The 144,179-nt window shown below is 51.9% G+C and overlaps 2 protein-coding genes across 3 annotated transcripts; one reads left to right on the forward strand and one right to left on the reverse strand.

The window, feature by feature from the left end:
• Positions 1-528: 528 nt before the first annotated feature.
• LOC146005661 (cilia- and flagella-associated protein 20-like) lies at positions 529-27,912 on the reverse strand. Its single transcript, XM_083145066.1, has 6 exons — positions 27,574-27,912; positions 19,716-19,795; positions 8,803-8,914; positions 3,698-3,886; positions 3,463-3,573; positions 529-660 (listed from the first exon to the last, which is right to left on the reverse strand). Exons 1-6 carry the CDS (start codon positions 27,895-27,897, stop codon positions 655-657), a joined length of 822 nt encoding a protein of 273 aa, XP_083001192.1. The 5' UTR covers positions 27,898-27,912; the 3' UTR covers positions 529-654.
• A 37,509-nt stretch (positions 27,913-65,421) lies between these two features.
• On the forward strand, positions 65,422-110,909 carry LOC146079796 (uncharacterized). 2 transcript variants are annotated; one of them, XM_083186439.1, is made up of 9 exons: positions 65,422-65,480; positions 73,250-73,305; positions 80,573-80,626; positions 88,817-88,849; positions 90,346-90,384; positions 90,453-90,584; positions 92,096-92,140; positions 92,223-92,261; positions 110,613-110,909. In XM_083186439.1, the coding sequence occupies exons 1-9, from the start codon at positions 65,464-65,466 to the stop codon at positions 110,627-110,629; spliced, it is 432 nt and encodes a 143-aa protein (XP_083042565.1). In that variant the 5' UTR covers positions 65,422-65,463; the 3' UTR covers positions 110,630-110,909. The 2 variants fall into 2 exon arrangements, with proteins under 2 accessions (XP_083042565.1, XP_083042566.1); XM_083186440.1 differs by having other exon boundaries at positions 90,456-90,584.
• The last annotated feature ends 33,270 nt before the right edge of the window (positions 110,910-144,179 follow it).

Consider the following 144,179-nt stretch of genomic DNA (forward strand, 5'->3'; position numbering starts at 1 on the left):
AATTACCACTAGGGGACCCGCAATGATGGGGGACAATTACCACTAGAGACCCCGCAATGATGGGGGACTACTACCGCCAGGGACCCTGCAATGATGGGGACTATTACCACCAAAAACATTGGGACCCCGCAGTGACGATGGACTAATACCACCAGGGACACTGCAATGATGGGAGTGATTGTTCCCCCACCCCTCTCCTTGTTGGGCACAGATTATAATGTACAGGTCATGCCCACGGATATACCATGTCATGTAGTCCCAGTCTCCCCCATCACACGACAAATCACGTGTCAATTCTCCATGGTCATCACTTCTGTATAAGGAATAGGACCAGAGGACATGGGAATAGAAAGTGTTGTGTAGCGCCCAATCTTGGAATCCCTGTAACATGACACCCCACATACAGGTCCAGGTACGACAGCCATCACCCCAGATTACGTCCAGCACAGTAATGACAGGTGACGTGACCTCAGCAGCATCATACCTTACTGCACTATTAGAGCAGGGGGACCAGAGACAGTGACAAACAAGAGTCAGGACCAAATTTATTACAAAAACAAAAAGCAGCGGAGGAATTCCAGACAGAAACGCTTCATAACTTAGACGCATCATGTATAATACACTATGCCGGGAGCAGAGATGGCTGATGGGAGATCATTGCTGGAAGACACAAGACTACAGTCAGTAACCAGCGCAGGGTGCCAGTCATTAATCAACACAGGATGAGAGCAGGCACAGGACCCAGAGCTGGGGGAAGGAGGAATCATACAGGGGAGAGGATTGGGAAGACACGGAAAAGAGTGGGAAGGGTGCCAGTCAGTAACAAGGGCAGGGTGAGAGGGCACAGGACCCAGAGCTGGGGGCAGGAGGAATCAGACAGGGGAGAGGATTGGGGAAGGCACGGAGAGAGTGGGAAAGATGCCAGTCAGTAACCAGGGCAGGGTGAGAGAGGGCACAGGACCCAGAGCAGGGGGAAGGAGGAATCACACAGGGGAGAGGATTGGGAAAGGCATGGCGAGAGTGGGAAGGGTGCCAGTCAGTAACCAGGCAGGATGAGAGCGGGCACAGGGACCCAGAGCTTCAGGGCAGGAGGAATCAGACAGGGGAGAGGATTGGGGAAGGCACGGCGAGAGTGGGAAGGATGCCAGTCAGTAACCAGGGCAAGGTTAGAGTGGGCACAGGACCCAGAGCTGGGGGCAGGAGGAATCACACAGGGGAGAGGATTGGGGAAGGCATGGCGAGAGTGGGAAGGGTGCCAGTCAGTAACCAGGGCAGGGTGAGAGCGGGCACAGGAGGAATCACACAGGGGAGAGGGTTGGGGAAGGCATGGAGAGAGGGGGAAGGCATGGAGAGAGTGGGAAGGGTGCCAGTCAGTAACCAGGGCAGGGTGAGAGCGGGCACAGGAGGAATCACACAGGGGAGAGGATTGGGGAAGACACGGAAAGAGTGGGAAGTGTGCCAGTCAGTAACAAGGGCAGGGTGAGAGGGCACAGGACCCAGAGCTGGGGGCAGGAGGAATCAGACAGGGGAGAGGATTGGGGAAGGCACGGAGAGAGTGGGAAAGATGCCAGTCAGTAACCAGGGCAGGGTGAGAGAGGGCACAGGACCCAGAGCAGGGGGAAGGAGGAAGGAGGAATCACACAGGGGAGAGGATTGGGAAAGGCATGGCGAGAGTGGGAAGGGTGCCAGTCAGTAACCAGGGCAGGGTGAGAGCGGGCACAAGACCCAGAGCTTCAGGCAGGAGGAATCAGACAGGGGAGAGGATTGGGGAAGGCACGGCGAGAGTGGGAAGGATGCCAGTCAGTAACCAGGGCAAGGTTAGAGTGGGCACAGGACCCAGAGCTGGGGGCAGGAGGAATCACGCAGGGGAGAGGATTGGGGAAGGCATGGCGAGAGTGGGAAGGGTGCCAGTCAGTAACCAGGGCAGGGTGAGAGCGGGCACAGGAGGAATCACACAGGGGAGAGGGTTGGGGAAGGCATGGAGAGAGTGGGAAGGGTGCCAGTCAGTAACCAGGGCAGGGTGAGAGCGGGCACAGGACCCAGAGCTGGGGGCAGGAGGAATCACACAGGGGAGAGGATTGGGGAAGACACTGAGAGAGTGGGAAGGATGCCAGTCATTAACCAGTGCAGGTTGAGAGCGGGCACAGGACCCAGAGCTGGGGGCAGGAGGAATCACACAGGGGAGAGGATTGGGGAAGACACGGAGAGAGTGGGAAGGGTGCCAGTCAGTAACCAGGGCAGGGTGAGAGCGGGCACAGGACCCAGAGCTGGGGGGGAAGGAGGAATCAGACAGGGGAGAGGATTGGGGAAGACACAGAGAGAGTGGGAAGGATGCCAGTCAGTAACCAGCGCAGGGTGAGAGCGGGCACAGGACCGAGAGCTGGGGGCAGGAGGAATCACACAGGGGAGAGGATTGGGGAAGGCATGGCGAGAGTGGGAAGGGTGCCAGTCAGTAACCAGGGCAGGGTGAGAGCGGGCACAGGACCCAGAGCTGGGGGCAGGAGGAATCAGACAGGGGAGAGGATTGGGGAAGGCACAGAGAGAGTAGGAAGGATGCCAGTCATTAACCAGTGCAGGGTGAGAGCGGGCACAGGACCCAGAGCTGGGGGCAGGAGGAATCACACAGGGGAGAGGATTGGGGAAGACACGGAGAGAGTGGGAAGGATGCCAGTCAGTAACCAGCGCAGGGTGAGAGCGGGCACAGGACCGAGAGCTGGGGGCAGGAGGAATCACACAGGGGAGAGTATTGGGGAAGGCATGGCGAGAGTGGGAAGGGTGCCAGTCAGTAACCAGGGCAGGGTGAGAGCGGGCACAGGACCGAGAGCTGGGAGCAGGAGGAATCACACAGGGGAGAGTATTGGGGAAGGCATGGCGAGAGTGGGAAGGGTGCCAGTCAGTAACCAGGGCAGGGTGAGAGCGGGCACAGGACCCAGAGCTGGGGGCAGGAGGAATCAGACAGGGGAGAGGATTGGGGAAGGCACAGAGAGAGTAGGAAGGGTGCCAGCCAGTAACCAGGGCAGGGTGAGAGCGGGCACAGGACCCAGAGCAGGGGGGCAGGAGGAATCACACAGGGGAGAGGATTGGGGAAGACACAGAGAGAGTGGGAAGGGTGCCAGTCAGTAACCAGGGCAGGGTGAGAGGGCACAGGACCCAGAGCTGGGGGCAGGAGGAATCAGACCGGGGAGGACACGGAGGGAGTGGGAAGGATGCCGGACAGTAGCGGGGCAGTGTGAGAGCGGGCACAGGACCCAGAGCTGGGGCAGGAGGAATCAGACCGGGGAGGACACGGAGGGAGTGGGAAGGATGCCGGACAGTAGCGGGCAGTGTGAGAGCGGGCACAGGACCCAGAGCTGGGGCAGGAGGAATCAGACCGGGGAGGACACGGAGGGAGTAGGAAGGATGCCGGACAGTAGCGGGCAGTGCGGACCAGTGGGAGTGGTGAGGAATGGGGTGGGGACTCACTTTTGCCTTGTTCTGTACGGGGAGGTACAGCTTGAACTCTGCAGGGAGCTCGTCTTCTGAATACAGACGGTCTGAGAAATAAACTCTTCGGATCCGGCAATTTGCGTGAATCTAGAAGACAGAAAAGCCGTTACAGGACGTAGCGCTGGGACGGGTGCCCGGGTCTGATGTACATTAATGTGGAAGCTGGGCGAGGGGCGGAAACCAAAACACAACACAAAGTCATCTGTCCCACCTGTACGCGGAGGGTTTCTATGTAATTCGTTCCGTACGCCCGGCGGGTGAAGTCTGACAGGTTAAACTGAATCTGATTCCATCCATCGTCTAATCTCATCGGCATCGTGCAGATAAACGGCTTCACCCGCGTCGTGCTCTGGTAGTTACTGGCGCGGAACCGCCGGCGGACGTTCTTATCATCCAACACCTGCAGGAATCATACATAGAATGCATCACCCTCAATGGGAGGGGCTAGCTTCATACCTCCACCCAGTCAGTCATACTGCAATGGGAGGAGCTAGCGTCATACATCCCACCCAGTCTGTCATACTGCAATGGGAGGAGCTAGCGTCATACATCCACCCAGTCTGTCACTCTGCAAGGGGAGGGGCTAGCTTCATACCTCCACCCAGTCTGTCACTCTGCAAGGGGAGGGGCTAGCTTCATACCTCCACCCACTCTGTCACTCTGCAAGGGGAGGGGCTAGCTTCATACCTCCACCCAGTCTGTCACTCTGCAAGGGGAGGGGCTAGCTTCATACATCCACCCAGTCTGTCACCCTACAATGGGAGGGGCTAGCGTCAGCTCTCATATCTCCTCAGTGGGTTACCCTACAATGGGAGGGGCTAGCGCCAGATCTCATATCTCCTCAGTGGGTTACCCTACAATGGGAGTGGCTAGCGCCAGATCTCATATCTTCTCAGTGTTACCCTGCAATGGGAGGAGCTAGCTTCATACCTCCACCCAGTCCGTCATCCTGCAATGGGAGGAGCTAGCTTCATACCTCCACCCAGTCCGTCACCCTACAATGGGAGGAGCTAGCTTCATACCTCCACCCAGTCTGTCACCCTACAATGGGAGGGGCTAGCTTCCTACCGCCTCTCCTTCTGCCACCCTACAATGGGGAGGGGCTAGCTGCCTACCTCCTCTCCTTCTGCCACCCTACAATGGAGGGGCTAGCTGCCTACCTCCTCTCCTGCCACCCTACAATGGGAGGGGCTAGCGTCAGCTTCTCATATCTCCTCAGTGTGTCACCCTACACAATGGCAGGGGCAAACGCAGGATTTTCAGAAGGGGGTTTCCAGAGGGGCGGAGCAAAGCACGGAGATGGACACTTAGGTGACGCAGTATATGCCGGTCAGTTAAAGTATTATAGATAGACACACACACAGCAGTGTAGACCCCTGGGCGTAGCAATGTATTGGGGCCCCTACCGATCCTCCAGCGGTAGGGGTGGGGGAAACTTTGATGTCCTGCGGGTGGTAGGGGGTATTATATCAACAGCTCAGCATGTAGGGCCTGGATCAGTAATTTCCACTAATTAGCCCTTTACTGCACAGATGGTGGGAGAAGGGGGCATTGGGCTGAATGAAGGGGCCCTGATACATAACTTCCAGGGTGGTAGAGGATGTTTAATACGCAGAGGAGGGGTGTATAGTGGAGTGGGCTTATTATTCATAATTTTCTGGTGGGAGGACAGCTTGCTTGACTGCAGATATCTCCAGTTCCCAGAAATAGATTTCTTAGATTTTAGTGGAATTAAAAACTAGAGAATCCCACCTACCAAATGGTATTGGGGACTAGAGGATGAGAGTTCAGGAGGCAGAGCAATCTATATAAAACTACATACCAGGTGTGTGGAGCTGGAGCAGTAACCAGCTGCTGGAAGGCTGATATCTCTGGTTCTGGGAACAGTAGAGACAAGCTACTAGTGTCCCTCAAAGGGGGAGAGTCTCAGCTTTTGGAATATATCCTCAGAAAAACTCTATGTCAGAAAGAACCTGAAATATCTGACTGGGAAAAAGCAATTAACAGGCTTGGATGGGGACCACTGCTTTGAAGTCAGATATCTCCGGTTCCCAAGGGCCGATTTTTAAAATTCTTGTACCCCTGGAAAGAGGGGACCCTCAGCTTTCAGTTTAGGGTCCTTAGACTCCCGGGGGTTTCTGGGTACTCAGAAACGCCCCCTGTGTGCGCTACTGAATGGGAGGGGCTAGCTTCCTTCCACCTCTCCTTCTGCCACCCTACAATGGGAGGGGCTAACTTCCTACCGCCTCTCCTTCTGCCACCCTACAATGGGAGGGGCTAGCTGCCTACCTCCTCTCCTTCTGCCACCCTACAATGGGAGGGGCTAGCTGCCTACCTCCTCTACTTCTGCCACCCTACAATGGGAGGGGCTAGCTGCCTACCTCCTCTCCTTCTGCCACCCTACAATGGGAGGGGCTAGCTGCCTACCTCCTCTCCTTTTGCCACCCTACAATGGAGGGGCTAGCTGCCTACCTCCTCTCCTTCTGTCACCCTACAATGGGAGGGGCTAACTTGGATCTCCCCCTCATTCTATAATCCTACAATGGGAATTGCAGGGAAGGTAGCAGAGAACCTGTCCCTGGAGCCCCATGGGGCTCTCCGTCATGGGCAGGAGACCCAGGCAGGTATCAGGGCTACCCACCTAGTCTAGGCTAGAGATGGGCAGCTGGGCCCCTGGAAGTGCGTTTTAGGTGGAAAACTAACCCCCAGCCAGACAGCCCGGCCCCCAGTGGGCTGAGACTCGGGAGCAACCACTCCCCTCTGTCCATAGTGTACAATGAAGAGCGTGCATGTGGCCAACTTCAGCACATCTCAGCACTTGGCTGGAAACAACAGTGTGGGCGCGCCCCTGTGGCATGGCGTATTGGAGCGGGCGTGCCCCCTGTGGTATGGTGTATTGGAGCGGGCGTGCCCCCTGTGGTATGGTGTATTGGAGCGGGCGTACCCCCTGTGGCATGGTGTATTGGAGCGGGCGTACCCCCTGTGGTATTGTGTATTGGAGCGGGCGTACCCCCTGTGGTATGGTGTATTGGAGCGGGCGTGCCCCCTGTGGCATGGCGTATTGGAGCGGGCGTGCCCCCTGTGGTATGGTGTATTGGAGCGGGCGTGCCCCCTGTGGTATGGTGTATTGGAGCGGGCGTACCCCCTGTGGTATGGTGTATTGGAGCGGGCGTGCCCCCTGTGGCATGGCGTATTGGAGCGGGCGTGCCCCCTGTGGTATGGTGTATTGGAGCGGGCGTGCCCCCTGTGGTATGGTGTATTGGAGCGGGCGTACCCCCTGTGGCATGGTGTATTGGAGCGGGCGTACCCCCTGTGGTATTGTGTATTGGAGCGGGCGCGCCCCCTGTGGCATGGTGTATTGGAGCGGGCGTGCCCCCTGTGGTATGGTGTATTGGAGCGGGCGTGCCCCCTGTGGTATGGCGTATTGGAGCGGGCGCGCCCCCTGTGGCATGGTGTATTGGAGCGGGCGTACCCACTGTGGTATGGTGTATTGGAGCGGGCGTACCCACTGTGGTATGGTGTATTGGAGCGGGCGTACCCACTGTGGTATGGTGTATTGGAGCGGGCGTACCCCCTGTGGTATTGTGTATTGGAGCGGGCGTACCCCCTGTGGTATTGTGTATTGGAGCGGGCGTACCCCCTGTGGTATTGTGTATTGGAGCGGGCGTACCCCCTGTGGTATGGTGTATTGGAGCGGGCGTACCCCCTGTGGTATTGTGTATTGGAGCGGGCGTACCCCCTGTGGTATTGTGTATTGGAGCGGGCGTACCCCCTGTGGTATGGTGTATTGGAGCGGGCGTACCCCCTGTGGTATGGTGTATTGGAGCGGGCGTACCCCCTGTGGTATGGTGTGTTGGAGCGGGCGTACCCACTGTGGTATGGTGTATTGGAGCGGGCGTACCCCCTGTGGTATGGTGTATTGGAGCGGGCGTGCCCCCTGTGGTATGGTGTATTGGAGCGGGCGTGCCCCCTGTGGTATGGTGTATTGGAGCGGGCGTACCCCCTGTGGTATGGTGTATTGGAGCGGGCGTACCCCCTGTGGTATGGTGTATTGGAGCGGGCGTGCCCCCTGTGGCATGGTGTATTGGAGCGGGCGTACCCCCTGTGGTATGGTGTATTGGAGCGGGCGTACCCCCTGTGGTATTGTGTATTGGAGCGGGCGTGCCCCCTGTGGCTACTGCATAGTGGGTGGAGTCAGTAACAGGCAGTTACTGATGGTAACAGGGAACCCCCTATTGGCCAGGTTTTGGGAGACCAGAATCTGCTATCTGTGGACCCAGAGCGCAGGGCAGATGTCCGGTCACGGAGGGACGAGCTTCAGGTATCCACTCATTCTGACACCCTATATAGGGAGGGGCTAACTTTAACTCTGTAGTGCAATTCTGGGGTCATACAGCTCTCTTATATCTGTGTCCCCCTGAAGTGGGAGGGGCAGGTTCCATGTCTTCTGTTTGTGTCACCCTGCAGTGGGAGGGTCACTGTGGTCACATCTCCCATGTGTCACCCTGCAGTGGGAGGGTCACTTTGGTCACATTACTCTCTTCTGTGTTAGCCTGCAGTGGGAGGGTCACTTTGGTCACATTACTCTCTTCTGTGTTAGCCTGCAGTGGGAGGGTCACTGTGGTCACACCTCCCTTCTGTGTCACCCTGCAGTGGGAGGGTCACTGTGGTCACACCTCCCTTCTGTGTCACCCTGCAGTGGGAGGGCAGTGGGAGGGTCACTTTGGTCACATTACTCTCTTCTGTGTTAGCCTGCAGTGGGAGGGTCACTGTGGTCACACCTCCCTTCTGTGTCACCCTGCAGTGGGAGGGTCACTGTGGTCACACCTCCCTTCTGTGTCACCCTGCAGTGGGAGGGTCGTGTGGTCACATCTCCCTTCTGTGTCACCCTGCAGTGGGAGGGTCACTGTGGTCACATCTCCCTTCTGTGTCACCCTGCAGTGGGAGGGTCGTGTGGTCACATCTCCCTTCTGTGTCACCCTGCAGTGGGAGGGTCACTGGTCACATCTCCCTTCTCTGTCACCCTGCAGTGGGAGGGTCACTGTGGACACATCTACCTTCTGTGTCACCCTGCAGTGGGAGGGTCGTGTGGTCACATCTCCCTTCTGTGTCACCCTGCAGTGGGAGGGTCACTGTGGTCACACCTCCCTTCTGTGTCACCCTGCAGTGGGAGGGTCACTGGTCACATCTCCCTTCTCTGTCACCCTGCAGTGGGAGGGTCGTGTGGTCACATCTCCCTTCTCTGTCACCCTGCAGTGGGAGGGTCACTGTGGTCACATCTCCCTTCTGTGTCACCCTATAGTGGGAGGAACTTACCTGAACCTCAAAGGTGAAATATTTCTTTAGATTCTTGATGATCATTACCAGGAACGGCAGCTTGATACCCAGGGTCTTCTTGGGGTCTGCCGGACAGGTTATATATGTGGTGCTAAAACAAGACACAGACCCCTAAATTACACAGTGATGGCAGCGTTCCCCCTGCCCAATGCCTAGGATAGAATATACATTACTGCAGATCAGACACAAAGATGCACCCGCTACCTGGTGAGTACCTGATAACCTAATGCTCCCCAGGAGCCCCGGGGGCCGGAGGTGACCTACGGATGACGTACATCTCAGGGGATACATCCCAATACAGCTCACCAGGAGCCCCGGGGGCCGGAGGTGACCTACGGATAACGTACATCTCAGGGGATACATCCCAGTACAGCTCACCAGGAGCCCCGGGGGCTGGAGGTGACCTACGGATAACGTACATCTCAGGGGATACATCCCAATACAGCTCACCAGGAGCCCCGGGGGCCGGAGGTGACCTACGGATAACGTACATCTCAGGGGATACATCCCAGTACAGCTCACCAGGAGCCCCGGGGGCCGGAGGTGACCTACGGATAACGTACATCTCAGGGGATACATCCCAGTACAGCTCCCCAGGAGCCCCGGGGGCCGGAGGTGACCTACGGATAACGTACATCTCCGGGGATACATCCCAGTACAGCTCACCAGGAGCCCCGGGGGCCGGAGGTGACCTACGGATAACGTACATCTCAGGGGATACATCCCAGTACAGCTCCCCAGGAGCCCCGGGGGCAGGAGGTGACCTACGGATAACGTACACCTCAGGGTATACATCCCAGTACAGCTCACCAGGAGCCCCGGGGCCGGAGGTGACCTACGGATAACTTACATCTCAGGGGATACATCCCAGTACAGCTCACCAGGAGCCCCGGGGGCCGGAGGTGACCTACGGATGACGTACATCTCAGGGGATACATCCCAGTACAGCTCCCCAGGAGCCCCGGGGGAAGGAGGTGACCTACGGATAACGTACACCTCAGGGGATACATCCCAGTACAGCTCACCAGGAGCCCCGGGGCCGGAGGTGACCTACGGATAACTTACATCTCAGGGGATACATCCCAGTACAGCTCACCAGGAGCCCCGGGGGCAGGAGGTGACCTACGGATAACGTACACCTCGGGATACATCCCAGTACAGCTCACCGGGGGCCGGAGGTGACCTACATCTCAGGGGATACATCCCAGTACAGCTCACCAGGAGCCCTGGGGGCCGGAGGTGACCTACATCTCAGGGGATACATCCCAGTACAGCTCACCAGGAGCCCTGGGGGCCGGAGGTGACCTACGGATGACGTACATCTCAGGGGATACATCCCAGTACAGCTCCCCAGGAGCCCCGGGTGCCGGAGGTGACCTACGGATAACGTACACCTCAGGGGATACATCCCAGTACAGCTCCCCAGGAGCCGGAGGTGACCTACGGATAACGTACACCTCGGGATACATCCCAGTACAGCTCACCAGGAGCCCCGGGGGCCGGAGGTGACCTACATCTCAGGGGATACATCCCAGTACAGCTCACCAGGAGCCCCGGGGGCCAGAGGTGACCTACGGATAACGTACACCTCAGGGGATAAATCCCAGTACAGCTCACCAGGAGCCCCGGGGTCAGGAGGTGACCTACGGATAACGTACATCTCAGGGGATACATCCCAGTACAGCTCACCAGGAGCCCCGGGGGCCGGAGGTGACCTACGGATAACGTACACCTCAGGGGTTACATCCAGTACAGCTCACCAGGAGCCCCGGGGGCAGGAGGTGACCTACGGATAACGTACATCTCAGGGGAAACATCCCAGTACAGCTCACCAGGAGCCCCGGGGGCCGGAGGTGACCTACGGATGACGTACACCTCAGGGTATACATCCCAGTACAGCTCACCAGGAGCCCCGGGACCGGAGGTGACCTACGGATAACGTACACCTCAGGGGATACATCCCAGTACAGCTCCCCAGGAGCCCCGAGGGCCGGAGGTGACCTACGGATGACGTACATCTCAGGGGATACATCCCAGTACAGCTCCCCAGGAGCCCCGGGGGCCGGAGGTGACCTACGGATAACGTACATCTCAGGGGATACATCCCAGTACAGCTCACCAGGAGCCCCGGGGGCCGGAGGTGACCTACGGATGACGTACACCTCAGGGTATACATCCCAGTACAGCTCACCAGGAGCCCCGGGGCCGGAGGTGACCTACGGATAACGTACACCTCAGGGGATACATCCCAGTACAGCTCCCCAGGAGCCCCGAGGGCCGGAGGTGACCTACGGATGACGTACATCTCAGGGGATACATCCCAGTACAGCTCCCCAGGAGCCCCGGGGGCCGGAGGTGACCTACGGATAACGTACACCTCAGGGGATACATCCCAGTACAGCTCACCGGGGGCCGGAGGTGACCTACATCTCAGGGGATACATCCCAGTACAGCACCCCAGGAGCCCCGGGGGCCAGAGGTGACCTACGGATGACGTACATCTCAGGGGATACATCCCAGTACAGCTCCCCAGGAGCCCCGAGGTGACCTACGGATAACGTACACCTCGGGATACATCCCAGTACAGCTCACCAGGAGCCCCGGGGGCCGGAGGTGACCTACATCTCAGGGGATACATCCCAGTACAGCTCACCAGGAGCCCCGGGGGCCGGAGGTGACCTACGGATAACGTACACCTCAGGGGATACATCCCAGTACAGCTCACCAGGAGCCCCGGGGGCCGGAGGTGACCTACATCTCAGGGGATACATCCCAGTACAGCTCACCAGGAGCCCCGGGGTCAGGAGGTGACCTATGGATAACGTACATCTCAGGGGATACATCCCAGTACAGCTCACCAGGAGCCCCGGGGGCCGGAGGTGACCTACGGATAACGTACACCTCAGGGGATACATCCCCGTACAGCTCACCAGGAGCCCCGGGGGCAGGAGGTGACCTACGGATAACGTACACCTCAGGGGATACATCCCAGTACAGCTCACCAGGAGCCCCGGGGGCCGGAGGTGACCTACGGATAACGTACACCTCAGGGGATACATCCCAGTACAGCTCACCAGGAGCCCCGGGGGCAGGAGGTGACCTACGGATAACGTACACCTCAGGGGATACATCCCAGTACAGCTCACCAGGACCCCCGGGGGCCGGAGGTGACCTACGGATGACGTACACCTCAGGGTATACATCCCAGTACAGCTCACCAGGAGCCCCGGGGCCAGAGTTGACCTACGGATAACTTACATCTCAGGGGATACATCCCAGTACAGCTCACCAGGAGCCCCGGGGGCAGGAGGTGACCTACGGATAACGTACACCTCGGGATACATCCCAGTACAGCTCACCAGGAGCCCCGGGGGCCGGAGGTGACCTACATCTCAGGGGATACATCCCAGTACAGCTCACCAGGAGCCCCGGGGGCCAGAGTTGACCTACGGATAACGTACACCTCAGGGGATACATCCCAGTACAGCTCACCAGGAGCCCCGGGGTCAGGAGGTGACCTACGGATAACGTACATCTCAGGGGATACATCCCAGTACAGCTCACCAGGAGCCCCGGGGTCAGGAGGTGACCTACATTTCAGGGGATACATCCCAGTACAGCTCACCAGGAGCCCCGGGGGCCGGAGGTGACCTACGGATGACGTACATCTCAGGGGATACATCCCAGTACAGCTCCCCAGGAGCCCCGGGGGCCGGAGGTGACCTACGGATAACGTACACCTCGGGATACATCCCAGTACAGCTCACCAGGAGCCCCGGGGGCCGGAGGTGACCTACATCTCAGGGGATACATCCCAGTACAGCTCACCAGGAGCCCCGGGGGCCAGAGTTGACCTACGGATAACGTACACCTCAGGGGATACATCCCAGTACAGCTCACCAGGAGCCCCGGGGTCAGGAGGTGACCTACGGATAACGTACATCTCAGGGGATACATCCCAGTACAGCTCACCAGGAGCCCCGGGGGCCGGAGGTGACCTACGGATAACGTACACCTCAGGGGATACATCCCAGTACAGCTCACCAGGAGCCCCGGGGGCAGGAGGTGACCTACGGATAACGTACACCTCAGGGGATACATCCCAGTACAGCTCACCAGGAGCCCCGGGGGCCGGAGGTGACCTACGGATGACGTACATCTCAGGGGATACATCCCAGTACAGCTCACCAGGAGCCCCGGGGGCCGGAGGTGACCTACGGATGAAGTACACCTCAGGGTATACATCCCAGTACAGCTCACCAGGAGCCCTGGGGGCAGGAGGTGACCTACATCTCAGGGGATACATCCCAGTACAGCTCCCCAGGAGCCGGAGGTGACCTACGGATGACGTACACCTCAGGGGAAAAATCCCAGTACAGCTCACCAGGAGCCCCGGGGGCCGGAGGTGACCTACATCTCAGGGGATACATCCCAGTACAGCTCCCCAGGAGCCCCGGGGGCCGAAGGTGAGTTACGGATAACGTACACCTCAGGGGATACATCCCAGTACAGCTCACCGGGGGCCGGAGGTGACCTACATCTCAGGGGATACATCCCAGTACAGCTCACCAGGAGCCCTGGGGGCCGGAGGTGACCTACATCTCAGGGGATACATCCCAGTACAGCTCACCAGGAGCCCTGGGGGCCGGAGGTGACCTACGGATGACGTACATCTCAGGGGATACATCCCAGTACAGCTCCCCAGGAGCCCCGGGTGCCGGAGGTGACCTACGGATAACGTACACCTCAGGGGATACATCCCAGTACAGCTCCCCAGGAGCCGGAGGTGACCTACGGATAACGTACACCTCGGGATACATCCCAGTACAGCTCACCAGGAGCCCCGGGGGCCGGAGGTGACCTACATCTCAGGGGATACATCCCAGTACAGCTCACCAGGAGCCCCGGGGGCCAGAGGTGACCTACGGATAACGTACACCTCAGGGGATAAATCCCAGTACAGCTCACCAGGAGCCCCGGGGTCAGGAGGTGACCTACGGATAACGTACATCTCAGGGGATACATCCCAGTACAGCTCACCAGGAGCCCCGGGGGCCGGAGGTGACCTACGGATAACGTACACCTCAGGGGTTACATCCAGTACAGCTCACCAGGAGCCCCGGGGGCAGGAGGTGACCTACGGATAACGTACACCTCAGGGGATACATCCCAGTACAGCTCACCAGGAGCCCCGGGGGCAGGAGGTGACCTACGGATAACGTACATCTCAGGGGAAACATCCCAGTACAGCTCACCAGGAGCCCCGGGGGCCGGAGGTGACCTACGGATGACGTACACCTCAGGGTATACATCCCAGTACAGCTCACCAGGAGCCCCGGGGCCGGAGGTGACCTACGGATAACGTACACCTCAGGGGATACATCCCAGTACAGCTCCCCAGGAGCCCCGAGGGCCGGAGGTGACCTACGGATGACGTACATCTCAGGGGATACATCCCAGTACAGCTCCCCAGGAGCCCCGGGGGCCGGAGGTGACCTACGGATAACGTACATCTCAGGGGATACATCCCAGTACAGCTCACCAGGAGCCCCGGGGGCCGGAGGTGACCTACGGATGACGTACACCTCAGGGTATACATCCCAGTACAGCTCACCAGGAGCCCCGGGGCCGGAGGTGACCTACGGATAACGTACACCTCAGGGGATACATCCCAGTACAGCTCCCCAGGAGCCCCGAGGGCCGGAGGTGACCTACGGATGACGTACATCTCAGGGGAAACATCCCAGTACAGCTCCCCAGGAGCCCCGGGGGCCGGAGGTGACCTACGGATAACGTACACCTCAGGGGATACATCCCAGTACAGCTCACCGGGGGCCGGAGGTGACCTACATCTCAGGGGATACATCCCAGTACAGCACCCCAGGAGCCCCGGGGGCCAGAGGTGAACTACGGATGACGTACATCTCAGGGGATACATCCCAGTACAGCTCCCCAGGAGCCCCGGGGGCCGGAGGTGACCTACGGATAACGTACACCTCAGGGGATACATCCCAGTACAGCTCACCAGGAGCCCCGGGGGCCGGAGGTGACCTACATCTCAGGGGATACATCCCAGTACAGCTCACCAGGAGCCCCGGGGGCCGGAGGTGACCTACGGATAACGTACACCTCAGGGGATACATCCCAGTACAGCTCACCAGGAGCCCCGGGGGCCGGAGGTGACCTACATCTCAGGGGATACATCCCAGTACAGCTCACCGGGGGCCGGAGGTGACCTACATCTCAGGGGATACATCCCAGTACAGCACCCCAGGAGCCCCGGGGGCCAGAGGTGACCTACGGATGACGTACATCTCAGGGGATACATCCCAGTACAGCTCCCCAGGAGCCCTGGGGGCCGGAGGTGACCTACGGATAACGTACACCTCAGGGGATACATCCCAGTACAGCTCACCAGGAGCCCCGGGGGCCGGAGGTGACCTACATCTCAGGGGATACATCCCAGTACAGCTCACCAGGAGCCCCGGGGTCAGGAGGTGACCTACGGATAACGTACATCTCAGGGGATACATCCCAGTACAGCTCCCCAGGAGCCCCGGGGGCCGGAGGTGACCTACGGATAACGTACACCTCAGGGGATACATCCCAGTACAGCTCACCGGGGGCCGGAGGTGACCTACATCTCAGGGGATACATCCCAGTACAGCACCCCAGGAGCCCCGGGGGCCAGAGGTGACCTACGGATGACGTACATCTCAGGGGATACATCCCAGTACAGCTCCCCAGGAGCCCCGGGGGCCGGAGGTGACCTACGGATAACGTACACCTCGGGATACATCCCAGTACAGCTCACCAGGAGCCCCGGGGGCCGGAGGTGACCTACATCTCAGGGGATACATCCCAGTACAGCTCACCAGGAGCCCCGGGGGCCGGAGGTGACCTACGGATAACGTACACCTCAGGGGATACATCCCAGTACAGCTCACCAGGAGCCCCGGGGGCCGGAGGTGACCTACATCTCAGGGGATACATCCCAGTACAGCTCACCAGGAGCCCCGGGGTCAGGAGGTGACCTACGGATAACGTACATCTCAGGGGATACATCCCGGTACAGCTCACCAGGAGCCCCGGGGGCCGGAGGTGACCTACGGATAACGTACACCTCAGGGGATACATCCCCGTACAGCTCACCAGGAGCCCCGGGGGCAGGAGGTGACCTACGGATAACGTACACCTCAGGGGATACATCCCAGTACAGCTCACCAGGACCCCCGGGGGCCGGAGGTGACCTACGGATGACGTACACCTCAGGGTATACATCCCAGTACAGCTCACCAGGAGCCCCGGGGCCAGAGTTGACCTACGGATAACTTACATCTCAGGGGATACATCCCAGTACAGCTCACCAGGAGCCCCGGGGGCAGGAGGTGACCTACGGATAACGTACACCTCGGGATACATCCCAGTACAGCTCACCAGGAGCCCCGGGGGCCGGAGGTGACCTACATCTCAGGGGATACATCCCAGTACAGCTCACCAGGAGCCCCGGGGGCCAGAGTTGACCTACGGATAACGTACACCTCAGGGGATACATCCCAGTACAGCTCACCAGGAGCCCCGGGGTCAGGAGGTGACCTACGGATAACGTACATCTCAGGGGATACATCCCAGTACAGCTCACCAGGAGCCCCGGGGTCAGGAGGTGACCTACATCTCAGGGGATACATCCCAGTACAGCTCACCAGGAGCCCCGGGGGCCGGAGGTGACCTACGGATGACGTACATCTCAGGGGATACATCCCAGTACAGCTCCCCAGGAGCCCCGGGGGCCGGAGGTGACCTACGGATAACGTACACCTCGGGATACATCCCAGTACAGCTCACCAGGAGCCCCGGGGGCCGGAGGTGACCTACATCTCAGGGGATACATCCCAGTACAGCTCACCAGGAGCCCCGGGGGCCAGAGTTGACCTACGGATAACGTACACCTCAGGGGATACATCCCAGTACAGCTCACCAGGAGCCCCGGGGTCAGGAGGTGACCTACGGATAACGTACATCTCAGGGGATACATCCCAGTACAGCTCACCAGGAGCCCCGGGGGCCGGAGGTGACCTACGGATAACGTACACCTCAGGGGATACATCCCAGTACAGCTCACCAGGAGCCCCGGGGGCAGGAGGTGACCTACGGATAACGTACACCTCAGGGGATACATCCCAGTACAGCTCACCAGGAGCCCCGGGGGTCGGAGGTGACCTACGGATGACGTACATCTCAGGGGATACATCCCAGTACAGCTCACCAGGAGCCCCGGGGGCCGGAGGTGACCTACGGATGAAGTACACCTCAGGGTATACATCCCAGTACAGCTCACCAGGAGCCCTGGGGGCAGGAGGTGACCTACATCTCAGGGGATACATCCCAGTACAGCTCCCCAGGAGCCGGAGGTGACCTACGGATGACGTACACCTCAGGGGATACATCCCAGTACAGCTCACCAGGAGCCCCGGGGGCCGGAGGTGACCTACATCTCAGGGGATACATCCCAGTACAGCTCCCCAGGAGCCCTGGGGGCCGAAGGTGAGTTACGGATAACGTACACCTCAGGGGATACATCCCAGTACAGCTCACCAGGAGCCCCGGTGGCCGGAGGTGACCTACATCTCAGGGGATACATCCCAGTACAGCTCACCAGGAGCCCCGGGGGCCGGAGGTGACCTACGGATGGCGTACACCTCAGCGGATACATCTCAGTACAGCTCACCAGGAGCCCCGGGGGCCGGAGGTGACCTACGGATGACGTACATCTCAGGGGATACATCCCAGTACAGCTCACCAGGAGCCCCGGGGGCCGGAGGTGACCTACGGATGACGTACACCTCAGGGGATACATCCCAGTACAGCTCCCCAGGAGCCCCGGGGGCCGGAGGTGACCTACGGATGACGTACACCTCAGGGGATACATCCCAGTACAGCTCCCCAGGAGCCCCGGGGGCCGGAGGTGACCTACGGATAACGTACACCTCAGGGGATACATCCCAGTACAGCTCACCAGGAGCCCCGGGGGCCGGAGGTGACCTACGGATGACGTACATCTCAGGGGATACATCCCAGTACAGCTCCCCAGGAGCCCCGGGGGCCGGAGGTGACCTACGGATGACGTACATCTCAGGGGATACATCCCAGTACAGCTCACCAGGAGCCCCGGGGGCAGGAGGTGACCTACGGATGACGTACACCTCAGGGGATACATCCCAGTACAGCTCACCAGGAGCCCCGGGGGCAGGAGGTGACCTACGGATAACGTACATCTCAGGGGATACATCCCAGTACAGCTCCCCAGGAGCCCCGGGGGCCGGAGGTGACCTACGGATGACCTACATCTCAGGGGATACATCCCAGTACAGCTCACCAGGAGCCCCGGGGGCAGGAGGTGACCTACGGATGACGTACACCTCAGGGGATACATCCCAGTACAGCTCACCAGGAGCCCCGGGGGCCGGAGGTGACCTACATCTCAGGGGATACATCCCAGTACAGCTCACCAGGAGCCCCGGGGGCCGGAGGTGACCTACGGATAATGTACATCTCAGGGGATACATCTCAGTACAGCTCACCAGGAGCCCCGGGGGCCGGAGGTGACCTACGGATGACGTACACCTCAGGAGATACATCTCCGTACAGCTCACCAGGAGCCCCGGGGGCCGGAGGTGACCTACGGATGACATACATCTCAGGGGATACATCCCAGTACAGCTCACCAGGAGCCCCGGGGGCCGGAGGTGACCTACGGATCACGTACATCTCAGGGCATACATCCCAGTACAGCTCACCAGGAGACCCGGGGGCCGGAGGTGACCTACGGATGACGTACACCTCAGGGGATACATCCCAGTACAGCTCACCAGGAGCCCCGGGGGCCGGAGGTGACCTACAGATGACGTACATCTCAGGGGATACATCCCAGTACAGCTCCCCAGGAGCCCCGGGGGCCGGAGGTGACCTACATCTCAGGGGATACATCCCAGTACAGCTCCCCAGGAGCAGGAGGTGACCTACACCTCAGGGGATACATCCCAGTACAGCTCACCAGGAGCCCAGGGGGCCGGAGGTGACCTACATCTCAGGGGATACATCCCAGTACAGCTCACCAGGGGCCCCGGGGGCCGGAGGTGACCTACGGATAACGTACATCTCAGGGGATACATCCCAGTACAGCTCACCAGGAGCCCCGGGGGCCGGAGGTGACCTACATCTCAGGGGATACATCCCAGTACAGCTCCCCAGGAGCCCCGGGGGCCGGAGGTAACCTACGGATGACGTACACCTCAGCGGATACATCTCAGTACAGCTCCCCAGGAGCCCCGGGGGCAGGAGGTGACCTACATCTCAGGGGATACATCCCAGTACAGCTCCCCAGGAGCCCCGGGGGCCGGAGGTAACCTACGGATGACGTACACCTCAGCGGATACATCCCAGTACAGCTCCCCAGGAGCCCCGGGGGCAGGAGGTGACCTACGGATGACGGACACCTCAGGGGAAACATCCCAGTACAGCTCACCAGGAGCCCCGGGGGCCGGAGGTGACCTACGGATGACGTACACCTCAGGGGATACATCCCAGTACAGCTCACCAGGAGCCCCGGGGGCCGGAGGTGACCTACACCTCAGGGGAAACATCCCAGTACAGCTCCCCAGGAGCCCCAGGGCTGGAGGTGACCTACGGATGACGTACATCTCAGGGGATACATCCCAGTACAGCTCCCCAGGAGCCCCAGGGGCCGGAGGTAACCTACATCTCAGGGGATACATCCCAGTACAGCTCCCCAGGAGCCCCGGGGGCCGGAGGTGACCTACATCTCAGGGGATACATCCCAGTACAGCTCACCTGGATGTAATTTATGGATGTTCGGGACAATGAGCACTTACCTGACATTTGTTCCCTCCACCTCGAGTACCAGGGACTGGATATCATTGTCTGTTATCCTCTTGATGTGCCCATTCCTCACCTGCCGGGGACAGGATGGGAAGGAGTTACAAAATTGTTGGTCAGGACTTGATATAAAGGATCCCACACACGGATCTATACACTGTATATGTTGATGTACGAACCTTCTGTGCCGAGCAATAATATCAATAAGTAAGGCGCTGCATCCACCCGCACAGAATATAGAGGACGCCCTGCTTGTAATACCTTGTACTGTACAGGGGGGAGACAGTGAGTGAGGAGCATAGAACGGTGGATTAGGAGGAGAGCTTACACTCTACAGGGGAGGGACAGACAGACAGGGGTGACACAGAGGAGACAGTGAGCGAGGAGCATAGAGCGGTGGGTTAGGATGAGAGCTTACACTCTACAGGGGAGGGACAGACAGGGGTGACACAGAGGGGACAGTGAGTGAGGAGCATAGAGCAGCGGGTTAGGATGAGAGCTTACACTCTATAGGGGAGGGACAGACAGGGGTGACACAGAGGAGACAGTGAGCGAGGAGCATAGAGCGGTGGGTTAGGATGAGAGCTTACACTCTACAGGGGAGGGACAGACAGACAGGGGTGACACAGAGGAGACAGTGAGTGAGGAGCATAGAGCGGTGGGTTAGGATGAGAGCTTACACTCTATAGGGGAGGGACAGACAGACAGGGGTGATACAGAGGAGACAGTGAGTGAGGAGCATAGAGCGGTGGGTTAGGATGAGAGCTTACACTCTATTGGGGACGGACAGACAGACAGGGGTGACACAGAGGAGACAGTGAGCGAGGAGCATAGAGCGGTGGGTTAGGATGAGAGCTTACACTCTATAGGGGAGGGACAGACAGACAGGGGTGACACAGAGGAGACAGTGAGCGAGGAGCATAGAGCGGCGGGTTAGGGTGACAGCTTACACTCTATAGGGGACAGACAGGGGTGACACAGAGGAGACAGTGAGCGAGGAGCATAGAGCGGTGGGTTAGGATGAGAGCTTACACTCTATAGGGGAGGGACAGACAGACAGGGGTGACACAGAGGAGAGACAGTGAGCGAGGAGCAGAAGTGAAGGGCAGAAATAATCTCTTAGACTGTACTGTTAGGCTAAAAGCACATTACCGCTACACCCCGCTTCAGCCTACGTATCAGATAGGCAGCCAGTTCCCAGCCAGAGACCTTTGCCGCTACACCCCGCTTCAGCCTACTTACCCGATAGGCAGCCAGTTCCCAGCCGGAGCCCTTTCCTGCTACAGCCAGCTTCAGCCTACGTATCCGATAGGCAGCCAGTTCCCAGCCGGAGCCCTTTCCCGCTACAGCCAGCTTCAGCCTACGTATCCGATAGGCAGCCAGTTCCCAGCTCCCAGCCGGAGCCCTTTCCCGCTACACCCCGCTTCAACCTACGTATCCGATAGGCAGCCAGTTCCCAGCTCCCAGCCGGAGCCCTTTCCCGCTACACCCAGCTTCAGCCTACGTATCCGATAGGCAGCCAGTTCCCAGCCGGAGCCCTTTCCCGCTACACCCAGCTTCAGCCTACGTATCCGATAGGCAGCCAGTTCCCAGCCGGAGCCCTTTCCCGCTACAGCCAGCTTCAGCCTACGTATCAGATAGGCAGCAAGTTCCCAGCCGGAGCCCTTTCCCGCTACACCCCGCTTCAGCCTACGTATCCGAAAGGCAGCCAGTTCCCAGCCGGAGCCCTTTCCCGCTACAGCCAGCTTCAGCCTACGTATCAGATAGGCAGCAAGTTCCCAGCCGGAGCCCTTTCCCGCTACACTGCAGATATACACATGAGGTTTATTTATATTGTATATAACGTATACACATGAGGACAAGGGTATATATGTGGGATATACAGTAACACATGGGGGTATATATGTGGTATATACAGTAACACATGGGGGTATATATATGTGGTATATACAGTAACATGGGGGTATATTTGTGGTATATACAGTATCTATATTAGGCAGGGTATATACAGTAACACCAACGGTATTGTGACCGGACGCCTGCCCTAGGCTCTGTCTACACCCTCCGGACCCACAGATAGCGGTTTCTGGTCTCACGGGATCTGGCCAATAGGGGATTCCCTGTAACCATCAGTAACCGCACGTTACTGACTCCACCCACTACACAGTGGGCAGGGATATCGCTGCCACCACCAGATGCCTACTACGTGGTGTCTGGAACCACAGATACTTCCTGAGGCCCAAACGCGGGCACCTGAGTACTACCTGCTGGGGTGCATGCTTCGACACGCTGCTGACACTCCCCGGACTGGCGTCTGTTGGTTCCCCACTGGTCACGGACCAGGCTTTGGTAGCTGGCAGAGCGGAGCTTGGAGATGCTGGATGCTTTACCCAGTACAGCCGGGGAAAGGGATTAGGTTTGGCGTATTCCTATTGGTCGCAAGATGCGAACGGTCATCTTGACGCAAAGGATGTTTATTTGCTCAAAGATCTGAAAAGAGCCCTCTCCTATCCCTAGGAGGCACAGCAAACAGCAGATGTCACAGCATACAGATGGTTACAGCAGTCCTAAGGACAAGTCAGCCCCGATTTACGCTGAGCTTCCCGGGGGAGCTTGATAAAACTTGGCACTTGATGTGCCATATTTTACATGTGATAAATCGGTTGCGATTTATCACATGAAAAATCCGGGGAGCGGCAGGATGGGAGTGGGGACCGGCCGGGGGAGTGACAGGAGCAGGCTGGGGGCGGGGTCCGGTCCTGGGTACCTGTAGGTGCAGGCTGTAATCTGTATTGTGCACTGGGAGAGCCTCAGCCTCTTCAGATGTAGCAGCGCTGCGGCAGGCAGGGTCAGGAGCGGGGACCGCAGATGCAGAGAGACCGGGTGCGCGGCCCGAGAATAGAAAGAAATCCCATTCAAAGGACTGGGCGGCCGCTGATTGGCTGAGAACTCAGCCAATCAGCGGCCGCCCAGTCTTTTGAATAGGATGGTTTCTATTCTCCCGCTGCTCTGCGGTCCCCACGGCGAGCGGGAGAATAGAAACCATCCTATTCAAAAGACTGGGCGGCCGCTGATTGGCTGAGAACTCAGCCAATTAGCGGCCGCCCAGTCTTTTGAATAGGATGGTTTCTATTCTCCCGCTGCTCTGCGGTCCCCACGGCGAGCGGGAGAATAGAAACCATCCTATTCAAAAGACTGGGCGGCCGCTGATTGGCGCCGCAAATGAGAGGGAGAGCCGCGTCAATGAGGACGTGTACCCTGCAGAGGAGCTCCCACGTGTTAGAGTCAGCGCCGGAGATCTCCGTCTGTTAGGAGTCAGATCTGAGCGCTGCGGACGTCACGCAAGTAGCGCCTCTGACTGAGCGGTCCAGTGAGAACTGGCATACCGCTCCGACTAAACGACCAGGTCATGACGAAGCTCCAATGCGAAGCGTACGCTGACATAGACACTCAGTGTGCTCTCCTTCTCTCCCCTATCCCTATTACATGTATTTTGATCTGTATTAGCTTAAAATCGTTTAGTCGGAGCGGTATGCCAGTTCTCACTGGACCGCTCAGTCAGAGGCGCTACTTGCGTGACGTCCGCAGCGCTCAGATCTGACTCCTAACAGACGGAGATCTCCGGCGCTGACTCTAACACGCCGGAGCTCCTCTGCAGGGTACACGTCCTCATTGACGCGGCTCTCCCTCTCATTTGCGGCGCGCAGTGCTGGTGTAGAGGTGGCAGATCTCACCAGACACGCACTGCTTGAGGGGTGACCCGCGGGGCACCATATTGCCTACCCTATTTGTGAAGTAATCTGATCAGTAACATCACAGGGGAACATAAACCCAGATTATCTTGTTACCAGCAGATCAGTAATAGGCGACTTAAACGCACAAAATTCCACTGTGGAAAACTGTACAATAAACCATTATTACTAATACATAGAATCTAACCAACATCTAGGAGGATATTGAGTTGGATCACACTGAGTAAGGATTTCTATCCTTTTTAAACCTACACTGTGTGTGTCTTTATGTGTCACTGTCTGTCTATATTTTGCTACATTCTTTTAAACATATCCAAATAAAAGTTACATTTTACTTTCTTAATAACCTGTGCACCACACAGAGACATACTTTCTCTTCTTTCCAAAAATTGTCAAACCTGTGTCCAGTGGTAGCACACTCTCCCTACTCACGGTTAACCAACCGATGTACAAATACACTGGGGGTAAATGAGAACAATACTGCTTTGATAAAACCTGTGCGACTGATTGCCCCACGTTCCCCTTTCCCCAAAACTCATTGATGTATATATGGCGCACTGTGTCTGTTGTGTCTGAATCCTGCCTGTAGTTTATATTGATCATTTTGTCTACTGTGAAGTCGTTGTCCTTGGAAACCTCATCCAATTCGTTATCACTGACTAATCAGATTCGCGGTTTTATAGTGACCCCTGATGGTGACCCCTGACAGACGAAACGCGCTGGGTTGTTATTCCGGCGAAAACCTTACCGAGGACATATTTACATATGGGAAAGACTTTATAATAAAATCTTCAGGATGAATACATTTGTGCTTCACTAAATATGGAGTTTATTATATCATAGTACTGGTGCCAAGCCATTATCGCTGTATAATATGTATGTATTTTAGTATACACAGGAGGAGGGGGTATATATGGTACATACAGTATACACAGGAGGAGGGGGTATATATATATATATATATATATATATATATATATATATATATATATATATATATATTACATACAGTATACACACGAGGAGGGGGGTGTACATATGGTTCATACAATATACACAGGAGGAGGGTGTATATATGGTACATACAGTATACACAGGAGGAAAGGGTGTATAGATGGTACATACAGTATACACAGGAGGAGGGTGTATATATGGTACATACAGTATACACAGGAGGAAAGGGTGTATAGATGGTACATACAGTATACACAGGAGGAGGTATATATGGTACATACAGTATACACACGAGGAGGGGGTGTATATATGGTACATACAGTATACACAGGAGGAGGGGGGTGTATATATGGTACATACAGTATACACAGGAGGAGGTATATATGGTACATACAGTATACACAGGAGGAGGGGGTATATATATTACATACAGTATACACAGGAGGAGGTGTATATATGGTACATACAGTATACACAGGAGGAGGGGGTGTATATGGTACATACAGTATATACACACGAGGAGCGGGGTGTATATATGGTACATACAGTGTATATATGGTACATACAGTATACACAGGAGGGGGTGTATATATGGTACATACAGTATACACAGGAGGAAAGGGTGTATAGATGGTACATACAGTATACACAGGAGGAGGGTGTATATATGGTACATACAGTATACACAGGAGGAAAGGGTGTATAGATGGTACATACAGTATACACAGGAGGAGGTATATATGGTACATACAGTATACACAGGAGGAGGGGGGTGTATATATGGTACATACAGTATACACAGGAGGAGGGGGGTGTATATATGGTACATACAGTATACACAGGAGGAGGTATATATGGTACATACAGTATACACAGGAGGAGGGGGTATATATATTACATACAGTATACACAGGAGGAGGTGTATATATGGTACATACAGTATACACAGGAGGAGGGGGTGTATATGGTACATACAGTATATACACACGAGGAGCGGGGTGTATATATGGTACATACAGTGTATATATGGTACATACAGTATACACAGGAGGGGGTGTATATATGGTACATACAGTATACACAGGAGGAGGGGGTGTATATGGTACATACAGTATATACACACAAGGAGCGGGGTGTATATATGGTACATACAGTGTATATATGGTACATACAGTATACACAGGAGGGGGTGTATATATGGTACATACAGTATACACAGGAGGAGGGGGGTGTATATATGGTACATACAGTATACACAGGAGGGGGTGTATATATGGTACATACAGTATACACAGGAGGAGGGGGTGTATATGGTACATACAGTATACACACGAGGAGGGGGTGTATATATGGTACATACAGTATATACACACGAGGAGGGGGTGTATATATGGTACACACAGTATACACAGGAGGGGGGAGTATATATGGTACACACAGGAGGAGGGGGTGTATATATGGTACATACAGTATACACAGGAGGAGGGGGTGTATATATGGTACACACAGTATACACAGGAGGGAGGAGTATATATGGTACATACAGTATACACAGGAGGGGGGAGTATATATGGTACATACAGTATACACAGGAGGAGGGGGTGTATATATGGTACATACAGTATACACAGGAGGAGGGGTGTGTATATATGGTACATACAGTATACACAGGAGGAGGGGGTGTATATATGGTACATACAGTATACACAGGAGGAGGGGGTGTATATATGGTACATACAGTATACACACGAGGAGGGGGTGTATATATGGTACATACAGTATACACAGGAGGAGGGGGTGTATATATGGTACATACAGTATACACAGGAGGAGGGGGTGTATATATAGTACATACAGTATACACAGGAGGGGGGTGTATATATGGTACATACAGTATACACAGGAGGAGGGTGTATATATGGTACATACAGTATACACAGGAGGGGGGTATATATGGTACATACAGTATACACAGGAGGAGAGGGTGTATAGATGGTACATACAGTATACACAGGAGGGGGGTGTATATATGGTACATACAGTATACACAGGAGGAGGGGGGTGTATATATGGTACATACAGTATACACAAGAGGAGGGGGTGTATATATGGTACATACAGTATACACAGGAGGAGGGGGGTGTATATATGGTACATACAGTATACACAGGAGGAGGGGGTGTATATATGGTACATACAGTATACACAAGAGGAGGGGGGTGTATATATGGTACATACAGTATACACAGGAGGAGGGGGGTGTATATATGGTACATACAGTATACACAGGAGGAGGGTGTATATATGGTACATACAGTATACACAGGAGGGGGGGTGTATATATGGTACATACAGTATACACACGAGGAGGGGGTGTATATATGGTACATACAGTATACACAGGAGGAGGGGGGTGTATATATGGTACATACAGTATACACAGGAGGAGGGTGTATATATGGTACATACAGTATACACAGGAGGGGGGGTGTATATATGGTACATACAGTATACACAGGAGGAGGGTGTATATATGGTACATACAGTATACACAGGAGGGGGGGTGTATATATGGTACATACAGTATACACACGAGGAGGGGGGTATATATGGTACATACAGTATACACACGAGGAGGGGGGTATATATGGTACATACAGTATACACAGGAGGAGGGGGTGTATATATGGTACATACAGTATACACAGGAGGAGGGGGGGTGTATATATGGTACATACAGTATACACAGGAGGGATACACATATACACACACACAAGGAGGGGGGGATATATATATATATATATAGTACATACAGTATACACACACACGAGGAGGGGGTGTATGTATATATATATATATATATATATATATATATGTATATATACACACGAGGAGGGGGTGTATATATGGTACATACAGTATACACAGGAGGAGGGGGTGTATATATGGTACATACAGTATACACAGGAGGAGGGGGGTGTATATATGGTACATACAGTATACACAGGAGGGATACACATATACACACACACACAAGGAGGGGGGATATATATATATATATATAGTACATACAGTATACACACACACGAGGAGGGGGTGTATGTATATGTATGTATGTATATATACACACGAGGAGGGGGTCCCCCACCTTCTTGTCCCAGATCTGGAGCGGCTTGCTGCCGATGCTGTACAGGATGGACAGGAAGCCGGACTGGAAGGTGTTCTTGAACATGGTGACCACTCTCCGCTCCTCTCTCCTCCGTTCTCCGCCGCCGCCGCTGCTGCCCCGGTTGCTATAACACGTCACGAGGCCGCGGTTGCCGGGGGGACGCCTCCTCCCGCCCCCGTCGCTATGACAGCAGGCTCCGCCCACCACCGCGCTTGTGTTTACAGGTACACAGTTCCGTATCTTGGAGACCCGCCTGGGGCTCTGCGCGGGAGAGGGCGGAGCAGGGGAGGCCACGGCGGCCATATTCCATCCGGGCAATTCAGCGGTATCTCAGGCCAGACGGCCATCTTGGCTTCTGGAAAGCTCAAACACATTAGGAGTTTACATAGAGCCAGCGACAGTAGACACCTGACAGTAGTCCCAGACAAAATGTACCCCTAGGGCCCTCACTGCCCACCCATATTCATCACTGCCCACCCTTACACATCATTGCTCACCCATATCCATTACTACCCACCCATATCCATCACTACCCACCCATGTACCTCACCGCCCACTCATACCTCTTACTGACAACTCACAGCAATTACTGCCCACCCATATCTCCCAACATGACCTTCTCCAGAAGGGACACAATGCTCTTTTTCTGGGTTTCCCTCTTAATGTATAATCACCATCACCTGTTTTAAACTGGTTAATTGATAAGAAAGGTGTTTCAACACAGGTGATGATAATCATAAATTAAGAGGGAAGTCCAGAAACAGAGCATTGTGTCCCTCCTGGAGAGGGTCATGTTGGGAGGTATGCCCACCATACCCATCATTGCCCACCCATATCATTCACTACCCACTCATACCCCTCACTGCCCACTCACAGCAATTAATGCCCACCCATACCCATCACTGCCGACCCATATCCATCACTGCCCACTCACAGCAATTACTGCCCACCCTTACCCATCACCACCCATCCATATTCATCACTACCCACCGATATCCATCACTACCCACTCATATCCATCACTACCCACCCATATCCATCACTCCCCACCCATATCCATCACCGCCCACCCATATCCATCACCGCCCACTCACATCCATCACCGTCCACTCACATCCATCCCCGCCCCATCATACCCCTCACTTCCCACTCACAGCAATTACTGCCCACACATACCCATCACTACCCACCCATATCCATCACTGCCCACTCACATCCATCACAGCCCACTCAAACCAATCACTGCCCACTCACAGAAATCACTGCCCACCCATACTCATCACTGCCCACTCACATCCATCACCACCCACTCATACCCATCATTACCCTTCAGATCCATCGCTGCCCACTCAGGTCCACAATTGCCCACACAAAGCTCTTGCTGCTCACCTAAAGTCATGAAGGTCCACTGAGAGCCCCCAATGCCCAGCCTATGCCCTCACTACCTACTCAGAGGAATCAACCCCCACCTTCAGGCATCACTTCCTGCCCAGAGTCCTCCCTGCCCACCCAGAGTTATCACAGAGCAATCCTCACTGCCTATCCAGTGTCATCATTGTACACCCAGAGCTCTCAATACCCACCCATGTCCATCACTACCCACCATGTCCATCACTACCCACCCATATCCATCACTTCCCAACCATACCCCATCACTGCCACCCATGTCCATCACTGCCCACCCATATCCATCACTACCACCCATGTCCATCACTGCCCACCCATATCCATCACTGATCACCCATGTCCATCACTGTCCACCCATGTCCATCACTACCCACCCATATCCATCACTATCACCCATGTCCATCACTGCCCACCCATATCCATCACTGCCCACCCATGTCCATCACTGCCCACCCATGTCCATCACTTCCCAACCATGTCCATCACTGCCCACCCATATCCATCACTGCCCCCCATATCCATCTCTGCCCAACCATGTCCATCACTGCCCACCCATGTCCATCACTGCCCGCCCATATCCATCACTGCCCACCCATATCCATCACTGCCCGCCCATGTCCATCACTGCCACCCATGTCCATCACTGCCCACCCATATCCATCACTGCCCACCCATATCCATTACTACCCACCCATATCCATCACTACCCACCCATATCCATCATTGCCCATTGATGTGCATCACTGCCCACCCATGTCCATCACTGCCCACCCATATCCATCACTACCCACCCATATCCATCACTAACCACCCATATCCATCACTGCCCACCCATATCCATCACTGCCCACTGATGTGCATCACTACCCACCCATATCCATCACTTCCCAACCATACCCCATCACTGCCACCCATGTCCATCACTGCCCATCCATATCCATCACTGCCCATCCATATCCATCACTACCCACCCATATCCATCTATGCCCACCCATATCCATCACTGCCCACCCATATCCATCACTGCCCACCCATATCCATCACAGCCCACCCATATCCATCACTACCCACCCATATCCATCACTGTCCACCCATATCCATCACTACCCACCCATATCCATCACTGCCCACCCATATCCATCACTACCCACCCATATCCATCACTACCCACCCATATCCATCACTGCCCACTAATGTGCATCACTGCCCACCCATGTCCATCACTGCCCACCCATATCCATCACTACCCACCCATATCCATCACTGCCCACTGATGTGCATCACTGCCCACCCATATCCATCACTCCCCGCCCATATCCATCACTGCCCACCCATATCCATCACCGCCCACCCATATCCATCACCGCCCACTCACATCCATCACCGTCCACTCACATCCATCACCGCCCACTTATACCCCTCACTTCCCACTCACAGCAATTACTGCCCACACATACCCATCTCTACCCACCCATATCCATCACAGCCCACTCACATTCATCACTGCCCACTCATACCCCTCACTTCCCACTCACAGCAATTACTGCCCACACATACCCATCACTACCCACCCATATCCATCACTGCCCACTCACATCCATCACAGCCCACTCAAACCAATCACTGCCCACTCACAGAAATCACTGCCCACCCATACTCATCACTGCCCACTCACATCCATCACCACCCACTCATACCCATCATTACCCTTCAGATCCATCGCTGCCCACTCAGGTCCACAATTGCCCACACAAAGCTCTTGCTGCTCACCTAAAGTCATGAAGGTCCACTGAGAGCCCCCAATGCCCAGCCTATGCCCTCACTACCTACTCAGAGGAATCAACCCCCACCTTCAGGCATCACTTCCTGCCCAGAGTCCTCCCTGCCCACCCAGAGTTATCACAGAGCAATCCTCACTGCCTATCCAGTGTCATCATTGTACACCCAGAGCTCTCAATACCCACCCATGTCCATCACTACCCACCATGTCCATCACTACCCACCCATATCCATCACTTCCCAACCATACCCCATCACTGCCACCCATGTCCATCACTGCCCACCCATATCCATCACTACCACCCATGTCCATCACTGCCCACCCATATCCATCACTGATCACCCATGTCCATCACTGTCCACCCATGTCCATCACTACCCACCCATATCCATCACTATCACCCATTGTCACGGTCTGAGGATTGGTGTGACTATCAGGAACAACTGCTGAGCCAGAGGGGGTAGGTTGAAAACGTGCGGGTTTAATAAGAGACCTCTGCATTTACAAAGAAAATAAACTTGTCCCAAATAATGTCTTTGAGAGTCTGTACAGGAATTTGGGACGGCTGCCATTGGCTGCAGAGAGTCAGGGGAAGGAAATGGGCATTTCAGGCAAGTTTGGGCATTTGCACTTAACCAAGATGGCGGCGCCGGCCTCCCGTCTAGCCCAAACCAGCTCACTGCTCCCGCTGGCCGCCTCTCACTGCGCCGGGACCCGATTGCCGCCTCCAGCCTCCTGACCGCCGCACCAGCCCCACGGAGAGCCGCCGCCGGGCACGGACAGGTGAGTAGCGGCCCTGCCGTGACCCGCGGCAGGCTGCCGTGACAGTACCCCCCCCTTTTTGGACACCCTCTGAGCTTCCTGGTCTCTTGTCGGGATTCCGATGGAAGAACTGTCGCACCAGTTTGGGAGCATGCAAATCAGATGCCTCGACCCACGAATTCTCTTCTGGGCCGTAGCCTGTCCATTCCACCAAGAATTGCACGCGGGAATTTCGTTGGCGACAATTTAGAATCCGTTTGACCTCAAATTCGGCTTGTTTTTCAGTTTGGATAGCGGGAACTCTTGGAGGCTTAGGCTGGAAGGGACTTAATTTTAACGGTTTCAGAAGGGAGATATGGAAAGAATTGGAAATTTTCATGGAAGCAGGAAGTTTCAATCTGTAGGCGGCAGGATTGATGACCTGAATAATGGGGAATGGTCCGATGTAACGAGGGGCAAACTTCATGGAAGGCAAACGAAGCCGGATATTTCGAGTGGACAACCAGACCCGATCCCCAATCTTCATTGGCAGAACCGCTCTCCTTCTCTTATCTGCTGCTTTTTTATAGCGAATTGAGGCTTTTTGGAGTGCGTAGTGAACATTTGACCAGATCTTAGAAAATCGGCGTAATGAGGAATCCACCGCTGGTAAATCGAAAACTGGTATACTGGGGAATTCTGGTGCACGAGGATGTTGACCGTACACAGTGAAGAATGGGGTCGTACCGGAGGAAGAATGGTAGGAGTTGTTGTGGGCGAATTCTGCCCAAGGCAGTAGGTCCACCCAATCATCTTGGGAGGAAGACAAATACAGGCGGAGGAAACTCTCAAGGTCTTGATTCACTCGTTCTGTTTGGCCGTTGGTTTGAGGGTGGTATGCAGTAGAAAACTTGAGTTTGATCTGCAGGGAGGAGCATAAGGATCGCCAGAACTTGGCCAAAAATTGTACTCCACGATCCGAGATAATTTCTGTAGGTAGACCATGCAGCTTGAAGATGGTGGATATGAATAACTTTGCCAGGACTGGAGCAGAAGGTAAAGACTTGAGTGGGACGAAATGAGCCATCTTAGAGAAACGATCTACAATTACCCAGATTACTGAATGGCCTTCGGAAGGTGGAAGATCTGTAATGAAGTCCATGGATATGTGGGACCAAGGTTGATTTGGTATTGGCAGGGGTTTTAAAACACCGGCTGGAGCTTGATGGGACATTTTGTGTTGAGCACATTCGACACATGAAGAAATGAAATTGATGATGTCTTTGCGCATGGTTGGCCACCAATAGGAGCGCTGGAGAAAACTTAAAGTCTTTTGGATCCCAGGGTGACCTGCAAATCGGGAGACATGAGCCCAACTTAGAATCTTGCTGCGCATTTCTTCAGGTACATAGGTTCTCCCCGGTGGAGGCATGGGAATTGGATTTGTGTGAGCAAAGACTAATGGGTGGAGAATGGGTTGAGATTTGGGATGTTCCTCCATAGAAGAGTCGAATGATCGGGACAGCGCATCTGCCTTGCAATTTTGAGCACCAGGCCGAAAGAGAATCTGGAAGTCGAAGCGCTCAAAGAAGGTAGACCAGCGAGCTTGCCTGGAGGACAAACATTGTACATTCCTAAGGAAAGAAAGATTTTTATGGTGCGAGTAGACAGTGATTTTATGACGTGCCCCCTCTAGCAGATAGCGCCACTCCTCTAGGGCTAATTTTATGGCCAATAGTTCTTGTTCCCCAATGGGGTAATTCTTTTCAGCAGGCAAGAATTTTTTGGAGAAATATGCACAAGGGTGAAACATTTGATCGTCCCCTTTCTGAGATAAAATAGCTCCGACCCCCTCCGAAGATGCATCAATCTCCAGGAAAAAAGGCTTGTCCATGTCTGGTTGAAGCAGGATAGGAGCAGTGAGGAACGCTTGCTTGAGTTGAATGAAGGCGGACGTAGCTTCTGAAGGCCACTGAGCGGGATTTGCGCCCTTGCGAGTTAGAGCAGTCAAGGGAGCTGCCAATGTTGAGAAGTTATGAATAAAACGTCTATAGTAGTTGGTAAAACCGAGGAACCTTTGGATGCCTTTCAAAGTTGTGGGAGCGGTCCAGTCTTGGATGGCTTTTAATTTAGCTGGATCCATCTCTAAACCGGTGCCGGAAAGAATGTGTCCAAGGAAGGGAATGGATGTTACCTCGAAGACGCACTTCTCGACCTTACAGAATAGGTGGTTCTGACGTAATCTAGAGAGTACTTCCTTCAGGATGGATCGATGGGTTTGTAGGTCGGAAGAGAAGATCAAGATGTCGTCCAGATAGACCACCACGGATTTGTAAAGAAGGTCTCTGAAGATATCGTTGACAAATTGCTGGAAGACAGCGGGTGCGTTGCAAAGACCGAAAGGCATCACGAAATATTCGTAATGTCCATCACGAGTGTTGAAGGCTGTCTTCCACTCATCCCCGGAACGGATGCGGATCAGGTTGTAAGCACCCCGCAGATCGAGTTTCGAGAAGATGGAGGCGCCTTTGACCTTGTCAAACAGTTCAGTTATTAATGGAAGGGGGTATCTGTTCTTAATTGTTATGTCGTTGAGACCCCGATAGTCTATGCATGGACGAAGAGAGCCGTCTTTTTTTTTTACAAAGAAAAAACCCGCTCCAGCTGGTGAAGAAGAGGGTCGGATGAACCCTTTCTGAAGATTCTCCTGAATATATTCCGACATGGCCTCAGTCTCAGGAATGGACAATGGGTATGTGCGGCCCCGAGGAGGAATCTTCCCGGGGATCAGTTCAATGGGGCAGTCCCATTCACGATGAGGGGGAAGTGAATCGGCTCCACCTTTACTGAAGACATCGGCAAATATTGAATATTGAGCTGGAAGAGAAGACGGACCCTCAGGAGTTGTTTGTCGAAGAGGTGTCACTTGAGGAAGACAAGAGGAGAAACACGAAGGGCCCCAGGCTTCAACCTCCATGGACGACCAGTTGATGTGTGGATTGTGTTGGGTCAACCATGGCAAACCGAGAACCAGCTGATGAGAGGATTTGGGAATAACGAGAAACTGGATCTTCTCCTTATGTAGAGCTCCGATTTGTAATCCCAGAGGGCAGGTTTGATGAATTATGTGACCACTCGGAATCCGGCTGCCGTCAACTGCGGTTAGGTACATGGGTTGCTCCAGAGCTTGAATTGGGATAGTGAGCTGAAGAATGAGCTCATTACTGATAAAGTTACCAGCGGCTCCAGAGTCCCAGTAACGCTTTGATCTTGGCTGAACTTGAAGGCAGGTTTAAGGTAACCGGTAGAGTGGATTCAAGAGGAGTAGGAGAAGTTAATAAGATTCCCAATCTGGCCTCTCCTTCGCCGATTAGGAAGAGGCGTTTCCCGGACGCCGGGGACAGGATGAGATCAGATGAGTGGATGCTCCACAGTACATGCACAAGTTCTGGAACCGATTAATTTGCATGGGTTCCTCAAGTGGCATGGAGACTGGAGTGGACGGAGCTGGACTAACAAATGGACGAGGTCTGGGTCGGTCGTTCTTGCTATGCTCGATCTGACGTTCTTGATATCGGATGTCGACTTTGTTACACAGCGAGATGAGATCGTCTAAAGTGGTAGGCATATCTCGTGTGGCCAAATCGTCTTTCATACGACCAGAAAGCCCGTTCCAGAAGGCCGACAGGAGTGCCTCGTCATTCCATCTCAACTCAGAGGCCAATGTTTGAAATTGTATGACATACTGGCTCACTGGTCTTCCTCCTTGCCGGATCCGGAGAATCTCAGTAGCTGCAGACGAGACCCTTCCTGGTTCGTCAAAGATCCGACGAAAAGTTGAAATGAAGGACGAGTAGTCGGACAATAATGGATCGGAGCGTTCCCATAAGGGAGAGACCCAATCAAGGGCTGGTCCTGTGAGCAGAGACACGATGTATGCCACCCGGGCTTTCGCTGTGGGGAAGTTCGAAGGCTGGAGAGTGAAGTGAACCTCACAATGGTTGAGGAACCCCCGGCAGGCTTTGGGTGATCCATCAAATTTATTTGGAATGGGTAGATGGAGATGACTAGGAACAGTTGAAGCAGGACTGGCTGGGGTTGTACTTGTGCCCTCTGTGGAGACTGTTACAGGGGAGGCAGAAGAGGTGGCAGGAGGGGCCTGTTGGCGCTGAACCATTTCTTGCAAACACTGAGCCATTTGCCGCTGTGAGGATTCCACTTGTTCCAGACGATTGAGAAGTCCTTGCATGAATTCAGCGGTTAATCCCGAAGCACCACCCGAGTCCATTGGGTCAGTTCAAACTGTCACGGTCTGAGGATTGGATGAACTCGTGTGACTATCAGGAACAACTGCTGAGCCAGAGGGGGTAGGTTGAAAACGTGCGGGTTTAATAAGAGACCTCTGCATTTACAAAGAAAATAAACTTGTCCCAAATAATGTCTTTGAGAGTCTGTACAGGAATTTGGCTATCACAATACTTCTTGTGAAAGTCTTTAGCAGGGGACTGCGAAATAATGAAATAAATGAAGAACTGAAGAATAAAAGCCACAGGAAGGATGCCGAGGGAATAGGGCCACTGATCACGGGGCCCCTGGTTGGCGATGGTATGGCAGATGTGGGAGACTAGGGCAGTAGACCAATCAGGAACCTTCCGGCTGGAATTAGCAGTAGGCAGACCACAGCACTACAGGAGCAGGATAGCTGGAACTGAAGAGCAGGATCAAAAAGGTAACAGGAATAGAGCCAGGATGTGCACAGCTTAACTGACACTTTGCACTGACTCAGAGCTGCCTTGACAGATCCCTCTTATGAGGAGAGGACGGCTGCCATTGGCTGCAGAGAGTCAGGGGAAGGAAATGGGCGTTTCAGGCAAGTTTGGGCATTTGCCCTTAACCAAGATGGCGGCGCCGGGCTCCCGTCTAGCCCAAACCAGCTCACTGCTCCCGCTGGCCGCCTCTCACTGCGCCGGGACCCGATTGCCGCCTCCAGCCTCCTGACCGCCGCACCAGCCCCACGGAGAGCCGCCGCCGGGCACGGACAGGTGAGTAGCGGCCCTGCCGTGACCCGCGGCGGGCTGCCGTGACACCCATGTCCATCACTGCCCACCCATATCCATCACTGCCCACCCATGTCCATCACTGCCCACCCATGTCCATCACTGAACACCCATGTCCATCACTTCCCAACCATGTCCATCACTGCCCACCCATATCCATCACTGCCCCCCCATATTCATCTCTGCCCAACCATGTCCATCACTGCCCACCCATGTCCATCACTGCCCGCCCATATCCATCACTGCCCGCCCATATCCATCACTGCCCGCCCATGTCCATCACTACCACCCATGTCCATCACTGCCCACCCATATCCATCACTGCCCACCCATATCCATTACTACCCACCCATATCCATCACTACCCACCCATATTCATCATTGCCCATTGATGTGCATCACTGCCCACCCATGTCCATCACTGCCCACCATGTCCATCACTGCCCACCCATATCCATCACTACCCACCCATATCCATCACTAACCACCCATATCCATCACTGCCCACCCATATCCATCACTGCCCACTGATGTGCATCACTACCCACCCATATCCATCACTTCCCAACCATACCCCATCACTGCCACCCATGTCCATCACTGCCCATCCATATCCATCACTGCCCACCCATATCCATTACTACCCACCCATATCCATCTATGCCCACCCATATCCATCACTACCCAGCCATATCCATCACTGCCCAACCATACCCCATCACTGCCACCCATGTCCATCACTGCCCATCCATATCCATCACTGCCCACCCATATCCATCACTACCCACCCATATCCATCACTACCCAGCCATATCCATCACTGCCCACCCATATCCATCACTGCCCACCCATATCCATCACTGCCCACCCATATCCATCACTGCCCACCTATATCCATAACTGCCCACTGATGTGCATCACTGCCCACCCAGATCCATCACTACCCACCCATATCCATCACTGCCCACCCATATCCATCACTACCCACCCATATTCATCACTGCCCACCCATATCCATCACTACCCACCCATATCCATCACTACCCACCCATATCCATCACTGCCCACTAATGTGCATCACTGCCCACCCATATCCATCACTACCCACCCATATCCATCACTACCCACCCATATCCATCACTGCCCACCCATGTCCATTACTACCCGCCCATATCTATCACTGCCCACTCATATCCATCACTATCCGCCCATATCCATCACTGCCCACCCATATCCTTCACTGCCCACCCATGTCCATCACTACCCGCCCATATCCATCACTACCCACCCATATCCATCACTGCCCACCCATGTCCATTACTACCCGCCCATATCTATCACTGCCCACCCATATCCATCACTACCCACCCATATCCAGCACTGCCCACCCATTTCCATCACTGCCCACTGATGTGCATCACTACCCACCCATATCCATCACTACCCACCCATATCCATCACTGCCCAATGATGTGCATCACTGCCCACCCATATCCATCACTGCCCACTAATGTGCATCACTGCCCACCCATATCCATCACTACCCAGCCATATCCATCACAGCCCACCCATATCCATCACTACCCACACATGTCCATCACTGCCCACCCATGTCCATCACTGCCCACCCATGTCCATCACTGCCCAAACATATCCATCACTACCACCCATGTCCATCACTACCCACCCATATCCATCACTTCCCAACCATATCCATCACTGCCCACCCATATTCATCACTGCCTCCCCATATCCATCTCTGCCCAACCATGTCCATCACTGCCCACCCATGTCCATCATTGCCCATCCATATCCTTCACTACCCACCCATATCCATTACTGCCCACCCATATCCATCACTGCCACCCATATCCATCACTGCCCCCCCATATCCATCACTACCAATCCATATCCATCATTACCTACCCATATCCATCACTGCCCACTAATGTGCATCACTGCCCACCCATATCCATCACTACCCACCCATATCTATCACTACCCACCCATATCCATCACTGCCCACCCATATCCATCACTACCCACCCATATCCATCACTAACCACCCATATCCATCACTGCCCACTAATGTGCATCACTGCCCACCCAAATCCATCACTACCCACCCATATCCATCACTGCCCACCCATATCCATCACTACCCACCCATATCCATCACTGCCCACCCATATCCATCACTGCCCGCCCAAATCCATCACTACCCACCCAAATCCATCACTGCCCACCCATATCCATCACTACCCACCCATATCCATCACTGCCCACCCATATCCATCACTACCCACCCATATCCATCACTACCCACCCATATCCATCACTGCCCACTAATGTGCATCACTGCCCACCCATATCCATCACTACCCATCCATATCCATCTCAGCCCACCCATATCCATCACTGCCCACCCATATCCATCACTGACCACCCATATCAATCACTGCCCACCCATGTCTATCACTGCCCACCCATATCCATCACTGCCCACCCATATCCATCACTGCCCACTAATGTGCATCACTGCCCACCCATATCCATCACTACCCACCCATATCCATCACTGCCCACCCATATCCATCACTACCCACCCATATCCATCACTGCCCACCCATATCCATCACTACCCACCCATATCCATCACTGCCCACCCATATCCATCACTACCCACCCATATCCATCACTACCCACCCATATCCATCACTGCCCACTAATGTGCATCACTGCCCACCCATATCCATCACTACCCACCCATATCCATCACTACCCACCCATATCCATCACAGCCCACCCATATCCATCACTGCCCACCCATATCCATCACTGCCCACCCATTTCCATCACTGCCCGCCCATGTCTATCACTACCCGCCCATATCCATCACTACCCATCCATATCCATCACTGCCCACCCATATCCATCACTACCAACCCATATCCATCACTGCCCACCCATATCCATCACTGCCCACTAATGTGCATCACTGCCCACCCATATCCATCACTGCCCACCCATATCCATCACTGCCCACTGATGTTCATCACTGCCCACCCATATCCATCACTGCCCACTAATGTGCATTACTGCTCACCCATATCCATCACTACCCACCCATATCATCACTACCCACCCATATCCATCACAGCCCACCCATATCCATCACTACCCACCCATATCCATCACTGCCCACTGATGTGCATTACTGCCCACCCATATCCATCACTGCCCACTAATGTGCATTACTGCTCACCCATATCCATCACTACCCACCCATATCCATCACTACGCACCCATATCCATCACAGCCATCACATATCCATCACTGCCCACCCATATCCATCACTGCCCACCCATATCCATCACTACCCACCCATATCCATCACTACCCACCCATATCCATCACTACCCACCCATATCTATCACTACCCACCCATATCCATCACTGCCCACCCATATCCGTCACTGCCCACCCATATCCATCACTGCCCACCCATATCCATCACTACCTACCCATATCCATCACTACCCACCCATATCCATCACTGCCCACCCATATCCATCACTGCCCACCCATATCCATCACTACCCACCCATATCCATCACTACCCACCCATATCCATCACAGCCCACCCATATCCATCACTGCCCACCCATATCCATCACTGCCCACCCATATCCATCACTGCCCACCCATATCCATCACTACACACCTATATCCATCACTGCCCACCCATATCCATCACTGCCCACCCATATCCATCACTACCCACCCATATCCATCACTACCCACCCATATCCATCACTGCCCACCCATATCCATCACTACCCACCCATATCTATCACTACCCACCCATATCCATCACTGCCCACCCATATCCATCACTACCCACCCATATCCTTCACTACCCACCCATATCCATCACTGCCCACCCATATCCATCACTACCCACCCATATCCATCACTGCCCCCCATATCCATCACTACCCATCCATATCCATCACTACCTACCCATATCCATCACTGCCCACTAATGTGCATCACTGCCCACCCATATCCATCACTACCCACCCATATCCATCACTAACCACCCATATCCATCACTGCCCACTAATGTGCATCACTGCCCACCCAAATCCATCACTACCCACCCATATCCATCACTGCCCACCCATATCCATCACTACCCACCCATATCCATCACTGTCCACCCATATCCATCACTGCCCACCCATATCCATCACTACCCACCCATATCCATCACTGCCCACCCATATCCATCACTGCCCACCCATATCCATCACTACCCACCCATATCCATCACTACCCACCCATATCCATCACTACCCACCCATATCCATCACTGCCCACCCATATCCGTCACTGCCCACCCATATCCATCACTACCCACCCATATCCATCTCTGCCCACCCATATCCATCACTACCCACCCATATCCATCACTACCCACCCATATCCATCACTGCCCACCCATATCCATCACTGTCCACCCATATCCATCACTACCCACCCATATCCATCACTGCCCACCCATATCCATCACTACCCACCCATATCCATCACTGCCCACCCATATCCATCACTGCCCACCCATATCCATCACTGCCCACCCATATCCATCACTACCCACCCATATCCATCACTACCCACCCATATCCTTCACTGCCCATCCATATCCTTCACTACCCACCCATATCCATCACTGCCCACCCATATCCATCACTACCCACCCATATCCATCACTGCCCCCCATATCCATCACTACCCATCCATATCCATCACTACCTACCCATATCCATCACTGCCCACTAATGTGCATCACTGCCCACCCATATCCATCACTACCCACCCATATCTATCACTACCCACCCATATCCATCACTGCCCACCCATATCCATCACTACCCACCCATATCCATTACTAACCACCCATATCCATCACTGCCCACTAATGTGCATCACTGCCCACCCAAATCCATCACTACCCACCCATATCCATCACTGCCCACCCATATCCATCACTACCCACCCATATCCATCACTGCCCACCCATATCCATCACTACCCACCCATATCCATCACTGTCCACTAATGTGCATCACTGCCCACCCATATCCATCACTACCCACCCATATCCATCACTACCCACCCATATCCATCACTACCCACCCATATCCATCACTGCCCACCCATATCCGTCACTGCCCACCCATATCCGTCACTACACACCCATATCCATCTCTGCCCACCCATATCCATCACTACCCACCCATATCCATCACTACCCACCCATATCCATCACTGCCCACCCATATCCATCACTACCCACCCATATCCATCACTACCCACCCATATCCATCACTGCCCACCCATATACATCACTGCCCTATTCACAACCCTCATTGTCAACCCAGAGCCCTTGGAGCGCAGACAGGGCATTCACTGCGCACCCATATTATCATTGCCCGTTAGATTCATCGCTGCCCACTCACAGCTCTTGCTGCCCACCTAGCGTTATCAATGCCCACTGAGCCTTCAATGCCCACCCTATGCCCTCACTACCTAGTCAGAGGAATAGTCCTTCCTGCCCACCCAGAGTTATCACAGAGCAATCCTCACTGCCTATCTCACTACCCACCCATATCCATCACTGCCCACCTGTGACCGGACGCCTGCCCTTACGCTGTGGCTACGCCCTTCGGGTCCACAGATAGCGGTTGCTGGTCTCACGGGACCTGTCCAATAGGGGATTCCCTGTTACCATCAGTAACCGCCTGTTACTGACTCCACCCACTATGCAGTGGGCGGGGATATCGCTGCCACCGCCAGACTCCTACCAGAGGCGTAACTAGAACTTCATGGGCCCCATAGCAAAATACTGAAAGCCCCCCCCCCCCCTTCCTGGCTAACCCCCCCCCCCCCCCCCAGAGGCGTAACTACTTTTTTTGCGCCCCCCCCGCCAGACATTTCAGGCGCCCCCCCCCCCCCCCCGAAATATTAACCCCCTCCTTACCCGTCCCCATTGCCGCCGGCGCTTCTGCCTCTAACCCGTCACGCAGATCTGTGTCAGGTGACGGGCGGTCCCCGGCTCCGGCTGCAGTGCTAATATAATAACAGACACTCGGAAAATGGCTGCCCTCATACAGCATTATGGGGGCAGCCATTTTCCGAGTGTCTCTTATTATATTAGCACTGCAGCCGGAGCCGGGGACCGCCCGTCACCTGACACAGATCTGCGTGTCGGGTTAGAGGCAGCGGCTCCGGCGGCAATGGGTTAAGGAAGGGGAGGGCAGGAGCCGGGACCAGATGGTAACTATAGTCCTGCAGACCCCCCAGGCGCCCACACCTGCCTAGCGCCTCCCCGCCACCGCGGGGGCTGCGGGACTATAGTTACGCCACTGCCCCCCCCAGCGAGTGACAGCGGGGGGAATAGAGACATAAAAAACATAGATGGAATACTGTAATAATTATAAAATGATTTAAAAAATGCTACAAGCACTTATTGTCTCAATAAACCCCTTCTGCCACTGTGGGGATAAGATATCAGGTGTGAAGGCAGGGAGGTGGGGGTGAAACAGGATTTGGCATTTTGCCATAATACCAGGACAACAGCAGCACAGACGGGACTCCAGTGCTCAGTGGGACCTGTCCACTGACTGCAGGTGACTGATGGGGCCTCTAACACTGTGCGCTGGAGTCCCATCCATGCTGCTGCGGCCATGGTATTTCTGATCCCTGACACCCTACTCCGATCTCTCCTGCCCCAGCCTTCCTCTCCTCCCCCGCTCCACTAACCCGTCCAGCTCCTCTTGGTGGCCCGGGTCCTCCTTCCCTGCCGGCTGCCGTTTCATACTTGCAGCGTGATCGTTCCTCCACGCTCCTCCGCTCCACGCTCCTGCATGTAATTGCCGCGCTGTGTGACAGGGTGCAGGGGGAGCAGCATTCCGGTGCCTCCCTGGCTGCACAGACTGCCGACGCGGATCTTCATATTATGCAGCAGGATGTCAGCGTCAGCAATCTCTCTGGATCAAAGCAGGGCACAATGGACTCATGGGATTTGTAGTTTATCGTTAACTGCACAAAGTGTGACCAGTTGAAGATAAACTACAATCCCCATGATGCCACCGTGCCTGCTTTTCTGTCTATAGTCTAGATACCTCTGAGGTAACTGAAGCTTAATCCCGGCGGCAGCTGCCTTCACATTGTGCCGTCATCGTGGCACTCTCTCTAAGCGCCAGCTGCGTAATAGTCGGGCCGGGCTGCCTGGTGGTGTGACAGGGCGCAGGGGGAGCAGCGGGCCCCAATACAGCTCGGGCCCCAAAGCAGCTTCACCCCCTGCACCCTCGGTAGTTACGCCACTGACTCCTACTACGTGGCACCAGGGACCACGGATACCTCCTCAGGCCCAAACGCTGGCACCGGAGTACTACCTGCTGGAGTGTGTGCGTCGACCCACTGCTGACACACCCCTGAATGGCGTTGGTTGGTTCCCCACTGGTCACGGACCAGACCTCTGCTTCAGTAGCTGGCAGCGCGAAACTTCGGAGGACGCTGGGCAGTATACCCAGAACAGCCGGAGAACAGAATTAATGCGGTAATTCTGTTGGTCGCAAGATGAGAACGCTAGGAGGCACAGCATACAGATGTTACTGAATTGAAGTCAGGTCAGGGCCGGCGCTACCCACTCAGCAGCTCCTGCGGTGCAGGGAGGCGCCGGACTGAAGAGGCGCTCAAGTCTCTCCCTGCACTACCACTCTGCTTCTGCCGGGACACGGTGCCTCCTGTACTGCGCCTGTCATACAGACAGCGGTGCTGGAAGCACAGCAACAACGCAGAGCTGACTACCGCATCGGCTATCGCTTAATCGGGTCTTCCCCACCGCCAGTGTCCCAGTTATCAGTATTTTCAGCAATAGCCTGGACACCGCTGGGGCAGCTGCAATGTTGCTGTGCTTTGCGCTGCCTGTGTGGCATGCGCGGGACATGCCTGGAGCTGCAGCTACAGCATGTGTGGCATCCCAGCTAGACATGCCACTATTTATCACCCAGCAATGTGTCTGGGTGGCCACTAGATAGAACCCGGAAGTGAGGGGTTAAATGTGAGCGCGCCAAAAAAACTGTGTCCAGGCTGACTGACAGCCTGAGGGGACCAATAGAGACCAGCCGGATGTGGGGGAGGAGAGTGAGGACGACACAGAGGACTCACGTGAGGAAGGAGGAGGAAGTTGAGCGTGGCGAGGAGCGAGGAAGAAAGGAAGACGGCGTGCAGCAAGGGGAGAAGATCCAGAGAGGGAGAAGTGACAGCGGTGACCCGACAGCGACCGGCGGCGTGAGAGGGGAAGCAGCAGCAGCAGCAGCTGAAGAAGCCCAGGTGACAGAGCCGGCGCAGAGCGGGAGAGTGACAGCGGTGATCCGGAGATCAGCAGCACCAAGTAGCGGGGCCGGAGAGAGCGCCTGAGTGCGGCAACGCTGCAGCAGCAGCGCCCACACTAGTGTGCCCTCCGCCGCTGAAGAGGACAAGACAGACGCCGGGAGCAGCATCGGGACGGGCAGGAGCCTGCAACTGACTCCAGTCCACCAGGTACTGTTCACTGTGCCCTGCCAGCCAGCCCAACCACGCTGTACCTCACCAGCAAGTCCCCACTGTGCCTCCCCAGTCAGCAAGTCCCCACTGTGCCTCCCCAGTCAGCAAGTCCCCACTGTGCCTCCAGCATACCTCCCAACTTTCGAAGTTGGGAGGTCGGGACGTCCGCGCGGCGAAGCCGCGCGCGCTCCCGAAAAGAGGGCGTGGCCTCGCGATAAGGGGGCGTGGCCTCGCGGGGTGACGCGAAATTCGGCCACGCCCCCGTTTTCGCCGCTCGTCGGCGCTGAATAGACGCTGTGCGCATGCGCACAGCGTCTATTCTCGGGAAGCTGGGGGGGCTCCCAACTGTCCCCCCCCACCGCGGGACAATGGCGGCCCCGGGCGGGACGCGGGAACGTCCCCGAATATCGGGACGTTCCCGCGGGAATCGGGACAGTTGGGAGGTATGCCTCCAGACAGCTGCTCCCCCGTGCCTAAGACCCTGGATAGCCCCTGACTCCGTTCAGGTCAGTGCCCCCACTAGTTTCCGACCAGCCTGGGACCCTCTTTCCCTTAAGTGGACTCTTAAAGGATCCTCGCCCCTATCCCTAGTGCGTTGTGGAATTGTTCCCCTGTGTGGGGTCCCTGCACGTGGAGTTACAGACAGCCTTTACTGCAGGACAGGCTCACTTTCCCCTGTGGAGAAACAGCACCATCTTGTGGCCAAAATAGAGAAGGTCCGGATTTTGATTCCAGTTATGATTAGAAGTGTGTAAAGTATTCTGTTATTGTATTGAATATATTGTGTTAGGTGACTAGAGTTGCGGCGTTGCCAAGTGAGAGGGTTACTTCCTCCAGGGTGCCACGTGACGGCCTGTAGGATCAGTTCTCTCACTTCCCAGCGACGTGGTATAGGGTCGTGAAAGGTTAAGTTATACATTGTTAAGCTGTATAGTTGTGCAGTCAGCCACGTGGTTAGGCAGTGATTTCTAGGTACTCTGTTATGTCGGTAACCACTGTGTCATAGTGTATGTAATGTCTCCATTGTATACTTACTGCTTAATTGCACTGTTCCGTTAATAAAACACAAGCAGTTGAAACTCTCGAGCGTCTTGCTCTGTTTCCTACGGAGGTGTGATCTTTCCCAGCCGGGCGGTGAAGAACCTGCGTGCGGAGGAGTTTTTCGGCAATGAGAAAGGTAATCTCCAAGCAAACCCCCCAACCCGCGGCACATCGCACATGGACCAGCCTTGCTTTCTCTTCACTGCCTGGGGTAGGTGTACTGGGCGGGTGTGGTATAATACCCCGACAGTCGGGATTCCGACAGTCAGTACTCCGACGTCGGAATCCCGACTGAACAGCGGGGGGAGCGCAATGAAGCCCCTTGCGGGCTCGCTGCGCTCGCCACCTATTTTATTCTCCCTCTATGGGGGTCGTGGTCGAGGGAGCAGTCGGGATTCCGACGTCGGAGTACTGACTGTAGGAATCCCGACTGTCGGGGAGCCGTCCGGCACCCGTACTGGGCAGGCTGCCACCAACGCCAAAACTGCTTGGAAAGGGGGGAGGGGTAGGTTGTCTGGTAATAAACACTTGCTGAGTGCTTTCACCGTAGACCACCAGGGAAAGCAGAGTTATAATAGATAAACTGCTTATTTTAAAAGCAATTAAATATAGTTATCTAAAACCACACACATTAAATGTAAGACATCATTTTATCTCTTATATATTTAGCCAGATCTGTCACTCATCCCCTGTGTATCTAACGTTCCCGCCCAGCAGGATACACAAACCCGCCCCCCTAGGGAAAAGTGTTCTATGTGTATAACGTTCTACACACCCCACCCCCTTGACATCACCCCCCCCCATGCCCAGCCAGGGCTACAGTACACGCCCACCATCCACCATTACTCCACAGCCACCATCCACCATTACTCCCGCACCCCCACTCCGGACCACCGCGACCCTCCTCCCGCAATTCGCGGGACCCCCGCGACCCCCCTCCCGCGATTCACAGGAAACCCGCGACCCCCCCCTCCCGTGATTCGCGGGACCCCCATGACCCACACACACACACCCCCGCGCGATTTGCGGGGACCCCTGCCCCCTCCCGCGATTCGCAGACCCCCCTCCCGCGATTCATGCCCCCCCCTCACGCCCCACCCTCCCTTAATTAACGGCACCCCCCCGTGCCCCTCCCGCAATTCACAGACCTCCACAACCCCCCCTCCCGCAATTCACTGACCCCGACAACCCCCCTCCCACAATTTGCAGACCCCCCTTTCCACGATTCAAGCCCCCCCGCACCCCCTCCCACGATTTGCGGACCCCCGCCCCCCTCCCGCTAATCGCAGATCCCCGCACACACCCCCTCCCGCAATTTGCAGACCCCCCTGACCCCCTTCCGTCAATTCCCCCCCCCCCCAGCAAACCCCAGCGACCCCACTCCCGCATTTCACGTACCCCGTGACAATGGGGGATCCTGTACCGCCACAAAAAGGTGCCGCCCCTAGGTGGGAAATCCAGCCCTGGCTGCCGCGCTGCATGTTCCCCCACTGCCAGAAGTGTCCCCACGGTCCTCTGCACCAGCGCCACAACTTTTATCAATGTCTTGCCCACATACCACTATTATACAGCCTCCTGCTCTCATGCACCCTCACTCCCTCCCAGTGGGAGGAGACGCTCACCCACTGCCGGGAGCTGCATACTGTCCCCCTCCCTCCTCCAGTTCTAGGGATGCCCATCGACCATCAATGATTTCAAATAATTGATGGTTTTTGGCCGATGTTGAATACTTTTGCCATCGATGTGGGAGGACCAGATGGTTTCCCTACATCGATGGCAAAGGAGAACCAATCAAGATTCAAATTTTTTTAAGGTGCCAGGACACAGAGCATAGCTCCGCCCCCCACACCCGGAAGTCCCACCACCAAGTTCTGATTGACCCACGGCCTATTGAGTCAGATATAATGGATGACCATCGATAGCTACAACAATCGATGGTTATCCAAGTAATATGTTACTACTATCGATGGCAGGGTGCAAAATCGCCATCAATGCCAACCATCGATGGCGACTGCACCAATGCCTATCCCTACTCTGCAACAGCCAAAAACCTTTACTACCCCTCATGCCCACACACCTCTATCACTGCCCTGCCTCCTGTTCTTCTGCCCCGTAACTTCCGCCAGTGGGGACCCGCTCACCCTGTGTTGCCCACATTCCCCTATCATGCTTTACCACCCAGCCTCCTGCTCTCATGCACCCTCACCCACTGGCAGAAGCTGCACAGTGTCCCCCACCCTCCTCTTTAGTCCCCCGTATGCCCACACACCCCTATCACTACCCAGCTTCCTGCTCTCCTGAACCGTAACTTCCACCACTGGGGAGTCGCTGACGCTGTGTTGCCCACATACCCCTATCATGCCTCATAGCCCAGCCTCCTGCTCTCATGCACCCTAACTCCCACCCAGTAGGAGGAGACACTGACTCAGGGCCACTGTCCTGTACACCTGTGCTGCCATGCTGGACCCTCACCCACTGGCAGAAGCTGCACAGTGTCCCCCACCCTCCTCTTTAGTCCCCCTTATGCCCACACACCCCTATCACTACCCAGCCTCATGTTTTCCTGTGTTGTGACCACAATACAAAGTTCACAAATTAAGGGGGCGCAGCCCCTTACGCCGGTGTGAAGAGCGCCCGTAGGGTGCGATGAATCACCTAGTATATATATATATATATATATATATATATTGACTGACCCTAACCCCCTCCTTGCCCCAGTACTGCCAAAACTGCTATCTACCTTTACCATATAAGCATTTAATGGTAACTCTGTGGCAACGAGCATGAAACCTCTAATAAGGAGCATGTAACCCCTGTATTTGAGCAAGAAACCCCTGGCAACGAGCATGTAACTCCTGGCAAAGAGCATGTAGGTAAGCGCCACTTATGTGGCATAATATATAACCAGCATTACAGTGTGTGGTATAATATGTAATAGGCATTACGGTTGTGGCATAATGTGTAATAGGCATCACAGTGGGTTATAACATGTAATAGGAATTATGGTGTGTGGCAATCATGTGTAATAGGATTTATGGTGTAAATTTGGCGCGCGACTACGGGGCGCACTATCACTGGTTTTCGTGTGTGGGTGTGGGGGAGGGGGGGTACCAATTTGTTTTCTAACACAGGGCACCAAAATCTACATATTTCCATATGGTATTGCTGCTACTAAACCCATTATGTGTTTTTTCATTGTGCGCCTTCAGCAGGCATTGAGGGCGCACGTTTTTAGTTTGCAGGGGGGCGCCGTATACTATAGTGCCATTTATACTATATTGAGTCTTTGGATTTCTGAGACCCAAGTGCATGATTTTGCATTTTTTGGCATTAAACTGTAGTTGCCATTCTCTTGACCATTTCTCTAATCTGCCTAGATCATCAATCATTTGTTTTACCCCTCCTGGTGTGTCTACCCTGTTGCATACCTTTGTGTCATCTGCAAAAAGGCACATTTTACCCTCAATTCCATTTGCAATATCACCAATAAAGATAATAAAAAGCACCGGTCCAAGTACAGATCCCTGGGGTCCTCCACTTGTAACCTTTCCCTCCTTTGACTGTACTCCGTTTACTACAACTCTCTGTTTTCTGTCCTGCAACCAAGATCTTATCCATTCAACTATCTTAGAATCCAATCCCAAGCTTTGACATATGACGCTGTATGTATGACGCACGGCATGCCTGCTGAGTGCCGCTTCCTCCTTGTAGATCCAGCCAGAGGTCTCAAGACGTCTGCATTATATATATATACATACAGGCGTATTGGGCAGCAGGTATATACAGGTATAGCAGGTGTATATAGGTATGTGGCTGGCAGGTATATACAGGTATTGCAGGTGTATATAGGTATGTGGCTGGCAGGTATATACAGGTATTGCAGGTGTATATAGGTATGTGGCTGGCAGGTATATACTGTACAGGTATAGCAGGTGTATATAGGTTTGTGGCTGGCAGGTATATACAGGTATAGCAGGTGTATATAGGTATGTGGATAGCAGCTGCGTGTGTCAATAGTGCACTGGCGCTACTAATAGATTCCCCTCTGATTGGGTGTATATATAACCTTAAATAGAACAGAATTTCCCCCACAGGCCACTGTAATGAGCAATAGTCTTGTGCAAACGTGTTATTATTAAAAGTTCTACAAAGGTAAATTACAATCGATCTTTGTACAGTTGGAAGATGCTTCAATGGCTTCCATACTTATTACTCATTACAGTGGACTTTGGGGGAAATTCTGTTACATTCAATATGGGCAGCGGGTATATACAGGTATAGCGGGCAGCGGGTATATACAGGTATATATAGGTATAGCAGGCAGTGGGTGTATATAGTATGTGGCTAGCAGGTATATACAGGTACAGTGGGCAGCAGGTGTACATAGGTATGTGGCTAGCGGGGATATACAGGTATAGCGGGAAGCAGGTGTATATAGGTACAGTATGTGGCTAGCAGGTATATACAGGTATAGCGGGAAGCAGGTGTATATAGGTACAGTATGTGGCTAGCAGGTATATAGAGGTATAGCAGGCAGTGGGTGTATATAGTATGTGGCTAGCAGGTATATACAGGTATAGCGGGCAGCGGGTATATACAGGTATATATAGGTATAGCAGGCAGTGGGTGTATATAGTATGTGGCTAGCAGGTATATACAGGTACAGTGGGCAGCAGGTGTATATAGGTATGTGGCTAGCGGGGATATACAGGTATAGCGGGAAGCAGGTGTATATAGGTACAGTATGTGGCTAGCAGGTATATACAGGTATAGCGGGAAGCAGGTGTATATAGGTACAGTATGTGGCTAGCAGGTATATAGAGGTATAGCAGGCAGTGGGTGTATATAGTATGTGGCTAGCAGGTATATACAGGTATAGCGGGCAGCGGGTATATACAGGTATATATAGGTATAGCAGGCAGTGGGTGTACATAGTATGTGGCTAGCAGGTATATACAGGTATAGCGGGCAGCGGGTGTATATAGTATGTGGCTGGCAGGTATATACAGGTATATACAGGTAAAGCGGGCAGCGGGTGTATATAGTATGTGGCTGGCAGGTATATACAGGTATAGCGGGCAGCGGGTGTATATAGTATGTGGCTAGTAGGTATATACAGGTATATATAGGTATAGCGGGCAGTGGGTGTATATAGTATGTGGCTAGCAGGTATATACAGGTACAGTGGGCAGTGGGTGTATATAGTATGTGGCTGGCAGGTATATACAGGTATAGCAGGCAGCAGGTGTATATAGTATGTGGCTAGCAGGTATATACAGGTACAGTGGGCAGTGGGTGTATATAGTATGTGGCTGGCAGGTATATACAGGTATATACAGGTATAGCGGGCAGCGGGTGTATATAGTATGTGGCTAGCAGGTATATACAGGTACAGTGGGCAGTGGGTGTATATAGTATGTGGCTGGCAGGTATATACAGGTATATACAGGTATAGCGGGCAGCGGGTGTATATAGTATGTGGCTAGCAGGTATATACAGGTACAGTGGGCAGTGGGTGTATATAGTATGTGGCTGGCAGGTATATACAGGTATAGCGGGCAGCGGGTATATACAGGTATAGCGGGCAGCGGGTGTATATAGTATGTGGCTAGTAGGTATATACAGGTATATACAGGTATAGCAGGCAGCAGGTGTATATAGTATGTGGCTAGCAGGTATATACAGGTACAGTGGGCAGTGGGTGTATATAGTATGTGGCTGGCAGGTATATACAGGTATATACAGGTATAGCGGGCAGCGGGTGTATATAGTATGTGGCTAGCAGGTATATACAGGTACAGTGGGCAGTGGGTGTATATAGTATGTGGCTGGCAGGTATATACAGGTATATACAGGTATAGCGGGCAGCGGGTGTATATAGTATGTGGCTAGCAGGTATATACAGGTACAGTGGGCAGTGGGTGTATATAGTATGTGGCTGGCAGGTATATACAGGTATAGCGGGCAGCGGGTATATACAGGTATAGCGGGCAGCGGGTGTATATAGTATGTGGCTAGCAGGTATATACAGGTACAGTGGGCAGCGGGTGTATATAGTTATGTGGCGGGCAGGTATATACAGGTATAGCGGGCAGCGGGTGTATATAGGTATGTGGCTGGCAGGTATATACAGGTATAGCGGGAAGCAGGTGTATATAGGTACAGTATGTGGCTAGCAGGTATATAGAGGTATAGCAGGCAGTGGGTGTATATAGTATGTGGCTAGCAGGTATATACAGGTATAGCGGGCAGCGGGTATATACAGGTATATATAGGTATAGCAGGCAGTGGGTGTACATAGTATGTGGCTAGCAGGTATATACAGGTATAGCGGGCAGCGGGTGTATATAGTATGTGGCTGGCAGGTATATACAGGTATATACAGGTAAAGCGGGCAGCGGGTGTATATAGTATGTGGCTGGCAGGTATATACAGGTATAGCGGGCAGCGGGTGTATATAGTATGTGGCTAGTAGGTATATACAGGTATATATAGGTATAGCGGGCAGTGGGTGTATATAGTATGTGGCTAGCAGGTATATACAGGTACAGTGGGCAGTGGGTGTATATCATAGTTGCCTACCCTCCTGCATTCTGCAGGAGACTCCCTGAAATAGCAGCAATCTCCCTCTCTCCCTCATTAGTCTTACAATCTCCCTCATTTCACCTAGCCCACATTACACTGTTACATTTTGGGGGAAAAAAGGAATGAGAGACAGATACATTTACATTGAATCATCAGCAGCATTTCCCAGCACTTTGAGACTCATCTACATTTGGATATAAGTCTTTTTAAAAGATTCCTCTCAGATGTAGCAGTACACACCCACGCTTCTAGGGGCCTCGTTCACAATCTCTTTTCACAATCTCTCCATTTATGGAACAAGACACGCCCTTTGGGTGGAAGATGACACACCCCCTCAATGGGGCGCTGTGGAAAATTTTACTACCAACTATAATCTCCCTGAAACTAGTTTTCAAAAGTAGGCAAGTATGGTGTATATAGTATGTGGCTGGCAGGTATATACAGGTATAGCAGGCAGCAGGTGTATATAGTATGTGGCTAGCAGGTATATACAGGTACAGTGGGCAGTGGGTGTATATAGTATGTGGCTGGCAGGTATATACAGGTATATACAGGTATAGCGGGCAGTGGGTGTATATAGTATGTGGCTAGCAGGTATATACAGGTACAGTGGGCAGTGGGTGTATATAGTATGTGGCTGGCAGGTATATACAGGTATATACAGGTATAGCGGGCAGCGGGTGTATATAGTATGTGGCTAGCAGGTATATACAGGTACAGTGGGCAGTGGGTGTATATAGTATGTGGCTGGCAGGTATATACAGGTATATACAGGTATAGCGGGCAGCGGGTGTATATAGTATGTGGCTAGCAGGTATATACAGGTACAGTGGGCAGTGGGTGTATATAGTATGTGGCTGGCAGGTATATACAGGTATAGCGGGCAGCGGGTATATACAGGTATAGCGGGCAGCGGGTGTATATAGTATGTGGCTAGCAGGTATATACAGGTACAGTGGGCAGCGGGTGTATATAGTTATGTGGCGGGCAGGTATATACAGGTATAGCGGGCAGCGGGTGTATATAGGTATGTGGCTGGCAGGTATATACAGGTATAGCGGGAAGCAGGTGTATATAGGTACAGTATGTGGCTAGCAGGTATATAGAGGTATAGCAGGCAGTGGGTGTATATAGTATGTGGCTAGCAGGTATATACAGGTATAGCGGGCAGCGGGTATATACAGGTATATATAGGTATAGCAGGCAGTGGGTGTACATAGTATGTGGCTAGCAGGTATATACAGGTATAGCGGGCAGCGGGTGTATATAGGTATGTGGCTGGCAGGTATATACAGGTATATACAGGTATAGCGGGCAGCAGGTGTATATAGTATGTGGCTAGCAGGTATATACAGGTATAGCGGGCAGCGGGTGTATATAGGTATGTGGCTGGCAGGTATATACAGGTATATAGAGGTACAGCAGGTATATACAGGTATAGCGGGCAGCGGGTGTATATAGGTATGTGACTGGCAGGTATATACAGGTATATAGAGGTATAGTGGTCAGCAGGTGTATATAGGTATGTGGCTAGCAGGTATATACAGCTATATACAGGTATATAGAGGTAATCTGCTGCAAAATTGTATCTCTCTCCACTTTTTGCTCCCCATCACTACTAAATTCTGTTAGGTATGGGCTATTCCACAAAGCTTTGTTTTATTATTCCCTTTGGAATATATAGTAAACAAGAAATGTCTGTGTATTAGCAGGGGCAGTGGTCTGACTTTGATCACACCTTGATAAATCAATTAGGTGTGGGTGGAGTTAGGGGGTGGGGATCTCTAGGACCTGTACTGCTATTTATTCACTATATGCTAGGCTGTTAGGCCTTTGGCTGTGTAGTCTTCTAGCTGTGAAGTATTCTAGTGTAAAGTATGCAGACTATAGTAATATAACATAGGAGATATACAGGAGATAAACAGGAGGACAAAGAACACTTCGTCCTCCATCTGCAACCCCAGCAATCAACATACTGCAGTGAGTTATCTGCCTCATCATCACCTACAGTCTGCACAACCTGGACACTGATCTCCATGCTGAACTAAATGCTGTCACACACTGCTTCTGTCTCCCTTATACATTAACTATACTTCCTGTAGGCTCTCCACGCTTCCAGTATATTACCCTCTCACTACTCATTCTAGGCCACTCCAACCTCATTCTATATCACTACTCTGACCAACTTTACACAGAAACATGGCTCCTAGATCCAGTCCCATACCAGTCCTTGCTATCAGGTCTCACCCCCTCTCAACCTCTACACCTTTCACACGCACCCACAACCCTCACAACCTAATTACTATCTCACCTGTCCCCTCCCTTCCTTTCTCCTGTGCTCTCTGGAATGCTAGATCAGTCTGCAACAAGCTCCCAACTATCCACGACCTCTTTATCTCCCACTTTTTTAACCTTCTTGCCATCACTGAAACCTGGCTCTCCTCCTCTGACACTACCTCCCCTGCTGCCCTCTCTTATGGAGGCCTCTCCTTCACACACTAGGTCAGACCTGATGGCCGTCAGGGTGGAGTAGTGGGCATCCTCCTCTCCCCCAACTGCACCTTCCGCGTCATCCCACCTGAGCCCTCCCTCACATTCTCCACCTTTGAGGTACACACTATCCGCCTCTTCTACCCCATTCACCTCCTTGTGGCTGTAATCTACCGCCCCCCTGGCCCCTGCTCCCCTTTCCTTGATAACTTTGCTGCGTGGCTTCCACACTTTCTCGCCTCTGACCTCCCCTCTATCATCCTTGGTGACTTTAACATTCCTATTGACATCAATAATGCTGCCTCCTCTAACCTTCTTGACCTTACCACCTCCTTTGGACTTTCTCAATGGACCTCCACCCCCACTCATAATCTCGGACACTCCCTTGACCTAGTCTTCACCCACCATTGTAATCTCTCTGATTTCTCTAATTCTTCCTTCCCACTCTCTGACCACAATCTGCTCTCTTTCACCCTCTCATCCTCCCCTCTCCCCTCATTGCCCAGACCCACAGTCACCAGACGTAACCTCGGGTCTCTTGACCCCACTGTCCTGTCTTCCCTGGAGACTTTCCTCTCTCCTCTCTCAACCATGACTTGCCCCAACCAGGCTGCCTCTTTCTATTACTCTTCTCTCACCTCTGCTCTCGACTCTGTAGCCCCCCTCCACACTGTTCCCCTTCGACGCTCTAAACCACAACCCTGGCACAACAAAATAACTCGTTTCTTGCAAAAATGTGCACGCTCTGCTGAACGCCTCTGGAGGAAATCTCACTCTCTGGAAGACTTCCTCCATTTCAAGTTTATTCTCTCCTCCTACAGCGCTGCTCTCTCCTATACCAAACAATCTTTCTTCAAATCTCTCATCTCTTCCCATTCCTCCAATCCCCGACGTCTCTTTGAAACTTTCAACACTCTACTTCGCCCTGCACCACCCCTCCTCCCTTCATCCCTCACTGCCACTGACTTTGCCTCCTTCTTCCTCTCTAAAATTGAGGTAATCCGACATGATATCTCCTTCCATACCCCCTCTGCTGCCCACCCACCCCAATCATCCTCCCCTACCAACTACCCCACTCTGTCATCCTTCTGCCCTACTACAGCTGAGGAAGTCCGCTCCCTCATCTCATCCTCTCCCCCCTCTACCTGTCCCTTGGACCCTCTCCCCTCCCGTCTCCTCAGTTCCCTCTCCCCCACTGGCTGCTCCCACCTTGCTCACCTCTTTAACCTATCTCTTTCTACTGGCATCTTTCCCTCACCCTTCAAACACGCTCTGGTCTCGCCTATTCTTAAAAAACCTAACCTGGACCCTTTATCTCCCACAAGCTACCGCCCTATCTCTCTTCTCCCATTTGCCTCTAAAATACTAGAACGGCTGGTTTACAGGCGTCTCACCAGCTACCTGTCTGACCACTCCATCCTAGATCCCCTTCAATCTGGCTTTCGCCCACTTCATTCCACTGAGACTGCCCTAGTGAAAGTCACCAATGACCTGCTGTCAGCCAAATCCAAGGGTCACTTCTCCCTGCTTATCCTTTTGGACCTATCTGCTGCCTTTGACACTGTGGATCACCCTCTCCTCCTCCACACACTCCAAAACATTGGCCTCTCTGGCACAGTCTTCAACTGGTTTTCCTCTTACCTCTTCAACCGTTCCTTCTCAGTCTCTGCATCTGGCTCTACCTCACCACCTTCTATCCTTCCTGTCGGGGTCCCTCAGGGTTCCGTCCTTGGCCCCATTCTGTTCTCTCTGTACACCTCCTCTCTGGGTGCACTCATTAACTCCTTTGGCTTCCAATATCACCTCTATGCAGATGACACCCAAATCTACCTCTCCTCTCCTGATCTGTCCCCCACTGTTTTCTCTCAAGTTTCCAACTGCCTCGCTGCCATCTCTACCTGGATGTCTGAGCGATTTCTGAAGCTGAATATGGACAAAACCGAACTTATTATCTTTCCCCCACCCAGAGCTATGCCCCCTACTAATATCTCTATCACTGTTAACAACACCATCATCTCCCCTGTTCCCCAACTCCGCTGCCTGGGTGTCACTCTTGACTCCTCCCTCTCCTTTGCACCCCACATCCAAACGCTGGCCCATTCTTGCCGGTTCCAGTTACGCAACATTGCTCGCATCAGGCCCTTTCTCTCACAGAGTGCAACTAAGCTGATCATACACTCATTGGTCATCTCACGGCTTGACTACTGTAATGCTCTTCTCACCGGCCTTGCTCAATCCCAACTAGCTCCTCTCCAATCTGTCCTCAATGCTGCAGCCAGGCTTATCTTCCTCTCCCGCCGCTCTAATTCTGCTACTCCCCTTCAACAAAATCTGCACTGGCTTCCATTCCCCTACAGAATCCTCTTCAAACACCTCACACTCACATACAGGGCCATCTCTAATTCCATTGCTCCATATATCTCTAACCTCATCTCCATTCATACACCCTCCCGCCCTCTACGGTCAGCTGACGACTGTCGTCTCTCCTCCACCCTGATCACTGCTTCCCATGCTAGAGTACAGGACTTTGCCCGTGCTGCCCCCCTTCAGTGGAACGCACTCCCTCGCTCCATTAGACTCTCCCCGACCTTGCAAAGCTTCAAACGGGCACTGAAAACTCACCTATTCATCAAAGCGTACCCTTCCACTGCATAAACCAACTGGTTCTCCGACCCCTTGCCTGTTTCCTGTTTACATCCTGCTATCTAACCACCACCCCCTCGCTTGCACCTCTTGTAATCTGTCTGTCTCCCCTTCCTACTAGATTGTAAGCTCCTCCGAGTAGGGCCCTCTTCCCTCCTGTTGTCAAAGCCCACTTCTCTTCACATCTCACTCACAGCTCTCCTTTACTCCAACACTCAGTGACCATCTTCGTCTGCATACTCCTCTCCATCATTGGCCTCAAGCCTCTAGTTGTATGTTGATTGAGTCCTCACTACTTGTACCCAAGCTGTAATGTGTATTGATCTGTGGCGCTCTTTATTTGTACTGTATTTTTGTTATTTATTCAATGTTATGCCAAGTTTTGTTTCCCTGTATTGTTCCTTTGTACGGCGCTGCGAAACACTTGTGGCGCCTTATAAATAAAATTATAATAATAATAATAATAATAGCGGGCAGCAGGTGTATATAGTTATGTGGCGGGCAGGTATATACAGGTATAGCGGGCAGCGGGTGTATATAGGTATGTGGCTGGCAGGTATATACAGGTATATAGAGGTACAGCAGGTATATACAGGTATAGCGGGCAGCGGGTGTATATAGTTATGTGGCGGGCAGGTATATACAGGTATAGCGGGCAGCGGGTGTATATAGGTATGTGGCTGGCAGGTATATACAGGTATATACAGGTATAGCGGGCAGCAGGTGTATATAGTATGTGGCTAGCAGGTATATACAGCTATATACAGGTATAGCGGGCAGCAGGTGTATATAGTATGTGGCTGGCAGGTATATACAGGTATATAGAGGTATAGCGGTCAGCAGGTGTATATAGGTATGTGGCGGGCAGGTATATAGAGGTATAGCGGTCAGCAGGTGTATATAGGTATGTGGCTAGCAGGTATATACAGCTATATACAGGTATATAGAGGTATAGCGGGCAGCAGGTGTATATAGTTATGTGGCGGGCAGGTATATACAGGTATAGCGGGCAGCGGGTGTATATAGGTATGTGGCTGGCAGGTATATACAGGTATATAGAGGTACAGCAGGTATATACAGGTATAGCGGGCAGCGGGTGTATATAGTTATGTGGCGGGCAGGTATATACAGGTATAGCGGGCAGCGGGTGTATATAGGTATGTGGCTGGCAGGTATATACAGGTATATACAGGTATAGCGGGCAGCAGGTGTATATAGTATGTGGCTAGCAGGTATATACAGCTATATACAGGTATAGCGGGCAGCAGGTGTATATAGGTATGTGGCTGGCAGGTATATACAGGTATATAGAGCTATAGCAGTCAGCAGGTGTATATAGGTATGTGGCGGGCAGGTATATAGAGGTATAGCGGTCAGCAGGTGTATATAGTTATGTGGCGGGCAGGTATATACAGGTATAGCGGGCAGCGGGTGTATATAGGTATGTGGCTGGCAGGTATATACAGGTATATAGAGGTACAGCAGGTATATACAGGTATAGCGGGCAGCGGGTGTATATAGTATGTGGCTGGCAGGTATATACAGGTATAGCGGGCAGCGGGTGTATATAGGTATGTGGCGGCCAGGTATATACAGGTACATTATATAGAGGTACAGCAGGTGTATATAGGTATAGTGGCTGGCAGGTATATACAGGTACAGTATATAGAGGTATAGCAGGTGTATATAGTATGTGGCTGGCAGGTATATACAGGTATAGCGGCCAGCAGGTGTATATAGGTATGTGGCGGCCAGGTATATACAGGTACATTATATAGAGGTACAGCAGGTGTATATAGGTATGTGGCTGGCAGGTATATACAGGTATATAGATGTACAGCGGGCAGCGGGTGTATATATTATGTGGCTGGCAGGTATATACAGGTATAGCGGGTACTGGGTGTATGTATTATGTGGCTGGCAGGTATATACAGGTATATAGAGGTATAGCGGGCAGCAATTATAAACAGGTATAGACAGGTATAGTGGGCAGCGAGTGTATATAGGTATATAGAGGTACAGCAGGTGTATATAGGTATGTGGCGGGCAGGTATATACAGGCACAGTATATAGAGGTATAGCAGGTGTATATAGGTATGTGGCGGGCAGGTATATACAGGTATATAGAGGTAAAGCAGGTGTTTCGGCAGACAAAGCCCCTTTCAGTGTCAGACACAGAGGCAGTGTTCTCCCCGGAATGTCTGGTATGTATAATTGGGGACCCTCTCTCCCGTCATTACGGCGAGCAGGGATGTAATTACTGAGCGCTTTGTGATCTGCTTCTGTGCCGCTTTGTTCTGTGTTTCCATGAGCAGGTGACCTGCAGGTATGAGCCCCCTCCGCTACGGAGTGCTGCCAGTGTGTGTACAGGAGACGCCTGGCGCTGCCTACTGTACATGCAGGACGGGTGTCACCGGCTAATCACCCACATGTAATTCTGGCAATGACCCTACCACCTTCATACCACTCTGACTACCCCGTGTGACTCTACATACCCCCCACGTACCACTCTGACTACCCCATGTGACTCTACATACCCCCCACGTACCACTCTGACTACCCCATGTGACTCTACATACCCCCCACATACCACTCTGATTACCCCATGTGACTCTACATACCCCCCACGTACCACTCTGACTACCCCATGTACCACCACATACCCCCCACATACCACTCTGACTACCCCATGTGACTCTACATACCCCCCACGTACCACTCTGACTCCTCATGTACCACCACATACCCCCCACATACCACTCTTTCTACCCCATGTGACTCTACATACCCCCCACATACCACTCTGACTACCCCATGTACCTCCACATACCCCCCACATACCACTCTGACTACCCCATGTACCTCCACATACCCCCCACGTACCACTCTGACTCTTCATGTACCTCCACATACCTCCCACATACCACTCTGACTACCCCATGTACCTCCACATACCCCCCACGTACCACTCTGACTATCCCATGTACCTCCACATCCCTCCACATACCACTCTGACTCCTCCTGTACCCCTGACATACCCCCCACGTACCACTCTGACTATCCCATGTACCTCGACATATCTCCAACATACCACTCTGACTCCTCATGTACCTCCACATACCCCCCACATACCACTCTGACTCCTCATGTACCCCTGACATACCCCCCACCGTACCACTCTGACTACCCCATGTACCTCCACATACCTCCCACATACCACTCTGACTCCTCCTGTACCCCCACATCCCTCCCACATACCACTCTGACTCCTCCTGTACCCCCACATACCACTGTTGTTTATATCCTTTATGATTATATTATAATGTTGAAATTAAACATGTGAACATGATATACAGTATGTCTACATTCATTATTCTGTACAGATTATCTATTGTCAACTGTAATGCCGACCCTGGCGGTAACTCTGACGCTCACCCTGATGGTAACTCTGACGCTCATCCCGATGGTAACTCTGACGCTCATCCCGATGGTAACTCTGACGCTCACCCTGACTGTAACTCTAGCTCCGACCCTGATGGTAACTCTGACGCTCACCCTGATGGTAACTCTAGCTCCGACCCTGATGGTAACTCTGATGCTCACCCTGACGGTAACTCTGACGCTCACCCTGATGGTAACTCTGACGCTCACCCTGATGGTAACTCTGACGCTCACCCTGTCTGTAACTCTAGCTCCGACCCTGATGGTAACTCTGACGCTCACCCTGATGGTAACTCTGACGCTCATCCCGATGGTAACTCTGACGCTCACCCTGACTGTAACTCTAGCTCCGACCCTGATGGTAACTCTGACGCTCACCCTGTCTGTAACTCTAGCTCCGACCCTGATGGTAACTCTGACGCTCACCCTGATGGTAACTCTGACGCTCATCCCGATGGTAACTCTGACGCTCACCCTGACTGTAACTCTAGCTCCGACCCTGATGGTAACTCTGACGCCGACCCTAGCGGTAACTCTGACGCTCACTTTGATGGTAACTCTGACACTGAACCTGGCGGTAACTCTGACACTCACCCTGGCGGTAACTCTGACGCTCACCCTGATGGTAACTCTGACGCTCACCCTGATGGTAACTCTGACTCTCACCCTGATGGTAACTCTGATGCTCATCCCGATGGTAACTCTGACGCTCACCCTGACTGTAACTCTAGCTCCGACCCTGACGGTAACTCTGACGCTCACCCTGATGGTGACTCTGACGCTCGCCCTGATGGTAACTCTGACGCTCACCCTGATGGTGACTCTGACACTGAACCTGGCGGTAACTCTGACGCCGACCCTGGCGGTAACTCTGACACTCACTTTGATGGTAACTCTGACACTGAACCTGGTGGTAACTCTAACACTCACCCTGATGGTAACTCTGACGCTCACCCTGATGGTAACTCTGACGCTCACCCTGATGGTAACTCTAACACTCACCCTGATGGTAACTCTGATGCCGACCCTGATGGTAACTCTGACGCTCACCCTGGTGGTAACTCTGACGCTCACCCCGATGGTAACTCTGACGCTCACCCTGACTGTAACTCTGACGCTCACCCTGATGGTAACTCTGACGCTCACCCTGATGGTAACTCTGACACTCACCCTGATGGTAACTCTGACACTCACCCTGATGGTAACTCTGACACTCACCCTGATGGTAACTCTGATGCCGACCCTGATGGTAACTCTGATGCCGACCCTGATGGTAACTCTGACGCTCACCCTGGTGGTAACTCTGACGCTCACCCCGATGGTAACTCTGACGCTCACCCTGACTGTAACTCTGACGCTCACCCTGATGGTAACTCTGACGCTCACCCTGATGGTAACTCTGACGCTCACCCTGATGGTAACTCTGATGCTGACCCTGATGGTAACTCTGACACTCACCCTGACTGTAACTCTGACGCTCACCCTGATGGTAACTCTGACGCTCACCCTGATGGTAACTCTGACGCTCACCCTGATGGTAACTCTGACGCTCACCCTGATGGTAACTCTGACGCTCACCCTGACGGTAACTCTGACGCTCACCCTGACGGTAACTCTGACGCTCACCCTGATGGTAACTCTGACGCTCACCCTGATGGTAACTCTGACGCTCACCCTGATGGTAACTCTAACACTCACCCTGATGGTAACTCTGACACTCACCCTGATGGTAACTCTGACACTCACCCTGATGGTAACTCTGATGCCGACCCTGATGGTAACTCTGACGCTCACCCAGGTGGTAACTCTGACGCTCACCCCGATGGTAACTCTGACGCTCACCCTGACTGTAACTCTGACGCTCACCCTGATGGTAACTCTGACGCTCACCCTGATGGTAACTCTGACGCTCACCCTGATGGTAACTCTGACGCTCACCCTGATGGTAACTCTGACGCTCACCCTGATGGTAACTCTAACACTCACCCTGATGGTAACTCTGACACTCACCCTGATGGTAACTCTGATGCCGACCCTGGTGGTAACTCTGACGCTCACCCTGGTGGTAACTCTGACGCTCACCCCGATGGTAACTCTGACGCTCACCCTGACTGTAACTCTGACGCTCACCCTGATGGTAACTCTGACGCTCACCCTGATGGTAACTCTGAGACTGAACCTGGCGGTAACTCTGACGCTCACCCTGATGGTAACTCTGACACTCACCCTGAAGGTAACTCTAACACTCACCCTGAAGGTAACTCTAACACTCACCCTGATGGTAACTCTAACACTCACCCTGATGGTAACTCTGATGCTGACCCTGATGGTAACTCTGATGCCGACCCTGATGGTAACTCTGACACTCACCCTGATGGTAACTCTGACACTCACCCTGATGGTAACTCTGATGCCGACCCTGATGGTAACTCTGACGCTCACCCTGGTGGTAACTCTGACGCTCACCCCGATGGTAACTCTGACGCTCACCCTGACTGTAACTCTGACGCTCACCCTGATGGTAACTCTGATGCCGACCCTGATGGTAACTCTGATGCCGACCCTGATGGTAACTCTGATGCCGACCCTGATGGTAACTCTGACGCTCACCCTGGTGGTAACTCTGATGCTGACCCTGATGGTAACTCTGACGCTCACCCTGACTGTAACTCTGACGCTCACCCTGATGGTAACTCTGACGCTCACCCTGATGGTAACTCTGACGCTCACCCTGATGGTAACTCTGACGCTCACCCTGACGGTAACTCTGACGCTCACCCTGACTGTAACTCTGACGCTCACCCTGACTGTAACTCTGACGCTCACCCTGATGGTAACTCTGACGCTCACCCTGATGGTAACTCTGACGCTCACCCTGACTGTAACTCTGACGCTCACCCTGATGGTAACTCTGACGCTCACCCTGACGGTAACTCTGACGCTCACCCTGACTGTAACTCTGACGCTCACCCTGACTGTAACTCTGACGCTCACCCTGATGGTAACTCTGACGCTCACCCTGATGGTAACTCTGACGCTCACCCTGATGGTAACTCTGACGCTCACCCTGACTGTAACTCTGACGCTCACCCTGATGGTAACTCTGACGCTCACCCTGACTGTAACTCTGACGCTCACCCTGACGGTAACTCTGACGCTCACCCTGACGGTAACTCTGACGCTGACCCTGATGGTAACTCTGATGCTGACCCTGATGGTAACTCTGACGCTCACCCTGACGGTCACTCTGACGCTCACCCTGACGGTCACTCTGACGCTCACCCTGACGGTCACTCTGACGCTCACCCTGACGGTCACTCTGACGCTCACCCTGACGGTCACTCTGACGCTCACCCTGACGGTCACTCTGACGCTCACCCTGACGGTCACTCTGACGCTCACCCTGACGGTCACTCAAATTTGGATATCTTTTTAAAAAAGCAATAAATTCTAGTTATATCGCTCATCGTTCGCCATATCGTTCATTGTGTATGCACAACATCGTTTGTCCAGGACAGTGGGAAGTCATCACTCAAACAGGTGACATCACACAATATAGGTGACATCACACAATATAGGTACATTACACAATATAGGTGACATCACACAATATAGGTGACATCACACAATATAGGTGACATCACACAATTATAGATGACATCACACAATATAGGTGACATCACACAATATAGGTACATTACACAATATAGGTGACATCACACAATATAGGTGACATTACACAATATAGGTGACATCACACAATTAAGTAGGTGACATCACACAATATAGGTGACATCACACAACATAGGTGACATCACACAATTAAGTAGGTGACATCACAAGACTTCTTCGCTTCTACATGCCAGTGGCTAAATTGTACCTGGTGGGATGGTAGACTCTCTGGGTGTTGAAGTGTTAAATGTTGGGGAGGGTGGGGGCTGTAGGAGAGTGGGGGCTGCCCTGTCAGGTGGGTGGTTACTGGATGGATAGATGGGGCTGTCCGCTCTATATCCACTGATCCCAAATCTGGAATCTCAGAAGACCCTGCTCCTCCAGCACCTGCAGCAATGAGAACATTCACAAGGTACGTACCTGTCTGAGCACACCTGGAGCGCCGGCTGCACAGTGTCTGCCTGGGAATCCTCCGTAGGAGACCCTTCTGCTAGGACCTGGGCACATTGTGGGGTCTTACCCTGTGAGTGCCAGCGTTGTTGTGAGATCCTCAAAATATCTGCCAGCGTCGCTCATAGTGACTAGTATATAGTAGCTGAGCTCCCTCTGCCTATGGTGTGCCCGGTATACAGCTGTCCCTCTGCCCATGGTATGCCTGGTATACAGCTGTCTCTATGCCCATGGTGTGCCCGGTATACAGCTGTCCCTCTGCCCATGGTGTGCCCGGTATACAGCTGTCCCTCTGCCCATGGTGTGCCCAGTATACAGCTGTCCCTCTGCCCATGGTGTGCCCAGTATACAGCTGTCTCTCTGCCCATGGTGTGCCCGGTATACAGCTGTCCCTCTGCCCATGGTGTGCCCATATACAGCTGTCTCTCTGCCCATGGTGTGCCCGGTATACAGCTGTCCCTCTGCCCATGGTGTGCCCATATACAGCTGTCCCTCTGCCCATGGTGTGCCCTAAATACAGCTGTCCCTCTGCCCATGGTGTGCCCAGTATACAGCTGTCTCTCTGCCCATGGTGTGCCCGGTATACAGCTGTCCCTCTGCCCATGGTGTGCCCATATACAGCTGTCTCTCTGCCCATGGTATGCCCGGTATACAGCTGTCCCTCTGCCCATGGTGTGCCCATATACAGCTGTCCCTCTGCCCATGGTATGCCCGGTATACAGCTGTCTCTATGCCCATGGTGTGCCCGGTATACAGCTGTCCCTCTGCCCATGGTGTGCCCGGTATACAGCTGTCCCTCTGCCCATGGTGTGCCCATATACACCTGTCCCTCTGCCCATGGTGTGCCCAGTATACAGCTGTCTCTCTGCCCATGGTGTGCCCGGTATACAGCTGTCCCTCTGCCCATGGTGTGCCCATATACAGCTGTCCCTCTGCCCATGGTGTGCCCTAAATACAGCTGTCCCTCTGCCCATGGTGTGCCCAGTATACAGCTGTCTCTCTGCCCATGGTGTGCCCGGTATACAGCTGTCCCTCTGCCCATGGTGTGCCCATATACAGCTGTCTCTCTGCCCATGGTATGCCCGGTATACAGCTGTCCCTCTGCCCATGGTGTGCCCATATACAGCTGTCCCTCTGCCCATGGTATGCCCGGTATACAGCTGTCTCTATGCCCATGGTGTGCCCGGTATACAGCTGTCCCTCTGCCCATGGTGTGCCCAGTATACACCTGTCCCTCTGCCCATGGTATGCCCAGTATACAGCTGTCTCTATGCCCATGGTGTGCCCGGTATACAGCTGTCCCTCTGCACATGATGTGCCCGGTATACACCTGTCTTTATGCCCATGGTATGCCCGGTATACAGCCATCTCCATGCCCATGGTGTGCCCGGTATACAGCTGTCCCTCTGCGCATGGTGTGCTCGATATACAGCCATCTCCATGCCCATGGTATGCCCGGTATACAGCTGTCTCCATGCCCATGGTGTGCCCAGTATACAGCTGTCTCCATGCCCATGGTGTGCCCAGTATACACCTGTCCCTCTGCCCATGGTGTGCCAGGTATACAGCTGTCTCCATGCCCATGGTATGCCCAGTATACAGCTGTCTCTATGCCCATGGTGTGCCCGGTATACACCTGTCTGTAGGGGGCTCCCTCTGTGTTATGCAACCCTGCCATACCTTGCTTCCCTGGGTGTCGGACGGGGTCACGACAGTCGGGATCCGACAGGCATTTACCCGAGGTCAGGATCCCGACTTTCAAAACACAGACAGCCGGGTTCCCGACGGCCATCTGCTATTTTCCCTGGTGGGGGTCCACGATCCCCATAGAGGGAGAATAGAATAGGTGGCGAGCGTAGCCACCGTGCCCGCAGCGTGGCGAGCACAGCAAGTACCACACCTGCTTCCCTAACCCACTTTATGTAGTGACCGGACCCCTTTTTGGGCCCCTGGGACCCCCACAGTATTTGTAATTGATATGTGTCCCAAGTAGGTAATTCAGACCTAATCGCTGAGGTCCGGATTCGCTCCCCCGGCCGATGTCTGGGGTTTGCGCATGTGCGATTATGTGCGTACCCCCACAGCGTACACTTACTGGGGCGTTCACCAATAGTTAGCGGGAAGGGGGCAGGTCATTTTGCAAATAAAAGCATGGCAAAAAATGGAGTATATTGGTCCTTATTCTGGGTGGCTCGCAAGGCTACAAATTTCCTTTGAACCACCACAGGCAGCGGATGGAGGATTCTCAGTGTTGGGTGCGGGGGAGAAATGGACGTTGACCATCAAATGACTTCCTCAGCGCTCACAGATCTGGGACACCTCTATGAGAAGCCGATGGGCAGCTGCCCGCCCCCGCACCATCGGGGAACTACATTGGGATTGCCCATAGGCAAATTCCCCGCCACCCCCACGTCCCTCCACGTCCCCCGCCCGGACTCGCACACAGCGGCTGCACATGCGCAGTGGCGAACAATAGGGATAACAGCAGCGATTGGGGATGATTCAGGTTAATTCGCTCCGATGTGAATTCGCATTCTTGTGAGTGAACCAGATCCCACCTTGCGAATGGTGGTACGCCGACCCACCACTCACAAGGTACATACGTTCGCACTGGCTGGATGAGTGGCTAGTGTCATTTATATAAGGCTAGTGTCATGTATATATGGCTAGTATTATAGATGTGTGGCTAGTGTCATGTATATATGGCTAGTGTTATAGATGTGTGGCTAGTGTCATTTATATATGGCTGGTGTAATTTATATAAGGCTAGTGTCATGTTTATATGGCTAGTGTTATAGATGTGTGGCTAGTGTCATGTATATAAGGCTAGTGTCATGTATATATCCGGTGGGGGCCAAGGATGGTCGCACGATCACGGAGCTCCCTTTTCCCACCCAAGGAGTTCCCCCATTCTCGGCCCCCGGAGAAGAGTGGTGGAGGCGGACTAGGCGTCGGGAGACGGACGGGAGGGCGGATGGAGGAAACGATCGGAGGCAGCCGGAGGATGCGAGGAAGCTGGAGGGGCAGAGCACGCTAGCTCCCTCCTCCAGACTGATGGGGCAGCCGGAGGCTGCTGGGGTCGGTCCCAGGCTCCCGCTCCATTCCTCGGAGCTCCCACCCCTGGCGCCCCCCCCCCTCCCCTTACCGAACGAGACGGGCGAGCTACGAACAGGCAGCGGACCGGGATCCCCTCGGGCAGCAGCGGACCGGGATCCCCCCGGGCAGCGGCAGTCCGGGCCTAGCAGAGGCCCCACATGACCTCATCCACCAAGCAGCCCCGGCCAGTGGACCACGGGCGCAGCGGCAGAAGAGAACCCCTCGTCCAACCCACGACCTACTGTGAGGTGAGGAGGATCTGGCTTGGACACCAGCAGCGCCAACTCATGGCCCCAGGCTCCCTGGCTCACCCCCTCGCAGGCCAGTAGGAGATGAGACCCCTGCCCCTGGATGTCTCACCAGCAGCTAACAGCAGGTTCGAAAAGACTATCGGGGCAGCAGCACAGGGAGGGCCCAACTCCAGCCCCAGGCCTCACTGACTCTCCCCAGGCCTCACTGACTCTCCTCTCCCCCCCCCCCCGCCCCCACCACCCCCCCACCGCAAATGGCTCCGCAAATGGCTGCCTCGGATCTTTGCACTCAGCCACATGTAACCTCTTATCCCCTGTCCCCCGTGTGATAATTGTACTGTCTCTGCTATAACTGCGATGTCTCTGCTCATACTGTTACCTTCCAGGCTGCTGCAGCGACCAGTGGCGCCGCTGATGGCTGCCTAGGCACTGTGCAGCCTGGCGGGTACATGTTCTCTATGTGCCAGTATACTGTCCCTGCTTATATTGTAACCTACCTGGCTGCTGCAATGACCAGTGGCGCCGCTGATGGCTGCCTAGGCGCTGTGCTGCTTGGCGGGTATGTGTTCCCCGCATGTAACGTCTCAATATAATGTATGTAATCCCCCCCCCCTTCATCCCTGCTTGATGCTGCACTGTATATCCACAAACAATTCCTAGTGTGCGCAAGCACACATGGCCAATAAAGTTGATTCTGATTCTGATATGGCTAGTATTATAGAAGCGTGGCTAGTGTCATGTATATATGGCTAGTATTATAGATGTGTGGCTAGTGTCATGTATATATGGCTAGTGTCATGTATATATGGCTAGTGTCATTTATATAAGGCTAGTGTCATGTATATATGGCTAGTATTAAAGATGTGTGGCTAGTGTCATTTATATAAGGCTAGTGTCATGTATATATGGCTAGTATTATAGATGAGTGGCTAGTGTCATGTAAATATGGCTAGTGTCATGTATATATGGCTAGTATTATAGATGTGTGGCTAGTGTCATGTAAATATGGCTAGTGTCATGTATATATGGCTAGTGTTATAGATGTGTGGCCAGTGTCATGTATATGGCTAGTGTAATAGATATGTGGCTAGTGTCATGTATATATGGCTAGTGTCATGTATATATGGCTAGTATTATAGATGTGTGGCTAGTGTCATGTATATATGGCTAGTATTATAGATGTGTGGCTAGTGTCATGTATATATGGCTAGTGTCATGTATATATAGCTAGTGTAATAGATGTGTGGCTAGTGTCATGTATATATGGCTAGTATTATAGATGTGTGGCTAGTGTCATGTGTATATGGCTAGTGTCATGTATATATGGCTAGTATTATAGATGCGTGGCTAGTGTCATGTATATTTATCTAGTGGCATGTATATATGGCTAGTGTCATTTATATAAGGCTAGTGTCATGTATATATGGCTAGTGTCATGTATATATGGCTAGTGTCATGTATATATGGATAGTATTATAGATGTGTGGCTAGTGTTATTTATATAAGGCTAGTGTCATGTATATATGGCTAGTGTAGTTTATATAAGGCTTGTGTCATGTATATATGGCTAGTGTCATGTATATAAGGCTAGTGTCCTGTATATATGGCTAGTATTATAGATGTGTGGCTAGTGTCATGTATATATGGCTAGTGTCATGTATATATAGCTAGTGTAATAGATGTGTGGCTAGTGTCATGTAAATATGGCTAGTGTTATAGATGTGTGGCCAGTGTCATGTATATGGCTAGTGTAATAGATATGTGGCTAGTGTCATGTATATATGGCTAGTGTCATGTATATATGGCTAGTATTATAGATGTGTGGCTAGTGTCATGTATATATGGCTAGTGTCATGTATATATAGCTAGTGTAATAGATGTGTGGCTAGTGTCATGTATATATGGCTAGTATTATAGATGTGTGGCTAGTGTCATGTGTATATGGCTAGTGTCATGTATATATGGCTAGTATTATAGATGCGTGGCTAGTGTCATGTATATTTATCTAGTGGCATGTATATATGGCTAGTGTTATAGATGTGTGGCTAGTGTCATTTATATAAGGCTAGTGTCATGTATATATGGCTAGTGTCATTTATCTAAGGCTAGTGTCATGTATATAAGGCTAGTGTCATGTATATATGGCTAGTATTAAAGATGTGTGGCTAGTGTCATGTATATGAGGCTAGTGTCATGTATATATGGCTAGTGTCATTTATATAAGGCTAGTGTCATGTGTATATGGATAGTATTATAGATGTGTGGCTAGTGTCATGTATATATGGCTAGTGTTATAGATGTGTGGCTAGTGTCATGTATATAAGGCTAGTGTCATGTATATATGGCTAGTATTATAGATGCGTGGCTAGTGTCATGTATATATGGCTAGTGTCATGTATATATGGCTAGTGTTATAGATGTGTGGCTAGTGTCATGTATTTATGACTAGTGTTATAGATGTGTGGCTAGTGTCATGTAAATATGGCTAGTGTTATAGATGTGTGGCTAGTGTCATGTATATGGCTAGTGTAATAGATATGTGGCTAGTGTCATGTATATATGACTGGTGTAATAGATGTGTGGCTAGTGGCATGTATATATGGCTAGTATTATAGATGTGTGGCTAGTGTTATGTGTATATGGCTAGTGTCATGTATATATGGCTAGTATTATAGATGCGTGGCTAGTGTCATGTATATTTATCTAGTGTAACTTATAAATGGCTAGTGTAATATATATAAGGCTAGTGGAATGTATATATGGCTAGTGTTATAGATGCATGGCTAGTGTCATGTATCTATGGCTAGTGTCATGTATATATGGCTAGTGTTATAAAAGTGTGGCTAGTGGCATGTATATATGGCTGGTGTCATGTATACATGGCTAGTGTCATGTATAAATAGCTAGTGTAATAGATGTGTGGCTAGTGTCATGTAAATATGGCTAGTGTTATAGATGTGTGGCTAGTGTCATGTATATATAGCTAGTGTTATAGATGTGTGGCTAGTGTCATGTATATATGGATAGTGTCATGTATAAATAGCTAGTGTAATAGATGTGTGGCTAGTGTCATGTATATATGGCTAGTGTTATAGATGTGTGGCTAGTGTCATGTATATATGGCTAGTGTAGTAGATTTGTGGCTAGTGTAACGTCCATATGGCTAGTGTAATAGATGTGTGGCTAGTGTCATGTATATATGGCTAGTGTAATAGATGTGTGGCTAGTGTCATGTATATATGGCTAGTGTAATAGATGTGTGGCTAGTGTCATGAATATTTAGCTAGCTGTAGATGTGTGGCTAGTGTAATGCATATATGGCTAGTGTTATAGATGTGTGGCTAGTGTAATAGATGTGTGGCTAGTGTCATGTATATATGGCTAGTGTAATAGATGTGTGGCTAGTGTAATAGATGTGTGGCTAGTGTCATGTATATATGGCTAGTGTTATAGATGTGTGGCTAGTGTAATGTATATATAGCTAGTGTGATAGATGTGTGGCTAGTGTCATGTATATATGGCTAGTGTGATAGATGTGTGGCTAGTGTGATAGCTGTGTGGCTAGTGTAATGTATATATGGCTAGTGTGATAGATGTGTGGCTAGTGTATTAGATGTGTGGCTAGTGTCATGTATATATGGCTAGTGTGATAGATGTGTGGCTAGTGTCATGTATATATGTCTAGTGTGATAGATGTGTGGCTAGTGTCATGTATATATGGCTAGTGTGATAGATGTGTGGCTAGTGTCATGTATATATGGCTAGTGTGATAGATGTGTGGCTAGTGTCATGTAAGTATGGCTAGTGTAATAGATGTGTGGCTAGTGTAATAGATGTGTGGCTAGTGTCATGTATATATGGCTAGTGTAATATATGTGTGGCTAGTGTCATGTATATATGGCTAGTGTGATAGATGTGTGGCAAGTGTCATGTATATATGGCTAGTGTTATAGATGTGTGGCTAGTGTAATGTATATATGGCTAGTGTAATAAATGTGTGGCAAGTGTCATGTATATATGGCTGGTGTAATAGATGTGTGGCTAGTGTCATGTATATATGGCTAGTGTTATAGATGTGTGGCTAGTGTAATGTATATATAGCTAGTGTGATAGATGTGTGGCTAATGTCATGTATATATGGCTAGTGTGATAGATGTGTGGCTAGTGTCATGTATATATGGCTAGTGTGATAGATGTGTGGCTAGTGTCATGTAAGTATGTATGTATGTGTGGCTAGTATAACGTGTATCCATCCAGATGACAATGTTCATGGCAGCACTGAGTATTTCAGGGAATGTGTCCTGATGTTGATGGTGTTGGGGGGGGGGTGGAGTGCCATATGGGTGAGAGCTGTGTATGTCATGTTATCCATCTCTGTTTATAGGATTCTGCTCCTCTTCCTCGCTGTGGCTCTGCTCACCTCTATTGTGGCGGCTCAGGGTAAGTGTGCAAGGATTGGGCCTCTCTCCCGGGAATCTCACTTTTCTCAATGGTCTCTCTGATGTGGATCTCACTGTACCAGGGGATCTGTCTGATGGGGATCTCACTGTACCAGGGGATCTGTCTGATGGGGATCTCACTGTACCAGGGGATCTGTCTGATGGGGATCTCACTGTTCCAGGGGATCTGTCTGATGGGGATCTCACTGTACCAGGAGACCTGTCTGATGTGGATCTCACTGTACCAGGGGATCTGTCTGATGGGGGATCTCACTGTACCAGGGGATCTGTCTGATGGGGATCTCACTGTTCCAGGGGATCTGTCTGATGAGGATCTCACTGTTCCAGGGGATCTGTCTGATGGGGATCTCACTGTACCAGGGGATCTGTCTGATGGGAATCTCACTGTACCAGGGGATCTGTCTGATGGGGATCTCACTGTACCACGGCACCTGTCTGTTGGGGATCTCACTCTACCAGGGGGATCTGTCTGATGGGGGATCTCACTGTACCAGGGGATCTGTCTGATGGGGATCTCACTCTACCAGGGGATCTGTCTGTTGGTGATCTCACTGTTCCAGGGGATCTGTCTGATGGGGATCTCACTGTACCAGGAGACCTGTCTGATGGGGATCTCACTGTACCAGGGGATCTGTCTGATGGGGATCTCACTGTTCCAGGGGATCTGTCTGATGGGGATCTCACTGTACCAGGGGATCTGTCTGATGGGGATCTCACTGTACCAGGGCATCTGTCTGATGGGGATCTCACTGTACCAGGGGATCTGTCTGATGGGGATCTCACTGTACAAGGGGATCTGTCTGATGGGGATCTCACTCTACCAGTGGATCTGTCTGAGGGGGGATCTCACTGTACCAGGGCATCTGTCTGATGGAGATCTCACTCTACCAGGGGATCTGTCTGATGGGGATTTCACTGTACCAGGAGACCTGTCTGATGGGGATCTCATTGTACCAGGGGATCTGTCTGATGGGGATCTCACTGTTCCAGGGGATCTGTCTGATGGGGATCTCACTGTACCAGGGGATCTGTCTGATGGGGATCTCACTCTACCAGGGGATCTGTCTGTTGGGGATCTCACTGTTCCAGGGGATCTGTCTGATGGGGATCTCATTGTACCAGGAGACCTGTCTGTTGGGGATCTCACTGTACCAGGGCATCTGTCTGATGGGGATCTCACTGTACCAGGGGATCTGTCTGATGGGGATCTCACTCTACCAGGGGATCTGTCTGATGGGGATCTCAATGTACCAGGAGACCTGTCTGATGGGGATCTCACTCTACCAGGGGATCTGTCTGATGGGGATATTCCTGTACAAGGGCATCTGTCTGATGGGGATCTAACTGTACAAGGGCATCGGTCTGATGAGGGATCTCACTGTAGTAGGGCATCTGTCTAACGAAGGATGTCACTGTACCAGGGGATCTGTCTGATGGGGATCTCACTCTACCAGGGGATCTGTCTGATGGGGATCTCACTCTACCAGTGGATCTGTCTGAGGGGGATCTCACTGTACCAGGGCATCTGTCTGATGGAGATCTCACTCTACCAGGGGATCTGTCTGATGGGGATCTCACTGTACCAGGAGACCTGTCTGATGGGGATCTCATTGTACCAGGGGATCTGTCTGATGGGGATCTCACTGTTCCAGGGGATCTGTCTTTTGGGTATCTCACTGTACCAGGGGATCTGTCTGATGGGGATCTCACTCTACCAGGGGATCTGTCTGTTGAGGATCTCACTGTTCCAGGGGATCTGTCTGATGGGGATCTCACTGTACCAGGAGACCTGTCTATTGGGGATCTCACTGTACCAGGGCATCTGTCTGATGGGGATCTCACTGTACCAGGGGATCTGTCTGATGGGGATCTCACTCTACCAGGGGATCTGTCTGATGGGGATCTCAATGTACCAGGAGACCTGTCTGATGGGGATCTCACTCTACCAGGGGATCTGTCTGATGGGGATATTCCTGTAAAAGGGCATCTGTCTGATGGGGATCTAACTGTACCAGGGCATCGGTCTGATGAGGGATCTCACTGTAGTAGGGCATCTGTCTAACGAAGGATGTCACTGTACCAGGGGACCTGTCTGATGGGGATCTCACTCTACCAGGGGATCTGTCTGATGGGGATCTCACTCTACCAGGGGATCTGTCTGATGAAGGATCTCACTGTACCACGGCACCTGTCTGATGGGGAATCTCATTCTACCAGGACATCTGTCTGATGGGGATCTTACTGTACCAGGGCTTCTGTCTGATGGGGATTTCACTCTACTAGGGGATATGTCTGATGGAAATCTCACTGTACCACGGCACCTGTCTGATGGGGAATCTCATTCTACCAGGACATCAGTCTGATGGGGGATCTCACTCTACCAGGGATCTGTCTAATGGGGAATCTCATTGTACCAGGGGATCTGTCTGTTGGGGATCTCACTTTTCCAAGGGATCTGTCTGATGGGGATCTCACTGTACCAGGGGATCTGTCTGATGGGGATCTCACTCTACCAGGGGATCTGTCTGTTGGGGATCTCACTGTTCCAAGTGATCTGTCTGATGGGGATCTCACTGTTCCAGGAGACCTGTCTGTTGGGGATCTCACTGTACCAGGGCATCTGTCTGATGGGGATCTCACTGTACCAGGGGATCTGTCTGATGGGGATCTCACTGTACCAGGGGATCTGTCTGATGGGATATCTCACTGTACCAGGGCATCTGTCTGATGGGGATCTCATTGTACCAGGGATCTGTCTGATCGGAGATCTCACTGTACCAGGGGATCTGTCTGATGGGGATTTCACTCTACCAGGGGATCTGTCTGATGGGGATCTCACTGTACCAGGGGATCTGTCTGATGGGGATCTCACTGTACCAGGGGATCTGTCTGATCAGAAATCTAACCGAACCAGGGGATCTGTCTGATGGGGATTTCACTGTACCAGGGGATCTGTCTGATGGGGATGTCACTGTACCAGGGGATCTGTCTGATGGGGATCTCAATGTACCAGGAGACCTGTCTGATGGGGATCTCACTCTACCAGGAGATCTGTCTGATGGGAATCTCACTCTACCAGGGGATCTGTCTGATGGGGATCTAACTGTACCAGGGGATCTGTCTGATGGGGATCTCACTGTACAGGGGCATCTGTCTGATGAAGGATCTCACTGTACCACGGCACCTGTCTGATGGGGAATCTCATTCTACCAGGGCATCTGTCTGATGGGGATCTCACTGTACCAGGGCTTCTGTCTGATGGGGATTTCACTCTACTAGGGGATATGTCTGATGGAAATCTCACTGTACCAGGGCATCTATCTGATGGGGATCTCATTGTACCAGGGCATCTGTCTGATGGGGATCTCACTGTACCAGGGCTTCTGTCTGATGGGGATTTCACTCTACTAGGGGATATGTCTGATGGAAATCTCACTGTACCACGGCACCTGTCTTATGGGGAATCTCATTCTACCAGGACATCTGTCTGATGGGGATCTTACTGTACCAGGGCTTCTGTCTGATGGGGATTTCACTCTATTAGGGGATATGTCTGATGGAAATCTCACTGTACCAGGGCATCTATCTGATGGGGATCTCATTGTACCAGGGCATCTGTCTGATGGGGATCTCACTGTACCAGGGCTTCTGTCTGATGGGGATTTCACTCTTCTAGGGGATATGTCTGATGGAAATCTCACTGTACCAGGGCATCTATCTGATGGGGATCTCATTGTACCAGTGGATATGTCTGATGGGGATCTCACTGTACGAGGGGATCTGTCTGATGGGGGATCTCACTGTACCAGGGGATCTATCTGATGGGGATCTCACTGTACCAGGGGATCTGTCTGATGGGGATGTCACTGTACCAGGGGATCTGTCTGATGGGGATCTCAATGTACCAGGAGATCTGTCTGATGGGAATCTCACTCTACCAGGGGATCTGTCTGATGGGGATCTAACTGTACCAGGGGATCTGTCTGATGGGGATCTCACTGTACAGGGGCATCTGTCTGATGAAGGATCTCACTGTACCACGGCACCTGTCTGATGGGGAATCTCATTCTACCAGGACATCTGTCTGATGGGGATCTTACTGTACCAGGGCTTCTGTCTGATGGGGATTTCACTCTACTAGGGGATATGTCTGATGGAAATATCACTGTACCAGGGCATCTATCTGATGGGGATCTCATTGTACCAGGGCATCTATCTGATGGGGATCTCATTGTACCAGTGGATATGTCTGATGGGGATCTCATTGTACGAGGGGATCTGTCTGATGGGGATCTCACTGTACCAGGGGATCTATCTGATGGGGATCTCACTGTACCAGGGGATCTGTCTGATGGGGATCTCACTGTACCAGGGGATCTGTCTGATGGGGATCTCACTGTACCAGGGCTTCTGTCTGATGGGGATTTCACTGTACCAGGGGATCTGTCTGATGGGGATCTCACTGTACCAGGGCTTCTGTCTGATGGGGATCTCACTGTACAGGGGCATCTGTCTGATGGGGATCTCACTCTACTAGGGGATATGTCTGATGGAAATCTCACTCTACCAGGGCATCTGTCTGATGGGGGATCTCTTTGTACCAGGAGATCTGTCTAATGGGGGATCTCATTGTACCAGGGGATCTGTCTCATGGGGATCTCACTGTACCAGGGGATCTGTCTGATGGGGATCTCACTGTACAAGGGGATCTGTCTGAAGGGTATCTCACTATACCAGGGCGTCTGTCTGATGGGGATCTCACTGTACCAGGGGATCTGTCTGATGGGGATCTCACTGTACCAGGGGATCTGTCTGATGGTGATCTCACTGTACCAGGGGATCTGTCTGATGTGGATCTCACTATACCAGGGCGTCTGTCTGATGGGGATCTCACTATACCAGGGCGTCTGTCTGATGGGGATCTCACTGTACCAGGGGATCTGTCTGATGGGGATCTCACTGTACCAGGGCTTTTGTCTGATGGGGATCTCACTGTACCAGGGCTTTTGTCTGATGGGGATCTCACTGTACCAGGGGATCTGTCTGATGGGGGATCTTACTCTACCAGGGGATCTGTCTGATGGGGGATCTCACTCTACTAGGGGATCTGTCTGATGGGGATCTCACTATACCAGGGCGTCTGTCTGATGGGGATCTCACTGTACCAGGGGATCTGTCTGATGGGGATCTCACTGTACCAGGGGATCTGTCTGATGGGGGATCTTACTCTACTAGGGGATCTGTCTGATGGGGGATCTCACTCTACCAGGAGATCTGTCTGATGGGGATCTCACTATACCAGGGCGTCTGTCTTATGGGGATCTCACTGTACCAGGGGATCTGTCTGATGGGGATCTCACTGTACCAGGGCTTTTGTCTGATGGGGGATCTCACTGTACCAGGGGATCTGTCTGATGGGGATCTCACTGTACCAGGGGATCTGTCTGATGGGGGATCTCACTCTACTAGGGGATCTGTCTGATGGGGGATCTCACTCTACCAGGGGATCTGTCTGATGAGGGGGGGGGGGTTCATTGTACCAGAGGATCTGTCTGATGGGGGATCTCACTGTACCAGGGCTTCTGTCTGATGGGGGATCTCACTGTACCAGGGGATCTGTCTGATGGGGGATCTCACTGTACCAGGACATCTGTCTGATGGGGATCTCACTGTTCCAGGGCTTCTGTCTGATGGGGATCTCACTGTACCAGGGGATCTGTCTGATGGGGATCTTACTGTACCAGGGGATCTGTCTGATGGGGATCTCACTGTACCAGGGGATCTGTCTGATGGGGGATCTCATTGTACCAGGACATCTGTGTGATGGGGATCTCACTCTACCAGGTCTATTCTCAGGTCACCTGCCAGGTCCACAGGTGTACTCATTAATCACTGACATATCCCCAGGCCATCCCCTATGTGCACAGGTGTACTCATTACTCACAGACATTTCCCAGGATATAGGAGTCAGGGAACCTCAGGCCTTTTCTAGGCTTCGGCAAAATGACTATGAGAGCCTCTGACATGAATTGTGGAAGGAGCGTCCCCTCATACAGCTGCGTACAGATATCGAGAAGATGGGGTACATAAGAGCGGGATCCCGGAGCCATGGGACTAGGAACAGAGCATAGAGCCTCATCCACCTCAGAGTCCAGAAACTCCCTATCCTCCAGAGGCGGGGTAGGTAGAGACTACTCTAGAGGTATACAGATATATCACCAGTCTGTACCTGGGCCAACACCACTGCATCAAAAACCTCCATCACAATAGAAGAGCGATCACCCGGCAAAGTATCTCCTCGATCTATCACCAAGATCGTGTCCTGGTGTTCTACAAATAACAGTTTGTATTGAGTATTAGCCAAGCGGTGGTCATTTCTGAGCGGCTAGCCGCTAAGTCAGCTCGTTCCAATTGCTTATAAGATGACTCCAACTCCGCTTCCTGGTGTTTGTAGACGGATCTCAGTTCTGTATAGAAGGTATATATGTGGTAATAAGGTGCGCTGCCAACTGTAGCTGGTTTAAGGAATTATCAGTCCCTGAAAATAGAATAAACAAACAAAAGAATATACCAGCGCAGGCTTTGTTTCTCAAATAATAGAGATGTGACGGTTTCTTATACTTTAAAAATGATTTTTAATATAGTATATATATCGTACACATATCAAATGATAATATAAAGACACGACACAGAATTGGGGAATATAAACCCTTATTGACACTTGTTTTACTCCTATATCTAGGATAATTGAGTGCTGGATGGGTACAGTCTCTAATAGAGCAGCGATATATTACCAGGTGGCCGTGTCCAGATAGATGTTGCTGTATAAGCAGTTGCTTTCTGGTAATTGTCCGGTAAACCTGGGTGAGAGTAACTGATTGCTGCAGGTCCAATCCTTTAAGCAATCGGGTATTGAAGAAGTTCTACGCTTCTTCAATACCCAATATACCCTTGACACCAGTATACTCCTGAGGACACTTATTCATCATTTGTTTCACTGGATTTGGGACTTTGCCCTCCACCTGGTCATCCGAGTTTACATCTTAAAGGATTGGACCTGCAGCAATCAGTTACTCTAGATCTTTCTACACAACAAGATCCCTCATTCTTAGGATCTCACTAGGAGGTTTTCCTGGCCGGATGTTTCTGTGTTATGACTAACACTGTAGTTCCGTCTCCTCCTACATCCGTCCTTACTGCTGCATTACCTGCATTAACCATGTTATCAATATTCTGCTTCACCTTAGAGGAACCGGTAACAGCTGCTGATCTGACACCATCCGTAGAGAGTTCAATAGCAGGTAACTTCCTGTGTGTGTGACTTCCTATATATATGTGTTATGTCACTTCCTATATATATCTTGTCGCTTCCTGTGTGTGACTTCCTATATATATATGTGTTATGTCACTTCCTATATATATCTTGTCACTTCCTGTGTGTGGCATGTGACTTCCTATATATGAGTTATGTCACTTCCTATATATATCTTGTCGCTTCCTGTGTGTGACTTCCTATATATATGTGTTATATCACTTCCTATATATATCTTGTCGCTTCCTGTGTGTGACTTCCTATATATATGTGTTATATCACTTCCTATATATATCTTGTCGCTTCCTGTGTGTGACTTCCTATATATGTGTTATGTCACTTCCTATATATATCTTGTCGCTTCCTGTGTGTGACTTCCTATATATATGTGTTATATCACTTCCTATATATATCTTGTCGCTTCCTGTGTGTGACTTCCTATATATATGTGTTATATCACTTCCTATATATATCTTGTCGCTTCCTGTGTGTGACTTCCTATATATGTGTTATGTCACTTCCTATATATATCTTGTCGCTTCCTGTGTGTGACTTCCTATATATGTATTATGTCACTTCCTATATATATCTTGTCACTTCCTGTGTGTGTGTGACTTCCTATATATGTGTTATGTCACTTCCTATATATATCTTGTCGCTTCCTGTGTGTGACTTCCTATATATGTATTAGGTCACTTCCTATATATATCTTGTCACTTCCTGTGTGTGACTTCCTATATATGTGTTATGTCACTTCCTATATATATCTTGTCGCTTCCTGTGTGTGACTTCCTATATATATGTGTTATGTCACTTCCTATATATATCTTGTCGCTTCCTGTGTGTGACTTCCTATATATGTATTATGTCACTTCCTATATATATCTTGTCACTTCCTGTGTGTGTGTGACTTCCTATATATGTGTTATGTCACTTCCTATATATATCTTGTCGCTTCCTGTGTGTGACTTCCTATATATGTATTAGGTCACTTCCTATATATATTTTGTCACTTCCTGTGTGTGGCATGTGACTTCCTATATATGTGTTATGTCACTTCCTATATATATCTTGTCACTTCCTCTGTGTGTGTGACTTCCTATATACAGTATGTGTTATAATTCCTATATATATCTTGTCACTTCCTGTGTGTGGCATGTGACTTCCTATATATGAGTTATGTCACTTCCTATATATATCTTGTCACTTCCTGTGTGTGATTCCTATATATGTATTATGTCACTTCCTATATATATCTTGTCACTTCCTGTGTGACTTCCTATATATATATATATATCTTGTCACTTCCTGTGTGTGACTTCCTATATATGTGTTATGTCACTTCCTATATATATATATATATATATATATATATATATATATATATCTTGTCACTTCCTGTGTGTGACTTCCTATATATATGTTATGTCACTTCCTATACATATCTTGTCACTTCCTGTGTGTGTAAACAAAGCCCGGGGCACAACAGGATACAGCTGTCCAATGGATATGGCAGTCCAGCTCCGGAACTGGTATCGCCGTCCAAACGGGGGTAGGAGTTCCTGTGGTCCAAGCGGGTGAAGTGTATCAAGTGGCAAGGCATGCCAAACTAGTTTCGGATCACCTGGATCATTCTTCAGTAGCGTGTCTTGCCTTACCACTGTTTGATTAAAATACCGCTTGGCGTCTTTTCCTAATAACATCACTTCCGCTGATACCCTAAGTAAAATGGCCGTGCGTTCCATGCTACGGTCACCGTGCGTTCCAGCAGTGTTAATGTGGATATACAGGTCTGGTACTTGTGTATTAAAACGGCGCCCGATTTCATCCAAATCGCATCCGATATCGCATCCGATTTTCTGCCGATTTTTGGCCGATTTGATCTGGGGTGCGATTTTGCGTCCGATTTGCGTCCGATTTTCGGCCGATTTTTTGCAGATTATTCGGCCATTTCCTGATGATTTGCATGTTATTCCATCCTTGCACACCCCCAGGTACGATGGTATGCGATGTGATTTTCGGGAAAATGCCCCTGATTGTACAATTAAATATCGCATAGCAACGCATGCCAGCAAGTGGCATGCGATGCGATGTGATTTGCAATGTTAAATGCATCCCCATTGTTAACGCCACCCCCACTATCAATGCCAACCCGAAGCGTGGCGAGCGCAGCGAGCCCGCAAGGGGCGGCGGTACGCGTCCTCTGACCTTTTCATACCCCCACTATCCACGTCGGCGTGGAGTTGATTTTAGATAGTGTGGCGAGCGCAGCGAGCCACCGAGCCCGAAGCGTGGCGAGCGCAGCAAGCCCCACGAGGGGACGCGTATTACTTTACATGTATTCCGCGTCCGCTCGCCACGCTTCGGGCTCGCCACACTATCTAAAATCAACTCCACGCCGACGTGGATAGTGGGGGTATGAAAAGGTCGGAGGACGTGTACCGCCGCCGCTCGCCACGCTTTGGGTTGGCGTTGATAGTGGGGGTGGCGTTAACAATGGCGGTGCATTTAACATTGTAAGCACCCATCAGGGTCATTGTACAATTACAAATCGAATCGCTTCACATGCATCGCATGGCATACATCACATGCCACTATATTGCATGCGATGCACTACGATGGAAATCGGGGGTGTGCAATAATGGAACAGCATGCAAATTGGCCAGAAAAAGTGAAAAATCGGTCGAAAATCGGCCGCAAAATCGCATCCGATTTTCCCATGCGATTTGCGGCCGATTTTCGGCCGATTTCGTGGGCGCCGTGATAATACACAAGTACCACAGGTCTTTAGCCGGAAGCAAGATGGCCGTGCGTTCCAGCAGCGTCTCCACATCCGATCCATAGTAACATCTCCATATGACAATTTCCATTGATGGTTATACCAGGATTTTTACATCTAGCATTTAAACTAACAAAACCCGGGGAATCAGTAATCTAAAAAATCATTAATAAAATATATCATGAAACAATACATTTTTACATCATAATACATAAAAGACACATTGTAAAATATGGAGAGATGGTCATGGTAAAAGATATGAATGAAAAAATATTTATCTTACGATAAAAAATGTTTTAGTTCGAAATCACCAACTTTAAACCGTTGGGAACAAGGGTATTTAAACGGTGAATCCACCTCATTTCATTCTGTGCTAGGCGCTTATCAATATCTCTTGTACGCCACTTTGGGGAAATGAATTGGATACCCCAGAAATTTATTATAAAACATTCTCTTGAATGATGGCAGTTTATAAAATGGTTGGAAAAGGTATCGGTGACCAAGCCTTTGCGAATATTATAAATATGCTCCGCAAGGTGTATTTTTAAGGGTCGACTGGTTCTACCAACATAAAATAAATTGCAAGAACATTCCAATAAATAAATAACATATTTAGATTGACATGTTATAAATTCATTAATTTAAAAAAAAATTCCCCTTTAACCTTAAAATCAGGGATTTTTTTAATGATTCCTTTAACTGTTTTACACACAAGGCGTCCCCGCATCTAGGGAACCCTTTTGTCCGTATACTTTGTCTAGGGGCATCATGACAAAACTGGGGAGAGAAAGAAGACTCTGTTTTTGGGGCACTCTTATGATATGGTAATTATATAATAAAACTTAGCTTTTATTAGGTATTTTTATAAAATAGGGGGCTATAACTCTCGGATAGGATAGCCATTAACTTAAATCCGTCTCCTTAGCTGGCAGTGAGCTTATTTTTATATACGCTATGCACTGGAGATGGTTGAAAAAAAGTTAGAAAAAAATAAATATCAGAAAAAAGTTTTTTTCTTTTTCTTTTTTCCAAATTGGTACGTCAATTGGACCAATTTGGATTAATGATGTGTTGCCTAGTGGGCCTTACGGCGAATGCTGACTAGGGCTCGTTAGAGGCAAATTATAGAATTGAAAGGGGTTAATTCCCTATAGATATGGAGACTGCACGCACAATGAGCGTGAGTCCTATCTGTACTTGGGTAAGTAGTACCGATTTTGACACCGCAGTGGTTAATAGTGTGGGTAAGATTCCCTATTTTGTGTATTGCAGCATCTGGGTATTTGCACAAATCAGTGATTATGGTGCACAGTTTAAGGATCTGTGCTGTCAGTACGGGCCTGGCTGCTGTATACGCTAAGTTATGCGCTGCGCCCAAGTTACTCAGTAATATGGGTTGGATGTAGTACCTTGACTATATCAGTAGCTGTACCACATGCTGCTCTGAAGATGAGCTTAGACGTGTGTTTGGCTGTTGATAGAGCCCAAACAATCTAATGAGCACAGATAGTTAAGTATAATTCACAGTTTAGTATCCACGTGACTGGTTGCAATCTCAGTGGCCGTACCGCATATTATAAATTTGACACAGTACAATGGCAATATCAGTAGCTGTACCACATGCTGCTCTGAAGATGAGCTTGGACGTGTTTGGTCACTGATAGAGCACACACAATCTAATCAACACAGATAATTGCAATTAACAGTTAGGTATACACGTAATTAGTGTTCGGCTGTTAAGTATGCACCAATGGTTACAGATGGCTGTGTTTTATTAACAGTCTGATGTCCATTTCACTAGTTACACATCAATCTGCTGATTGTACACAATGTTGCTCTTGTGTTTAAGTTTAGGTAGACACTTAGTTGCTCTAATCGTTACAGAGTATAGGCAGCTGTGACTGAATGGAGTGAGCATATATAAGTTAGTAAATTGCAGTTTGATATCTGCTGAGGTAACTGCACACCATACCTGTAAATGTCCACAGAATTGTTAGTGAGTCAAATTTCAAGTGCACACCTTGCTGCTGAGTAAGCATCAGCTGACAGTTTTCAACACGTGAATAAGGTTAAACAGATGTCGACTTATACTCTATCTGAAATCATAAACATTTCTTCTTGCCCACCAAAACACTGAATATTAATTACAAGGGAGGCACAGTAAAATTCTGGTCACAGTAGAGGTATGCTAATCGTTAATTCAAAAGTTTAGTGCAAGTAATGCATATTGTTGATATTATGTCAACTGTGGGATTTAATCTACACAGTTAGCGATCTGTGACACTTAGTAATCTGTGCTTGTCCCTGAGAAACTGTTAGATAGACCCTTTAGTCGGCAGTTGTGATTTCTGCTTTTCCTGGAGTCGTGCAGACGTGCATTGGACTCCAGGATGAGAAAATCTCAGTCTGCGCTGCGGGGTCAAGTAGTGATAGTGTAGGTAGACACTTCTGCTGTCGACAGTGGGGTTGACAGTGTAACCCTGTTGCTAGGGTAGCATAGCAGGGTACTAAGCTGCCCCAATTCTGTCGATGAGAGAGTGTCTAGATGGTAGAAGAGAGGTGCTGAACAGAAAAGGAAATATTAGGTAAATTGCTGGTTGGCACCTCTGGGTATATCCTTCTGCTTCCTACCGAGTCTTGCTCCCGCAGTGGACTCCGCGGGTGAGAGAGGTGTAAGTACAGAGGGCTTAGAGCATAGGTAAAGTGGATAGAGGGTATAGTAGATCGCTTCTACTGTCAGTGTTAAGTGTCCAGTTGCCCTGTTGTATGCCGACAGAGCAGGGGCACCCCAGGCAGGTCACTGACAGGAGAGCGAAGAAAGTACCTTTCCGAAGTTATTCAGGTTTTCCCTTTCTGTTGTGCCCTGTATCTCCCCGTTCGCCAGCCCTGGTGATCCCCCCCAGGTGGAAGCGGTTCCACAGCCTTGTGGTAGGTGCCTGCCGGTAGCTGGTCAGTGGCGAAGGTGCTGGACAATCCGGAGGCTGGACCGGAGGATGGTAGAGCACAGCGCGTGTCGGCGCTGGATGTAATATCTTGGCTCGATATGTGAGGATAGTGCTGGACGGCTAGATGGCCGGGACAGGGGAGAAGGGAGAACAGCGCGAGCCTGCGCCGAGTGTTCTCTGCCTCTCTGGTGCGGCTGCTGCTGCGTGCGGCTGCGATAGACGTGCTGTACGGCTAGGTAGCCGGGACAAGGGAGGGTGGAGAACAGCGCGAGCCTGCGCCGGGTGCTCTCTGCCTCTCTGGTGCGGATGTTGCTGCGTGCGGTGATGATAGTATTGTGCGGCTGTATTGCCCTGAGGCAACTCAAGCCGAACCCCACACGGTGGGTAGGGATCTCACTTGATTCCCCCCCCATCCCGAGTGGGGGTAACTTTGTGCGGAATCCAAACAAAACCTTTTGCCCCTCTAGGGGCATCATCTAAGGTACTTTTTACCAAGTGATTCTTCACAGACGTGGATTTCCTATATATAAAAACAGGCTCATTTGGTAACACGTTCCCCAAAATGGGGTCTTGCTTGATCAAGTGCCAGTTATTCTTAAAAACGCTTTCAATCTTATAATGAAGGTTATTGAATTGGGAGATAAAAGCCCATTGGGTACTTATATTTATCACCTACTTTTGGTGATTTTACTTTCAAAACTTCAGATCTGTCTATTTTCCCAATTCTGGTTTTTGCTGAATCTAAAATGTCTTTATCATAACCTTTTACCGATAGTCTTTCTGCCATTTGGGCTAGGTGTCATGAGGGAGATTGCTAGACTAATGAGGGAGAGAGGGAGATTGCTGCTATGTCAGGGAGTCTCCTGCAGAATGCAGGAAAGGAGGTAACTATGGGCAACAGTGTAATGTGGGCTAGGTGACATGAGGGAGATTGCTAGACTAATGATGGAGAGAGGGAGATTTCTGCTATGTCAGGGAGTCTCCTGCAGAATGCAGGAGGGGAGGTAACTATGATGTAACGGTGTAATGTGGCTAGGTGACATGAGGGAGATTGCTAGACTAATGAGGGAGAGCGGGAGATTGCTGCTATGTCAGGGAGTCTCCTGCAGAATGCATGAGGGGAGGTTTTATGATGTAACAGTGTAATGTGGGCTAGGTGACATGAGGGAGATTGCTAGACTAATGAGGTAGAGAGGGAGATTGCTGCTATGTCAGGGAGTCTCCTGCAGGATGCAGGAGGGGAGCTAACTATGATGTAACAGTGTAATGTGGGCTAGGTGACATGAGGGAGATTGCCAGACTAATGAGGGAGAGAGGGAGATTGTTGCTATGTCAGGGAGTCTACTGCAGAATGCAGGAGGGGAGGTTACTATGATGTAACAGTGTAATGTGGGCTAGGTGACATGAGGGAGATTGCTAGACTAATGAGGGAGAGAGGGAGATTGCTGCTATGTCAGGGAGTCTCCTGCAGAATGCAGGAGGGGAGGTAACTATGATGTAACAGTGTAATGTGGGCTAGGTGACATGAGGGAGATTGCTAGACTAATGAGGGAGAGAGGGAGATTGCTGCTATGTCAGGGAGTCTCCTGCAGGATGCAGGAGGGAGGTAACTATGATGTAACAGTGTAATGTGGGCTAGGTGACATGAGGACGATGGCTAGACTAATGAGGGAGAGAGGGAGATTGCTGCTATGTCAGGGAGTCTACTGCAGAATGCAGGAGGGGAGGTTACTATGATGTAACAGTGTAATGTGGGCTAGGTGACATGAGGGAGATTGCTAGACTAATGAGGGAGAGAGGGAGATTGCTGCTATGTCAGGGAGTCTCCTGCAGAATGCAGGAGGGGAGGTAACTATGATGTAACAGTGTAATGTGGGCTAGGTGACATGAGGGAGATTGCTAGACTAATGAGGGAGAGAGGGAGATTGCTGCTATGTCAGGGAGTCTCCTGCAGAATGCAGGAGGGGAGGTAACTATGATGTAACGGTGTAATGTGGGCTAGGTGACATGAGGGAGATTGCTAGACTAATGAGGGAGAGAGGGAGATTGCTGCTATGTCAGGGAGTCTCCTGCAAAATGCAGGGTGGGGGGGGGGGAGAGGCAGCTATGCATAGATCCTATATCTCTGAGTCAGTGTCTCTGCTGCTGGTGTAGCCCCCGCATGTGTGGCGGCACCATTAGTACTGGTGCTGCTCGGGGTTGCCCTGGTCTGGACCCCATGTCCTGTATTTTGCCAAAACATAGGTGAAGACCCTATTATGAACGAATAACTTCACCTGTATCACCCCCAGTCACGGTCCCATGGCTTACTGATGCTATGGTGGGAGCGCCGGTCATGGTGTCACAGCCCAGTCTCGCATAGCCGTGGGGTCGTAGCAGACTTCATGGTTATACGTTCTGCGTCGGCTTCCACAGGATATTGTGCATCTACTGATAACATGTTTCTGTGTTTCAGAGAATGAGGAGACGACAGACCCTCCACAACAAAGTAAGATGCACCGCCGCACTACATGTGCAGCTCCTGTGCAGGGATAGGTGGGCTCTGCAGCTCCTGTGCAGGGATAGGTGGGCTCTGCAGCTCCTGTGCAGGGATATGTGGGCTCTGCAGCTCCAGTGCAGGGATATGTGGGCTCTGCAGCTCCTGTGCAGGGATATGTGGGCTCTGCATCTCCAGTGCAGGGATAGGTGGGCTCTGCAGCTCCTGTGCAGGGATAGGTGGGCTCTGCAGCTCCTGTGCAGGGATAGGTGGGCTCTGCAGCTCCAGTGCAGGGATATGTGGGCTCTGCAGCTCCTGTGCAGGGATATGTGGGCTCTGCATCTCCAGTGCAGGGATAGGTGGGCTCTGCAGCTCCTGTGCAGGGATAGGTGGGCTCCGCAGCTCCTGTGCAGGGCTAGGTGGGCTCTGCAGCTCCTGTGCAGGGATATGTGGGCTCTGCAGCTCCTGTGCAGGGATAGGTGGGCTCTGCAGCTCCTGTGCATGGATATGTGGGCTCTGCAGCTCCTATGCAGGGATAGGTGGGCTCTGCAGCTCCTGTGCAGGGATAGGTGGGCTCTGCAACTCCAGTGCAGGGATAGGTGGGCTCTGCAGCTCCTGTGCAGGGATATCTGGGCTCTGCAGCTCCTGTGCAGGGATATGTGGGCTCTGCAGCTCCAGTGCAGGGATAGGTGGGCTCTGCAGCTCCTGTGCAGGGCTAGGTGGGCTCTGCAGCTCCTGTGCAGGGATATGTGGGCTCTGCAACTCCAGTGCAGGGATAGGTGGGCTCTGCAGCTCCTGTGCAGGGATATCTGGGCTCTGCAGCTCCTGTGCAGGGATATCTGGGCTCTGCAGCTCCTGTGCAGGGATATGTGGGCTCTGCAGCTCCTGTGCAGGGATATGTGGGCTCTGCAGCTCCTGTGCAGGGATATGTGGGCTCTGCAGCTCCTGTGCAGGGATATGTGGGCTCTGCAGCTCCTGTGCAGGGATATGTGGGCTCTGCAGCTCCTGTGCAGGGATATGTGGGCTCTGCAGCTCCTGTGCAGGGATATCTGGGCTCTGCAGCTCCTGTGCAGGGATAGGTGGGCTCTGCAGCTCCTGTGCAGGGATAGGTGGGCTCTGCAGCTCTTGTGCAGGGATAGGTGGGCTCTGCAGCTCCTGTGCAGGGATAGGTGGGCTCTGCAGCTCCTGTGCAGGGATAGGTGGGCTCTGCAGCTCCTGTGCAGGGATAGGTGGGCTCTGCAGCTCCTGTGCAGGGATAGGTGGGCTCTGCAGCTCCTCTGCAGGGATAGGTGGGCTCTGCAGCTCCTCTGCAGGGATATGTGGGCTCTGCAGCTCCTGTGCAGGGATATGTGGGCTCTGCAGCTCCTGTGCAGGGATATGTGGGCTCTGCAGCTCCTGTGCAGGGAAATGTGGGCTCTGCAGCTCCTGTGTATGGGCTCTGCAGCTCCTGTGGAAGGATAGGTGTTGGGTTTTGCAACTTGCTCACACCCTCGTGTTTCTCTTTTCAGCTGATGCAAGCTCTGTGGACCAGACAACACCGCCATCAGGTAACTGCCAATCACAGAAGTGACCACAGGAATTTGTCTGCTTCCCATTCTAACTGTGCTGTTTCCAGCAGAGGACCCTGTCAGTTTCCACGGGGGCCAGAGGCTGCAGACGGATGGAGCTCTGGGTATTGCATCCTCAAACAGCGAGTCATCCAACAGCGATGCCAGTGACAGCCTAAACGTGGACAGTATGCAGGGAGGTGAGCATGCTGGGTAATGGTGGCACAATACTGGACCGACATCGGAATCCTGACTGTTAAATTCCCGACAGTTGTGATCCTGATTGACAAGGGGTATTCCCCATAGCCCACAAGGGGCTTTGTCGCGCTTGTCCCTGTCTTAGTCCTGGCAGTAGGGATTCCAATGTCAGACTAATGACTGTCAGAATCCTAGCTGTCTGTATGCTATACCCCACCCTTCCTGTTCAGATCTGCCAGGTCCATGTATCAGCCAATCACAGGTCCTTCTTCTGAGACCCACCCCCTTCTTACCCACAAGTTCGCAAATTCATCTGCTACATCAAAAACAAAACCGGACACACCCACCGGCACTGTCCACCAGGGAATCTCCTCTGGCCAGGACCGGACACACCCACCAGCACTGTCCTCCAGGTAATCTGCTCTGGCCAGGACCGGACACACCCACCGGCACTATCCTCCAGGGAATCTCCTCTGGTCAGGACCAGACACACCCACCGGCACTGTCCTCCAGGGATCTCCTCTGGTCCGGACTGGACAAACCCAATGGTACTGTCCGCCAGGGATCTCCTCTGATCAGGACCGGACACACCCGCCGGCACTGTCCGCCAGGGATCTCCTCTGGTCCGGACTGGACATACCCAATTTCACTGTCCTCCAGGGAATCTCCTCTGGTCAGGACCAGACACACCCACCGGCACTGTTCTCTAGGGAATCTTCTTTGGCCAGGACCGGACACACCCACCGGCACTGTCCGCCAGGGATCTCCTCTGGTCCGGACTGGACAAACCCAATGGTACTGTCCACCAGGGAATCTCTTTTGGTCAGGGCCAGGCACATCCACCGGCACTATCCTCTGGCTACAAAAGAATCTCCTCTGGTCAAAACCATGAACCACATCCACCAACTTGCCAATTTGCCCTCAGTTCTTCTCAAGAATTTCCCAAACCTAGCCTCTTCCCTGTCATTATATCCCCTGAATCCTGAGCCCTATGTTAGAGGGCACCTAGTTCACCTTTACAGTAGTAGGCGTAGATCCTTGAACCACACTTTAATATTCACATTAAGACTTAAAACAAGGAGTAAGGTGGTCTTACAGGTCAGAATGGATCCATGATTCTACAGTATATTGGGTCCCCTAAAACATTGTCACATCCGTAGTGGCCCATGAATTGTTCCTTTCTCTTCCACAGCTATTTGATAGCATTGTGGTTTGTGCAATGAATCGATGTTGCACCTGTCTGCAGAACTGCTGTAATGATCTACTAGACATACCGGGTTGGGTTGACGATAATGGGGCAATCTGGCACCATTGTCCTTGGGCAAAATGTTGGGCGAGAAGCAAAATTAGGAGAGTTCTTTATAATTGGAAGGAGGAACCTATTACCAGTTAGCGCTACCGTGCTCCTCACCTCCTGTGGTTCCTCCTCAGAATGAAGGTGCTGTGGGGGATGGGCTCAGAAGTAGCCATGGTGTGTAGGTCTCCATGTCTGGTGACATCTTGTCTTCCATAGGTCCTGTCCTGGACATCACGGCAGAGTCTCTGGAGTCTAAAGAAAGTAAGAAAAGCAGAGGCCCAACCAGCTCTAATACAATCCCGACTCATCCAAACATTCATTTTCTACTTTCTTCTGATTTCAGATGAAGATCCAGAGTCTGAGGAATCGTTTACACTCCCAGGTAATATACCCCTTAGTACTGATTACTAAACTCTCCGGCCTGACCATCACTGACGGGGCGAGGTCCCCAATGAGGGTTTATAGGAGAGGTGCTAGTGCCGGGTATAACCCCCCGTGTCTGGCCTATCACTAGTACAGGAGAGCAGGGAGCGGGTGCCGGGTATATTCCCCCCAGTGTCTGGTCTATCACTAGTACAGGAGAGCAGGGAGCGGTTGCTGGGTATAATCCCCCCAGTGTCTGGCCTATCACTAGTACAGGAGAGCAGGGAGCGGGTGCCGGGTATAATCCCTCCCCCAGTGCCTGGCCTATCACTAGTACAGGAGAGCAGGGAGCGGGTGCCGGGTATAATTTCCCCCCTAGTGTCTAGGCTATCACTAGTACAGGAGAGCGGGGAGCGGATGCCGGGTATATTCCCCCCCAGTGTCTGGCCTATCACTAGTACAGGAGAGCAGGGAGCGGGTGCCGGGTATAATCCCCCCAGTGTCTGGCCTATCACTAGTACAGGAGAGCAGGGAGCGGGTGCCGGGTATAATCCCCCCCAGTGTCTGGCCTATCACTAGTACAGGAGAGCAGGGAGCGGGTGCCGGGTATAATCCCCCCATTGTCTGGCCTATCACTAGTACAGGAGAGCAGGGAGCGGGTGCCGGGTATAATCCCCCCAGTGTCTGGACTATCACTAGTACAGGAGAGCAGGGAGCGGGTGCCGGGTATAATCCCCCAGTGTCTGGCCTATCACTAGTACAGGAGAGCAGGGAGCGGGTGCCGGGTATAATCCCCCCAGTGTCTGGCCTATCACTAGTACAGGAGAGCAGGGAGCGGGTGCCGGGTATAATCCCCCCCAGTGTCTGGCCTATCACTAGTACAGGAGAGCAGGGAGCGGGTGCCGGGTATAATCCCCCCACTGTCTGGCCTATCACTAGTACAGGAGAGCAGGGAGCGGGTGCCGGGTATAATCCCCCCACTGTCTGGCCTATCACTAGTACAGGAGAGCAGGGAGCGGGTGCCGGGTATAATCCCTCCCCCAGTGTCTGGCCTATCACTAGTAAAGGAAAGCAGGGAGCGGGTGCCGGGTATAATCCCCCCCAGTGCCTGGCCTATCACTAGTACAGGAGAGCAGGGAGCGGGTGCCAGGTATAATCCCCCCAGTGTCTGACCTATCACTAGTACAGGAGAGCAGGGAGGGGGTGCCGGGTATAATCCCCCCCAGTGTCTGGCCTATCAGTAGTACAGGAGAGCGGGGAGCGGGTGCCGGGTATAATCCCCTCCCCAGTGTCTGACCTATCACTAGTAAAGGAGAGCAGGGAGCGGGTGCCGGGTATAATTTCCCCCCTAGTGTCTGGTCTATCACTAGTACAGGAGAGCAGGGAGCGGGTGCCGGGTATAATCCCCCCCAGTGTCTGGCCTATCACTAGTACAGGAGAGCAGGGAGCGGGTGCCGGGTATAATCCCCCCAGTGTCTGGTCTATCACTGGTACAGGAGAGCAGGGAGCGGTTGCTGGGTATAATCCCCCCAGTGTCTGGCCTATAACTAGTACAGGAGAGCGGGGAGCGGGTGCCGGGTATAATCCCCCCAGTGTCTGGCCTATCAGTAGTACAGGAGAGCAGGGAGCGGGTGCCGGGTATAATCCCCCCCCTGTCTGGCCTATCACTAGTACAGGAGAGCAGGGAGCGGGTGCCGGGTATAATCCCCCCAGTGTCTGGCCTATCACTAGTACAGGAGACCAGGGAGCGGGTGCCGGGTATAATCCCCTCCCCAGTGTCTGACCTATCACTAGTACAGGAGAGCGGGGAGCGGGTGCCGGGTATATTCCCCCCCAGTGTCTGGCCTATCACTAGTACAGGAGAGCAGGGAGCGGGTGCCGGGTATAATCCCCTCAGTGTCTGGCCTATCACTAGTACAGGAGACCAGGGAGCGGGTGCCGGGTATAATCCCCCCCCCCCAGTGTCTGGCCTATCACTAGTACAGGAGAGCAGGGAGCGGGTGCCGGGTATAATCCCCCCAGTGTCTGGTCTATCACTGGTACAGGAGAGCAGGGAGCGGTTGCTGGGTATAATCCCCCCAGTGTCTGGCCTATAACTAGTACAGGAGAGCGGGGAGCGGGTGCCGGGTATAATCCCCCCAGTGTCTGGCCTATCACTAGTACAGGAGAGCAGGGAGCGGGTGCCGGGTATATTCCCCCCCAGTGTCTGGCCTATCACTAGTACAGGAGACCAGGGAGCGGGTGCCGGGTATATTCCCCCCCAGTGTCTGGCCTATCACTAGTACAGGAGAGCAGGGAGCGGGTGCTGGGTATATTCCCCCCAATGTCTGGCGTATCACTAGTACAGGAGAACAGGGAGCGGGTGCCGGGTATAATCCCCTCAGTGTCTGGCCTATCACTAGTACAGGAGACCAGGGAGCGGGTGCCGGGTATAATCCCCCCCCAGTGTCTGGCCTATCACTAGTACAGGAGAGCGGGGAGCGGGTGCCGGGTATATTCCCCCCCAGTGTCTGGCCTATCACTAGTACAGGAGAGCAGGGAGCGGGTGCCGGGTATAATCCCCCCACTGTCTGGCCTATCACTAGTAAAGGAGAGCAGGGAGCGGGTGCCGGGTATATTCCCCCCCAGTGTCTGGCCTATCACTAGTACAGGAGAGCAGGGAGCGGGTGCCGGGTATAATCCCCCCAGTGTCTGGCCTATCACTAGTACAGGAGAGCAGGGAGCGGGTGCCGGGTATAATCCCCCCAGTGTCTGGCCTATCACTAGTACAGGAGAGCAGGGAGCGGGTGCCGGGTATAATCCCCCCAGTGTCTGACCTATCACTAGTACAGGAGAGCAGGGAGCGGGTGCCGGGTATAATCCCCCAGTGTCTGGTCTATCACTAGTACAGGAGAGCAGGGAGCGGTTGCTGGATATAATCTCCCCAGTGTCTGGCCTATCACTAGTACAGGAGAGCAGGGAGCGGGTGCCGGGTATAATCCCCCCCTAGTGTTTGGCCTATCACTAGTACTGGAGAGCAGGGAGCGGGTGCCGGGTATATTCCCCCCCAGTGTCTGGCCTATCACTAGTACAGGAGAGCAGGGAGCGGGTGCCGGGTATAATCCCTCCCAGTGTCTGGTCTATCACTAGTACAGGAGAGCAGGGAGCGGGTGCCGGGTATAATCCCCCCAGTGTCTGGCCTATCACTAGTACAGGAGAGCAGGGAGCGGGTGCCGGGTATATTCCCACCAGTGTCTGGTCTATCACTAGTACAGGAGAGCAGGGAGCGGTTGCTGGATATAATCCCCCCAGTGTCTGGCCTATCACTAGTACAGGAGAGCAGGGAGCGGGTGCCGGGTATATTCCCCCCCAGTGTCTGGCCTATCACTAGTACAGGAGAGCAGGGAGCGGGTGCCGGGTATATTCCCCCCCAGTGTCTGGCCTATCACTAGTACAGGAGAGCGGGGAGCGGGTGCCGGGTATATTCCCCCCCAGTGTCTGGCCTATCACTAGTACAGGAGAGCGGGGAGCGGGTGCCGGGTATATTCCCCCCACTGTCTGGCCTATCACTAGTACAGGAGAGCAGGGAGCGGGTGCCGTGTATAATCCCCCCACTGTCTGACCTATCACTAGTACAGGAGAGCAGGGAGTGGGTGCTGGGTATAATCCCTCCCAGTGTCTGGTCTATCACTAGTACAGGAGAGCAGGGAGCGGGTGCCGGGTATAATCCCCCCAGTGTCTGGCCTATCACTAGTACAGGAGAGCAGGGAGCGGGTGCCGGGTATAATCCACCCCAGTGTCTGGCCTATCACTAGTACAGGAGAGCGGGGAGCGGATGCCGGGTATATTCCCCCCCAGTGTCTGGCCTATCACTAGTACAGGAGACCAGGGAGCGGGTGCCGGGTATAATCCCCCCAGTGTCTGGCCTATCACTAGTACAGGAGAGCAGGGAGCAGGTGCCGGGTATAATCCCCCCAGTGTCTGGCCTATCACTAGTACAGGAGAGCAGGGAGCGGGTGCCGGGTATAATCCCCCCAGTGTCTGGCCTATCACTAGTACAGGAGAGCAGGGAGCGGGTGCCGGGTATAATCCCCCCAGTGTCTGGCCTATCACTAGTACAGGAGAGCAGGGAGCGGGTGCCGGGTATAATCCCCCCCTAGTGTTTGGCCTATCACTAGTACTGGAGAGCAGGGAGCGGGTGCCGGGTATATTCCCCCCCAGTGTCTGGCCTATCACTAGTACAGGAGAGCAGGGAGCGGGTGCCGGGTATAATCCCTCCCAGTGTCTGGTCTATCACTAGTACAGGAGAGCAGGGAGCGGGTGCCGGGTATAATCCCCCCAGTGTCTGGCCTATCACTAGTACAGGAGAGCAGGGAGCGGGTGCCGGGTATAATCCCCCCCAGTGTCTGGTCTATCACTAGTACAGGAGAGCAGGGAGCGGGTGCCGGGTATAATCCCCCCAGTGTCTGGTCTATCACTAGTACAGGAGAGCAGGGAGCGGGTGCCGGGTATATTCCCCCCAGTGTCTGGTCTATCACTAGTACAGGAGAGCAGGGAGCGGTTGCTGGATATAATCCCCCCAGTGTCTGGCCTATCACTAGTACAGGAGAGCAGGGAGCGGGTGCCGGGTATATTCCCCCCCAGTGTCTGGCCTATCACTAGTACAGGAGAGCAGGGAGCGGGTGCCGGGTATATTCCCCCCCAGTGTCTGGCCTATCACTAGTACAGGAGAGCAGGGAGCGGGTTCCGGGTATATTCCCCCCCAGTGTCTGGCCTATCACTAGTACAGGAGAGCGGGGAGCGGGTGCCGGGTATATTCCCCCCACTGTCTGGCCTATCACTAGTACAGGAGAGCAGGGAGCGGGTGCCGGGTATAATCCCCCCACTGTCTGACCTATCACTAGTACAGGAGAGCAGGGAGTGGGTGCTGGGTATAATCCCTCCCAGTGTCTGGTCTATCACTAGTACAGGAGAGCAGGGAGCGGATGCCGGGTATAATCCCCCCAGTGTCTGGCCTATCACTAGTACAGGAGAGCAGGGAGCGGGTGCCGGGTATAATCCAACCCAGTGTCTGGCCTATCACTAGTACAGGAGAGCGGGGAGCGGATGCCGGGTATATTCCCCCCCAGTGTCTGGCCTATCACTAGTACAGGAGACCAGGGAGCGGGTGCCGGGTATAATCCCCCCAGTGTCTGGCCTATCACTAGTACAGGAGAGCAGGGAGCAGGTGCCGGGTATAATCCCCCCAGTGTCTGGCCTATCACTAGTACAGGAGAGCAGGGAGCGGGTGCCGGGTATAATCCCCCAGTGTCTGGCCTATCACTAGTACAGGAGAGCAGGGAGCGGGTGCCGGGTATAATCCCCCCAGTGTCTGGCCTATCACTAGTACAGGAGAGCAGGGAGCGGGTGCCGGGTATAATCCCCCCCAGTGTCTGGTCTATCACTAGTACAGGAGAGCAGGGAGTGGGTGCCGGGTATAATCCCCCCAGTGTCTGGCCTATCACTAGTACAGGAGAGCAGGGAGCGGGTGCCGGGTATAATCCCTCCCAGTGTCTGACCTATCACTAGTACAGGAGAGCAGGGAGCGGGTGCCGGGTATATTCCCCCCCAGTGTCTGGCCTATCACTAGTACAGGAGAGCAGGGAGCGGGTGCCGGGTATAATCCCCCCCAGTGTCTGGCCTATCAGTAGTACAGGAGAGCGGGGAGCGGGTGCCGGGTATATTCCCCCCAGTGTCTGGTCTATCACTAGTACAGGAGAGCGGGGAGCGGGTGCCGGGTATAATCCCCCCAGTGTCTGGCCTATCACTAGTACAGGAGAGCGGGGAGCGGGTGCCGGGTATAATCCCCCCCAGTGTCTGGCCTATCACTAGTACAGGAGAGCAGGGAGCGGGTGCCGGGTATAATCCCCCCAGTGTCTGGCCTATCACTAGTACAGGAGAGCAGGGAGCGGGTGCCGGGTATAATCCCCCCAGTGTCTGGCCTATCACTGGTACAGGAGAGCAGGGAGCGGGTGCCGGGTATAATCCCCCCAGTGTCTGGCCTATCACTGGTACAGGAGAGCAGGGAGCGGGTGCTGGGTATAATCCCCCCCAGTGTCTGACCTATCACTGGTACAGGAGAGCAGGGAGCGGGTGCCGGGTATAATCCCCCCAGTGTCTGGTCTATCACTAGCACAGGAGAGCGGGGAGCGGGTGCCGGGTATAATCCCCCCAGTGTCTGGCCTATCACTAGTACAGGAGAGCGGGGAGCGGGTGCCGGGTATAATCCCCCCCAGTGTCTGGCCTATCAGTAGTACAGGAGAGCGGGGAGCGGGTGTCGGGTATATTCCCCCCCAGTGTCTGACCTATCACTAGTACAGGAGAGCAGGGAGCGGGTGCCGGGTATAATCCCCCCCCAGTGTCTGGCCTATCACTAGTACAGGGGAGCAGGGAGCGGGTGCCGGGTATAATCCCCCCAGTGTCTGGCCTATCACTAATACAGGAGAGCAGGGAGCGGGTGCCGGGTATAATCCCCCCCCAGTGTCTGGCCTATCACTAGTACAGGAGAGCAGGGAGCGGGTGCCGGGTATAATCCCCCCAGTGTCTGGCCTATCACTAGTACAGGAGAGCAGGGAGCGGGTGCCGGGTATAATCCCCCCAGTGTCTGACCTATCACTAGTACAGGAGAGCAGGGAGCGGGTGCTGGGTATAATCCCCCCAGTGTCTGACCTATCACTAGTACAGGAGAGCAGGGAGCGGGTGCTAGGTATAATCCCCCCCAGTGTCTGACCTATCACTAGTACAGGAGAGCAGGGAGCGGGTGCCGGGTATAATCCCCTCCAGTGTCTGACCTATCACTAGTACAGGAGAGCAGGGAGCGGGTGCCGGGTATAATCCCCCCCCAGTGTCTGGCCTATCAGTAGTAAAGGAGAGCAGGGAGCGGTTGCTGGATATAATCCCCCCAGTGTCTGACCTATCACTAGTACAGGAGAGCAGGGAGCGGGTGCCGGGTATAATCCCCCCAGTGTCTGGCCTATCACTAGTACAGGAGAGCAGGGAGCGGTTGCTGGATATAATCCCCCCAGTGTCTGACCTATCACTAGTACAGGAGAGCAGGGAGCGGGTGCCGCGTATAATCCCCCCAGTGTTTGGCCTATCACTAGTACAGGAGAGCAGGGAGCGGGTGCCGGGTATAATCCCCCCAGTGTCTGGCCTATCACTAGTACAGGAGAGCAGGGAGCGGGTGCCGGGTATATTCCCCCCGTGTCTGACCTATCACTAGTACAGGAGAGCAGGGAGCGGGTGCCGGGTATAATCCCCCCAGTGTCTGGCCTATCACTAGTACAGGAGAGCAGGGAGCGGGTGCCGGGTATAATCCCCCCAGTGTCTGGCCTATCACTAGTACAGGAGAGCAGGGAGCGGGTGCCGGGTATATTCCCCCCATGTCTGACCTATCACTAGTACAGGAGAGCAGGGAGCGGGTGCCGGGTATAATCCCCCCAGTGTCTGGCCTATCACTAGTACAGGAGAGCAGGGAGCGGGTGCCGGGTATAATCCCCCCAGAGTCTGGCCTATCACTAGTACAGGAGAGCAGGGAGCGGTTGCTGGATATAATCCCCCCAGTGTCTGGTCTATCACTAGTACAGGAGAGCAGGGAGCGGTTGCTGGATATAATCCCCCCAGTGTCTGGCCTATCACAAGTACAGGAGAGCAGGGAGCGGGTGCTGGGTATAATCCCCCCAGTGTCTGGTCTATCACTAGTACAGTAGAGCAGGGAGCGGTTGCTGGATATAATCCCCCCAGTGTCTGGTCTATCACTAGTACAGGAGAGCAGGGAGCGGTTGCTGGATATAATCCCCCCAGTGTCTGGCCTATCACTAGTACAGGAGAGCAGGGAGCGGGTGCCTTGTATAATCCCCCCCAGTGTCTGGCCTATCACTAGTACAGGAGAGCAGGGAGCGGGTGCCAAGTATAATCCCCCCAGTGTCTGGCCTATCACTAGTACAGGAGAGCAGGGAGCGGGTGCCGGGTATAATCCCCCCAGTGTCTGGCCTATCACTAGTACAGGAGAGCAGGGAGCGGGTGCCGGGTATATTCCCCCCCCCAGTGTCTGACCTATCACTAGTACAGGAGAGCGGGGAGCGGGTGCCGGGTATATCCCCCCCAGTGTCTGGCCTATCACTAGTACAGGAGAGCGGGGAGCGGGTGCCGGGTATATTCCCCCCCCAGTGTCTGACCTATCACTAGTACAGGAGAGCAGGGAGCGGGTGCCGGGTATATTCCCCCCCAGTGTCTGGCCTATCACTAGTACAGGAGAGCAGGGAGCGGGTGCCGGGTATAATCCCCCCCAGTGTCTGGCCTATCACTAGTACAGGAGAGCAGGGAGCGGGTGCCGGGTATAATCCCTCCCCCAGTGCCTGGCCTATCACTAGTACAGGAGAGCAGGGAGCGGGTGCCGGGTATAATCCCCCCCAGTGTCTGGCCTATCACTAGTACAGGAGAGCAGGGAGCGGGTGCCGGGTATAATCCCTCCCCCAGTGCCTGGCCTATCACTAGTACAGGAGAGCAGGGAGCGGGTTCCGGGTATAATCCCTCCCAGTGTCTGGTCTATCACTAGTACAGGATAGCAGGGAGCGGGTGCCGGGTATAATCCCCCTCCCAGTGTCTGACCTATCACTAGTACAGGAGAGCAGGGAGCGGGTGCCGGGTATATTCCCCCCAGTGTCTGGTCTATCACTAGTACAGGAGAGCAGGGAGCGGGTGCCGGGTATAATCCCTCCCAGTGTCTGGTCTATCACTAGTACAGGAGAGCAGGGAGCGGGTGCAGGGTATAATCCCCCCAGTGTCTGGCCTATCACTAGTACAGGAGAGCAGGGAGCGGGTGCCGGGTATATTCCCCCCCAGTGTCTGGTCTATCACTAGTACAGGAGAGCAGGGAGCGGGTGCCGGGTATAATCCCGAGTGTCTGGCCTATCACTAGTACAGGAGAGCAGGGAGCGGGTGCCGGGTATAATCCCCCCAGTGTCTGCCCTATCACTAGTACAGGAGAGCAGCGAGCGGGTGCCGGGTATAATCCCCCCCAGTGTCTGGCCTATCACTAGTACAGGAGAGCGGGGAGCGGGTGCCGGGTATATTCCCCCCCATTGTCTGGCCTATCACTAGCACAGGAGAGCAGGGAGCGGGTGCCGGGTATAATCCCCCCAGTGTCTGACCTATCGCTGGTACAGGAGAGCAGGGAGCGGGTGCCGGGTATAATCCCCCCAGTGTCTGGCCTATCACTAGTACAGGAGAGCAGCGAGCGGATGCCGGGTATAATCCCCCCAGTGTCTGACCTATCACTAGTACAGGAGAGCAGGGAGCGGGTGCCGGGTATAATCCCCCCAGTGTCTGACCTATCACTAGTAAAGGAGAGCAGGGAGCGGGTGCCGGGTATAATCCCCCCCAGTGTCTGGCCTATCACTAGTACAGGAGAGCAGGGAGCGGGTGCCGGGTATAATCCCCCCCCAGTGTCTGACCTATCACTGGTACAGGAGAGCAGGGAGCAGGTGCCGGGTATAATCCCCCCACTGTCTGGCCTATCACTAGTACAGGAGAGCAGGGAGCGGGTGCCGGGTATAATCCCCCCAGTGTCTGGTCTATCACTAGTACAGGAGAGCAGGGAGTGGGTGACGGGTATAATCCCCCCAGTGTCTGACCTATCACTAGTACAGGAGAGCAGGGAGCGGGTGCCGGGTATAATCCCCCCAGTGTCTGACCTATCACTGATACAGGAGAGCAGCGAGCGGGTGCCGGGTATAATCCCCCCCAGTGTCTGGCCTATCACTAGTACAGGAGAGCAGGGAGCGGGTGCCGGGTATAATCCCCCCAGTGTCTGGCCTATCACTAGTACAGGAGAGCAGGGAGCGGGTGCCGGGTATAATCCCCCCCAGTGTCTGGCCTATCACTAGTACAGGAGACCAGGGAGCGAGTGCCGGGTATAATCCCCCCCAGTTTCTGACCTATCACTAGTTCAGGAGAGCAGGGAGCGGGTGCCAGGTATAATCCCCCCAGTGTCAGGCCTATCACTAGTACAGGAGAACGGGGAGCGGGTGCCGGGTATATTCCCCCCCAGTGTCTGGCCTATCACTAGTACAGGAGAGCAGGGAGCGGGTGCCGGGTATAATCCCCCCAGTGTCTGACCTATCACTAGTACAGGAGAGCGGGGAGCGGGTGCCGGGTATAATCCCCCCAGTGTCTGACCTATCACTAGTAAAGGAGAGCAGGGAGCGGGTGCCGGGTATAATCCCCGAGTGTCTGGCATATCACTAGTACAGGAGAGCAGGGAGCGGGTGCTGGGTATAATCCCCCCAGTGTCTGGTCTATCACTAGTACAGGAGAGCAGGGAGCGGTTGCTGGATATAATCCCCCCAGTGTCTGGCCTATCACTAGTACAGGAGAGCAGGGAGCGGGTGCCTTGTATAATCCCCCCCAGTGTCTGGCCTATCACTAGTACAGGAGAGCAGGGAGCGGGTGCCAAGTATAATCCCCCCAGTGTCTGGCCTCTCACTAGTACAGGAGAGCAGGGAGCGGGTGCCGGGTATAATCGCCCCCAGTGTCTGGCCTATCACTAGTACAGGAGAGCAGGGAGCGGGTGCCGGGTATAATCCCCTCCAGTGTCTGACCTATCACTAGTACAGGAGAGCAGGGAGCGGTTGCTGGATATAATCCCCCCAGTGTCTGACCTATCACTAGTACAGGAGAGCAGGGAGCGGGTGCCGGGTATAATCCCCCCAGTGTTTGGCCTATCACTAGTACAGGAGAGCAGGGAGCGGGTGCCGGGTATAATCCCCCCAGTGTCTGGCCTATCACTAGTACAGGAGAGCAGGGAGCGGGTGCCGGGTATATTCCCCCCCCAGTGTCTGACCTATCACTGGTACAGGAGAGCAGGGAGCAGGTGCCGGGTATACTCCCCCCACTGTCTGGCCTATCACTAGTACAGGAGAGCAGGGAGCGGGTGCCGGGTATAATCCCCCCAGTGTCTGGTCTATCACTAGTACAGGAGAGCAGGGAGTGGGTGACGGGTATAATCCCCCCAGTGTCTGACCTATCACTAGTACAGGAGAGCAGGGAGCGGGTGCCGGGTATAATCCCCCCAGTGTCTGACCTATCACTGATACAGGAGAGCAGCGAGCGGGTGCCGGGTATAATCCCCCCCAGTGTCTGGCCTATCACTAGTACAGGAGAGCAGGGAGCGGGTGCCGGGTATAATCCCCCCAGTGTCTGGCCTATCACTAGTACAGGAGAGCAGGGAGCGGGTGCCGGGTATAATCCCCCCCAGTGTCTGGCCTATCACTAGTACAGGAGACCAGGGAGCGAGTGCCGGGTATAATCCCCCCCAGTTTCTGACCTATCACTAGTTCAGGAGAGCAGGGAGCGGGTGCCAGGTATAATCCCCCCAGTGTCAGGCCTATCACTAGTACAGGAGAACAGGGAGCGGGTGCCGGGTATATTCCCCCCCAGTGTCTGGCCTATCACTAGTACAGGAGAGCAGGGAGCGGGTGCCGGGTATAATCCCCCCAGTGTCTGACCTATCACTAGTACAGGAGAGCGGGGAGCGGGTGCCGGGTATAATATCCCCAGTGTCTGACCTATCACTAGTAAAGGAGAGCAGGGAGCGGGTGCCGGGTATAATCCCCCCAGTGTCTGGTCTATCACTAGTACAGGAGAGCAGGGAGCGGTTGCTGGATATAATCCCCCCAGTGTCTGGCCTATCACTAGTACAGGAGAGCAGGGAGCGGTTGCTGGATATAATCCCCCCAGTGTCTGGCCTATCACTAGTACAGGAGAGCAGGGAGCGGGTGCCTTGTATAATCCCCCCCAGTGTCTGGCCTATCACTAGTACAGGAGAGCAGGGAGCGGGTGCCAAGTATAATCCCCCCAGTGTCTGGCCTATCACTAGTACAGGAGAGCAGGGAGCGGGTGCCGGGTATAATTTCCCCCCTAGTGTCTGGTCTATCACTAGTACAGGAGAGCAGGGAGCGGGTGCCGGGTATAATCCCCTCCAGTGTCTGACCTATCACTAGTACAGGAGAGCAGGGAGCGGTTGCTGGATATAATCCCCCCAGTGTCTGACCTATCACTAGTACAGGAGAGCAGGGAGCGGGTGCCGGGTATAATCCCCCCAGTGTTTGGCCTATCACTAGTACAGGAGAGCAGGGAGCGGGTGCCGGGTATAATCCCCCCAGTGTCTGGCCTATCACTAGTACAGGAGAGCAGGGAGCGGGTGCCGGGTATATTCCCCCCGTGTCTGACCTATCACTAGTACAGGAGAGCAGGGAGCGGGTGCCGGGTATAATCCCCCCAGTGTCTGGCCTATCACTAGTACAGGAGAGCAGGGAGCGGGTGCCGGGTATAATCCCCCCAGTGTCTGGCCTATCACTAGTACAGGAGAGCAGGGAGCGGGTGCCGGGTATAATCCCCCCCAGTGTCTGACCTATCACTAGTACAGGAGAGCAGGGAGCGGTTGCTGGATATAATCCCCCCAGTGTCTGGTCTATCACTAGTACAGGAGAGCAGGGAGCGGTTGCTGGATATAATCCCCCCAGTGTCTGGCCTATCACTAGTACAGGAGAGCAGGGAGCGGGTGCTGGGTATAATCCCCCCAGTGTCTGGTCTATCACTAGTACAGGAGAGCAGGGAGCGGTTGCTGGATATAATCCCCCCAGTGTCTGGCCTATCACTAGTACAGGAGAGCAGGGAGCGGGTGCTGGGTATAATCCCCCCCAGTGTCTGGCCTATCACTAGTACAGGAGAGCAGGGAGCGGGTGCCGGGTATAATCCCCCCCAGTGTCTGGCCTATCACTAGTACAGGAGAGCAGGGAGCGGGTTCCGGGTATAATCCCCCCAGTGTCTGACCTAGCACTAGTAAAGGAGAGCAGGGAGCGGGTGCCGGGTATAATCCCCCCCAGTGTCTGGCCTATCACTAGTACAGGAGAGCAGGGAGCGGGTGCCGGGTATAATCCCCCCCCAGTGTCTGGCCTATCAGTAGTACAGGAGAGCAGGGCGCGGGTGCCGGGTATAATCCCCCCCAGTGTCTGGCCTATCACTAGTACAGGAGAGTGGGGAGCGGGTGCCGGGTATAATCCCCCCAGTGTCTGACCTATCACTAGTACAGGAGAGCAGGGAGCGGGTGCCGGGTATAATCCCCCCACTGTCTGGCCTATCACTAGTACTGGAGAGCAGGGAGCGGGTGTCGGGTATAATCCCTCCCAGTGTCTGACCTATCACTAGTACAGGAGAGCAGGGAGCGGGTGCCGGGTATAATCCCCCCACTGTCTGGCCTATCACTAGTACAGGAGACCAGGGAGCGAGTGCCGGGTATAATCCCCCCCAGTGTCTGACCTATCACTAGTTCAGGAGAGCAGGGAGCGGGTGCCGGGTATAATCCCCCCAGTGTCTGGCCTATCACTAGTACAGGAGAGCGGGGAGCGGGTGCCGGGTATATTCCCCCCCAGTGTCTGGCCTATCACTAGTACAGGAGAGCAGGGAGCGGGTGCCGGGTATAATCCCCCCAGTGTCTGACCTATCACTAGTACAGGAGAGCGGGGAGCGGGTGCCGGGTATAATCCCCCCAGTGTCTGACCTATCACTAGTAAAGGAGAGCAGGGAGCGGGTGCCGGGTATAATCCCCCCCAGTGTCTGGCCTATCACTAGTACAGGAGAGCAGGGAGCGGGTGCCGGGTATAATCCCCCCAGTGTCTGACCTATCACTAGTAAAGGAGAGCAGGGAGCGGGTGCCGGGTATAATCCCCCCCAGTGTCTGGCCTATCACTAGTACAGGAGAGCAGGGAGCGGGTGCCGGGTATAATCCCCCCCAGTGTCTGGCCTATCAGTAGTACAGGAGAGCAGGGAGCGGGTGCCGGGTATAATCCCCCCCAGTGTCTGGCCTATCAGTAGTACAGGAGAGCGGGGAGCGGGTGCCGGGTATATTCCCCCCCAGTGTCTGGCCTATCACTAGTACAGGAGAGCGGGGAGCGGGTGCCGGGTATAATCCCCCCCAGTGTCTGGCCTATCAGTAGTACAGGAGAGCGGGGAGCGGGTGCCGGGTATATTCCCCCCCAGTGTCTGGCCTATCACTAGTACAGGAGAGCGGGGAGCGGGTGCCGGGTATAATCCCCCCAGTGTCTGGTCTATCACTAGTACAGGAGAGCAGGGAGCGGTTGCTGGATATAATCCCCCCAGTGTCTGGTCTATCACTAGTACAGGAGAGCAGGGAGCGGTTGCTGGATATAATCCCCCCAGTGTCTGGCCTATCACTAGTACAGGAGAGCGGGGAGCGGGTGCCGGGTATAATCCCCCCAGTGTCTGGTCTATCACTAGTACAGGAGAGCAGGGAGCGGTTGCTGGATATAATCCCCCCAGTGTCTGGTCTATCACTAGTACAGGAGAGCAGGGAGCGGTTGCTGGATATAATCCCCCCAGTGTCTGGCCTATCACTAGTACAGGAGAGCAGGGAGCGGGTGCTGGGTATAATCCCCCCAGTGTCTGGTCTATCACTAGTACAGGAGAGCAGGGAGCGGTTGCTGGATATAATCCCCCCAGTGTCTGGCCTATCACTAGTACAGGAGAGCAGGGAGCGGGTGCTGGGTATAATCCCCCCCAGTGTCTGGCCTATCACTAGTACAGGAGAGCAGGGAGCGGGTGCCGGGTATAATCCCCCCAGTGTCTGACCTATCACTAGTAAAGGAGAGCAGGGAGCGGGTGCCGGGTATAATCCCCCCCAGTGTCTGGCCTATCACTAGTACAGGAGAGCAGGGAGCGGGTGCCGGGTATAATCCCCCCCAGTGTCTGGCCTATCAGTAGTACAGGAGAGCAGGGAGCGGGTGCCGGGTATAATCCCCCCCAGTGTCTGGCCTATCAGTAGTACAGGAGAGTGGGGAGCGGGTGCCGGGTATAATCCCCCCAGTGTCTGACCTATCACTAGTACAGGAGAGCAGGGAGCGGGTGCCGGGTATAATCCCCCCACTGTCTGGCCTATCACTAGTACTGGAGAGCAGGGAGCGGGTGTCGGGTATAATCCCTCCCAGTGTCTGACCTATCACTAGTACAGGAGAGCAGGGAGCGGGTGCCGGGTATAATCCCCCCACTGTCTGGCCTATCACTAGTACAGGAGACCAGGGAGCGAGTGCCGGGTATAATCCCCCCCAGTGTCTGACCTATCACTAGTTCAGGAGAGCAGGGAGCGGGTGCCGGGTATAATCCCCCCAGTGTCTGGCCTATCACTAGTACAGGAGAGCGGGGAGCGGGTGCCGGGTATATTCCCCCCCAGTGTCTGGCCTATCACTAGTACAGGAGAGCAGGGAGCGGGTGCCGGGTATAATCCCCCCAGTGTCTGACCTATCACTAGTACAGGAGAGCGGGGAGCGGGTGCCGGGTATAATCCCCCCAGTGTCTGACCTATCACTAGTAAAGGAGAGCAGGGAGCGGGTGCCGGGTATAATCCCCCCCAGTGTCTGGCCTATCACTAGTACAGGAGAGCAGGGAGCGGGTGCCGGGTATAATCCCCCCAGTGTCTGACCTATCACTAGTAAAGGAGAGCAGGGAGCGGGTGCCGGGTATAATCCCCCCCAGTGTCTGGCCTATCACTAGTACAGGAGAGCAGGGAGCGGGTGCCGGGTATAATCCCCCCCAGTGTCTGGCCTATCAGTAGTACAGGAGAGCAGGGAGCGGGTGCCGGGTATAATCCCCCCCAGTGTCTGGCCTATCAGTAGTACAGGAGAGCGGGGAGCGGGTGCCGGGTATATTCCCCCCCAGTGTCTGGCCTATCACTAGTACAGGAGAGCGGGGAGCGGGTGCCAGGTATAATCCCCCCCAGTGTCTGGCCTATCAGTAGTACAGGAGAGCGGGGAGCGGGTGCCGGGTATATTCCCCCACAGTGTCTGGCCTATCACTAGTACAGGAGAGCGGGGAGCGGGTGCCGGGTATAATCCCCCCAGTGTCTGGTCTATCACTAGTACAGGAGAGCGGGGAGGGGGTGCCGGGTATAATCCCCCCAGTGTCTGGTCTATCACTAGTACAGGAGAGCGGGGAGGGGGTGCCGGGTATAATCCCCCCCAGTGTCTGGCCTATCACTAGTACAGGAGAGCGGGGAGCGGGTGCCGGGTATATTCCCCCCAGTGTCTGGTCTATCACTAGTACAGGTTAGCGGGGAGCGGGTGTCGGGTATATTCCCCCCCCAGTGTCTGGCCTATCACTAGTACAGGAGAGCGGGGAGCGGGTTCCGGGTATAATCCCCCTCCCAGTGTCTGGCCTATCACTGGTACAGGAGAGCAGGGTGCGGGTGCCGGGTGTAATCCCCCCCAGTGAGTCTGACCCTCACTTACTGAGCAGCTCCTCACTGAGTCAGCCCGGTTACTGAGCACCTCCTCCCTGGGTCAGCCCGGTCACTGAGCACCTCCTCACCGGGTCAGCCCGGTCACTGAGCACCTCCTCACGGGTCAGCCCGGTCACTGAGCACCTCTACACTGAGTCAGCCCGGTCATTGAGCACCTCCTCACCGAGTCAGCCCGGTCACTGAGCACCTCCTCACCGAGTCAGCCCAGTCACTGAGCACCTCCTCACTGAGTCAGCCCGGTCACTGAGCACCTCCTCACTGAGTCAGCCCGGTCACTGAGCACCTCCACAATGAGTCAGCCTTGTCACTGAGCACCTCCTCACTGAGTCAGCCCGGTCACTGAGCACCTCCTCACTGAGTCAGCCCGGTCACTGAGCACCTCCTCACTAAGTCAGCCCGGTCACTGAGCACCTCCTCACTGAGTCAGCCCGGTCACTGAGCACCTCCACAATGAGTCAGCCCGGTCACTGGGCACCTCCGCACTGAGTCAGCCCAGTCACTGAGCACCTCCACAATGAGTCAGCCCGGTCACTGGGCACCTCCTCACTGAGTCAGCCCAGTCACTGAGCACCTCCTCCCTGGGTCAGCCCGGTCACTGAGCACCTCCTCACCGGGTCAGCCCGGTCACTGAGCACCTCCTCACCGGGTCAGCCCGGTTACTGAGCACCTCCTCCCTGGGTCAGCCCGCTCACTGAGCACCTCCTCACCGGGTCAGCCCGGTCACTGAGCACCTCCTCACCGAGTCAGCCCAGTCACTGAGCACCTCTACACTGAGTCAGCCCGGTCATTGAGCACCTTCTCACCGAGTCAGCCCGGTCACTGAGCACCTCCTCACCGAGTCAGCCCAGTCACTGAGCACCTCCTCACTGAGTCAGCCCGGTCACTGAGCACCTCCTTACTGAGTCAGCCCGGTCACTGAGCACCTCCACAATGAGTCAGCCTTGTCACTGAGCACCTCCTCACTGAGTCAGCCCGGTCACTAAGCACCTCCTCACTGAGTCAGCCCGGTCACTGAGCACCTCCTCACTAAGTCAGCCCGGTCACTGAGCACCTCCTCACTGAGTCAGCCCGGTCTCTGAGCACCTCCACAATGAGTCAGCCCGGTCACTGGGCACCTCCGCACTGAGTCAGCCCAGTCACTGAGCACCTCCACAATGAGTCAGCCCGGTCACTGGGCACCTCCTCACTGAGTCAGCCCAGTCACTGAGCACCTCCTCCCTGGGTCAGCCCGGTCACTGAGCACCTCCTCACCGGGTCAGCCCGGTCACTGAGCACCTCCTCACCGGGTCAGCCCGGTCACTGAGCACCTCCTCACCGGGTCAGCCCGGTCACTGAGCACCTCCTCACTGAGTCAGCCCGGTCACTGAGCACCTCCTCACTGAGTCAGCCCGGTCACTGAGCACCTCCACAATGAGTCAGCCGGTCACTGAGCACCTCCTCACTGAGTCAGCCCGGTCACTGAGCACCTCCTCACTGAGTCAGCCCGGTCACTGAGCACCTCCTCACTGTCAGCCCGGTCACTGAGCACCTCCTCACTGAGTCAGCCCGGTCACTGAGCACCTCCACAATGAGTCAGCCCGGTCACTGGGCACCTCCACACTGAGTCAGCCCGGTCACTGAGCACCTCCACAATGAGTCATCCCGGTTACTGGGCACCTCCTCACTGAGTCAGCCCAGTCACTGAGCACCTCCTCACTGAGTCAGCCCGGTTACTGAGCACCTCCTCACTGAGTCAGCCTGGTCACTGAACACCTCCTCACTGAGTCAGCCCTGTCACTGAACACCTCCTCACTGAGTCAGCCCGGTCACTGAGCACCTCCTCACTGAGTTCGCCAGTTTACTGAGCAGCTCCTCACTGAGTCAGCCCGGTTGCTGAGCACCTCCTCACTGAGTCAGCCCAATCACCGAGCACCTCCTCACTGAGTAAGCCTGTACACTGAGCACCTCCTCACTAAGTCAACCATGTACAGCCCCCATGTCGTCAGATACTATGGATCCCCCACCCTCTTTGATACAACTGTGGGCTTCCTACCCCTACAGATGCTGCCCACCCCTGAGTCTGGCAGCTACATTGGTGATGTCCTGTCCTTGGGACCTGTTGGGTTCTGCAGAGAGAAGCCCTGCAGATGGCAACACCTACATGGACTTTGAAGCAAGACGCTACCGGTTCCGATATTGGGAGGACTTGTGGCTTCCTGAGAACAGAGGGGATCTCCCTGCCCAGCATGTCTCCATGTGTCTCACAAGGGGAATCCATGACCTACAAATAGAATTAGGTCTCTGTTTTCTTCTGTACTTTCATTTATTAAGTTCTGTCCATTCTGCTAATAAACGTAATTTCAGCAATTTATGGAGGTTTCCGGTGATTTGTACCAATGGCTGTAGCACCACCGATACAGATATACAGGGGGATAGGAAGCGGACGCACCTGGTGGTATCTAGTGTCAGATCTGTCAGAGATCCTGGGATACAGACCATCACAGGTCCACCAGGGGACACAGACCCAACAATATTCCTTCAGCCCCCATACCCTTCCTCAGAACAGCTCTGGCAAAATGACCCCCAGTCTGGATCTGTGTAGGAGACCCCAAACTATGAGCCTAGGCACCCTGGGGTCCATGAGACTCTTGTACAGGTGCCGTTGGTTGTTGTTCCAGGACCAAATCAAATTATGGTAAAAATGATAAACACAACCCATGCTAGAGGCTGCCAGTGATAACACACGTGTATCAGAAGCACAGACGGGTAGACATTGTCTAGGACAACAGTGTAGGGCCACACCAAAAGGTCAACGGGGCCAAGGTCGAGACACGGAAAGGTCATGAGTTCTTCACTTTTTCATTGTCAATACCTAAGCACAAAGCACATACTCCAAAATAGTCTCCCACCTCATTCTCCATGGTAACAATACTGATACTCTAAGGCACCGGGTAACAATGCTAATACTGCAGGACACCAGGTAACAATATCGATACTGTAGGACGCCGGGTAACAACAGTTATACTGTAGCACACCGGGTAACAACATTGATACTGTAGCACACCGGGTAACAACACTGATACTGTAGGACGCCATGGTAGCAGTACTGATACTCTTGGGCACTGGGTAACGATACTGATTCTCTAGGGCGACGGGTAACAATACTGATATTCTATGGTGCCAGGTAACAGTACTGATACTGCAGGACACCAGGTAACAATACTGATACTCTAGGGTGCCGGGTAACAATACTGATACTCTAGGGCACCGGGTAACAACATTGATACTTTAGGATGCCATGGTAACAATACTGATACTCTAGGTCCTAGAGTATCAGCATTGTTACCCGGTGCCCTAGAGTATCAGCATTGTTACCCGGTGCCCAAGATAATCAATATTGTTACCCGGCATCCTAGAGTCTAGGATGCCGGGTAACAATACTGATTTTCTTGGGCACCGGGTAACAATGCTGATACTCTAGGACGCGGGTAACAACACTGATACTGTAGGACGCCGGGTAAAAATACTGATACTCTAGAATGCCGGGTAACAATACTGATACTGTAGGACGCCGAGTAACAATACTGATACTGTAGGACGCCGGTTAACAATACTGATTATTTTGGGCACTGGGTAAGATAATGCACGAGACGATGAGAGCAAAGTTTTTGGCATGTATCGTGCTGAGTTTATCAGCTGGGGTCCCGGTACAAGTCCTGGCCTACTGCTGAGAGAAGTGCAGGACTGATTTGAAATAGCGCAGCAATATGCCTATGACTGTAGAAAGCTTAATACCCGATGGTGGAGCAGTGCCGCTGGGTAGATGCTGAAATGCAGCTCCCCGAACATATTCTATTACCAGCTCTGGAACCAATGACCCAGCCTACCGTGGTTCCCCTCGTGGAAATCACAAAAAATTCTACAGTTATATAAACGGGAAACGGTTAAGGAAGGAAAATGTTGGCCCAGTAAAAAATAAGCAGGGTCCCCTGGTAATAGAAGGAAAAGAGAAAGCGGAATTATTCAATGAATTTTTTGCTTCGGTATTTACAAGGGAAGAATCTTCAGAAGATCTCCCACAGATTAAATGCTCGGCTCTTGATTGCTCCCAAACTGAGTGAGGAAATTGTCATGAATAGATTACAGAATCTAAATAGTAACAAATCTCCTGGCCCGGACAGAATACACCCTAGGATAATAAAATAATTGAGTTCTGTCATAGCACTACCATATCTGATATTCGGGGAATCAATAAACTCAGGGATGGTACCAAGGGACTGGCGCATAGCTAACGTAGTACCAATATGGAAGAAAGGTAGCAAAACTAACCCTGAAAATTATAGGCCGGTCACCAATACATCCATTGTGGGGAAAATATTAGAAGGAATAATAAGAGATAGTATCCCAAAATTTTTAGAACAGGAGAAGGTGATAAGTAAGGCTCAGCATGGGTTCATCAAAAATAGATCATGTCAGACTAATTTAATTAGCTTCTATGAGAAAGTCAGTAGGGGGCTGGACTTAGGGAAATCTCTTGATGGAATACTGCTTGATTTCGCTAAAGCTTTTGACACAGTGCCTCATAAAAAGTTATTAATGAAACTAGGAAATTTAGGGTTAGGAGATAAAAATTTGTAAATGGATTAAAAACTAGTTGCACAATCAGGGACAGAGAGTGGTGGTAAATGGCATACATTCCAGCTGGGGTAAGGTCCAAAGTGGAGTCCCGCAAGGTTCAATATTCGGACCCACCTTGTTTAATATATTCATTAATGATATTGGAAGTGACATAGTGAGTAAACTTGCAATATTTGCAGACGACACAAAATTAAGTAAGGAAATTAACTCAGGAGAAGATGTGGAAACACTACAAAGTGACCTAATAAACTGTAAAGGTGGGCGGAATGGAGGAAAATGCAGTTTAACATTGAAAAATGTAAAGTAAGGAACATAAATGAACAAGCTACTTATAGGCTAAATGGAGTTATTAAATGGAATTCTGCTGTAGAGAAGGACTTGGGGGTCATCATAGATGATAAATTGGGTAATAGTGCACCCTGCTCAAGTGCAGCAGCAAAAGCAAACCAGGCACTGGCATGCATTATAAGAGGTATGGATTGAAGGGATGCCAATGTGATAGTGCCTCTGTACAAGGCATTGGTGAGACCACACTTCGAATATTGTGTTCAGTTCTGGGCACCGCACCTTATAAAGGACATAAATGAATTGGAACAGGTACAGAGAAGGGCGACTAAGCTAGTAACAGGTCTGGAATCACTAGAATACAAAGATGGGTTATACCAGGCTGAATATGTTCTCACTGGAGAAACGGAGGCTGAGAGGTGATATTATTAGTATGTACAAATACAGGATTGGGAATCACATGGAACTGGGAGATGATTGGTCAGTAACAGGCCTATACTTAGGACACGCGGGCATGTACTGAGGCTCCGGGAAAATAAATTCCGTACTGAATTAAGAAGAGGATTCTTCACCATTAGGGCAGTAACATTCTGGAACTCATTGCCGGTGGGGTGGTTACAGCAACTACTGTTAATGAATTTACATCAAAACTGGCCACTAAGGGAATCCTATAGCATACCTCCCAACTGTCACGATTCCGTCGGGACAGTCCCGATTTTCGGGTCCTGTCCCGACGTCCCACCCGCGGCAGGCATTGTCCCGCTGCGGGGGGTGGCAGTTGGGAGACCCCCCAATCTAGTAGAATAGACGCTGTGCGCATGCGCACAGCGTCTATTCTCGTATGAAAATGAGGTCGCGGCTAATTAGCATAAGCCGCGCCCTCATCGCCGCGCGAGCGCCCGAAAAGGGGGCGGGGCGTATGCAAATGAGGGCGCAGCTTATGCTAATTAGCCGTGACCTCATTTTCATACGAGAATAGACGCTGTGCGCATGCGCACAGCGTCTATTCTACTAGATTGGGGGGTCTCCCAACTGCCACCCCCCGCAGCGGGACAATGCCTGCTGCGGGTGGGACGTCGGGACAGGTCCCTATTTCATCCGGACACAAGTTGGGAGGTATGCTATAGATATGACTTATGCAAGTCAGTAGTTACAAGTCAGATAGGTTGGATTTGATGGACTAACATTTTTTTTAGCCTAAATGACTATGGGCCTTATTTTGGTTCATTCTTTTTGACAAAATCCTTCTTAGATGGACAAAACCATGTGCACTGCAGGGGGGCAGATGTAACATGTGCAGAGAGAATTAGATTTGGGTGAGTAATTTTGTTTCTGTGCAGGGAAAATACTGGCTGCTTTATTTTTACACTGCAATATAGATCTCACTTTGAAGTAAAACCCCACCCAAATCTAATTCTCTCTGCACATGTTACATCTGCCCCACCTGCAGTGCACATGGTTTTGCCCATCTAAGAAGGATTTTGTCAGAAAGAATGAACCAAAATAAGGCCCCATGTTACTATGTTACTATGGTAATATGTTACTATGTTACTATAATACTATAATACTATGGTACTATGTTACTATGGGCCTTATTTTGGTTCATTCTTTCTGACAAAATCCTTCTTAGATGGGCAAAACCATGTGCACTGCAGGTGGGGCAGATGTAACATGTGCAGAGAGAATTAGATTTGGGTGGGGTTTTACTTCAAAGTGAGATCTATATTGCAGTGTAAAAATAAAGCAGTCAGTATTTTCCCTGCACAGAAACAAAATTACTCACCCAAATCTAATTCTCTCTGCACATGTTACATCTACCCCCCTGCAGTGCACATGGTTTTGTCCATCTAAGAAGGATTTTGTCAGAAAGAATGAACCAAAATAAGGCCCTATGTTACTATGTTACTATTTTACTATGGTACTAGGGCCCTTATTCTGATCGGTGCGGAAATTCCCGCATGCGGACGTTCCGCCGATGTTGATCGTCTGCGCATGTGCAGGCGATTTCGCCGCACGGATTCTTTATACGCCGCACAGGGGGCGTAGAGGGGCGTGAGGGGCTACTTAGCCTCATTACCCTATGCATACGCCCCCCGTTTCATGGGCGTTCCCATGCAAACGCGGGGCGTATGCATGGTAATGAGGCCGTGACGCGTGGGTACGGGGCGGGCATCTGACATCGCCGGATGTCAGCTGCCCGCCCCCATACATGATTTCACACGGACAAGTGTCCGTGTGGTCTTGTGTTGCGGGACCTGGTGGAGCGTGCGGCCCTGCATTCGATGTTCGGCGACCATCGAATGCAGGGGCTGCTCCCAAGACGGAGGAGGCGTATCCCCGTCCAATTTCATGCGGATCACCACATATCCGCGTACGGACGGAGGTGGCGATCCGTATGGAAGGCGGGGATTCGCCTGCACGGTTGCGGCCGCATATTCTGATCGGGCCGCACCGATCAGAATAAGGGCCTAGGTTACTATGTTACTATGTTACTATGTTACTATAATACTATGGTACTATGTTGCTATGGCCCTTATTCTGATCGGTGCGGCCCGATCAGAATATGCGGCCGCAACCGTGCAGGCGAATCCCCGCCTTCCATACGGATCGCCACCTGCCGTCCGTACGCGGATATGTGGCGATCCGCATGAAATTGGACGGGGATACGCCTCCTCCATGGTGGGAGCAGCCCCTGCATTCGATGGTCGCCGAACCCCTGTGCGGCGTATAAAGAATCCGTGCGGCGAAATCGCCTGCACATGCGCAGAGTGACCTCTGCACATGCGCAGACGATCAACATCGGCGGTCCGTCCGCATGCGGGAATATCCGCACCGATCAGAATAAGGGCCAATGTTACTATGTTACTATTTTACTATGGTACTATGTTACTATGTTACTATGGTACTATGTTACTATGGTACTATGTTACTATGTTACTATGGTACCCCGGCCTGCTGCATTCATTGTGAAGCCTGCTCAGGAGATATCACAAGGCCCAGATGTGAGCAGCGTGTTCCCACCAGTGGCCCCAGATTTGTTGCCGGAAGGGGCTGACTGTGAAGCGGACATAGTCATTGAGGAGACTATGTGTGCAGGGAGGGTGTGGGACCAACTGGCCGCAGTACACATTGCCCTGAATCATCACTTGTTCCGGTGACAGGTCATGCAGGGAATCCCATGATCGCTGTTCTGTGGGTGGAAGGACCCCAGGAACAGCCCCAAGGTAACCTGCACGTGGATACAGTAGGAACCCAAGTAGCGGTTGGTCTACTAGACTCTGGTGCTGACGTGCATTTAGCACTAGGGAGTCCCGAGAACTTTATTCCTGAGACTGGAGCCCTGGACATTGCACCCAGCACTTTTTATTTCACTTGATCTGGACCAGCCACCACTTGCGCCATTACTGCGCTTCTTTGCACATTTCCTCCATTGGACGTTTGGCACCTTCACCTGTTTTGGAGAGTTAGTGCTGACATGCACTCCGAATGGAACAATTCCTCCTGGTGACCCAAGTGTGACAACTGTGGTAACTATACATCTATTACCAGCACACCACCAACTGGTGCCCATCTTATCATCCTTTGGATATTATTGGAACTCATCCATCTTGTGGTGGCATATATAGGAACGGATCCTGTGGTTTTATTATCAATTTGTTTTTAATTCCTGTTATTAAATTTCATACGAATGTTCATTGGTGTTACTAGCGCTACTTTTTTTCTGTCTTTTATATATTCCTGAGACTGTGGCTGAGCGATGTGGGGGTGGGGTACACCCTGAGGTGCGCAGGGCTCAGGGGTATCTGGACTGGGGAGGTGGGGTACACCCTGAGGTGCGCAGGGCTCAGCGGTATCTGGACTGGGGAGGTGGGGGTGGGGTACACCCTGAGGTGCGCAGGGCTCAGGGGTATCTGGACTGGGGAGGTGGGGGTGGGGTACACCCTGAGGTGCACAGTGCTCAGGGATATCTGGACTGGGGATGTGTGTGTGGGGTACACCCTGAGGTGCGCAGGGCTCAGGGGTATCTGGACTGGGGATGTGTGTGTGGGGTACACCCTGAGGTGCGCAGGGCTCAGGGATATCTGGACTGGGGATGTGGGGGTGGGGTACACCCTGAGGTGCACAGGGCTCAGGGATATCTGGACTGGGGATGTGGGGGTGGGGTACACCCTGAGGTGCACAGGGCTCAGGGGTATCTGGACTGGGGATGTGGGGGTGGGGTACACCCTGAGGTGCGCAGGGCTCAGGGATATCTGCACTGGGGATGTGGGGGTGGGGTACACCCTGAGGTGCGCAGGGCTCAGGGATATCTGGACTGGGGATGTGGGGGTGGGGTACACCCTGAGGTGCACAGGGCTCAGGGATATCTGGACTGGGGATGTGGGGGTGGGGTACACCCTGAGGTGCGCAGGGCTCAGGGATATCTGGACTGGGGATGTGGGGGTGGGGTACACCCTGAGGTGCGCAGGGCTCAGGGATATCTGGACTGGGAAGGTGTGTGTGGGGTACACCCTGAGGTGCGCAGGGCTCAGGGATATCTGGACTGGGGATGTGGGGGTGGGGTACACCCTGAGGTGCGCAGGGCTCAGGGATATCTGGACTGGGGATGTGGGGGTGGGGTACACCCTGAGGTGCGCAGGGCTCAGGGATATCTGGACTGGGGATGTGGGGGTGGGGTACACCCTGAGGTGCGCAGGGCTCAGGGGTATCTGGACTGGGGATGTGGGGGTGGGGTACACCCTGAGGTGCACAGGGCTCAGGGGTATCTGGACTGGGGAGGTGTGTGGGGTACACCCTGAGGTGCACAGGGCTCAGGGATATCTGGACTGGGGAGGTGTGTGTGGGGTACACCCTGAGGTGCACAGGGCTCAGGGATATCTGGACTGGGGATGTGGGGGTGGGGTACACCCTGAGGTGCACAGTGCTCAGGGATATCTGGACTGGGGATGTGGGGGTGGGGTACACCCTGAGGTGCGCAGGGCTCAGGGATATCTGGACTGGGGATGTGGGGGTGGGGTACACCCTGAGGTGCGCAGGGCTCAGGGATATCTGGACTGGGGATGTGGGGGTGGGGTACACCCTGAGGTGCACAGAGCTCAGGTGTATCTGGACTGGGGATGTGGGGGTGGGGTACACCCTGAGGTGCACAGGGCTCAGGGGTATCTGGACTGGGGAGGTGGGGGTGGGGTACACCCTGAGGTGCGCAGGGCTCAGGGGTATCTGGACTGGGGATGTGGGGGTGGGGTACACCCTGAGGTGCACAGGGCTCAGGGGTATCTGGACTGGGGAGGTGTGTGGGGTACACCCTGAGGTGCGCAGGGCTCAGGGATATCTGGCCTGGGGATGTGGGGGTGGGGTACACCCTGAGGTGCGCAGGGCTCAGGGGTATCTGGACTGGGGATGTGTGTGTGGGGTACACCCTGAGGTGCACAGGTCTCAGGGGTATCTGGACTGGGGAGGTGGGGGTGGTGTACACCCTGAGGTGCGCAGGGCTCAGCGGTATCTGGACTGGGGATGTGGGGGTGGGGTACACCCTGAGGTGCACAGTGCTCAGGGATATCTGGACTGGGGATGTGGGGGTGGGGTACACCCTGAGGTGCGCAGGGCTCAGGGGTATCTGGACTGGGGATGTGGGGGTGGGGTACACCCTGAGGTGCGCAGGGCTCAGGGGTATCTGGTGTTAATGGCGATTAAATATGACCAAAGAAGCAATAAGTGAAAAGCGCAGGTTACGTATTATGTCCGTAACCAGCGTACCCTTTATACCTAGCTACGTGCGAACAAAACGTAGCGCAGCGTAGCGTACCTTTATTGTGTATTGCACACCATAGAACCAGTACTATATTAAGAGATCCTTTCGCAGTACTCAGACTCTAATCTGCGAATATACCTTTAAGGACAGTGTCCGTAATATACCTTATCGCTATATGCGAATAAACAGACACGACCACTTAATAGAAGTAAGGAGATAGGAACTCCGTAAAAAGATGTATTTAAGCCCCTAACGGACAACAGGGGGTTACAGGAATAGAAAATACAGGTATAACAGGTAATACGATAGACTAACAATACAATATAATAATCAGGCTCTACTAGGGGAAGAAAACAGATACAGGATACAATCAGCCAACAATACAAAGAGAATAAATACCGTGAATGCAACCGTTTACCGTCTCCTCATCAAATATGCGCAGCGCAGTCCGGTCAGAGCTCGCTATCGTTCAGGGTTGAACTATAGCCCGGTCGAAGGTCAGGGAAAGGAAGATGTGCCGAAGTGACCAAGGCCGCCCTGGGTCACCTATCTTATAGGGTCAGAAGGGGGAGGTCAAAGGCCATTCCTATTGGTCGGGGGTCGTATGTCAGGCTCTCTGTGATTGGGGGTAAAGTGATGCACCTGGTTTGAATAGGGGCAGGGGAGTGAACTTTTGGAGTTCTTTGTTTGTTGGTTTCGTCGTCAGGGGTTGTAGATAGCATTAGAAACCGGTTACATCTGGATTCCTTTGTTATACCTTTTACAACAGAAACTGTCCTGGGAATATGGATTATATCCATAACTATCGGGCCGTGAATATTGCGAAATATTCGCAATGACCGGAATACTGCGCATAAGAATCGGAACGGAACGGTACTAAACACTATACAGACAGATGTATGCAATGCTAACTAAGCTATGTGTGGCGTTCTAAACCTTTAACTATATTTTATTTAGTGTCAGTATGTTCTTATGAATTTATGTGTAATAGTATGGCTACGCTTCTGGTCCACTTTGTCACACAGACTCGGGTATGGAAACTTTATTAGCGCAACTCTGCGAACCAAAATGGCGGCCATACTATCCTAAAATGGTGTGTATGCAACTCGACTTTCACAGTCCACCCTTTAACAGTAAATATAAAACTGTTACAATACAAAACATTTTAAACAACAATACAGAAATTCATAATCCTAACTTATTGGGATCCGTGAATTAAACATATAAGGGGAGTAAACCATCTGCTCTTGGCCGATCCGGGATCATGGATAAACGATGGGCCGCATTTATCGAACAATCTACTCAGGGTCACGAAGGATAATATACAATTTTTGGGATAAAAATAAAAACAGGGGTGGTTACAACATATACACGTTCACAAATATGGTTTCTTTAAAGGGAGGTGGTTTCGATTCTAGGGTCATATACCAAACCCTGGTCTTCCTCTGCATCTCTCGTTCTTACACTCATGATTTCTGTACTTTTTGTCTTTCCCCGGGTCACCACCTTTAAACATTTGAACAGTAGCACAAAGACTACGATGGCACCACCGATACAGAGAAGGAGTTTTCCTATGTTAGCTATGATTCCCTGCGCCCATTCTCCTAAACCGGAGAACCAGTGCATGGGATTCAACCAGGAGGTCCATTCGCTGACTTTGTTACCTATTTCTGCCAGGCTGATATTGTGTTCCCTTCTAAATTCCCATTTAAGCTGAAGAATCTCATCCATCCGATGATCTATGATTTCTTCTGGGTCTTCAGTATTGTTGGTGATGTATGTACAACATTTCACCCCAAACTGTGTAGAGAGGGTGACACAATATCCTCCTGTCATAGCAGTCAGATAGTTCAACACCATCCGATGTTGGACTAGCTCTCTTTTATACGCTTGTAACTCCTTCCCAGTGTATCTAAAGGTGTCATCATAAATCTCAGTGATGTTATCTACCAAGCTGGCCAATGCTTGGATATACTTAAAATTTATGACTCCTCTGGCGGTATGGGTGATATCTAATGCGATGAGGAGTTGGATACCGAACGACTTGTGTATCATTTCAGAAGCTAGGGGTTCTTTCTTAATTGTTAAATCCCTTTTGTGGATTTGATCATAGTGGGTATGAGTGTAAGGAGGAGGTATACCTCTGTGTATGCTCACCATCTCATCATGTGTGAGTGTCATCACTTCAGGTAACACTCTACCTAGATAACAAATTCCAACGTAGTTCATGGAGAGCCATTTGTACGCCCTTCTACCACAAATATAATAAACGTCGTCAGGGAGGAAATAAGGGACAGAGTATTTCATAATTTTATCACACATTATCCATAAGAACATTCCTGTCCCCTGCTCCCTGACTTGTTCCTCACAGGTTTCCGGCTGTAGGGTCATATTACAGTAGCCGGTTGATACTCTGCCGGCCATCATTTTACTTTTCTTCACCGTGTAGACATATTTATAATGTCTCCCACTAGTGCGGATCTTTAACAGTAATTCTTTATCAATAGGCTCTCCATCTGGACGCTGGGAGTAAGTTATTGTCTGGTTGTGCCATGTCACTTCCCAAGTACCAATCGTTCTGGAACTCGAGAAGTTCATACATACCAGGGACTTATCCACTTGGTATGGGTGTAATCTAAGGCTAGGGGACCTGGTATACAGGTATCTCTTATCCAGTGGCCTCCCTTTATTTAATACGCTTATCTCTGAAATATTAAGCGGGTATGGGACTAGGCCTACACTACTCCTTTTATGTAGTACTTGTGAACACACCCAGCATTCTGTTTGGTTTAAGACCTTACCCACTAGTGAGTGGTAATCACTCAAAGGATGTTGGCCTGTAGTTGCTTTACTTGTCGACTGACATCGCTGGATGCATTCTTCTTCCATTTTCGGTTGACAATATCTACAGATACAGTACTCACCAGACAATAACTCATCACATAGCCCTTGAACTACGTTTTCCTCATACCTTTTACCTTCTCCTGTTATGGGTAAAGTATCAAGCTGATTTTGGGATTCTACTCCACCCATATCTGGGTCCATTATTACACTGTCAGGACTCCGCTCCGATTGCTCTAGAATGTGGCAGCCACCGAGTATCCTTGAATGAGGAAGAGGAAACAGGAAGAAAACAAAGAAATAGATGTACAACTGTGAACCTGTTGCTTGGAGTCCTTCCATCATCTCTACCAGGGGACTTTTATTTGCTCTGCTCTTGGACCTTTGTTCGCTCAGGTTGCTCGACCTTGGCTGCCTTTCAGTCTTCCCGGAACAATGCTTCTAGCGACACTTCTTCTCTTTCGCTCTCTGCACACTGGAACTCTGGGTTACTGGCTTTCTTGCAGTGGGACGAATGTATCCAAGTCTCTCTCTCTGCGACTTTAATTGATGTAGTGCTGGTCAACAAAACTTGGTACGGTCCTTCCCAACGGTCTATCAAACAACCTGAGCGTAAAAATTTTTGGATCATAACAAAGTCTCCTGGTTTAAGATTATGACAATTCTCGGTAGGCATATCAGGGTTCAGTAAATTCAGCTGCTTTTGTTGTTTCCTTAGCTGTTTGTTTAGCTTTAGGATATACTGCTCATTGTTACATTTGAGATCATCCTGTGGGTCTATCATGACGTGTGGCTGCCGACCAAACAATATCTCGAAGGGGGACAAGTTGAGCGGAGCCCTGGGAGTGGTCCTAATGCTATACAGCACAATAGGCAATGCCTCTGGCCATAACAACCCTGTTTCAGCCATAACTTTACCCAATTTGTTCTTAATAGTACCATTCATTCTCTCAACTTTGGCGCTCGCCTGGGGACGATATGGAGTATGAAGTTTACTATTAATCCCCAGGAGTTTACACATGATTTGGAAGACCTCTCCTGTGAAATGAGTGCCTCTGTCACTCTCAATGACCTTTGGGATACCATATCTACAGACAAACTCCTGACATATTTTCTTTGCTGTAAAGGTAGCAGTGTTGGAGGCAGCGGGGAAAGCCTCCACCCAGCTGGAAAACATGTCAACACATACTAATACATATTTCAAATTTCTACAGGGTGGTAACTGTATGAAGTCGATTTGTATTACCTGGAAAGGGCCTTCTGTAGGAGGGATGTGGGATGGCTCTGTTGGGATGGCTTTTCCAATGTTCTTCCTCAAACAGGTGAGGCATGACATTGCCACTCTACCTGCTTGAGAAGCGAACCCTGGTGCACACCAGTAGGCCTTTACCAGCTTGCACATACCTTCCTTCCCAAGATGTGTCAGCCCATGGGCCGCCTCGGCTAGACTAGGAAGCATAGGCGAATCTAGGGGTTGGTCCGGGGGTGCACAGGACCACCCATTAGCTTTCCAACGAGCCCAGCCCCGTGTCTCTAGCCCCCTGGGAACCGGAGATACGGCCAGCCAAAGCTGGAACATTTCCCCTATAGGATAACATGGGACCCGCTAATTCCGACCCCCACCCAGTTCAACGGCTGCCAGTTCCCCCTTCGGCATCACTGAAGCTCGAGGTTGATCTCAGTCGAACCCAAATCACTGGGCCTTCAATCTGATACCAGGCTAGATCCATTTGGGTTAGTTCCAGGGATATTGAGGTTAAACCGTTTTTTTTTTTTTTTTCATTTCTTAAATGTAATTTCATGACTGTTTATGTTTTTTGAGGGCAGATTTCTCTGGAACCAAACAGCCCAGTTTCACGGGTCCAAAATCATTTGAAGCCAACTCAAAAGTTCTTCAATATGATACTGGTCTCATGTAAATGAGTCAGTTGGTTCCGAAGATATAGCTGGTTGGTTAAAGGGGGATAGGGAGAGGGGAGTGGTTGTCTCTCCCCCTCACACCAGAAAATGCAAGGACTAGGCTGGTGTATAGGGGGTCAGCCTGGGAATGTCCCTGCATGATCCTGGGACTATATTCCCGGGAAAATCCCTGCATTTTCTGTTGTGAAAGGGGTATTATTTCAAACAGCCGTGACCTGCAGTGCTCTGAGTACAGCCGGGCAGCCCCCTGCTCTCTTCCCAGCTGTCAATGACTGTCACCCCTGCAGCTTCCGCTCCAATTCTTCTCCCCACTTTCACCTCAGCCAGCCCCCCCTTTAATCATGTGGTGCCGGCGCCCTGCGTGCTCCCCCGACGTCATGCACAACAAACGCGTGCACAATATTTCAAATGTCCACTCGGCTAGAGGGGACACCAGGAGGGCAGTGGGAGCATGCTCTGCGCTGTGCTCTGCTCCTCTCCCCATAGAAGCAGCTGCACCGCTCTCCATCTCTCCCTGCAGCAGCAGCGAAGGCTCATATAAAAATTTACAGTAAGTGGCACTTTTGGGGGCATTGCTTAAGGGACGCTACAAGTGGCGGTATGTGGCGGCATTACGCATAATGTGTGGCTTAATGTGTAAGGGGCATTACGGTGTTCAGCATCATGTGTAAGCGGCATTATATGTGCAGCATCATGTCTAAGGGACATTATGTGTGCAGCATCATGTGTAATGGGTACTATGGTGCGCGGCATCATGTGTAATGGGTAGTATGGTGTGCGGCATCATGTGTAATGGGTACTATGGTGTGCGGCATCATGTGTAATGGGTACTATGGTGCCATCAAGCAAGAACCCCCTAGGAATGAGCACGTAGGTAAGCAGCACTTATGTGGCAAATATGTAATGGGCATTACGGTTTGTTATATAGTATGTAATGGGCATCATGATGTGTGGCACAATGTGTAATGGGCATTATGGTGTGTGGCCTTATGTGTAATTGGCATTATGGCGTGTGGCTTTATGTGTAATGGGTATTACGGAGTTTGCCAAAATGTGTAATGGGCATTACTGTGTATGGTCTAAAGTGTAATACCACACCCCTTTTTGTGATGCCACGCCTCCTTCCCATGAGGCCACACCCCCTTTTGCAGCGCGGCTGCGCCGCGCAAAGGTCCCCCTGCTATTGTGTCTAGGTCTGGGACCACCCATTACCATAATTCTAGATTCGCCTATGCTAGGAAGGTATGCTCTGGGGGCCACTGGTTTCCCGTGTCCATCTCTCCAAAGTCCGGTGGACTCTTGACCACATCCCTTCGACTTCCATACTGCTCTTTCCTGTGGGGAACACAAATTCTGCATGTCTATCAGTTTGGATGTGGATACCATGTTCAGTGTACAAAGGTTTGTAGGATGGGTGAAAATATTTACAGGGCATGCGGCCCTTTTCGCTGCCTCATCAGCGCGGCTGTTACCAAGTGACACCGGGTCCTTCTCTGATGTATGAGCTTTGCACTTGATAACAGCCACTCTGTCTGGAAGCTGGATAGCTCCCAGAAGTCTCCTAATGTATGTCGCATGCGCCACTGGTGTGCCAGCCGCCGTCATGAAATTTCGGAGGCGCCATAGGGCTCCAAAATCATGCACTACTCCGAAAGCATATCTGGAGTCGGTATATATGTTAACTGATTTTCCCTGGGCCAGTTCACATGCTCTGGTCAGTGCCACCAGTTCTGCTACTTGTGCTGAGTGAGGTGGTCCCAAGGGTTCAGCTTCCACAATACCTTCTCCCTCTACTACCGCGTAGCCTGTGCACAGCTCTCCCATCTCCGTTTGTCTATGACAGCTACCATCAGTGAATAAGGTTATGTCTACCTCACTTAATGGGCTGTCGCTTATGTCAGGACGTGCTGTAAAGGTCTAATTCAGGTAGGTCATGCAATCATGCTTGTCCTCACCCTCACTAAACTCTGCTTTACCATATTCAGCAACATTCCCATCACCCTCCACCCTTTGTGCCTTGGAGGGCACATGAGGAAGGAATGTGGCTGGGTTTAGGGTGTTGCATCTTTTGATGGTAATATTTACTGGGGCCATCAGCGCCAGTTCCCACTTGGTGAACCGTGCTGAGGACACATGACGTGTTTGGGCAGAATTTAGGAGGGCAGAGACAGCATGGGGAGCATGAACAGTTAAATCGTGTCCCAACACCACGTCCTCACTCTTGTTTACTAGTTGTGCTATTGCGGCCACACTTCGTAAGCAAGTTGGGAGTGAGCGTGCTACTGTGTCCAGCTGGCCACTGTAGTACGCTACTGGTCGGTTGGCATCACCATGTTTTTGGACAAGTACTCCTGCCGCACACCCAGCTGATTCCGTTCCGTACAGTTCAAAGGGTTTCCCATAATCTGGCATTCCCAGTGCTGGGGCCTTTGTTAGGCTCACCTTTAGTTCCTCGAAAGCCAGCTCAGATTCCTCAGTGTGAGAGACCCGGTCTGGCTTAGTTGAGGAAACCATCTCTTGTAGTGGTAATGCCAGAATAGAGAATCCTGGGATCCAATTGCGACAGTATCCACACATGCCTAGGAACGTACGGATCTGGTGCTGGGTCTGTGGCAGTGCCATGTTTCGAATAGCTTGGATTCGGTCGTCGGTGAGGTGTCTCAGCCCTTGGGTAAGGCAGTGGCCCAGATACTTAACCCTGGTCTGGCATAATTGTAGCTTATCCTTTGATACTTTATGTCCTGTCTCTGAGAGATGCATCAGCAGCTGTCTAGTGTCATCCACTGATGACTCCAGTGACTCAGAACACAACAATAAGTCATCGACATATTGTATAAGTATCGAACCACTCATGGGTTGAAAGGATTGTAAACAATCATGCAAGGCCTGGGAGAAGATGCTGGGGCTGTCTATGAATCCCTGGGGGAGTCGTGTCCAGGTATACTGTACTCCTCTGTAGGTAAAGGCGAACAGATACTGGCTGTCGGGGTGTAAAGGGACAGAGAAGAACGCAGAACACAAATCAATGACAGTGAAATGAGTACAATGAGGTGGGATTTCCATCAGGATGACAGCTGGGTTTGGCACTACGGGGAATTGGCTCTCAACTACTTTGTTTACCCCTCTTAAATCCTGCACTAGTCTGTAGCCCCTCCCCCCGCTCTTTTTCACAGGAAAGATGGGACTATTGGCCGTGCTTGAAGTTCTAACTAGGATTTCCTGTTGGAGCAATCGCTGGATCACAGGGTATACTCCTAGCTCAACTTCAGGTTTTAAAGGGTATTGCGGTATTTTTGGGGCTATCCTGCCTTCTTTTAAACGGATCTCTACCGGAGCTACATTTGCCATCAGCCCAGCATCCTGTCCATCTTTAGTCCAAAGGGAACTCGGTATTTGTGCTGTAATTTCAGCTACCCTAGATGGATTTGACTCTACAACAGTGGAATACAACATTAGCCTCTGAGGACTATCCAGCATATCTTGCACTTCTTGTGTAAGATTTCTAGGAGTGTCCAGAAATACCCCATCGGGGGTGCAATAGATGACACATCCCATTTTACATAGTAAATCTCTACCCAGGAGGTTAGTCGGGGCCGCTGCAGCCAACAGAAAAGAGTGTTTGGTATGCAGAGGCCCGATTGTAACCTCTGCTGGTTTCGTCAGTGGGTAATGGTGTATTTTTCCTGTTACCCCAATTGCTGCTACTGATTGCTCGGTGAAACCCAAGTGAAGAGGAGTGTTGAGAACAGATCTGGCCGCCCCTGTATCAACCAAGAAGGTTTGCCTTACTCCAGCTATATCAACCTTCACCTGAGGTTCCTCTCAAAGGTGTTGTGTTAGTCTAACTGGCTGTAGGATACAGGTATGACCTGTTTCCTATTGTCTTACCTGGGTTGCCCTTAGTACAGTGTCAGCCATCAAATGGGGAGGAGGCATGTTGCGTGACCTGTCTGTCTCCTCCCATTGTCTAGGGGTTGGGTATCTCCGTGTCTCACCTTGGTGAGGCTCCCAGTCTCGTCTATGTGTTTTGTAACTCCTGGGGTTTCCTGACCTACAGTGTGCGGAGTAGTGTCCTTCCTTATTGCAGTTGTAGCAAATAATTTGCTTTCTACCTGTGTCTCTGGTGTTTCGTTGATTTGCAGCTTTATTTGGGGCATTTGTAAAAGCTTGGATGCTAACCATCATCAGTTTATCAGTTTGCAGTTCTCTGTGCTTCTTGATGTTACGGTCGTGGTCTACAGCAGATTCCCGTAGGGCATCTACTGTCATTCCACGCCAATTTGGAAAAGAAGTTTGGACTCTGGCTCTCAGGTTTTCTCTAAGCCCTTCCACCAGCACAGAGACAATCATCTCCCTCAGGTGGGTGTCGTCCTTAGGCTCGGAGACACCAGTGTATCTTGATACCACCAGCAAACCCCGGTTGAAATATTCGCTAGCTAATTCACCATCTTTTTGTTTGATAGTGAATATCTTGCTATATTCCACTGCTGCAGGAAAATACACTCCCAACTGCAAGTTGATTAGGCGTATATTCTCCTGGTTGATCTCATCATTTATCTCCTTGTCCACTTTCAATCCACTATCCTGAATGAATTTCGGGATGTCTATGTGAGTGGGGAGACAGGCCCTCAACATGATTCTCCAATCCTTGTTGGTGGGCTCATCAGAGTTTCCCAGATCCCTTACAAATTTCCGGCACAATGCCAGATCTTTCCTAGGATCAGGGAAATCTGTAATGATGGACCGCAGCTCTAACCGTGTCCATGGGTTTAGCATGGTCATCTTCCTGGTAGGTATCACACCCTCTCTGTCTGCCTTACCATAGGGAACCTCCAGAGTGCGTACAGGGTATGTTTGTACCACATCCGCATTACTGGGACCTGCTTGGGAGTCATCTGTGTCTGTGCTGTGTAGTGCCTTCTTACCTGAGTCCATGACTATGCTGTTGGCATCAGCCGTCTCCTCTCCCTGTGCAGGGGCCCCAGCAGCAGGTTTTGCAGGTTCAGCCTTTCCTTCAATCATGTTAATTGCATGGGAGACGGCCAGTGCCAACAGCTGCTCGTTTTCCTCTCGGGTTTCCTTATAAGGGGATAAGACAGGGTACAAGTTAGCAACGTTTACATTATTACTCAGGTCTTCCTTATTAGTCATTAACCCCTTCGGCACATATGGGGGTGGGGGAGCTGTTGCGGCTACGGTTGCATTTTTATTGTAGCTGATTGTATCTGGCACTGCCAGACATTTGATTCCCCATTGTTCCTGTCCTTCCTTCTGCCACAATTTAAGAATTTCTATGTGCTTCACTCTCTTCTTACGACTGGAGAGTAGACATATTTCATCTTTTACTGCCGATAAGATTTCTGGATCGAAGCTACCAACACTGGGAAATTCTAACTTGCTGCCTTGTGTCATCTTTTTCCATTTCTTTTGGTAAACAACTGCTCGTTCACCGTGCTTACAGCACATAATAAAAGCCGCCGATCCTTTTGGTCAGCTTGCTTCCTCCCTAACTGACACGTTATCACAGCTTGACCCATTATTACCCATAATTACAGGAATAAACGTTCACAGCTAGTAGATACCGGTGGGTTATTACTTGTCTGAGAGCTCCCCAACCACTCACTTCTCCACACAATGGCACTATTCCGCAATCAAGCGTGAAGCCCACTATGCGAGGTAATGTTACTCAATCACCAAGCTCTCAACTAGCCGCGCACGTCTAGTTGACCTACAAGGTGCGGCCTAATTTTTCCAGGGTACAACAAACTTGTTTTCCTGTACCCCCAAAAACTGGATTTTCTAAAGTAGCTAATCGGATCACTGGGTTCCGATGTATCTTCTTGTACCCTCCTAGTGGATCAAAATAGGTAGTTCCACTGAAGGGGCAGTTCCTATGGGCACGTCGTCACGTACACCCTGTCCTACCTGGACTGTCCTACACTGGACTACACTGCGCTTGAGTCGTGCCGTCACACACCCGTTCGCCTCAGTTATGTTTCACACTGGGCGCTAGTTACACCTTGGTCTTATGCTTATGTTTAAAATATTTCTGTACAGAAAATCTTCCCAGGCTGGTAGCTTTTCACTAGATACTTATGCAGGTATAAATCCCTTATAAAAGGCTATAGGAATCTATTAAAATAATGCTTGAGTTGCTTGTTTTTGGAAAATGAACAAAAAGAAAAAAACATATTTTCTTTTATTAATCACCGCCCCATCCACAGTATATTACTATACTGTTTAAATAAAGCTAGTGGTTCAATACTGTTCACCTTTGCGTTCCTATGTGTGCTGCATGTGCAGTGCCAGTGAACAGCCACGTGTGTACGTGTGTTTTGTTAAACCTGTTCACAGGCCGCCGATGAATCGGCCACCCACGTGTTCTATAGTGTATTTGCAAGGTTGCGCTCGAGTTTCGCTATACGCAGTAATTGCGCCTAAATGTGGAATAAATCCCTTAACTTCGTCCGAAAGTTACGTATCAAGATGCGAAATAAATCCCGCACTTAATCCGTAAATCACGTACAAAGATGCGAAAATTTCCCGATATGGGCACGTGCGCGCGCACCTTGCGTAATACACAATAGACGCTTTACGTTACTGTAAAAGGCCCAGAACTTATCGCCACGTGGCGGAGTCTCTGGTCCTGCAGTAACTAACAATAAAAGTTATAGTTTTGCACAGAAGGGATCCTCTATGTACTATAATAAAACACAGGCCTTTGTCTCCACGTGTGCGAACTTTATCGCACGTGGCACATATACTGTAATAAACAAGCAACTCAAGACACTATACCCCGTTAAACTACTTGTGGCAGGCAGAAGTAGTTTACTAAACACTTAATATATGCTTTAAAACACGTGGCTTTCACTTATTGTACTTCGGGTTCAACGCTAGCACTTCTCGACCCCCGCACCGCCGCGGACCTGGCCTATCCAGCAATGGATAATAAATACTTCCACCCTTTTGCTGGTATAGGTCAAGCCGCGCGCCCGGTACTGAGTTCCAGAATGTGAAACGGACGGACGAGCCCTCAATTGTTAATGGCGATTAAATATGACCAAAGAAGCAATAAGTGAAAAGCGCAGGTTACGTATTATGTCCGTAACCAGCGTACCCTTTATACCTAGCTACGTGCGAACAAAACGTAGCGCAGCGTAGCGTACCTTTATTGTGTATTGCACACCATAGAACCAGTACTATATTAAGAGATCCTTTCGCAGTACTCAGACTCTAATCTGCGAATATACCTTTAAGGACAGTGTCCGTAATATACCTTATCGCTATATGCGAATAAACAGACACGACCACTTAATAGAAGTAAGGAGATAGGAACTCCGTAAAAAGATGTATTTAAGTCCCTAACGGACAACAGGGGGTTACAGGAATAGAAAATACAGGTATAACAGGTAATACGATAGACTAACAATACAATATAATAATCAGGCTCTACTAGGGGAAGAAAACAGATACAGGATACAATCAGCCAACAATACAAAGAGAATAAATACCGTGAATGCAACCGTTTACCGTCTCCTCATCAAATATGCGCAGCGCAGTCCGGTCAGAGCTCACTATCGTTCAGGGTTGAACTATAGCCCGGTCGAAGGTCAGGGAAAGGAAGATGTGCCGAAGTGACCAAGGCCGCCCTGGGTCACCTATCTTATAGGGTCAGAAGGGGGAGATCAAAGGCCATTCCTATTGGTCGGGGGTCGTATGTCAGGCTCTCTGTGATTGGGGGTAAAGTGATGCACCTGGTTTGAATAGGGGCAGGGGAGTGAACTTTTGGAGTTCTTTGTTTGTTGGTTTCGTCGTCAGGGGTTGTAGATAGCATTAGAAACCGGTTACATCTGGATTCCTTTGTTATACCTTTTTCAACAGAAACTGTCCTGGGAATATGGATTATGTCCATAACTATCGGGCCGTGTATATTGCGAAATATTCCCAATGACCGGAATACTGCGCATAAGAATCGGAACGGAACGGTACTAAACACTATACAGACAGATGTATGCAATGCTAACTAAGCTATGTGTGGCGTTCTAAACCTTTAACTATATTTTATTTAGTGTCAGTATGTTCTTATGAATTTATGTGTAATAGTATGGCTACGCTTCTGGTCCACTTTGTCACACAGACTCGGGTATGGAAACTTTATTAGCGCAACTCTGCGAACCAAAATGGCGGCCATACTATCCTAAAATGGCGTGTATGCAACTCGACTTTCACACTGGACTGGGGAGGTGGGGGTAGTGTACACCCTGAGGTGCGCAGGGCTCAGGGATATCTGGACTGGGGATGTGGGGGTGGGGTACACCCTGAGGTGCGCAGGACTCAGGGGTATCTGGACTGGGGAGGTGGGGGTGGTGTACACCCTGAGGTGCGCAGGGCTCAGGGATATCTGGACTGGGGATGTGGGGGTGGGGTACACCCTGAGGTGCGCAGGGCTCAGGGGTATCTGGACTGGGGATGTGGGGGTGGGGTACACCCTGAGGTGCACAGGGCTCAGGGATATCTGGACTGGGGATGTGGGGGTGGGGTACACCCTGAGGTGCGCAGGGCTCAGGGGCATCTGGACTGGGGATGTGTGGGTGGGGTACACCCTGAGGTGTGCAGGGCTCAGGGGTATCTGGACTGGGGATGTGTGTGTGGGGTGCACCCTGAGGTGCGCAGGGCTCAGGGATATCTGGACTGGGGATGTGTGTGTGGGGTACACCCTGAGGTGCACAGGGCTCAGGGGTATCTGGACTGGGGAGGTGGAAGAGGCCCAGGGATGTCAGCATACTGGACAATGTACCTAATACAGTACTGCGGGGGACTGATTTGGGGAGGAGGCCTGCTGCATATCACATTGATAATGATGTCATTAATACTGCAATGCTATTCCCTAATCCTGTTTCTCCCCAGGTGATCCCCTGCTGAACAACTCAGCATCAGTACAAATGTATGTGGTTTGAAAATTGAGAGTAATGTTGGTGATGATACAGTGGTATTGGCTAAGGGTGCTCCGGTTCCCTTTGCAATTGTACAGGCGGAAGTGGGTCATACTGCCGGTACAAAGGTTGAGTTGTGTGATGTATCATTGCCAGATAGAGTTGTAAATGTACCAGTATCAGGGGTTGTACCGAATACTGAGGCAATCCCTGTGTTAGCAGTTCAGACAAGGGGGGAGATTCTCTAAGAATCTCCGCCCCCCCTTCGCCGCCCATCGCATTTATAATTATCACATTATAAGGACAGCTCTTGCGTTATGAGCTGTCCTCTGCGGTGAGAGTCGCCGGGTCCCAGCAGGTCCCGGCGGCTCTCCCCTCCCTCCCACACCCGGCGCTGCTGCTGCGCCGGGCTCTCCTCCTCCCTGCACCCGGAAGAGGATCAGTGCAGGGAGGAGGTCACAGGTCCGGGCAGCACAGCTCTGTGCTGCCCGGACACAGGTGAGGGGGGAGGGGGCGATGCGGGCGGCGGGGGTACGTGCGGGGCGGCGGGGGGTCGTTGCGGGGCAGCGGTGGGATGTGGTAGAAGCCCATTGGCTTCTGTGGGGCATCACCAGATTTTTCTGGCGATGCCCCCCGCCGCGGTAACCCGGCGGGGGATGCTTACAGCATCCCAAAATGCGGTAAAAACCCTGATAACGGGGTTTTTACCGCATTTTTAGTTTAGAGAATCTCCCCCAAGGAAAGCTGCAGCCCAGAACAGCTGGGATTTAACCCCTGCCTGTGTGGAAGGGGATTCCCTGGAAATAGTTCCCCCTCCACCTCCCTCCCTCCTGTATAAGTCACCAGCTCAGACACTGTCCTGGGGGAGGGGGGGCATAACCTGCCTGGTATCCCCACACTGATCAGCTGCTCAGAAGTGAGGCCTCCAAGGCAGAGCAGCAGACGGATCCCAGCTTGGTCTCTCAGAGAGCGAGGCGAGGAGGTCACCCTGGGGAATAGCTCAGACAGGATTTTTGTAGAAAATGGGCTGATATATTGTGAGCCCAATGCCCCAGAGATCCCTGGGAATTTGAGGATCCTGGCGGACAGCTGAGACGGCTGGTGGTCCCTCAGGTAGAATCTAAACATGAGAAGGTTCATAGTACTGTGCCTGATGTGATAAGGAATGACCCAGTGGGTCCCGTAGGCATTGCGGACATGCCAGTTAGGGGTGCTGCCAGGGTAGACATGGAGAAAAGGTCTGGATGGGCAGCTACCGTGTGTAAGACGGAGGGTTGGGAAGACCCCCGGGATGACAAGCTTTATGATCCGGGAAGATGACATGGTTACATGTCCCACTGTATGTAGTGCTGAGGAAACGCCCCACACCGGTCATACAGTGAACCATGCAGCGTTACAAGTACCAGGGGGCGAGGGAAACAACCTTAGGGCCCTAACTGATATAATTTCTATCATATTTATTGTTTTCAACCTCATGTTGTTTACAGGAACCTTCCAACCCCTGATCGTGAAAGCTGTTCAAGCCAAACAGAGGTTCTGGAATGTCTATACCACAGGGGAATGCCTGTTTGGGGTGTGACAGAAGGTGCTGGTACTGATTTCAGTAAGGCCGCAGGGGAGAATCCATGCCCAGGAGTCCAACGCAAAGCTGGGGTGAGCTGTGGGCTCATTGCCAGCAAGTGTGCTGACAGACTACTGGGGCAGGGACACCTGGGAGAGAAGCAGGAACCAGACCCCTTGCCCGCCCTAGCAGCGGCTGATGTGTCAGGTGGTACCCTCCCAGATGCCAAGTATAGGGAAAAGTTGAAAAAGGGACAGCGCAGTCAGTGGTCTGACACCCTGCACCCATACCAAACCTGTGTCACAGGTCATGGAAACTGCACCTAGTCACCCACCAGGAAGTCTGGTCCCCAAACCGGAGACAGCCAGCATGCAGCGGCACACTATGGGTGTTACAGGTGGGTGAGATGCAGAGCCTAGGGGTGGTGCCAGAGTCCACACCCATAGCGCTTGTTCTAACATGGGAACAGTGGTCCGTCTCAGCAGGGAGACCACTGCCACCCATCCTGGCAAGGTACTGACAATTGTCAGGGCCCAGCATTACACACTGTGGCCAGATCGGCCACTGCTTTCATGCTGATTCTTGAAGGGGGTTGGTGTCATGAACCTAACAGGATTGGATCCCAAAATGATGTCTCCCATTGTGTGTGTGAAAAATGTAAACCTTATAATCCCTCTTTCAGCTGAAATGTGACCTAGAACTGGCACAAAGTGGCTGACAGGCTGTGTCCTGTGCTGTAGACGGCAAATTCTGTCTTTCAGATAAGCTGCCGGACCAGGGTTGTAAATCTTAGTGGGTCACTTTCAGGAAACACAAAAACAGATCTGTGTAACTTGCCTGAAAGAGCCAGGATGTCAGATAAAGATCTGAGACCCTTCATAAACAAGATTAGGGGTTTGTGACCGGACACCTGTGTTAATGCCGATGAATTATGACCAAAGAAACAATAAGTGAAAAGCGCAGGTTACGTATTATGTCCGTAACCTGCGTACCCTTTATACCTAACTACGTGCGAACAAAGCGCAGCGTAGCGTACCTTTTATTGTGTATTATACACCCAAGAACCAATACCTTAATAAGAGATCCCTTCGCAGTACTTTGTCTCTAATCTGCGAATATACCTTTTAAGGACAGTGTCCGTAATATACCTTTATCGCTAAGTGCGAATAACAGACACAAACCACTGTATAGAAATAAGGAGATAAGAACTCCGTAAAAAGATGTATTTAAGTCCCTAATGGACAAAAGGGGGTTACAGGAATAGAAGATACAGGTATAACAGGTAATGCAATAGACTAACAATGAATACAATAATTAGACTCTACTAAGGGAAGAAAAACAGATACAGGATACAATCAGCCAACAATACAATAAGTATAAGTACCGTGAATGCAACCGTTACCGTCTCCTCATCAAATATGCGCAGCGCAGTCCGGTCAGAGGTCGCTATCGTTCAGGGTTGAACTATAGCCCGGTCGAAGGTCAGGGAAAGGAAGATGTGCCGAAGTGACCAAGGCCGCCCTGGGTCACCTATCTTATAGGGTCAGAAAGGGGAGGTCAAAGGCCATTCCCATTGGTCAGAGATCGTATGTCAGGTCCACTGTGATTGGGGGTTAGATGAGGCACCTGGTTTGAATAGGTGCAGGGGAGTGAACTTTAAGAGTCCTTTGTTTGTTGGTATCGTCGTCAGGAGTTGTAAATAGCTGTAGAAACCGGTTACATCTAGATTCCTTTGTTATATACTTTCAACCGAAACTGTCTTGGGAATATGGAATTATGTCCATAACTATCGGGCCGTGTCTATTGCGAAATATTCGCAATGACCGGAATACTGCGCATAAGAAACGGAGCGGAACGGTACTAAACACTATACAGACGGATGTATGCAATGCTAACTAAGCTATGTGTGGCGTTCTAAACCTTTAACTATATTTTATTTAATGTAAGTATGTCATTATGAATTTATGTGTGATAGTATGGCTACTCTTCTGGTCCACTTTGTCACACATACTCGGGTATGGAAACTTTATTTGCGCAACTCTGCGAACCAAAAAATGGCGGCCATACTATCCTAAAATGGCGTGTGTGCAACTCGACTTCCACAGTCCACCCTTTAACAGTAAATATAAAACTGTTACAATACAAAACATTTTACACAGCAATACAGAAATTCATAATCCTAACAGGGAAATTGGGATACATGAATTAAACATATAAGGGGAGTAAACCATCTGCTCTCGGCCGATCCAGGATCATGGATAAACGATGGGCCGCATTTATCGAACAATCTACTCAGGGTCACGAAGGATAATGTACAATTTTGGGATAAAAATAAAAACAGGGGTGGTTACAACATATATACTTTCACAAATATGGTTTCTTTAAAGGGAGGTGGTTTCGATTCTAGGGTCATATACCAAACCCTGGTCTTCCTCTGTATCTCTCGTTCTTACACTCATGATTTCGGTACGTTTTGTCTTTCCCCGGGTCACCACCTTTAAACATTTGAACAATAGCACAAAGACTATGATGGCACCACCGATACAGAGAAGGAGTTTCCCTATGTTAGCGATGATTCCTTGCGCCCATTCTCCTAAACCGGAGAACCAGTGCATTGGATTCAACCAGGAGGTCCATTCACTAACTTTGTTACCTATTTCCGCCAGGCTGATATTATGTTCCCTTCTAAATTCCCATTTAAGCTGAAGAATCTCATCCATCCGATGATCAATGATTTCTTCTGGGTCTTCAGTATTGTTGGTGATATATGTACAACATTTCACCCCAAACTGTGTAGAGAGGGTGACACAATATCCTCCTGACATAGCTGTCAGATAGTTCAACACCATCCGATGTTGGACTAGCTCTCTTTTATACGCTTGCAACTCCCTCCCAGTGTATCTAAAAGTGTCATCATAAATCTCAGTGATGTTATCTATCAAGCTGGCTAATGCTTGTATATATTTAAAATTTATGACTCCTCTGGCGGTATGGGTGATATCTAATGCAATGAGGAGTTGGATACCGAACGACTCGTGTATCATTTCAGAAGCTAGGGGTTCTTTCTTGATTGTTAAATCCCTTTTGTGGATTTGATCATAATGGGTATGAGTGTAAGGAGGAGGTATACCTCTGTGTATGCTCACCATCTCATCATGTGTGAGGGTCATCACTTCAGGTAATACTCTGCCTAGATAACAAATACCAACGTAGTTCATGGAGAGCCATTTGTACGCCCTTCTACCACAAATATAATAAACGTCGTCAGGGAGAAAATAAGGGACAGAGTATTTCATGATCTTGTCACACATTATCCATAAGAACATTCCCGTCCCCTGCTCCCTGACTTGTTCCTCACAAGTTTCTGGCTGTAGGGTCATATTACAGTAGCCGGCTGATACTCTGCCGGCCATCATTTTACTTTTCTTCACCGTGTAGACATATTTATAGTGTCTCCCACTGGTTCGGATTTTTAACAATAATTCCTTATCAATAGGCTCTCCATCTGGACGCTGGGAGTAAGTTATTGTCTGGTTGTGCCATGTCACTTCCCAAGTACCAATCGTTCTGGAACTAGAGAAGTTCATACATACCAGGGATTTGTCCACTTGGTATGGGTGTAATCTAAGACTCGGGGACCTGGTATACAGGTATCTCTTATCCAGTGGCCTCCCTTTATTTAGTACACTAATCTCAGAAATATTAAGCGGGTATGGGACTAGGCCTACACTACTCCTTTTATGTAGTACTTGTGAACACACCCAGCATTCTGTTTGGTTTAAGACCTTACCCACTAGTGAGTGGTAATCACTCAAAGGATGTCGGCCTGTAGTTGCCTTACTTGTCGACTGACATCGCTGGATGCATTCTTCTTCCATTTTAGGTTGACAATATCTACAGACACAGTACTCACCAGACAATAACCCATCACATAGCCCTTGAACTACGTTTTCCTCATACCTTTTACCTTCTCCTGTCATGGGCAAAGTATCAAGCTGGTTTAGGGATTCTACCTCACCCCTATCTGGGTCCATTATCACACTGTCAGAACTCCGCTCCGATCGCTCTAGAATGTGGCAGCCACCGAGTATCCTTGGATGAAGAAGAGGGAACAGAAAGAAAACAAAGAAATAGATGCATAACTGTGAACCTGTTGCTTGGAGTCCTTCCATCATCTCTACCAGGGGACTTTTATTTGCTCTGCTCTTGGACCTTTGCTCGCTCAGGTTGCTTGACCTTGGCTGCTTCTCAGTCTTCCCGGAACAATGCTTCTAGCGAGACTTCTTCTCTTTCGCTCTCTGCACACTGGGACTCTGGGTTACTGGCTTTCTTGCAGTGGGACGAATGTATCAAAGTCTCTCTCTCTGCGACTTTAATTGATGTAGTGCTGGTCAACAAAACTTGGTACGGTCCTTCCCAACGGTCTATCAAACAACCTGAGCGTAAAAAATTTCGGATCATAACAAAGTCTCCTGGTTTAAGATTATGACAATTCTCGGTAGGCATATCAGGGTTCAGTAAATTCAGCTGTTTTTGTTGTTTCCTTAGCTGTTTGTTTAGCTTTAGGATATACTGTACAGTTAACTCATTATTACATTTGAGATCATCCTGTGGGTCTATCATGATGTGTGGCTGCCGACCAAACAATATCTCGAAGGGGGACAAGTTGAGCGGAGTCCTGGGAGTGGTCCTAATGCTATACAGCACAATAGGCAATGCCTCTGGCCATAACAACCCTGTTTCAGCCATAACTTTACCCAATTTGTTCTTAATAGTACCATTCATTCTCTCAACTTTGGCGCACGCCTGGGGACGATATGGAGTATGAAGTTTACTATTAAGCCCCAGGAGTTTACACATGATTTGGAAGACCTCTCCTGTGAAATGAGTGCCTCTGTCACTCTCAATGACTTTTGGGATACCATATCTACAGACGAACTCCTGACATATTTTCTTTGCTGTAAAGGTAGCAGTGTTGGAGGCAGCGGGGAAAGCCTCCACCCAGCTGGAAAACATGTCAACACAAACTAATACATATTTCAAATTTCTACAGGGTGGTAACTGTATGAAGTCGATTTGTATTACCTGGAAAGGGCCTTCTGTAGGAGGGATGTGGGATGGCTCTGTTGGGATGGCTTTTCCAACGTTCTTCCTCAAACAGGTGAGGCATGACATTGCCACTCTACCTGCTTGAGAAGCGAACCCTGGTGCACACCAGTAGGCCTTTACCAGCTTGCACATACCTTCCTTCCCAAGATGTGTCAGCCCATGGGCCGCCTCGGCTAGACTAGGAAGGTATGCCCTGGGGGCCACTGGTTTCCCCTGTCCATCTCTCCAAAGTCCGGTGGACTCTTGGCCACATCCCTTCGACTTCCATACTGCTCTTTCCTGTGGGGAACACAAATTCTGCATGTCTATCAGTTTGGATGTGGATACCATGTTCAGTGTACAAAGGTTTGTAGGATTGGTGAAAATATTTACAGGGCATGCGGCCCTTTTCGCTGCCTCATCAGCGCGGCTGTTACCAAGTGACACCGGGTCCTTCTCTGATGTATGAGCTTTGCACTTGATAACAGCCACTCTGTCTGGAAGCTGGATAGCTCCCAGAAGTCTCCTAATGTATGTCGCATGCGCCACTGGTGTGCCAGCCGCCGTCATGAAATTTCGGAGGCGCCATAGGGCTCCAAAATCATGTACTACTCCGAAAGCATATCTGGAGTCAGTATATATGTTAACTGATTTTCCTTTGGCCAGTTCACATGCTCTGGTCAATGCCACCAGTTCCGCTACTTGTGCCGAGTGGGGTGGTCCCAAGGGTTCAGCTTCCACAATACCTTCTCCATCTACTACCGCGTAGCCTGTGCACAGCTCTCCCGTCTCCGTCTGTCTATGACAGCTACCATCTGTGAATAAGGTTATGTCTACCTCACTTAATGGGCTGTCGCTTATGTCAGGACGTGCTGTAAAGGTCTGATTCAGATAGGTCATGCAATCATGTTTATCCTCACCATCACTAAACTCTGCTTTACCATTTTCAGCAACATTCCCATCACTCTCCACCCTTTGTGCCTTGGAGGGCACATGAGGAAGGAATGTGGCTGGGTTTAGTGTGTTGCATCTATTGATGGTAATATTTACTGGGGCCATCAGCGCCAGTTCCCACTTGGTGAACCGTGCTGAGGACACATGACGTGTTTGGGCAGAATTTAGGAGGGCAGAGACAGCATGGGGAGCATGAACAGTTAAATCGTGTCCCAACACCACGTCCTCACTCTTGCTTACTAATTGTGCTATTGCGGCCACACTTCGTAAGCAAGTTGGGAGTGAGCGTGCTACTGTGTCCAGCTGGCCACTGTAGTACGCTACTGGTCGGTTGGCATCACCATGTTTTTGTACAAGTACTCCTGCTGCACACCCAGCTGATTCAGTTCCGTACAGTTCAAAGGGTTTCCCATAATCTGGCATTCCCAGTGCTGGGGCCTTTGTTAGGCTCACCTTTAGTTCCTCGAAAGCCAGCTCAGATTCCTCAGTATGAGAGACCCGATCTGGCTTAGTTGAGGAAACCATCTCTTGTAGTGGTAATGCCAGAATAGAGAATCCTGGGATCCAATTGCGACAGTATCCACACATGCCTAGGAACGTACGGATCTGGTGCTGGGTCTGTGGCAGTACCATGTTCTGAATCGCTTGGATTCGGTCGTCGGTGAAGTGTCTCAGCCCTTGGGTAAGGCAGTGGCCCAGATACTTAACCCTGGTCTGGCATAATTGCAGCTTATCCTTTGATACTTTATGTCCTGTCTCTGAGAGATGCATCAGCAGCTGTCTAGTGTCATCCACTGATGACTCCAGTGACTCAGAACACAACAATAAGTCATCGACATATTGTATAAGTATCGAACCACTCATGGGTTGAAAGGATTGCAAACAATCATGCAAGGCCTGGGAGAAGATGCTGGGGCTGTCTATGAATCCCTGGGGGAGTCGTGTCCAGGTATACTGTACTCCTCTGTAGGTAAAGGCGAACAGATACTGGCTATCTGGGTGTAAAGGGACAGAGAACACAAATCAATGACTGAAATGAGTACAGTGAGGTGGGATTTGCATTAAGATGACAGCTGGGTTTGGCACTACAGGGAATTGGCTCTCAACTACTTTGTTTACCCCTCTTAAATCCTGCACTAGTCTGTAGCCCCTCCCCCCGCTCTTTTTCACAGGAAAGATGGGACTATTGGCCGTGCTGGAAGTTCTAACTAGAATTTCCTGTTGGAGCAATTGTTGGATCACTGGGAATACTCCTAGCTCAACTTCAGGTTTTAAAGGGTATTGCGGTATTTTTGGGGCTATCCTGCCTTCTTTTAAGCGGATCTCTACTGGAGCTACATTTGCCATCAGCCCAGCATCCTGTCCATCTTTAGTCCAAAGGGAACCCGGTATTTGTGCTGTAATTTCAGCTACCCTAGATGGATTTGACTCTACAACAGTGGAATACAACATTAGTCTCTGAGGACTGTCCAGCATATCTTGCACTTCTTGTGTAAGATATTTAGGAGTGTCCAGAAATACCCCATCGGGGGTGCAATAGATGACACATCCCATTTTGCATAGTAAATCTCTACCCAGAAGGTTAGTCGGGGCCGCTGCAGCCAACAGAAAAGAGTGTTTGGTATGCAGAGGCCCGATTGTAACCTCTGCTGGTTTCGTCAGTGGGTAATGTTGTATTTTTCCTGTTACCCCAATTGCTGCTACTGATTGGTCAGTGAAACCCAAGTGAAGAGGAGTGTTGAGAACAGATCTGGCCGCCCCTGTATCAACCAAGAAGGTTTGCCTTACTCCAGCTATATCAACCTTCACCTGAGGTTCCTCTCTAAGGTGTTGTGTTAGTCTAACTGGCTGTAGGATACAGGTATGACCTGTTTCCTATTGTCTTACCTGGGTTGCCCTTAGTACCGTGTCAGCCATCAGATGGGGAGGAGGCATGTTGCGTGACCTGTCTGTCTCCTCCCATTGTCTAGGGGTTGGGTATTTCCTTGTCTCACCCTGGTGAGGCTCCCATTCTCGCCTATGTGTTTTGTAACTCCTGGGGTTTCCTGACTTACAATGAGCTGAGTAGTGACCTTCCCTATTGCAGTTGTAACAGATAATTGGCTTTCTAACTGTGTCCCTGGTGTTTCGTTGGTATGCAGCTTTATTTGGGGCATTTGTAAGGGCTTGGATGCTAACCATCATCAGTTTGTCAGTTTGCAGTTCCCTGTGTTTCTTAATGTTGCGGTCGTGGTCCACAGCAGATTCCCGTAGGGCATCCACTGTCATTCCACGCCAATTTGGGAAAGAAGTTTGGACTCTGGCTCTCAGGTTTTCCCTAAGCCCTTCCACCAGCACAGAGACAATCATCTCCCTCAGGTGGGGGTCGTCCTTAGGCTCGGAGACACCAGTGTATTTTGATACCTCCAGTAAGGCCTTAGTGAAATAATCAGCAGCAGTTTCGCCATCCTTTTGTTTGATGGTGAAAATCTTGCTATATTCCACTGCCGCAGGAAAATATACTCCCAATTGTAAGTTGATTAGGCGTATATTTTCCTGGTTGATCTCATCATTTATCTCCTTGTCCACTTTCAATCCACTATCCTGAATGAATTTCGGGATGTCTATGTGAGTGGGGAGACAGGCCCTCAACATGATTCTCCAATCCTTGTTGGTGGGCTCATCAGAGTTTCCCAGATCCCTTACAAATTTCCGGCACAATGCCAGATCTTTCCTAGGATCAGGGAAATCTGTAATGATGGACCGCAGCTCTAACCGTGTCCATGGGTTTAGCATGGTCATCTTTCTGGTAGGTATCACACCCTCTCTGTCTGCCTTACCATAGGGAACCTCCAGAGTGCGTACAGGGTATGTTTGTACCACATTTGCATTACTGGGACCTTCTTGGGAGTCGTCTGTGTCTGTGCTGTGCAGTGCTTTCTTACCTGGGTCCAATACTATGCTGTTGGCATCAGCCGTCTCCTCTTCCTGTGCTGGAGCCCCAGCAGCAGGTTTAGCCGGTTCAGCTTTTCCCTCAATCATGTTAATTGCATGGGAGACGGCCAGTGCCAACAGCTGCTCGTTTTCCTCTCGGGTTTCCTTATAAGGGGATAAGACAGGGTACAAGTTAGCAACAGGTAAATTACTACTCAGGTCTCGCTTATTAGTCATTAACCCCTTCGGCACATATGGGGGTGGGGGAGCTGTTGCGGCTACGGTTGCATTTTTATTGAGGCTGATTGTATCTGGCACTGCCAGACATCTGATTCCCCATTGTTCCTGCCCTTCCTTCTGCCACAATTTAAGAATTTCTATGTGCTTAACTCTCTTCTTACGATTGGAGAGTAGACATATTTCATCTTTTACTGCCGATAAGATTTCTGGATCGAAGCTACCAACACTGGGAAATTCTAACTTGCTGCCTTGTGTCATTTTTCTCCATTTATTTTGGTAAACAACTGCTCGTTCACCGTGCTTACAGCACATAATAAAAGCCGCCGATCCTTTTGGTCGGCTTGCTTCCTCCCTAACATGCACGTTATCACAGCGTGACCCGTTATTACCCATAATTACAGGAATAAACGTTCACAGCTTAATAGATATCGGTGGGTTATTACTTGTCTGAGAGCTCCCCAAACACTCACTTCTACAGCTTCCTAGAACAGTCCCACAATCAA

Source organism: Crinia signifera, chromosome 5 (assembly GCF_055691185.1).
Source record: "Crinia signifera chromosome 5, ASM5569118v1, whole genome shotgun sequence".
NCBI classification, from domain to species: Eukaryota; Metazoa; Chordata; class Amphibia; order Anura; family Myobatrachidae; genus Crinia; species Crinia signifera.

Bases quoted from the DNA above. Each gene is read 5' to 3' on its own strand.
- LOC146079796 (XM_083186439.1), top strand. The intron at 73,306-80,572 runs GTAAGTGTGCAA...GCTTCACCTTAG, and splicing joins CTCTATTGTGGCGGCTCAGG to AGGAACCGGTAACAGCTGCT. The intron at 92,141-92,222 runs GTAAGAAAAGCA...TTCTGATTTCAG, and splicing joins GTCTCTGGAGTCTAAAGAAA to ATGAAGATCCAGAGTCTGAG.
- LOC146005661 (XM_083145066.1), bottom strand. From the start codon at position 27,897: ATGGCCGCCGTGGCCTCCCCTGCTCCGCCCTCTCCCGCGCAGAGCCCC. The intron at 19,796-27,573 runs GTGGGGGACCCC...TGTCCCCGGCAG, and splicing joins TCCAGATCTGGGACAAGAAG to GTGAGGAATGGGCACATCAA. The intron at 3,887-8,802 runs GTAAGTTCCTCC...TGATTCCTGCAG, and splicing joins ATTTCACCTTTGAGGTTCAG to GTGTTGGATGATAAGAACGT.